This window comes from Ascaphus truei, chromosome 18, assembly GCF_040206685.1.
Source record: "Ascaphus truei isolate aAscTru1 chromosome 18, aAscTru1.hap1, whole genome shotgun sequence".
NCBI lineage: Eukaryota > Metazoa > Chordata > Amphibia > Anura > Ascaphidae > Ascaphus > Ascaphus truei.
This window is the reverse complement of record NC_134500.1, coordinates 40,731,975-40,876,153: the sequence shown is the minus strand read 5'-3', so window position 1 is coordinate 40,876,153 and position 144,179 is coordinate 40,731,975. Positions and strand designations below refer to the sequence as shown.

General features: G+C 46.6%; 8 protein-coding genes and 1 pseudogene across 8 annotated transcripts; 4 read left to right on the top strand and 5 right to left on the bottom strand.

Moving 5' to 3' along the window:
- The first annotated feature begins 15,647 nt into the window (after nt 1–15,647).
- LOC142469178 (histone H1-like) lies at nt 15,648–16,496 on the top strand. The gene has a single exon (XM_075576142.1). It carries the CDS (start codon nt 15,691–15,693, stop codon nt 16,366–16,368), a length of 678 nt encoding a protein of 225 aa, XP_075432257.1. The 5' UTR covers nt 15,648–15,690; the 3' UTR covers nt 16,369–16,496.
- A 1,309-nt stretch (nt 16,497–17,805) lies between these two features.
- Nucleotides 17,806–18,269, bottom strand: LOC142469294 (histone H3). Its single transcript, XM_075576225.1, has one exon. It carries the CDS (start codon nt 18,248–18,250, stop codon nt 17,840–17,842), a length of 411 nt encoding a protein of 136 aa, XP_075432340.1. The 5' UTR covers nt 18,251–18,269; the 3' UTR covers nt 17,806–17,839.
- Nucleotides 18,270–72,036: 53,767 nt separating this feature from the next.
- Nucleotides 72,037–72,417, bottom strand: LOC142469227 (histone H2B 1.1-like). Its single transcript, XM_075576183.1, has one exon. The coding sequence runs from the start codon at nt 72,415–72,417 to the stop codon at nt 72,037–72,039; it is 381 nt and encodes a 126-aa protein (XP_075432298.1).
- Nucleotides 72,418–77,907: 5,490 nt separating this feature from the next.
- Nucleotides 77,908–78,351, top strand: LOC142469293 (histone H2A type 1-like). The gene has a single exon (XM_075576224.1). The coding sequence runs from the start codon at nt 77,908–77,910 to the stop codon at nt 78,301–78,303; it is 396 nt and encodes a 131-aa protein (XP_075432339.1). The 3' UTR covers nt 78,304–78,351.
- Nucleotides 78,352–92,577: 14,226 nt separating this feature from the next.
- Nucleotides 92,578–92,889, bottom strand: LOC142469226 (histone H4). The gene has a single exon (XM_075576182.1). The coding sequence runs from the start codon at nt 92,887–92,889 to the stop codon at nt 92,578–92,580; it is 312 nt and encodes a 103-aa protein (XP_075432297.1).
- A 21,919-nt stretch (nt 92,890–114,808) lies between these two features.
- LOC142469224 (histone H1-like) lies at nt 114,809–116,315 on the top strand (annotated as a pseudogene).
- A 1,191-nt stretch (nt 116,316–117,506) lies between these two features.
- LOC142469223 (histone H3-like) lies at nt 117,507–119,274 on the bottom strand. Its single transcript, XM_075576181.1, has 2 exons — nt 119,254–119,274; nt 117,507–117,899 (listed from the first exon to the last, which is right to left on the bottom strand). The coding sequence occupies exons 1-2, from the start codon at nt 119,272–119,274 to the stop codon at nt 117,507–117,509; spliced, it is 414 nt and encodes a 137-aa protein (XP_075432296.1).
- Nucleotides 119,275–128,463: 9,189 nt separating this feature from the next.
- LOC142469291 (histone H1B-like) lies at nt 128,464–129,164 on the top strand. The gene has a single exon (XM_075576222.1). It carries the CDS (start codon nt 128,464–128,466, stop codon nt 129,133–129,135), a length of 672 nt encoding a protein of 223 aa, XP_075432337.1. The 3' UTR covers nt 129,136–129,164.
- A 1,123-nt stretch (nt 129,165–130,287) lies between these two features.
- LOC142469292 (histone H3-like) lies at nt 130,288–130,765 on the bottom strand. Its single transcript, XM_075576223.1, has one exon. It carries the CDS (start codon nt 130,728–130,730, stop codon nt 130,320–130,322), a length of 411 nt encoding a protein of 136 aa, XP_075432338.1. The 5' UTR covers nt 130,731–130,765; the 3' UTR covers nt 130,288–130,319.
- Nucleotides 130,766–144,179: the final 13,414 nt, after the last annotated feature.

Below are 144,179 nucleotides of genomic sequence, written 5' to 3'. Positions count from 1 at the left end.
CTCTGGGACGGGGAGCGCTGGGGGGGGGGAGAGCCGCTCAGTGCTCTGTTTGTGTGGGTGGGGGGGGTGAGCCGGGGGGGGGAGCGCCGGGTAAGGGGAGAGCCGCTCTGTGCTCGTGTGTGTGGGGGGGAGCGCCGGGGGGGGGGGGTGAGCCGCTCAGTGCTCTCTGTGTATGGGTGTGAAAGGTGAGCCGGGGGGGGGAGCGCCGGGTGAGGGGAGAGCCGCTCAGTGCTCTGTGTGTGTGGGAGGGGAGTAAGAGTCCCCTGCTGTGTCCCGGGCGCTCGCTCCGCTCCCCCGCAGACTGTAGTGGCGCCGGGGAGGAAAAAGCGCGGGAAACCGGGAGACCCGGGGAGAGGAGGAGGTGCACACGGGTCCCGATGAGCGCCACGCAGTGTGTGTGTGAGTGTGAGTGTGAGTGTGAGTGTGTGTGTGTGTGTGTTGGCCCGTCACTCCGCCTCAGGCCAATGAGAGGTGCGGGGGCGGGCGGGCCACGGACCAATGAGATTTCTCCTAGTGACACAGGAAGATGCAGACAGGCATACAGTGCTTTCACAAATATATAATAATATATATATATATATATATATATATATATATATATATATATATATATATATATATATATATATATATATATATATATATATATAAAAACAACATTACCATTCTCTCGTCCGGTAAAGAAAGACTGCACTCGGTTCAGTAATCATGAAAAACTGTATTGGGCATCTGAATAAAAAAGATAAGTCACCCAATCCGACGTTTCGGTCCTGGAATAGGACCTTTCTCAAGGGGGCACCCCCTTGAGAAAGGTCCTATTCCAGGACCGAAACGTCGGATTGGGTGACTTATCTTTTTTATTCAGATGCCCAATACAGTTTTTCATGATTACTGAACCGAGTGCAGTCTTTCTTTACCGGACGAGAGAATGGTAATGTTGTTTTTCTATTATTTGAGACTAGCACCTGTCTATATGAACCAGTACATTGAGTGCAAGCTGTGATGTTTTTTTTTATATATATATATATATATATACTGTATATAAAATCTACTGTTTGTTTTTGGTGCATGGGGCAAAGGGAGTTAAAGTGACTTGCTTTTTATATACTGTATTTGGGGGTTGTCTTGGGGGGTTTATTCATCAAATTATTATGATGAACTGCCTTTTGAAATTACAGTGCTGTTAACTATTTCATCCACACACCTCCAGAGTTTTTAATCCCTCCCTAGCCAAGCGTCAATCGGCTGAGTCACCCTATCCTACCAACCCCCTCTCTCCACTGGGTCGTTAACCTTCTGCATATTGCCATTGTGTTCTTAATCCACCCATAGCCAAGCTACAAAGAATCAGTACGCCTGCGTCTAATCACACCATCCCCTCCCCCAACCCTTAGAGGCCTGTTTTGTTAACGGTAACGCTTTGGAAAATCCCCTCTCGAATTTGAAATGTAAATCTGATGTGCACAGCACTGTGAGAATTGAGAGTAAACTGATACTGTATTTCATCAGGGTGTGAAAACATTTGTCAGTCAGTATGGTTTACAGTCACATGTTTTAAATACAATACAGTACATTCTTTAATATCTTTAAAATAAAAATATATAAATCCTGTATATAAGTCCATAGTGGCAAAATATCAGCCTTCCAAGACCCCCGAAACCGGAGATACAAAAAGCACATTACCAAAGTGTCTTTTTTTCTGCCATGCAAGTCAATGGCAGAAACCTGAACTTTAACATCACCCTGACTCTGTTCTGTTGCCACGAGAGGGTCGCAATTTGCCATGCAATCCTGCCGCAAATAGGACTACATGGTCACCGAATCTGAGCCCTCTAGGTCGAACAGATTTGGAGTTGTGGGTTCCAGGTTTCTGCTCATTCTGACTTAGCCGGTTCAAAGCTTTCTCCGCCATTGCGCTCAATGGTAGGACACTCCTCACCGGCGTGACCCTTTCTCGTCGCCATTACTGCTCGGACCCTGTTAGGGTCAAGTGAGGGGGTTCCTAACATCTAGGGGCAAAATGAATTTTATTTCTAGGCGCCCTAGAACAGAAGTTCCCACACCAATTGACCTAGTTCCCACGCCAATTGCCGTAGTTCCTACGCCAATTGCGTGACCAGGCAGTAAAAAAACAGTGCAGCAAGCCTCTACATTTGTTACACTGTCAAAGGAGCAAATGGAAACAATGTGAGGCAATTCAACATGTTCTTTTATTTGTGGAGTCAGTACAAAAACATTTATTTACAAATACTGTACAATGTTGAAACATTTAAAGTGCACAGCAATTCTAACCATCACTACACAATAATACATACTGCAGCATTTATTAAATTCTTCTGCCACAAAACATTTTTGGTGCATGGGGCAAAGGGAGTTAAAGTGACTTGCTTTTTATGTACTGTATTTGGGGGTTGTCTTTGGGGGTTTATTCATCAAATTATTATGATGAACTGCCTTTTGAAATGTGGCTGTCAATGATTTTGATTCGCAGGAAAGTGAATAAATATTTATTTTATTTTATCAGGAACCAAAAAATACAAATATAAAAATAATCAGGAATAATACATACAGTAATGCAGTCTTTATTGAGTTATTTTGGCAGCTTGAAATTGGATAACCATTTGGAAAACCTTTTGTAAAACATGGGGAAACATGAGTAGTGCACATTTATAAGAATATTATTTAATACTACAGTATATACAGTACAGTACTGTAATGTACTGTATAATATACTTTACTGTATATACTGTATAGTAAAATTATTTTTTCTTTAGTCTTTATCTTTTCCTCATTCTGTCTGCAGTACAGTACTGTAGTTCATTGAGAGAGGAGAGGTTTTGTGTACATCATTGCTGCTGTTTATATACTGTACATTTGACTGTACAAGCAGATTTGACTGGACACAACTCCCCCATCCCCCTAGGCCACCGTTTTTCCTGGAACGACAAGAAAACCAAAAATTAGTGCCGTTACTGTACTGTATTATGGCAGAACTACTGTAGGTGGCTGGTGCAGCTTTCTCTGGAAAGAAAAAAAATGGGGCAGTTAGTAGGCAGTTACTGTAGTACTGTCAAATTAGTGTACTGTATACTGTACTGGAACTACTGTATACTCTGACTACTGTTAAATTCTATGTACTGTAACCTGATGGCTGGTGCGGCTCTCCCTGTAAAGAAAAAACTAACTACTGTATACAGTACTCTTACTATCTGGAAAGAAAAAATCTGTGCCATACTTACCTGTAAAATACTGTACTTACAATACTACAGCACAGTACTACTTTCCTGATGCTTGCCCATTACGCGCGATGACAATGGGCAACACAGTGGCAATATGGTCTATATATTTATTGCAGCGTTCCACGGTGAGTACATCGTTCCAAAAACTCAGTATGCCTTTCAACAACTCGTCCTTTTTGGAGGGTTTCGCCACTTTCCGGATATGGTCCTTCAGCTGATGCCAGACCATTTCGATCGGATTGAAGTCTGGTGACCTGTCATTGGAAAGAAAGGACAATTGGTTTAAGAGCTAAAAACAGTGGGGAACAAAAATGGGACACGGTTTCCTGCACTTACTCCGCTGGCGTCTTCACCCAGTTGATGCCGCGCTCAAGGATATGCGCCGTTGACGGTGTGCTTGGGATCGTTGTCCTGGTAGAAGCGGTGACCATTGGGGAAGTCGCGTGTGATGTATTGCACTATCTCGGGCACAATGCTGTCTTGGAAGAAAGCTTTATTCATGATTTCTATAGCAAGAAAAGAAAAGTGCTCAAAAAACTGCACAATAGTACAGTACAGTGCATACGGTATGGCAACACTAGTCAAGTACAGTGCATTAGGCGACATTATATTTGAGAAATTGTACCTTCAAAGATGACAATGCATCCCGGTCCACGCCTAGAGATGGCACCCCACACATGCAGCTTCACAGGGTGTTTTGGCCGCGGCTTCAAAGATATGCGGCCTTTTTTGTGGAACGCAAATCTTGCAAATCTCTCCAGCGACACAGTAGACCCATCAGTGAAGATGCAATCCTGGAAAATCTCCCCGCTGTCGATCCATGCCTGGGCCTGGAGCACTCTTTTGATTTTGTTTGCGTCCCGTATCATGGGGTACGCTCTGTAATGACAAGGAATAAAAAAAATTAGCGGCACAGTGCAGTACAGTTTGCGAAACAACACTTTTACCTCCTGTACTGTCCAGTACTAACCTCACACGTCCATATTTCCATCCAATGCTGCGTCTCATCTTCTTTATGCTGCTCTCGGATACAGTCAGATTGTGCTTTTCCTGCAGAGTGTTTTTAACCCTTAATGCACTCCTCTCATCATTCTCGTCACTTATTTTGTCCACCAGAAGAGTTGTCTCCCTACAATGTAAAGAAATTATATTGTTTTATTAATATGCAGCAATATAAAATGTATATAAATGTAATGTTGTAATATACAGTAAATATAAATATACAAAAAATGTATACTATTGTACAATAAATATAAATATACAAAATAAATATACTGTTGTAATATAAATATAAATATACATCCTATATACTGTACTGTATACCGTTATAAGATTAATTGAAATATACAAAAAATGTATACTGCTGTACTATAAATATAAATAGACAAAATATATATACTGTTGTACTATAAATATAAATATACAAAATAAATATACTGTTGTAATATAAATATAAATATACATCCTATATATACCGTTGTAAGATTAATTGAAATATACAAAAAATGTATACTGCTGTACTATAAATATAAATAGACAAAATATATATACTGTTGTACTATAAATATAAATATACATAATAAATATACTGTTGTAATATAAATATAAATATACATCCTATATATACCGTTGTAAGATTAATTGAAATATACAAAAAATGTATACTGCTGTACTATAAATATAAATAGACAAACTACTGTATGTTGTAATATAAATCAACAAAAATAACAACAGTATTACAGTAGATACAGAACTGTACTGTAGATGTACAGTACAGTTTTCTATATTTTTTTTTTGTTACGTTTTATAAATATACTTACGCGTTAGTTACTCTTGGTGCCCTTTTCCGGTCTCTGTTTTTTACGTATGCATGTTAGCTCACGGTGTTTGATGGCACAACGAGGCCAGAAGTAGCTAACCAGCTTTGAATAGCAGCAATTCAGTGTCCGCTCATGTACATCTCCTTAATTTGCATGCTGAGATCCTTTGAAATCTTTTTAACAGGCATTGCTGCGAGTAGAAAGAAATACAAACACAAGAATGTATATTCGATGTTTAGTCGATGTGTATTCTATGTGCAGTCAATCCACAAAATGGATGGTGTATTTATACGGTAATGACTCACATTAGAGTACGCCCACTTTCAACACCTGTACCTGGTCGCCATGCATAAAAGGTCACACACTTTGCATAGCCCACCACTCCATGATCTTTATCTGAACTTGCCCTTGTCCAGATACTGTACTGCATTGTGCCACATGCTTCCATGGAGCAACCCCGGTTCTATGGACGCAAGAACCCACTCACCTCTGCCGTGCCTGTCATGCTGAAAAAGCGAAAGGCGGTTGCCGTTTCCACGCCAAGGGCAAAGCGACAGGCTAAGGCCAATATAGAAAACCTTCTGCTGACCCCAAAGGTTAAGGGTTTTCTTAGACGTAAGCCTTATTATGTGAAGAAGATATACGGTGATGTACTCTCGACACAAAACGATTGGCAGCCAACCCATCGAATCCGCAGACTACTTCCTCCCATATGCTTCGACGACTCTGCTGTAGCTGTCCCTGAAATCTTCATCCCGTCTTCTCCACCCCCATCTTCTCCGGTTCCATCTGACGACGCTGCCGCCTCTGAAATCCACGGGTCACTGTCTCCTTTGCGCTTAGACTACTCTGCTTCTCGCCCGGAAATCCAAAGGTCACTTTCTCCATCCCTCTTCAACGACGCTGCCGCTTCTCCTCTACCGGGTATCCACCGGTCACCTCCTCCACTCTCCATCGATGCTGCTTCTGACCATGGAACCCCCATCTCATCCTCCATTGCACCCATCCCCCCAGATGTCCAGACGCCATGCACAAGAAGCAGCTCGTTGGACCGGATGCTGAATGGGATAAGTATGGATCTCCCCGGGAATTCTATTGTGCTGGCAAAGATAGATCTGCTTCTGGATACCATGTTAAATGTGGAGCAACGGATGCTACAAATGGAACAACGGATGGATCAACGGATGGAGAAGATAGAGGCTGACATTGCGGGCATACATTATTTGCTCGGTGCTAATGCCCCTGTTTCTCCGACGCCGGAGCAGGGGGGTGAAATGGATGTGATGAATGGGACCTTCAACCCCCTTCCATCACCAAGCGCCCCCCTCCACCAGAAGATGTACTGTACATGTATGCAGTTGAGGAGGACATGACAACCCCGTCAAGACCACGGCAGGAGACAACACGGCGACCACGACCGGAGGAAAGCTTCCTCCCAGACAACCTACCATCGCCCGTCGCCTCAAGCACACTCGTTCCCAAAAGACCTACACCTGCTAGCATCGAAACAGTGCCCGACATCACCCTGTGCGATCTGCCACCGGGGCTCAGGGAGAAGTATAGGGTGAGGAGTGCTGGTGTACCCCACAAGTATGCCTTGATCATTTTTAAGCACCATGTTCCCTACACGTTGTACTGCGAGTGGGTGTTCAAAGTGAACTACGAAGGAAAACGCGTTAAAAAGGCGCTTCCTGCCAATTTAAGGAAAAACATTGTGGAAGAAATGCGGCGCTTTTATGCAGTTACAGATCCTGTAATGAAAGGCGTTCGAGACTGCATTAATGGCGTTTTGCACCATGCAAGGAATCGACCATTGCTGGACAATGTGGAGGACTTTCAGTGAGACCATACTGTTGTGCTGAACTGTATTGTACTGTACATGTTTTGCCCTACAGTACCTGCTGTACTTAAACAAAGGAGATGTTGTTGTGTGTTTTTTCACAGGACATGCACAACTCCAGTCCCTGAGGGCCGCAAACAGGCACGGTTTTCAATGTTGCTCTGAAAACCTGCCCTGTTTGCTGCCCTCTAGGACTGAACTGGTGCAGGTCTGACTGACAGTGTTGCGCACCATCCCACTGTACTGTACTGTATACAGTACTGTGTTTCATTAATAAAGGAGATGTTACTTAAAATGCTTCAACATTGTACTGTATTTGTCAATAAATGTTTTTGAACTGACTGCACCAATAAAAGAACATGTTGATTTGTCTTACTGTACTGTGCATTGTTTCCATTTGCTCCTTTGATAGTACTGTATAACAAAATACAGAGTAACAAATGTCAAGGCTTGCTGCACTGTTTTTTTTACTGCCTGGTCGCGCAATTGGCGTGGGAACTAGGTCAATTGGCGTGGGAACTTCTGTTCCAGGACACCTAGAGATAAAATTCATTTTGCCCCTAGATGTTAGGAACCCCCTCACTTGACCCCAACAGGGTCTGAGCAGTAATGGCGGTGAGAAAGGGTCACGCCGGCGAGGAGGGTCCTACCATTGAGCGTAATGGCGCAGAAAGCTTTGAACCGGCTAAGTCAGAATGAGCAGAAACCTGGAACCCACAACTCCAGTTCTGTTCAACCTAGAAGGCTCAGATTCGGTCACCATGTAGTCCTAGTTGCGGTAGGATTGCAGGGCAAATTGCGACCCTCTCGTGGCAACAGAATGGAGTCAGGGTAATGTTAAAGTTCAGGTTTCTGCCATTGACTTGCATGGCAGAAAAAAGCCACTTTGGTAATGTGCTTTTAAACTGTATTTTGGTATCTCCGGTTCCGGGGGTTGTGCAAGGCTGATATTTTGCCACTATGGCAAGGGTCCTTCCGCATGAGGACCAGGCGAATTTCAACCCACTGAGACCCACAAAACAGGTTATTTTAAATTATATTTATATATTTATATATTTTTATTTTAAAGATATTAAAGAATGTACTGTATTGTATTTAAAACATGTGACTGTAAACCATACTGACTGACAAATGTTTTCACACCCTGATGAAATACAGTATCAGTTTACTCTCAATTCTCACAGTGCTGTGCACATCAGATTTACATTTCAAATTCGAGAGGGGATTTTCCAAAGTGTTACCGTTAAAACAACAGGCCTCTAAGGGTTGGATGAGGGGGATGGTGTGATTAGACGCAGGCATACTGAGTCTTTGTAGCTTGGCTATGGGTTGATTAAGAACACAATGGCAATATGCAGAAGATTAACGACCCAGTGGAGAGAGGGGGTTGGTAGGATAGGGTGACTCAGCCGATTGACGCTTGGCTAGGGAGGGATTAAAAACTCTGGAGGTGTGTGGCTGAAATAGTTAACAGCACTGTAATTTCAAAAGGCAGTTCATCATAATAATTTGATGAATAATCCCCCAAAGACAAACCCCAAATACAGTACATATAAAAAGCAAGTCACTTTAACTCCCTGTGCCCCATGCACCAAAAACAAACAGTAGATTTTATCTACAGTATATATATATATATATATATATATATATATATATATATATATATATATATTGTGACAAACGCCCCTCTTTTGTAGCGCTGACGTCTGTCTGGGTTCTTCCCGACACAGTCTTCTAGGGTTATTTATACAAAAAACGGGATCATGCAAAGTATTACATTGCTTAACTCAGGCTTCTGCCTGCTTTATTTTCATCCCAGTAAGGGACTGCAGTTTTAACATGTGTAGGTTACAGGCACTCAGACATTTTCATTCAGCGGTTTACTCATATCAGTGTTATAACATTTCACACAGTGTCACTTTTAAGAAATAAAAACCAAATCATATAAAGAAATCCAATCCCTTTCAGGGATCTAACTACACATCAGAATCAGCCTCTAACTGCGGCTGGGCCAACTAACCTGGTTCCCCAGCTTAAAACAATGCCCTCTCATTTAGGGTCACTAGATACAGCACAGTCTTTTAGCAACAGCAATAAACATTTGTTTTGTCTTATCTGTTCGTGGTGGGAACTCGGTCCCAAGTGTCCAGGCAAATCCTCTGGTACTGTGATACTTGGAGGGGCCGTCCACCCCGAAACTGGATACAGGGGAGCAGCGATACCCCCAGCCTCCAGGCTCTAAGGAGAGAGAGTGAAATGCAAACCTCTCTGTTCTAAATACCTGTGCAAGTGATTAGAAGAGCAGGTGAGGGAAAACTAGACCCATTGTAATCTGTGGTCTGGATTTTCCATCCAGCAGTCTGAGTTAATGTGAAGCTGTGGAATGGATCATTTTTAACTATTCCTGCACTTTCTGACCTAAAACGGGGCAGAAAGCTGCCTAACATCTTTGGACTATGTCACAATATATACTGCATATATACTGTATTATAAATTCATATTAATACAGTATAAACGTCCATTTTTCAGGTATCTCCATGTTTTACAAATGTTTTGTAAATGTTTCTCCGATTTCAATGTGGCAGAATAATTTAATAGAGGCTGCAGTATGTATTATTGTGTGTTGATGGTTAGAATTGCTGTGCACTTTAAAAGTTTCAACATTGTACAGTATTTGTAAATAAATGTTTTTGTACTGACTCCACCAATAAAAGAACATGTTGAATTGCCTCACATTGTTTCCATTTGCTCCTTTGACAGTGTATCAAATGTAGAGGCTTGCTGCACTTTTTTTTTTACTGCCTGACCGCAAAGCCGCAAGATCGGCAACATTGTAAAAAAAGAGCAATGAGCGCGCAATTGGCGTGGGAACTAGGTCAATTGGCGTTGGAACTTCTGTTCTAGGGCACCTAGAAATAAAATTCATTTTGCCCCTAGATGTTAGGAACCCCCTCACTTGACCCTAACAGGGTCCGAGCAGTAATGGCAGCGAGAAAGGGTCACGCCGGCGAGGAGGGTCCATTCCATTGAGCGTAATGGCGGAGAAAGCTTTGAACCGGCTAAGTCAGAATGAGCAGAAACCTGGAATCCACAACTCCGGTTATGTTCAACCTAGAGGGCTCAGATTCGGTCACCATGTAGTCCTAGTTGCGGCTGGATTGCATGGCAAATTGAGACCCTCTCGTGGCAACAGAACGGAGTCAGGGTAATGTTAAAGTTCAAGTTTCTGCCATTGACTTGCATGGCAGAAAAAATGCCACTTTGGTAATGTGCTTTTAAACTGTCTTTTGGTATCTCCGGTTCCGGTGGTCGTGGAAGGCTGATATTTTGCCACTATGGTAAGGGTCCTTCCGCATGAGGACCAGGCGAATGTCAACCCGCTCAGACCCACAGAACGGGTTATTTTACATTATATTCGCGCAATTGGTGTGGGAACTACTTAGGGCCCCGGTCAAGTTCACGGGCAATTGGCGTGGGAACTTCTGTTCTAGGGCACCTAGAAATAAAATTATTTTTGCCTATAGATGTTAGGCACTGTATACCACTGTACAGTATACTGTAGAAAACACATAATGAAACGATACTGAACATGTAGTATAAATGCATAGTTTTATTTATTCGGATTTATTACACAGAATACTGTACGGCCGGAAAACATCAGCATACAGTACAATATTATCCATCGAAATCCCCCCATTAGCCATTTTCTTTTCTGAGGAAAAACCAAAAGAAAAGTTTTAATGTACAGTAATGGTCAGCCCCCTAAAGAAGTACCCAGCCAGCCCCACCAAAATAATACGGCAACAATACAGTACTCACCATAGAATTTCCCATTCAGCTGGCGCCGACGCCGGTCCACTGCCAGTCCAGCTTTCTTCATCATCCACGTCGATAGTTTGCAGCGGGACTAGTCCACCTATAGTCAGCAGGTGAGGCTGGAAATCGCTTAGGTACATGCAAGCTTCATCAAAACTGCACGCAAAATCCAACTCAGGCTCAGGCTGGTCACTGACAGAGGGACTGTCATTGGAAGCCGGTGCTGGTGCTGGTGCATTGCTTGGCAGCGACTATCGCTTCTTAGTTGGTTTTAACATGACCCTTCGCCTTTTGCCACCTCCATGATCATAGATATGGGAAAAATCCGGTGACACACACCAATACCCTCCAACAAATTGGGGCTCAATACGGTGAAAACAGTGATCACTACATAACCTTTTCTTTACTGCACGCTTCCACGTATGAGGAGTTGGCGAAAATTTGTAAAAGTCATAGTTTTCGATAAAATACTGATAAATTTGAGCAACTGTTGCCATCTTATCATCTGTTGCATTAATCGCGGCCCATATCAAATACGCGTAACTTCTGTCAGGTTTTTGGAAAGCGGGCTGCACTTGAACACTCATGGCGGGTGGGTCTCTGGAGAATAGTGTAACAGAAACTGAAACTGGTCTTTGTCTTTCTTTAATATGAAAAGCCTAAATTGATACATTTTTGCAACTCTTCCTTCAGTCTCAAGGCCAAGGTCAAGTTACAATAGCACACTGTGGTACAGTATATTTTTTAAACGAAACACCTGCAAGCCGACACATTACTGATTCGGCGCATTACAATTCATGAATTTCTGCAATCTGGCGGACACGCGAAGTATTGCAGCCTATTAAAATCCGAACCATTATCAATAAACGCATCAGCCGGGCATGACCCGTGGCTGGGAACGCAAGGTGAACGCGGCATGTGCCAGGTGAACAGCGTCGCATTCCAGGAACAAGCCAGGGACAAACCGGTGATTTGTTAGAATAAAAGATGCCGCAGCAGTATATGTGTAACTCCGGTTCCGAAGGTTGTAGCAGTCTAAAACTCAGACCATATGGTGTCCCAGTTCCGGCATTGAGATCTGGGTAGTTTAGACCCGCTGGACCTAACGGAACCGGATATTTTAATATGTTTGTATTTTTCCTAAAATACTGTATCCCAAGGCAGGGATAAAACCCAGAGGAAATTCCTTTGCATACAAGGAAGCATATGGTCAGAGAGGCGACCAAATGTCTAGGACCTAAGTACTGTTCAAAGGGTTTTGCCACCCTCACTGTTTACCTGAAGGCAGAGACGACTCAAACCAGAGCAGTCTGTGAGTGTCATATTTTACACCTTCCAACAAAGGGTATCCTTCCAGAAATTCCATTTGGTAGACTGGCTGGCATTCCCAATGTAAATGTGGGGCTACAGAAATGAGACCCCAGGGTCCTAGTGCACATGAGCTAACTAGCAGGAGGGCATGGATTAAAATGTGTTCCCACGTTAAAGATTGGATACAGAAAATTGTTATCCAATAGCCTGTACTTAAGGTTAAGGATAGGGTTACAAAAGATATATAAACTGTGGTCAACCCTATATCCTTGGTCTTCTGATACCATCTTGATTGTTACCTGATTGCTGGAGAATTGCTATCTGATACTTCTCATTCCCCACCCCCAGGTAAGTGTTACTTCTTGCTTGTTACTGTACTATATTGCTGTGTTAACCTATTTAAGGAATAAATATACTTTATTATATCTAAGCCTCGTTCAGTTTAACCCAGTTATTTGGTGTATTAGTATAGCCTGTCACAAAGCTCCCGTCACAGCCAATAAATAAAAATAAATGTTTATGTATTCCGTAGAGATAGGCAAACACACCATGGATTACCATTGACAGAAGAAAATACACTTACTGGGGGTTGGGGGTTAAAAAACTAACTTTCCTGATTGAAACAAAGTCTTTAAATAGTTCATTGGTTGACCGGGACTTAGCCCGAAAAGTCCTGGAAAGTCCTGGAGCTCAAATCGGCATGAGCCTCCAGCAGCTCCCACACTTTCCACTCCAAATGGTGCTGAAAGTCTCACTTAGAACATATCTGGTTCCAGACTTCAGACGCTGTCCGCTGGAAATGTTACTGAAAGTGGGACGTAGAAACGTTTCTGCTTAAAGTCTTGTAGTTGTTTCCTTGCTGTCTCCTTCGAAATATTCAAACTTTTGATGGAGAAGAGAAAGACCCCCACATAAGTGTTCCTACCACTTGCACTCAAAGTAACTATTTGGATATAAAGATCTCAAATGATCCTACAGATTCTAATATCCAGATTAAGAGAACAAAGTTATGATATAAATATCCTCTTATGTAGCACTAATACTTGGAAAAAAAATACAGTTTTATTAAACATTTGATGTCGACGATTCGTGATTTTATTTACAGTGCAGTAAAATTCACCAATGAGAGGCTGCATATATCAAGTAACATGTGTAGGTATCCAAATACCATGGATTAATTGTGTAGTTTCTGTCCACAATAATACACTAATAGGTGGAATATTTTTATTAGTAAAAAATAGATATCCATGTATAATCTAGACCTCTAATTTGATGTAGTATCTTCACATCATATAACTCCTCATAGATGTTTAATGTCCATAGAGGTCTAAGTCTTTAATCTTGTATTCCACTTATAGTTTATATAGAAAGGTGCAATAGCATAATAACCATCTAAGGATGAAGTCAAACATCAGAACTAAAATATCCTGTTATAAATTAACAGATAGTGAATTAACCATCTACATTTGCATACATGCTTTAATATTTAGAGGTGTAATAGGTCACGATAATACAATAAACTGCAGCTGTATCTCTCTATGTATAAATGGCTAGCCCATAGTATATTATTGCAACCACCTGCTTATATATAGTGCCAGTAAGGACATAAATATGCTCTTCATCACAATATTAATAAGTGTGGAGTGTAGAATAACGACCACAAGACTAAATATAGTCTGCATAGCATAGATACAAAATAGCATCATGTGTCCTAAAGTCTAAATAACAAACTTCAATGATCAAAACGTTACATGGAGTAGCCCAAGCACACACAATTGAGTAACATTGTATTGAGCATGAAACGAAGCTTCTAATGCATGCTAATATCCAGCAAATGTTAACTAGCCTGACAACCTGACCAGCTGAGACGGCTGTATGTATCACCAGAGCAGAATAGTTTCTGCAATTAACTCCTTCTGTATAATATCACCAAGTGGTAATAGATCTGAATTGCACACTTCAGTATTCCAAGCAATATAGCACACAGATTCGTTACATAGCATTCAAAAATTCCCATGTCAATATTTATCACAGATTGAGTATCAATACTTAGCACATATAGGTAGATGTTGCAGCGTGACTGTCTGGAACAGCTGTTAATCTAGCCTTAGCAGAGTGAATCCTACAAATGACCTCCTCATATTCACGTATAAAGGCAACATCGCGATCACTAGTGCTCAGTATTGGATGACGGCACAGCACAATTTAACCAGGAGAATGAAGCTATACAACCTGATCTTGTCAGTGAGGGACAGAAAAACTACCGCAGCCTCTCATCATTGGCGCCACCGTCGTCAAACCGGAGAGGGAGAAAGTGCTACACAGGTTTTGTAAAAAAAAACATACAATTATAACCAAAGAGAACAAACCAGAAAAATACAAAGGTTACTGTGATCCAGGCAGTGGCTTCCAGAGTGTTTACTAAAACAATTATTCATATGTATAATCTAACAAACATGGAAGGTGTATCAATTTATAAGTGTGTGAAAGGGTCTTGCACATCTTGAAGTAGGTAGCAGCACATTGCTATGCATATGAAGAGAAAGGTCTACACAACCTGCAGTAATGTGGCAGCAAATTGCTGGATGTGTTGTGCAGGAATTAAAAACATATCATGGGCAGGATAGCAATCTCCTGTTAAGAGGAAACGTCACTTCACACAATTTGGTTAACGATTATGGTCACAAAACATTGCAGTTCCTATAAAAAGAGTGCTAATAGGAACATTACAGTACATGGTTACATAACAACCCACAGGGTGATTAATGACCTATTCATCCATTAATATATATATATATTATTTTATAACTGAAATACAACTTTATAACACATCACAATTCTTTTATAAAGCTTAAAAAAATATTTGTTTTATTGTTACATTATTAAACTATTTACAGTAATTCATATGATGTGTATGTTACTATGAATTTTTTTCTTCTTAGAAAACATGTTACATACATAGAATTCTAAACTAATCATTTGCAGAACAGGTGTAATACAGGGTTTTTAATCTCCCATTCAATAACAAATATTCATATCTGACAATTAAATAATACAGAGCTCAGTACGGGGGTAATGGAACAACATGACAGCAATGCAGACTTCTGTGCTACTTGTACATATATAGTGAATCCCCAGACCATCTTTATTTATTGGTATGCACTTTATTTGAAACTGATACTGTACAATAATATGTTCTTCGTGTCACTGTATGAGGATGGAGGTGGCACATGTAGTCTGAGCAAAGTAAAAGTGACAGAAATAGACAGATATGAAGACAATCTGGCAAATCCCATGATACAGAGCCGAACTTTCACCCATTATTCCTAATTGTGTTTGTACTTTTCCAACAACAAAATGATACAACAGTGAAGAGAATATAATTCCTTATAAATGAAATGCAAGAAGGGGAATTGTAGTAATAATTAGAGGATAAAATGCCCTTTTCTTGCAGCCTCAGAAACACAAAGTCAGAGCAGTGTTTGTGATCCAGGTGGATGAGAGACAGGGGCGGGGCACATTGATTATAACCAATGAGAGAGAAGCTCACTCCGACCACTAACCAATCACAGAACAGCAGGCTGTGTATATAACTCCCGGCAGCTCCCCGCCCCAGTATAACTTTCTGTCACTGTGTTCCGGGATTTTACCTGCTGCAGCTGAAATGGCCGAGACCGCTCCTGCGCCTCCTCCTCCTCCAGCTGAAAGCGCCGCCAAGAAGAAGCAGCCGAAGAAAGCGGCGGGAGCCTCGAAAAGCCGCCCAGCAAAGTCCGGTCCCAGCGTGTCCGATCTTATAGTGAGAGCTGTGTCCGCCTCTAAAGAGCGCAGCGGGGTCTCCCTGTCCGCTCTGAAGAAGGCTCTGGCTGCAGGAGGCTACGATGTGGAGAAGAATAACAGCCGCCTGAAGCTGGCTCTTAAGGGCTTGGTGAGCAAGGAAACCCTGATCCAGCTGAAAGGGAGCGGAGCCTCCGGATCGTTCAAGCTGAATAAGAAGCAGCTGGAGAGCAAGGAGAAGGCGGCCAGGAAACAGGAGGCGGGGAAACCCAAGAAGCCAGCGGCAAGGAAACAACCCGCCAAGAAGCCAGCGGCAAGGAAACAACCCGCCAAGTCCCCCAAGAAGCCCAAAAAGGCTCCTGCGGGAGTGAAGAAAAGCCCGAAAAAGGTGAAGAAACCTGCGGCCGCCAAGAAGGCAGCAAAAAGTCCGAAGAAGTCTAAAGTTGCCAAGCCCAAGAAGGCTGTGAAGAGCCCGGCGGCTAAAAAGGTTGCAAAGCCCAAAGCTGCTAAGAGTCCAGCTAAGGCCAAGGCAGCAAAGCCCAAGAGGGCAGCAGCTTCTAAGAAGTGAGACCGAGAACTTCAGCCTCTTACAAACACAAAGGCTCTTTTAAGAGCCACCACAACCCCACAAAGAGAGCTCTGCACATAATGTGTAACTTAGAATGTGTCTCCATCTTATCACATGCAATGGTTTGTTTTACACCGGAGAACAGGCAAAGAAAATAAACCTAGTATGGGCTCTCAGACACCAACTGGATGTGAAATGAAAGATACAAAATCAACTCTTTAATAACCAAAATTATAATGATGGGTTTTAATACGAGTATTAAACGCTAGGATCCTAAGGTCTGAACACTGTTCAGTGTTCTGGATCAGTAAATATGACTGCGAGTAAACCTCAGTGTGTAACAAGCAGTGGTGGACTAGTGGATAAATCAACCACTGTCCCCAAGGAATCAGTCATGTGGTCACTGTAACGGACTACCGTAGAGCTACAATCAGTGTAGTTGCTGTATCAACCCAGACCCTAGCCTGGTCTGCCTCGTTGGCACAGCGCACTATATAGATAGATATCCAAATCAGCAAGTGAGGATACTACTATAATGTGGTGAAAAGAGACCTCGCCTCAGTGTAAACAGGTATTCACCCTAGGCCAGTGTTTGCCATTAGTGATTTGCAGCTATCAGTACTTACCTAAGCGCACACCCTGTAAGATTTGTTCCTTACCTCAGATCCTTATAAGGACTGTTTAGTGTGTTACTTGAATCTCATAGAACACACTACTACTTTAGACCCTGAACCTATACGGTTCCAGTATTGAAGGTCAGAACACCTTCAGGTCGTTGTTTTTAATACCCAATAGTTTACATACTTGTTGCAGTTAATAGTTATGTTTTAAACCATTCATTCATCACCAGAGTGTGAACTTGAGTGCTATATTTGGGTTCTATCTCTACCCCACCTTCTTCTGTGCATATACCCAAAGCACCGTTCACCATTTACTTGTCAGTGGCAGAAGCAGGGGCTCCCCTATTACTTTACATTAAAAGATCAGTACATTGTGGAGGTAACAATAATAGATAATTATGTAGTTAGGGTACAGTGGGCGCTAAACAATGAGCAAACAGACAGGAACCTATCAAGTATCAAGCACAAAAGTTCCCATAAAACTTCAGTTTGATCTCCGGAGGCACATGAAAGTGACGTAGGAGGGGGAGAATTACTACACTTTCTATGTACAACACATGAAATCAGACTAGCCAGGTTTCTTTTTAGTTACGTGTGCCTATATATAGCGTACAAAAATGATTGTATGTGTATATAAAACATCTTAAACTTATATGCACAACTACCGAATATGCCTTTATCTACATTGTCACGCCTAAAAGGGATGTGGATAAGTCTCCTTTATAATTCTCTATATGGAGATCACTATTCGTATCTGTTAATATTGATCTACTAGCCAATTTGATTGATAATTTGGTGGCTCTGAAAAGAGCCTTTGTGTTCTGGGTGTAAATGAAGTGGGTGCAGTTAGCCTAAGCTCTCTCCCCTCTGATCCTGCGGGCCAGCTGGATGTCCTTGGGCATGATGGTGACTCTCTTGGCGTGGATAGCGCATAGGTTGGTGTCCTCGAAGAGCCCCACCAGATAAGCCTCGCTAGCCTCCTGCAGAGCCATGACGGCCGAGCTCTGAAAGCGTAGATCAGTCTTGAAGTCCTGGGCGATCTCCCGGACCAGGCGCTGGAAGGGCAGCTTGCGAATGAGCAGCTCGGTGGACTTCTGGTAGCGGCGGATCTCCCGGAGAGCCACAGTACCGGGCCGGTAGCGGTGAGGCTTCTTCACTCCGCCGGTGGCCGGAGCGCTCTTTCTGGCAGCCTTGGTCGCTAGCTGCTTACGGGGAGCCTTCCCTCCGGTGGATTTCCGGGCGGTTTGCTTGGTCCGGGCCATCCTTTGCTGTGACAGTGATCCTCTCCGATCCTAACCTAACTCTGACTAAAAATCACTGACCGTTCTGTTCTGACTGACAGATTAAATCTGTCAGTGGTGATATTGGATACCGAGGCTTGAGCCTCATTACTCCAAGTTCTCTTGTTGAGTGTATTGTCGCACTCTTTAGGAAGCTTCTTGATCTGTGTTACTTGCCACAGTTGAGTTGGTTTCACAGGTTCAGCGCTGTGATGGGTCGTGGGTAGCGGTCAAATGGGTTTGCAGAGATCGCAGCAAGCTTCTTGATCAGCGGGTTTGAGTTCTGGTCCAGTTCCTTGTAGAATTTCTTGTTGAGCTTCTTTAGATGTTCATCTAACATCTCGATACCCAGTTCCCTATGAAGGTCTGCTATTCTTGTAGGAAGTGGAGCGTTGGACGCAATCCGCAGCGCCTTGTTCTGTAATTTTTGGAGAGATGATCTTTGATGTTGGTGGCAACCACTCCACACCGGGGAGGCGTATGTCATTGTGGGTCTAATGATCGCCTTGATCACATTGACTTTGCTCTTGATGGGCATGGTCCTTGTCTTCAGCAGAGGGTACAGTGCTGCCAGCTTGGTTGTTGCCTTCTGTTGAATCTTCTCAATGTGGTTTCTCCAGCTTAGTTTGCTATCTAGGATTACACCTAGGTAAGAGCTGTTTGGCTCCCATTTGACAGCCTCTCCGTTGAGGGTGATTGGCGGGTGTGCCTTGATCCTCTTTTTGGTAAACAGTGTAGCTGTAGTCTTGCTGGAGTTCAGTCCTACTTGCCAGTCGCTGTACCATGTTGATAGCATGTCTAGTGCTTTCTGGATGTTCTTAGCTACTTCTTTCTCTCTGAAGGACTGGGAGATGACTGCCACATCGTCTGCGTAGAGTGCCAGTTGAGTCTTGTGGAGGTCTGTGGGGATGTCATTCATGAAGAGGTTGAAAAGGAAAGGTCCCAGGACTGATCCCTGTGGCACGCCAGCGCGGATGGGGCGTGTTGTTGAGAGCTCTTCTCGCACAGCCACGTGGAATGTGCGCTCCCGCAAGTAGCTTGCAGTCAGCTTAATCAGGTAGTTTGGGAATTTCAGGTTGATCATTTTGTGCAGTAGTCCTTCATGCCAAACTCTGTCAAACGCTTTGGCCACGTCCAAGAAGACAACTCCAGTTGATTTGTGGATGTTGAACCCATGGCTTATTATGTCAACGACTCGCAGCAGCTGATGGTTGGTTGAGTGGTCCTTCCGGAATCCAAATTGCTCCTTTAGTAGAATGTTTTTACCAGAGGCAAAGTGGCGGAGGCGCGTAAGAATAACTTTCTCCAGGAGTTTCGACAGTCCAGAGAGCAGGCTTATCGGACGGTAGTTTGCAGGATCCCTCCGTGGTTTTCCAGGCTTTGGAAATACAATGACCTTGGCTTCCTTCCAGGATTGAGGAAAGTGCTGGAGCCGCATGCATGCATTGAAGATTTCTGTGAGGCATTCCATGGCTGCCGGCGGAAGCTTCTTGATGGCCAGGTTGGTAATTCCGTCACTTCCTGGTGCTTTGCCATTTGCCAGCTTTTCTGCAAGTTGCGTTATCTCAGTCCTGGTGCATCCTTCAAGGGTTTCCGCTTCGGTCTCTGGTAGGTGCTCGGTAAGATGCCTGTTAACTCCTTGCTCAACTTCCCGTGCTATTTTGCTGGCTTGGTTAGGCCTAAAAGTTGTCTCCAGTGTGTCAGCGAGAACCTCTGCCTTGTCCTTGTTGCTACATGCCAGGTGGGTCTGGCCCTGGATAGGTGGATTAGGCTCCTTCTTCCCGGTCAGGCGTCGGGTCATTCTCCAAACAGAGTTATCGGATTCCTTCAGCTTGGCTGCTGCGGCCTCCCACCTCTCCCCCCGGTGTTGGCTGATTTGCTGTCGCAGTAGTCTGGCAAGTGAGTTGTACTTTACCAGAAGGTCAGGTGTGCGGAACTTCTGCCACTGGCGTCGGGCCCTGTTTTTCTCAGCAATCGCTTGCTTGATCCCGCTCGGTAGGTCGTAGATGGAGCAGCGTTTGGGCATCTGTTTCGGGACGCTGTGCTCTATTGCATGTTGGACTGCGGTAGTAAAGGTGTTAACAGCATCATCAATGTCTCCGTTGGTGTCCAAGGGGCGGGGGTTTGTGATGTTGCTCAACTCTTCTTTGTACAGGCTCCAGTTCGCCCTGGTGAAGTTGTACCTGGGTGTTTGCTGGTGGGTTTCCATCTCGTCGCCAACAGTAATGGTAACTGGGTTGTGGTCTGAGGTCAGTTCCGCCAGGGTTTCCAACTGGACAGAATGTTTCACGTTCTTCAGTAAGACAATGTCCAGGACATCCGGTGTGTGGCTTGCAGTGCCTGGGTAGTGGGTGGGTTCTGTAGGGCCAGCCACTACAAAGTCACTCTCCTTTGAGTAAGCAAGAAGAGCTTGTCCTCTGGAGTTTGCTGTCCTTGAGTTCCAGCACCGGTGTTTGGCATTTAGGTCTCCCCCGATGATGGTTGGGACAGTGGAGTCCAGCAGAGCTTCCAAGTCTCCCAAATGTAGCTTCATCTTAGGGGGGCAGTAGGTGGCAATTAGTCGCAGTGGTCCTGTTGCAGTCTTTAGCTGTACTCCAGTGGCTTCAATACTCCGGAGGGGTGGTAGTGCAATCTCATTATGGCTGACCCGTGTGTTAACAATCACAGCCGTCCCACCACCTCTGGCTCCTGTTGCCCGGTCGGTACGGTATACCCTGTGGTTCGCCAGGCTTAGTTTTTGGTTTCCTTGAAGGTGGGTCTCCGAGAGCAGAGCTGCGCATACATTCCTCGATTCCATCAGGTGAAGGAGTTCATCTGTCTTCTTGCTGATACCATTTGCATTCCACATCACGATGACAGAACTGCGTTTAGATGTTGCTGCCATGGTGGTTAGTTTCTGTGCTCCTGAGAAGGGCCGGGATGAGATTCGCTATCATTGTCACAATGGGGTGAATATCCATTCTCGCAATAGCGCTCGCTATTTTAAGGATGATCTCTAGCCAGTTTGTTGGGCTTGCGGTTCCGCCTGCGGGGTCCGGGTTGACCGCCTCAACAGGGTTGGTGGATGGTGTCCTGAGAGTTTCCGCGTAGGTCTGTCCGTCTGGGTTTTGCATCCTCTGGGTGGATGCCGTGCCTTGGTCTGGGATCAGGTGTTCTGTGGTCCTCTGTCTCTCCGGCGCCAGGCGGGGAAGCTGGTATTGAGTAGTGGGTGTCTTCCTTGGTGCCTGCTCCATCAGGTGGGGTGTCCGCTTTTCCCGTTCCTCTTGCTTTGCTTTTGTGAGGTACGGGCAACCACGGTAGCTTGCCGGGTGTGGGCCTTTGCAGTTTGCACATGTCGCCGGCTCCTTCTTCCTATCTCGTGGGCATTCCTTGGAGTTGTGGTTCTCTCCACAACACACACAGCGTGGCTTCTGGTGGCAGAATGCAGAGGTATGCCCGAGCCGTTGGCAGTTGAAACACATGGTTGGGCCTTTTCTGCCCTTTGGCGCTTCTGTGGTTACCACACAGCTACAAAGCTTGGTAATCTTGGTAAGATCTGCAGGCTGGCTCTCCGGGGTTTCTGCCAGTGTGACAATAAACAAAGGGAACTTCTTGGTCTTGTCCACCGGGGATGTCAATTGGGCTACGCTCTTGACTGGAAGTCCATGTTCCGCGAGGTCGTGGGAAATCTCCCCCACGGAGGCGTTTGCTGGTAAGCCGCGAATTACAAATTTCTGGGGCTTTAGGCGCGTCAGTGGGAAGGTGTAGTATTCTATGCCCTGCTTTGCAAAGCAGTCCGTTAAGCTCCGGTAGTCGTCCACAGTTGTGGTAGTGATCTTTGCGTGGTTCGCCCGTGGTTTAACTACAAACGGGGAAGTGCAGTGCTCGGTGAGGATGTCGACAAAGTCCTTGTGGGTCTTCATATTCCTAACCATTACCGGTGGTATGCGAATCTTTTTGGGTGGGAGTGCAGTCTCTTCATCGTTGCACCTGGGCCCTGAGCAGTCATCGGCATTAGCAAGTGGCTCGAAGCGGTTTGATGTTTTGATGCCTTGGTCTTTCTTGTGCTTCTGCATCTTTGTCTTTGCTACCGATGGAGGGGAAGAACCATTGGAGCTATCAGAGTTTGCTCGCCCTCTCTTCTTCACTAAAGTGTAGTCCATGTCTTCTGCAGCATCATGTATTGCAGTCTCCATAGGTGGCACATTTGCCTCTGCCATAATAAGGCGCAGACCAGAGCCACGCACCCGCACGGCGGCGGGCACACGGCACAAATCAGAGCCACACGCACGGCGGCGAGCACTCTGCACAAATCAGAGCCACGCACACGGCGGCGAGCACACGGCACAAGTCAGAGCCACGCACCCGCACGGCGGCGAGCACACAGCCCAAATCAGAGCCACGCACCCGCACGGCGGCGGGCACACGGCCCAAATCAGAGCCACACACACGCACGGCGGTGAGCACACGGCCCAAAGCACGCAACGCAGGGAGCAAGAGCACACGGCGCAGGGGGGGGCACGGCACCAAGTTCAGGGGGGGCACAGCACAGAGCGCAGGGGGGGCACAGCACAGAGCGCAGGGGGGGCACAGCACAGAGCGCAGGGGGGGCACAGCACAGAGCGCAGGGGGGGCACAGCACAGAGCGCAGGGGGGGCACAGCACAGAGCGCAGGGGGGGCACAGCACAGAGCGCAGGGGGGGGCACAGCACAGAGCGCAGGGGGGGGCACAGCACAGAGCGCAGGGGGGAGCAGAGAGCACAGGGGGGCACAGCACAGAGCACAGGGGGGCACAGCACAGAGCACAGGGGGGCACAGCACAGAGCGCGGGGGGGGCACAACACAGAGCACAGGGGGGCGCAGCACAGCGCACAGGGGGGGGCACTGAGCACTGGGGGGGGCACAGAGCACGGGGGGGCACAGAGAACAGGGGGGGGCACTGCACTAAACAGGGGGGGGCACAGCACTAGGCAGGGGGGGGGGGCAAGGCCGGGGGTCACAGCAAGTCACAGCTCTGGGCTCAGTACTGCACACAGAACTCAGCATACAGTGCAATAAAGCTATAAAGCAAAGCGATGGGCAATGACCCACGTGGCAGCGGCGGCTCTCCCCCACGTGGCAGCAGCGGCTCTCCAAACGGGCCAGTCAATACATCCCCGACTGAAACTCCGGAAAGTGGTGTCGGCGGCGGGCGCTGTGATTGGAAGTGACCCACTCGAGGAGTCATCAGCCTCTCCGGTCAGTTCAATCAATCTGAATCAATGAATGCAAAGAAAAACTACTACTAAAAATCAGTAAAAGTGCTAGGTATTTATAGAAGATGGATCGCTGCGATTGGCTGCTTTGTTACCCGCACCTCGCTCTGATTGGTTCTAGGAAAACCGTTGGGGTTTTCAAACATCCCGCCTAATCTAAGTCCGAGATCGTCCTAATTAAATTAGGATATATTTAGCGCTGAAAGCAGGACAATGAAAAAGATGTATTGTAATAACATTAGTGTTTGCACAGATCCAGCACAGAGCTCTCTGACACGGAACATGTATTTATACCAAACATACAAATGATCTTTAATCGGTAAAATGAGGGGTTTTCTTTCCTGGTTCTTTATTGGTTCATCTTCTTATAAAGTTTACATTGTGTTATTATAAACCCGAACACAAAGACACAAAGACAGCGGAGCAGCGCGGCTCTTTATCTTTATTTAAATTCGTGCAGTTCATAAATCACCACACGGTGGCAGTGCTGCTCTATAAATGGGGCTTCCCTAAATGTATACTCGCTGTCACTGCTGTGTGTTATCTGATCAGTTCCTAACGTGGATCTTTGGGTTCCCTCTAATGCTCCAGTCACATTACTTTCCTCTCAATCATAATACCAAGACTATATATTTATATACACAATCTGTTATCATTTTTTCCTATTTATTTAATTACCTCACTGCTTATGAAATATTAAATAACAATGTAAATCACACTTACAAAAGCTGATACATTTAAACATCATCGGTACTGTATATTTATATCTCCATTTTTTCTGTGTTCTCAGAAAAATATTAGCCTTTAAGCAGACTATTTAATTATGTGTTACATGTTGCTATGTTTTTACATCAATTTCCAATGTTTATCTATTTCACAATGTAGGCAGACCTGGATAGGGTATATTTCCATTGATTCAACGTGTGTGTATAATCAACACTGGCCACAGGTGACTTGTTAATAAGAAATGAGCATGCTGCTATTGCTAAACCCTGCAACACTCATTAACTGATAGCAGATACAATATCTGTGCCATATATATTAGCATACATAGGATTATATAGATTCTCATTATACCTAGACATATATTTTTATGAACTTCATTCATGCTCATTTCTTATTAAAAAGTCACCTGTGACCAGTGTTGATTAATGCTGGATTAATTGCTATATATTGCAAACTAGTGCATCACTCATCATTAGCCTTTGAAAAAGTCTTACGCAGAGACGAAACGCGTTAGGACGACACAGCGACACTACGTCATCACTGGTGGACCGGAAGCTGGCCGGTCCGGACCCCCGCTGTCTCTGGCTGTCGGTGCGGGGAGCACTTGGTTTCCTGCCTGTCTCTGGGACAATCACCTAACAGGGAGGCTCTCCATCGATGCAGCCCAAGAAAGAGTGAGGCAGATTTGGTATCTATACCGCTGACTACCCGGATGATCTACTTGGACCTCTGCCAGTGACGGGGTGATATATATCACTATCATGCATGGCCCATAGCGTGATATTGTTTCACATTTAATATTTAAAATAATGGGGAATAGGCTCACTCACAAAGGTCAAAGAATTAAGAGCATGTAGTGATATATATCACACCGTCACTGGCAGAGGTCCAAGTAGATCATCCGGGTAGTATATTGTGACATAGTCCAAAGATGTTAGGCAGCTTTCTGCCCCGTTTTAGGTCAGAAAGTGCAGAAATAGTTAAAAATGATCCATTCCACAGCTTCACATTAACTCAGGCTGCTGGATGGAAAATCCAGACCACAGATTACAATGGGTCTAGTTTTCCCTCACCTGCTCTTCTAATCACTTGCACAGGTGTTTAGAGCAGAGAGGTTTGCTTTTCAGTCTCTCTCCTTAGTGCCTGGAGGCTGGGGGTTTCACTGCTCTCCTGTATCCAGTTTAGGGGTGGACGGCCCCTCCAAGTATCACAGTACCAGAGGATTTGCCTGGACACTTGGGACCGAGTTCCCACCACGAACAGATAAGACAAAACAAATGTTTATTGCTGTGGCTAAAAGACTGTGCTGTATCTAGTGACCCTAAATGAGAGGGCATTGTTTTAAGCTGGGGAACCAGGTTAGTTGGCCAGCAGCAGTTAGAGGCTGATTCTGATGTGTAGTTAGATCCCTGAAAGGGATAGGATTTCTTTATATGATTTGGTTTTTATTTCTTAAAAGTGACACTGTGTAAAATGCTATGACACTGATATAAGTGAACCGCTGAATGAAAATGTCTGAGTGCCTCTAACCTACACATGTTAAAGCTGCAGTACCTTACTTGGATGAAAATAAAGCAGGCAGAAGCCTGAGTTAAGCAACTTAATACTTTGCATGTTCCTGTTTGTTGTATAAATAACCCTAGAAGACTGTGTCGGGAAGAACCCAGACAGACGTCAGCGCTACAAAAGAGGGGCGTTTGTCACATATGGTGGAGAATGCGGGTCGACACTAAAAAGTCTGTGGGTTTGCAAATAAATGCGGGGGTTTAAAATGGCCGCCCAGCTAAACTAAAGTACAGATGCTATGAGTGAAATCTGTCCCACTGTGTATATCAGTTGTGCTTCTAGCATACACAGAGAATGTGCGAAGTGTGGATGCAATAGCACCCTGAACCCAAACAGAATACCAAAATGTTTTGCTGAAGAAAAAAAAATTGCATCTAGCAAGTGCTGTTTGTAAAGCTTATGCCTTTTGCTGAAGTGAGTGAATTTGCAGCTAGCAAGTGCTGTATGTAAGTTGCTGAAGTGAGTGAAATTGCAGCTAGCAATTTGCCTCTGCCGGGTTTCTAAAATGGCAGACGTGAAATGTTTGTTTTGTAATGTACATAATCATGAAAAACAGTGTCCCTTCAGGCCATACGATGATGATGATGACGAATCGTATGTGGCCCCTGGAGGAGAGCCGTACCCACAGATGAATTTAGTATGTTGGGCCTGTCGTGAAGTAGGTCACATGGAAGATGTGTGCCCCAAAATTTTCAAAGACAAACAGCTGCAAAAGCAAGCAACGCTCTGTGAGTGCAAGCAAAATGTGGACGCTACCAGTGAGTGTGTGCCCAGTACCACTGATATCTCTGGAGCTAATAAAGCAAAGAGAAAGAAGAAGAAAAAGAAAACTGTTCCTCAAGTTACAAGGGAAGTGACCGAGCCACTTGAACCTGCGCTGTCAGGACATGCGTTAGAAAGGCGCCGAGATGTGCTGCAGGCCGGAGTGACCGGCAGAATTGTCACGGGAACAGTGGCAAAGGAAAAGGAGGAGCAAAGGGAAGCTGAATCCTTGATCCAGGATAAAGAGGCTTTGGTTTCTGCACTCCAAGCTGCCCGCCATGATTATGAAGTCCTGCGGCAGGATTTGGTGAAGGAGCGAGAATGTTGGAAGAAGGAGCAAGAAGCTAACAATAAGGAGCGAGAAGCGAATGCCGAGTTACAGAGGTGTATACTCCCAGCTTTACAAGAGCACGAGGCTTTGAAGAAAACAGAGTCTCTCTTACAGAGTGAACTGGAAGAGGTGGCGACTAGTCTGGAAAAGGCCAACACCGTGATTGCTATCCTAAAACAGAAATACGGGAAAGCTCTACAAGAGGTTCACGCGCTCAGCACAGAGGTGCAAAACTCACGCCTGGAGGGCCACGGTCTGAACACAGAGCTGGGAATATTGAAAGAAACCTGTGAGAATGCCCTGAGTAATTTAGAGACTGTAAAGAGAGAGAATGTAATTTTGACACAGAAAAATTTAGACTTGACTGACCAGATCAGTGAAGGTGATAAGAAGCATCACCAAGCAGGAAAAGTGGAGAAGCAATTGATCCAGGAAAAGTTAGAAATGCAAGAAGAGCTACAGAAGCAGATGGCTGAGCGTGAGATACAGTGCGCCGAAAGGGAGGAGGTGTCCGTCCGTCAGGTGGTCTGCCTGACTTTGCGCTATGAAAGCGAGATGGCTGATATCCACAGGCAGCTGGACCACACGGCAAATGAGGGGGCCCGGCGGCAGCTGGAGCTGGACAAGACCAGAGAGGAGAACCTGCAGCTGCAGAAGAATAGAGAAAAGGAAACAGAGTTAAATCTTGCTCTGAAACAGATGACAGACATGGAATCGCGACTCAACTCCAAAGAAGTTGAATTAGCAGCCGCACTGAGTGGAAAAAGAAATACAGAAGGACAGCAACAAAGACGCTACCAGGACATGAGAGAAGCTGCTAAAGAGGTTCAGTCGGGCTATCAATCCTCACTCCTAACCAAGCAAGTTGTACGTTCCTATACGTGTATCTTCAATGCTGTTGCAATATTACGATTTGCTATAAAGATGAAGTTGGAGAAAGAGATTCCAAGGCTAAAAGAGACACGGTCACAAAAGGAGACCAAGGAAAGTAAACTCAATGCCCTTACTGATAACAAAGAGGAAGGAGAAAGAATTGACTTTGATTGTGCTGCTGTTATTCCAGAAACAGATAGGCACCCTCCTGAGAATACTGAGAATATACTCCCTGATCTGGGATTCAAAAATCCAGATCCTCAATTTCATGTATGTTGTCCAGATGATTATCAAACTAGTGAACACACCCAGGCCACCACAGAAGATGTTTTAGCCAAGTGGGTGGCAGTTCCTGAAAACACAAACTTGATGAAAAATCCTGATGACGTTGTTAATATGGACTACATTTGTACAGAGGCAACTAGGTTTCCAAAACCCAAAGGCCTGGTAATGGCCTCAAAAGGGAAATCAAAGATTGAAAAGAAAAAGAGACTCGGGTCAACGCTGCGCCTGAATAGTTCCAGATCTCGCCACTCTGGACAACAGTGGGGAGCCAAGGAGAATCCGGTCCGAGTGTCTCGTCAGTGGCTGAAGAAACAGTCCAGTCATTTGCAGGCTGCAGCGGGTGTTGAAATAAAGTCAGAGGCTGTAATGGACTGGAAGTCAAAGGAAAAAAAAAATGTTTGGGGAACTGACCGATATTTTTTTTATTACACCTGTGGACTATGTCACGGACACTTAACTTTGCAAATAAGCTAGTGTAGTTATGCTATATTAGGCCTCTAGAATAAGAATTTTGTAACTATTGCAATGTTATATTGGTTCTCTGTGTTGAAAATGTAGGTAAAACTACAAATTAATATACAGGGTTGATGGCCCTTAAGATTACAAGGCTGTAGTATAAGAAAAAAAAAATATATTGGTAGCTTACAATATAGAAAAAATGCCCTTTTCGGTTGGTAAATATTGAATGAGGTTCATATTATAGAGTAGAAAAACCCAGGAGGTAATAGAAACTGTCTGGTTTTGTGAGTATATTTAACATATCCTGGGTTATAAGAATGTGTGCTAGACATTTATTTTTCAAAATAGTTCCCAAATAGAGAGCAACAAAATATGTTTGCCAAGTAGTCTCTTATGACAAAACCTATAGTCCATAATTGCCGTGGGAAAAAAAAAAGTTAATATTCGTGTCATGTGAATGCTTAATATTGTACTGGGGAGTTAGCTTAAGTATTTCAGGTAGGACGCTCACCCCAGTGAGGTCCATGGCCGCTCACCCCAGTAGGTGTGAGCTGGGGAGGGGGATATGTGACATAGTCCAAAGATTTTAGGCAGCTTTCTGCCCCGTTTTATGTCAGAAAGTGCAGAAATAGTTAAAAATGATCCATTCCACAGCGTCACATTAACTCAGGCTGCTTGATGGAAAATCCAGACCACAGTTTACAATGTGTCTAGTTCTCCCTCCCCTGCTCTTCTAATCACTTGCACAGGTATTTAGAGCAGAGAGGTTTGCTTTTCAGTCTCTCTCCTTAGAGCCTGGAGGCTGGGGGTATCGCTGCTCCCCTGTATCCAGTTTCGGGGTGGACGGCCCCTCCAAGTATCACAGTACCAGAGGATTTGCCTGGACACTTGGGACCGAGTACCCACCACGAACAGATAAGACAAAACAAATGTTTATTGCTGTTGCTAAAAGACTGTGCTGTATCTAGTGACCCTAAATGAGAGGGCATTGTTTTAAGCTTGGAAACCAGGTTAGTTGGCTAGCAGCAGTTAGAGGCTGATTCTGATGTGTAGTTAGATCCCTGAAAGGGATAGGATTTCTTTATATGATTTGGTTTTTATTTCTTAAAAGTGACACTGTGTGAAATGCTATGACACTGATATAAGTGAACCGCTGAATGAAAATGTCTGAGTGCCTCTAACCTACACATGTTAAAGCTGCAGTACCTTACTTGGATGAAAATAGAGCAGGCAGAAGCCTGAGTTAAGCAACGTAATACTTTGCATGTTCCTGTTTGTTGTATAATTAACCCTAGAAGACTGTGTCGGGAAGAACCCAGACAGACGTCAGCGCTACAAAAGAGGGACGTTTGTCACAATATATACATACTAGCTGATATACCCGGCGTTGCCCGGGATTGAATTCTCCCGCTCCCCCTCTCTCTCCGCTCACACCTATCTCCGCTCCCGCACCCACCCCATTGACACCTCCATCCGTCCCCCGTTCACACCTCCGTTCCCCCCCCCTTCACATCGGTGATGTGACTGACTCGGTGGGTGACTGACTGACTGACTGGGTGGAGGTGGGTGTGGGTGACTGAGTGAGTGACTGGGTGGGTGAATGAGTGAGTTACTGGGTGGGTGGGTGACTGAATGACTAGGTGGGTGTTGGTGACTGAATGAATGACTGGGTGGGTGGGTGACTGAGTGGGTGGGTGAGTGGGTGACTGTGTGGCTTGGTGAGTGACTGAGTTGGTTAGTGACTGGGTTGGTGGGTGATTTACTGACTGACTAACTCGGTGAGTGGGTGGGTGATTGACTGGGTAAGTGACTTTTAGTTAGTGGCATCTCACATCTCTCCCCCACTGCATATCTCCCCCCTGCATGTCTCCCCCCACATGACCCACCCCCCCGCATACATCAGGCGGCAACGGAGCCATACAGGTAGCAGAACCTTTCATGAGGCGGTGGAGGAAGGTTCAGAAGGCGGAAGGGTGGGTGGGAGGGACGGGGGGAGGGCGAGACACATCGCATAACGGGAGGTGGCAGAGGAAGCTTTCGGCAGTGTGGGTGGGAGTCACGGGTGGGTGGAGAGGCGGACTGGGAGGAGCCGGAGGAAGCTTTCGGCAGTGTGGTTGGGGGGGGGGGGGGCGAGACACACCGGCCAATGAGAGCCGTGGGAGGGCGGGACACACGGGGGGGTGAGACACACAGGCCAATAAGAGCCGTGAGTAAGAGCCGTGAGAGGGCGGGCGGACCGACGGAACAATCAAATTGTTTACAGGGACGCAAAAACAACACTTTCAGTATATTTTATATATATATATATATATATATATATATATATATATATATATATATATATATAAAAAATTGTGGCGCCAAAATAATATTCTATTGCTCTGTGTAATAAACTGTAGTGCTAATATCGTGTAAATAAAAAATGTGTAAGATTCCTAAATGTGTTTGAAAATGAAGATGTATATATGGGTGCACCTGTTTGGATACTAAACTAAATATACAGATATACTTGAAACAACATCATAGAATAATACATCAATGTGAATAAAAAATGAAAAATAAAAATATAAAAAGTGTGCAAAAAGTGCTAAAAAAGTGAAAAGTGAAAAAATTATGATACAAAATAAGTGTAAAGTTGTAATAAAAAATCCAACCAGTCCTTCAATATTCAGTCCATAATGGGAGATATAGGATATGTGCACAGGGTCTTCTGCTGCTCTCACAAGGGATAAACCACCTCCACGGATATCTATGAACAGAAAAAGAGAGAGAGTGCACGCCCCATAGCATAATACTGCGTAATTTATTATAAAAATGGGGAAGGGATGGAAGGGGGGGGGGGGGGAATCGCACTCACAGGATAAAAAATATTAAAATGCAGTTTATGAATAAATTCACCACCATCCGGTACTGCTGGGCAAGGTCCCTTCACGGTAGCTGTTCCAGATCACCTCCAGATCACCTCCAACCGGATAAGGATGCCTTTGTACCGACTGTGTGCTGATCGAATTCAGCTCTCCACTCCGAATGGCCGCTGTTATCTTCCCGCGCTTCGTGTGGCCTCATGCGCGTGCGCAGCGTCTTCGTGACGTAATCGCGCTCTCTCAGTCTCCCTGACGCGTTTCGTCACCAATCGGCGACTTTCTCAAATCACGAATTACTGGACTGGTTGTATAAAAGGGCAGGACGTTCACCCATGATCCATCAGCCCTTTGAGAAAGTCGCCGATTGGTGACGAAACGCGTCAGGGAGACTGAGAGAGCGCGATTACGTCACGAAGACGCTGCGCACGCGCATGAGGCCACACGAAGCGCGGGAAGATAACAGCGGCCATTCGGAGTGGAGAGCTGAATTCGATCAGCACACAGTCGGTACAAAGGCATCCTTATCCGGTTGGAGGTGATCTGGAGGTGATCTGGAACAGCTACCGTGAAGGGACCTTGCCCAGCAGTACCGGATGGTGGTGAATTTATTCACAAACTGCATTTTAATATTTTTTATCCTGTGAGTGCGATTCCCCCCCCCCCCCCCTTCCATCCCTTCCCCATTTTTATAATAAATTACGCAGTATTATGCTATGGGGCGTGCGCTCTCTCTCTTTTTCTGTTCATATATATATATATATATATATATATATATATATATATATATATACACATACATACATACATACATACATACATACATACATACATACATACATACGGGTTAGCTTGGGCACCTGTTTGGACATCGTTCCGATTGTAAAGAACACATTACATTTAATAAAGTATATTTCACTATACTTCTGAGTCTTTGGGTAGAGGGGACAGACAGGGAAATATGTTGTAGTTTTATTTCTATCTGCCTTATTCCCCACACACTATCTTTTGGACTCAGTCTGGACTCTCAGAGTCCCCCCTCAACCTTATATACAGTTGGGGTACCCACAACCCCTTTACTGGTTGTGGGTCACCTGGGCACTAGCTGAGGTACCCCATTAACATAGGAATTCCCTCAGCTACAGGAATTTATGTTTTATCCCTGTGTCCCATTCTCCTTTCTGGGCTGTGCTGAAGCAGGGTACCCTAGTGGTGAGTCACACTTGCATTTACAAAAGGAGATATTGTCGGGACAATGTGCCTCCATGCATCTGAGAATTAGGCATGATTCTCGAGTACATTTATGGGGGGGACCGACAACTCCTAGGCATACTGTATTCTGTCAACGGATCATCCGCAAAACCCCCCTTGAAACTCATACCCTAGCAAACCCTGCTTGCTGGCATGCCCGGAAAGGGAAAACACAAACACTGCTCTTATTGCATACTTACAACAGAATGGTACAATGTCACTGTGGCCAAGAGCTAACTCTCTTGGACCCTTATACACGTATCAGGGGTAACCAAAATGGGCTTAACCTTTATTTGAGAGCCTGGTTACCCCCTACCGTCACACCAGCATCTATGCAGATGCCCTGGCTGATTGTATGGAGTCTTATAACAAATATATAAAACATTACAAAGTGCACTTTAATAAAGTATGGACTCTGGGGAATCTTATATTTATAAGGAAAATTGGATATTTGGGCTAGAAACTCAGGAGTCTGGGGGACACTGGGTTGCCCCGGTGTAATTCATCCCGCATAACAGCAAATCATGCCTGCTCGCTGGGGAGAATTAAAGGACTACCGGTAACTTTGGCCCCCGAACTCCTGCAAACAAAATGATTGCATCTCTACCCAAATACCCACCTAAAACTTGCACGTAAGAAGTTTTGCTGTTCTAGGGCAAAGGAAACATGTAAACAGGAAAGCAGGGGTCATTTTATTTTCCACATGTATAATCCCTGGTCCATTGCTTATGGTGCTATGTAGCTACCAGGGACCCTACAGATTCAGGGGTAACCAGATGTACTTAAACCTTTAATGTATAGCCTGGTTACCTCACCCCGTCACAGCCTACGTCATTTCCCTACTAACGGATGAGAAAGGTAGTTAGTGATTAATGCGCTCAGCGCTGGATCCTAATTATTCATATGATGCAAATAGATTCACAGAATGGGGCTAGTGAGATTAATGAAGATGTAAAGTACTCTGTGGGGCCAAATGATCCCTGAGGATAAGGCTATTGAAAAATCCCCTATGTGTTCCTCATGGGGATGGTCCCTTGACTCAAAAAATAACACAATGGTCAGAATAAAATCAAATCAAAGATACTCACATATATTGCCCCAATCTGAATATCCTGAGTGGAGTTCACTTTATCTCCCGTACACGAAACACGTAGAAGGGTGCTAACCTCCGCTTGTTTTATGGATTAATAAAGGATCATTCTTCAGCTATTTTTTGGTGACCCACTCATTTGGCTGTGCGCCAGTTCTCCTTTTTCAACATTCACTAACGGATGAGGCCTTGGCCTAGGCTGCCCCTCTGTGGAAGAGAGAATCCCAAATGATCAACTACTCTATTGCCTTTCTCAAAGCATCTTTGACGCCCCTGGTCGCTGTCACGGTAACTTATGACAAATAGAACAAACACCAAATATCTGGGTTGAACTGAACGAGGCTTAGATATAATAAAATATATTTATTCCTTAAATAGGTTAACACAGCAATATAGTACAGTAACAAGCAAGAAGTAACACTTACCTTCGAGTTCCCACTATATTACAGGGTCCCGCAGTACACTGTAATACAGGTTCAGTTAAATCCCGCCGCTGCCACCAGTTAATTATACGCTTGTCACGGTAACTTATAACAAGATAAACAAACACCAAATATCTGGGTTCAACTGAACGAGGCTTTGATATAATAAAATATATTTATTCCTTAAAAAGGTGAACACAGCAATATAGTACAATTAACAGGCAAGAAGGTAACACTTACTTAGCGTTGGGGTATGGAGAAGTATTAGCTAGCAATTCTCCAGCAATCCGGTGACATTCAAGGTGACATCAGAAGAACTAGAACTGTAGGGTTGAAACAGTTTATATACCTTTGTAACCCTATTCTTAACATTGAATACAGACTATTGGTGAACAATTATCTGTATCCAATCCCTAACGTGGAAGCACAGTTTAACCCATTCCTCACAGCTAGTTAGCCCATGCGTACAGGGACTCTGAGGGTCTTATTTCTGTAGCCCCATAATTAAATCAGGGGCGACGACCAGTCTACCAGATGAAGTATCTGGCAGGATCTTCATTGTTTGTAGGTGTAGATACAACACTTACAAACCACTCCAGTTTGATGCTTCTCCGCCCTCAGGTAAACAGTTAGAGTGGCAGAGTCTTTTGATCAGTACTTGGTTCCTAGACTTTGGGTCGCCCCCCTGACCATTTGCATTATTTTGTGTGAAGGAATCTGCGCGGGTTTTTATCCCCGCCTTGTAATACAAAATTAAAGTTAAAACACAGACATTTTAAAATATCCGGTTCCGTTAGGTCCAGCGAGTCCAAACTTTCCAGATCTTAATGCTGGAACTGGGACATCAAATGATCCAAGTTTCAGACTGCTGTGACCTTCAGGACCAGAGATTCACAAATACCACTTAAACCATTTCATACTTTAACACAAAATTCTCCGCTGTAAAATAAATCACAGTGTGTGTGTGTGGTGCAGACACTGACATTATAATAAAGGAAAAGTACCCGGGTGCTCCCTCTGGATATAGTGCAATGAGGAAATAAATATATAATAAAACGTAATGACCTTATATAGTGGCTAAGGTTCGTTGCTGCTTCCGTGGTCTCTTCCTATGACTCAAAAAAACCCCGTAGGACCTATCCAGGATCCTTATTGGTAAAGAAAAAGGGGGAACACAGGGGGGAGCACAGATTTGAGAAATATTAAACGTATATGTTCAATGTGAATGGATCAAAAAATGCTCCTAGATTAATAGGTGCAGGGGTGGCGGTGTATAGAATATAATAATATCATAAACACTTACACGGCCTTGTGTAAGCACTCTCGCGTAAGTGTTTCTTTCCTCTTCTCCTTCTTCCTTTTTTCTTTCTTTTCCGTTCTATAGTTGTTCTTCTGCTTTCGTCCAAACGCACGTCTCTTCAATCTCTCAATGAGGTTCAATCGTAAGATGCCACCCTCGGAGCAAGATATAATTTAAATTGAGGTACAAATGATACAAAGATATAACAGGTACTGTTCAGGTGGTCATAAACTATATATGCAGCAAATCCTGCAAGCACTCACACGTTTGAGCCTGAGGAAGCCCAAACGAGGGCGAAACGCGTAGCTCAAAACCCTAGAGCCTTTTGGATGTTCGTGGCCACCGTCGGGAGTAGGAAGCAGGAACACAGCTCAACGCCCGGACGCGGGCAGAGTCATCTGAAAGACGAGCTATCTGCGCAAGTTCCCGCAAGGACTGGCCTTTCGTGCCGTATTTGGTTGTGTAAACTGAGTGTTTTTTAGACTGTTTTTATATGTTTATGTTCATTAAAGCTTAATATAGTTCACATTATCTCGTTCTGCCTATTCTTTGCTTGGCAGCAGCGCTGAATTCCTAAGCAGGAGCTTCAAAGATACCTATTCACGGTGTGAGCTCACACATGGCCGTGTGAGCATCTTTGTTTTAGCTTTGTTTATAATTTTTCTCCCTTTCCCCATCAATTGATTTATTGTGTGGAGGACTAAAGTTCCGTTTGTGAACTTTCACGCAGGAGGAGGATAAAGATACCCCCCCCCCCGCCAGGACCGCACTCACACCTGCCCGTGTGAGTGCTTGCAGGATTTGCTGCATATATAGTCTATGACCACCTGAACAGTACCTGTTATATCTTTGTATCATTTGTACCTCAATTTTATTTATCTCTTGCTCCGAGGGTGACATCTTACGATTGAACCTCATTGAGAGATTGAAGAGACGTGCGTTTGGACGAAAGCAGAAGAACAACTATAGAACGGAAAAGAAAGAAAAAAGGAAGAAGGAGAAGAGGAAAGAAACACTTACGCGAGAGTGCTTACACAAGGCCGTGTAAGTGTTTATGATATTATTATATTCTATACACCACCACCCCTGCACCTATTAATCTAGGAGCATTTTTTTGATCCATTCACATTGAACATATACGTTTAATATTTCTCAAACCTGTGCTCTCCCCTGTGTTCCCCCTTTTACTGACATTATAATGAAACATGGGAACAGGGGAACATACAGTTTCCTGACATGACAAGGTGTAAGCCACATTCCTGGACCGCAGTCCAGTTAACCCCTTGCCTCCCTGGTGAGGTCAGGTGGTGGCCATATGGGGTGCAACCCCTTTAATACCGGGCCAACCCCCTCTCCCTCTACACCTCCCCTTCTTAGGCCCACTGGTCCTAACGGGGAGTGGGGCACTGCTGGCATCCTAAACGAACTCAGCCTCAGAGGGATAGTCCTGACGTGAAAGTCCATCAGCATTGCTGTTTTCACTACCCTTTTTGTGCTGAATAGTAAAACTCAAACTCTTGCAAGGCCAAGCTCCACCTTAGCAACTTGGCACTCTCCCCTGATGCCCTCTGCAGCCAACCCGGGGTTGTGGTCTGTGAGGACCGTGAAAGCCCTTCCATACACATAGGGCTGGAGCTTTTTGAGTGCCCACACAATGGTCAAGCGCTCTTTCTCAATGGTGGCATAGGCCACCTCTCTGGGGAGTAGTTTTCGGCTGAGGTACACCACAGGATGCTCTCTGCCGTCATCCCCCACTTGGCTCAACACAGCCCCAATGCCATAGTCCGAGGCATAAGTCTGTATAAAGAAATGTTTGGTAAAGTCCGGGGCAGCCAGTATGGGGGCCCCAGCAAGCGCAGTTTTCAGTGCCTGAAAAGCAGTTTCACAGGCAGGAGTCCAGGTGATGAGCACAGGCAGTTGCTTCTTAGTCAAATCAGTTAGGGGTTTGGCCACGGCGCTGTACTGTAGGACAAACTTCCTATAGTACCCTGCGGTGCCCAAAAATGCCATGACATGTTTGTTGATTTTTGGAACAGGCCACTGAACTATGACTTCACCAAAAACTCATTTAGGCCACTTGGAGTGATGAATGCTGACTTCTCCCTAGCCTTCAGGGTCAGAGGGATTTGCCAATAGCCTTTGCTCAAATCCATAGTTGTCAGATACTTTTCCCCCGCGAGTTCATCCAGTAACTCAGCCATGCGGGGCATGGGGTAGGCATGGGGTAGGCATCTGACACCGTCCCAGAGTTGAGCAAGCGGTAGTCCACACAAAACCGGGGGGTCTTGTCCTTCTTAGGGACTAGAACTACCGGGCTTGCCCAAGGACTCTGGGATGGAGTAATTACCCCTAGGGTCAGCATCTCCTCTATCTCCCTTTCCATATTGGTCTTGACCTCTGCTGACACTCTATAAGCGTGCTTATGCAGTGGCTGCAGATCCCCTGTGTGCACTGGGTGTTTTGTGAGATGTGTGGTCCCTGGCATGTCAGTGAAGAGGGCCCTAAACTTAGCTAGCATGTCCCTGGCTTCTACCTGCTGCCTAGCACTCAACTGTGCCCCTATCTCTACCTGCTCCACAGTGTTTCCCTGCCTAGCCTCCCCTAGGAGATCAGGAAGAGCATTGCTCACCAGATCCTGCAGCAGTGGGCTACAAATGGCCATTACTGCTCCCATACTCGGTGCTCTGTATTCTTTCAGCATATTGACGGGATATGTCTTATGCCTCTCAGGCTCTACCTGTACAACATAGTTGTACTCATTCACCTTTTGGATAACCGGGTACGGTCCCGACTAGGCAGCAATCAACTTGTTCTCCCGAGTGGGTTTGAGTGGGTTTGAGAACAAGCACCTGCTGTCCTGGGATGAATTCTCTGCTACGGGTATTCCGGTCATACCATTGCTTTTGCTTGGTCTGAGCGGCCCTGAGGTGGTCCTGGGCCACCCCCATGAGCATCTCTAACCGGTCTCGGAGATCTACTACATACTGGATCACTGAAGCATCAGTAGCAGTAGCCTCCCCTTCCCATCCCTCACGGAATAGGTCCAGAGGTCCAGGTACCCTGCGGCCATATAGTAGCTCGAAGGGGGAGAAGCCTGTAGATTTCTGTGGTACCTCTCGGTAGGCAAACAGCAAGTGCTGTAAATGAATCTCCCAGTCTTTCGCCTCCGCCTCTATAAAGGTCCTAAGCATCTGCTTCAGGGTACTGTTAAACCTCTCACATAATCCGTTTGTCTGGGGATGGTAAGGGGTAGTGCGCCGGTGCTGTACACCGCATGCATCCCAGAGACAATGTAACAGTTCACTCATGAACTGCGACCCCTGATCGGTTAGGATCTCATTAGGGAAACCTACCTTAGAAAAAATGTTCAGCAAAGCTGCTGCCACTGTCTTGGCATCTATGGTGCCAAGCGCTACTGCCTCAGGGTACCGGGTGGCAAAATCCGCCCCCGTGAGGAAGTAGCGCTTCCCTGACCTGCTAGGAATCATAAGGGGTCCTACAAGATCCATCGCTACTTTCTGGAAGGGTTCCCCTATTATAGGTAGGAATTTAAGGGGTGCCTTCACACTGTCGCCCGCCTTACCCACTCGCTGGCAGGCATCACAAGAGCGGCAGAAAGTGCCCACATCTCGAGATGCCCCCTGCCAGTTGTAACACTGTAATAACCAGGCTCGCGTTCTGTTGACCCCCTGATGTCCCGCTAACGGAATAGAGTGAGCTACTCGTAACAGTTGCTGTCGGTACCACTGGGGCACTACTAGCTGTTGCTTACCGGTCAATACCTCCTCTATCCCTGTCGCTTACCGGTCAATACCTCCTCTATCCCTCCTCTTACCGGTAAATCCCTCCTCTATCCCTTCTTCTCTATACAGGAGTCCCTTATACCATAAACAGTGCTCAGTGCCTTCCCCTGCCTGAGATTCGGACGCCCGAAGTCTCACGCCGGTCAGGGTAGGGTCTGTCTTCACTGCCTCCCAAAACTGGGCTCCTAATTCTGGCCACCCCCCAGTCATGTCATTGTCTGGAGAATGGGGAAGGGTGAGGGGAAACAGTAAGTCAGTCTGTGTTTGCAACTTATCCTGGCTTACCTCCCCGGGCTCCTCTACGCCCTACGCTAACGTTGGTCCCAAAGGCTGGGGGACTGGCACCGCCACAATTGCCGCTGACTTGCTCCGGGTAACCATCGCCAATGCAGCGGGTTTCGGCACTCAGTCGTGGGTGCAGGTCATCGGACCCAGATCGTTGCCAAGAAGAACTTCAGCATCCAAACCGGGTAAAATCCCCACCTCCCGCACACCCTGGCCCTCCCCCCAATCCAAAAAGATTCTGGCCACTTGCAGGAAATGTGGCTCTCCGTCGACCACAGTGATCGGTATCCCAGGGCCTGGGAGTAATTCCTCTGGCAGGACCATATCAGGTCGGACCAGGGTTACTGCAGCTCCTGAATTCATCAAGCCGACTGCTTGCTGGGTCCCGACTGTGACCTGGGTGAGATGTCTGCTCCAGCCGTCCGTCTGCTGCAGGTCCGCGCTGAGATGTCCTCCGCTCCTGGCTGTAGGCACCGATGAAACTGGGACAGGTGTGGCATGGGACGTCTCGCTGGGAGTTGGTTCAATGACCGGTCCAGAGTCTTTGGTGGAAGCCACCCGCACACGGGCTACCGGCTTCACAGCTGGGGTGCGTTGCCCCTGATGGGGTCCGCCGGAACGCAGGGGTTCCGGGCAATCTGGTCTGATGTGACCAGGGCGGTTGTAGTTGTATCACCGGCACGCGTGCCGGAGCTCCCCCGCCTTCGGTAGACTGCTGCCCGCAGGCGGCCTCTGAGTCCATTGGGGGTATTGGCAGACTTTTTGGCTGGTGCTGCCGCCACCGCCGCCTTGGCTACTGCTTTGGCGGGCATCAGGGCTCGGCTGGCCACATAGTCGTCTGCAAGCCTCGCCACTTTCTTGTAAGTCTTGGGCTTCTTGTCGTACACCCAAGCCCTCACCGACGGCGGGCACTGCTGCATGAGCTGCTCCTGAAATATGAGGTCCAGCAGGCATTGGTAAGTCCGTGTCTCATAGCCCTCCACCCAGCGTATCCCGTACAAAGCCATGCGAGTCACGGAGGTAACATATGACTCCAGGGGCTGCCTCTCTTCCTGACGGAATTTACCCCGGTAGGCTTCAGGGGTAAAACCGTACTGAAACAGTAACAGTTCTTTCAGGTGGTAATAGTCATCAGCATACTCATCTGGAAGAGCCATCATCGTCTGCTTAGCCAAGCCGGACAGTAAGGGGTCCAAACGTGCAACCCGATGCTGGGGAAGCACTTTGTACCGCCGACACTGTGTTTCAAAGTTCTTTAGAAAACTGTCGATCTGATCGGAACCTTCCACGAAGAGTTTGAGTTCATCTTTGTTGGGTTGGACAGGGGGGCAATAAGCGGGTCTGTTCACTGCCATAGTGATAAACTGCAGCCGCTCCTCTGGTGTCCCTCTGTCACCCCACGCAGTAATCAGTGCCAACATTTCAGGGGTGAACGGACTGGTAGCCGCAGCAACCAGTACCCCTCCTGTTGCACTGCTCCCGGGAGGTGCACTCGTTCCCTCCCCGAGATTCCGCCGCCCCGACACGGGGTTCCTTCCATTATCTCCGGGTGGCTGTATAAGGGCAAGCTGAGCCGTATCCTGAGATTCTGCAAGCCGGGCTTCATAGTCACCGATTGCGTCAATGATGTCTGCAAACTCCTGGTTCTCATAGGGCAGTCCATATTCACGGCACTTATCCTTCAGCTGAGCTCGGGTCCTCATGTTGAATGAGCCTTCAGCCTCGCTCATGGTTCACGGTCGCAGCAGTGAGGTGGTGTTGCAACTTGCACTACTGTGTGTTCTATATCTTTAGTCCCAGGAACTCGCAATTCCCTTCGAGTTCCCACTATATTACAGGGTCCCGCACTACACTGTAATACAGGTTCAGTTAAATCCCACCGCTGCCACCAGTTAATTATACGCTTGTCACGGTAACTTATAACAAGATAAACAAACACCAAATATCTGGGTTCAACTGAACGAGGCTTTGATATAATAAAATATATTTATTCCTTAAAAAGGTGAACACAGCAATATAGTACAATTAACAGGCAAGAAGGTAACACTTACTTAGGGTTGGGGAATGGAGAAGTATCAGCTAGCAATTCTCCAGCAATCCGGTGACATTCAAGGTGAAATCAGAAGAACTAGAACTGTAGGGTTGACACAGTTTATATACCTTTGTAACCCTATTCTTAACATTGAATACAGACTATTGGTGAACAATTATCTGTATCCAATCCCTAACGTGGAAACACAGTATAACCCATGCCTCACAGCTAGATAGCCCATGCGTACTGGGACTCTGAGGGTCTTATTTCTGTAGCCCCATAATTAAATCAGGGGCGACGATCAGTCTTCCAGATGAAGTATCTGGCAGGATCTTCATTGTTTGTAGGTGTAGATACAACACTTACAAACCACTCCAGTTTGATGCTTCTCCCCCCTCAGGTAAACAGTTAGAGTGGCAGAGTCTTTTGATCAGTACTTGGTTACTAGACTTTGGGTTGCCCCTCTGACCATTTGCATTCCTTTGTGTTAAGGAATCTGTGCGGGTTTTATCCCCGCCTTGGAATACAATATTAAAGTTAAAACACAGACATATTAAAATACCCGGTTCTGTTAGGTCCAGTAGGTCCAAACTTTCCAGATCTTAATGCCGGAACGGGGACATCATATGATCCAAGTTTCAGCCTGCTGCGACCTTCAGGACCGGAGAAACACAAATACCACTTAAACCGTTTCATACTTTAACACAAAATTCTCCGCTGTAAAATAAATCACAGTGTGTGTGTGTGTGGTGCAGTCAGTGATATTATAATGAAACATGGGAACAGGGGAACATACAGTTTCATGACATGACAAGGTGTAAGCCCCATTCCTGGACCGCAGTCCAGTTAACCCCTTGCCTCCCTGGTGACGTCAGGGGGTGGCCATATGAGGTGCAACCCCTTAAATATCGGGCCAACCCCCCTCTCCCTCTACAGTCGCGTGTCCTCTGCTTCTGCTTCACATCTTTGAATCTGACAAGGAACCTGTACCGCAGGCCAGTATGCCATTGATTTCTGAACCCTTGCTGCAGAGACAGCTGAAATAATGAAAATCTGGTGACAGCATTTTGGCAGGGGATTTCTGAGTTTTTAAAGGACAAACGTACTTGCCGGGGCATTCCCAAAGATCTGGAGGAACTGATTGCCCTCTGTATCAGAATGGACCTCCGGATATGAAAATGGCAAACCGAGTGAGACCACTCGCCAAAAACCCCAACAATTCGGCTAGCTCCCCATTTCAACACTCCTCTTACTGTACCTCGCCAAGGTGAGGAACCAATGCAATTAGGGGATGCCAAATTATCTGATCAGGAGAGAAGTAAGAGACAAACCAGGGGGCTGTGCCTGTAGCTGTGCCTGTAGTGTGGTCTCAAAGGTCATTGTGTCCGAGACTGTCCTATATCAGGACAACCCCAATGCCCAGTGAAGCTAGAGGAAAATTCCTTGGACATTTCTTCTATTCTTCCTTCACCACAACCTTCACGGCTCCTCCTGCCGGTTTCACTCTTCTGGGGACCAGCCTCCATCTTCACTCAGGCTTTTGTGGATTCGGGAGCCGCAGGAAATTTCATTGACCACGCATATGCGGATCTCCTCTCGATTCCTCTACGCACTAAGGAGATTCCACTAGTGGTAGTGGCCATTGACAGAAGACCCCTGATACCTGGGACAATCCCCCACAAAACAAATCTGTTGCTGTTTCGGTTGGGGAACTTCACAAAGAAACACAATCTTTTAATGTCATTTGCTCTCCTTCAACTCCAATGGTCCTAGGCCTTCCCTGGTTCTGGCACCACAACCCCAAAATCGATTGGACAAGCAGTCAAGTGACAGCCTGGGGACAACATTGCCATGGATCTTGTCTTCCGGTGTCATGCACCTTCTCCGAGGTTCGGCTACCCACAGAGACTTTCTCATCATGCCTTCCGGTTTTCTACCAGGACTTTTCTGATGTATTCAACAAAAAAACAGGCAGAGGAGTTACCACCACACCGACATTATGATTGTGCCATTGATCTGCTCTAAGGGGCCATCCCTCCTCGATGTCACACTTACCCCTTGTCAGAACCGGCAAACAGAGCAATGTGGGAATACATTTCAGAGAAACTCCAACGAGGGTTATTCACAAATCAAGTGCCCCCGCTGGTGCGGGTTTCTTTTTTGTTTCCATAAAGGTCACTTCTCTCAGGTCAAGTATTGATTATAGAGGCCTAAATAAATTCATTCTAAAAAAATCTGTATACCCTACAACTCATCCTTGAACTTTTAGACCACTTATGCAAGGCTATGATCTTCACCAAACTGGATCTTCGGAGAGCATGCAATTTAATTAGGATCAGATTAGGTGATGAATAGAAGACAACCTTTTTATCTGTGATGGGCACAGAACATACTTGGTCATGCCTTTCCGGTTATGCAACACACCGGCAGAATTTCAAAACTTCATCAATGAGATTTTCTGGGATCTGCTTGATCACTTTCTCGTGATATATCTGGACGGTAAACTTATTCTTTCCAGTTTTTTGTCCGAACATCGATACAGGTTAGACAGGTTCTCCAAAGACTTCGGTATCACTCCCTTTTTGCAAAGCCAGAGATGTGTCAGTTTGAACAGAAGAAGAGATTATTCCTCAGATACTTCATCTCCTCCCTTGGATTTGAGATGGATCATGTGAAAGTATCAGCAGTGCTGGATTGGCCCATACCAATAGGCCTCAAACCATCTGAACAATTTTTGGGATTAGTCAACTAGTACCGACGTTTCTTCAGGAACTTCTCCAAGGTAGTTGCACCCATTACGGCTCTTACTAAGAAAGGGACAAATGTCAAGATATGGCCCTCTGAGGCTCTTCTTGCTTTCGAGAAACTCAAGTCCGCCTTTTCTTCCGCACCTGTATTGATCCATTCAGATCCTATGAAACCCTTTGTACTTGAAGTAGACACATCTGATTTGGTAGCCGGAGCAATTTTTTCTCAAAGGAAATATTTTATGGGAAACTCCACCGCTGTGCCTTCTTTTCCAAAAAAACATTCTTCACAGAAATTAATTATGATGTTGGAAATCGGAAACTACTGGCTATGAAAATGGCTCTAGAAGAATCAAGATATTTACTTGAGGGGGCTGCTTCTCTCATCACAATCCTGACGGACAACAAGAACCTCAAATACATTGAAGGAGCAAAGAGACTCGGACAAGTCAGGCGAAGTGGGCTCTATTCTTGACTTGGTTCAACTTTGTGAAATCTTATCATACAGGATCTAAGAATGTCAAAGCAGACACGCTATCCATGCAATTTTCTCCAGACGACGCCAAGGAGATAAAGCAGGGGCCCATTATTCCATCTTCTCTGATCATCTCTGTAGTTTGATCTTCACTGAAGATTTCACTGGTTCAAACAGAGGATCCCAGGTCAACGTCCACTCGTTCGTCCAAACTATTTGTCCCTCTCCAATTTCAAAGTGAGGTGTTGCAATGGGGTCATAACTCCAAGATGGCTGGTCACCTGGGAGTTAGGAAAACATGATTCCTTTGAACGGATCATTTGGTGGTCAGAGATCCGCAAAGATGGGAATGAGTAATAAGCAACCTGCATTGAATGTTCCCAGACTAAGGTGCAGAGGACTTTACCCTGTGGGTTGCTCCAGCCCTCATCCGTTGACCCACATATCTATGGATTTTATTGTTTAACTACCTTCCTCCAGGGGTATGACTACCATACTGGTAGTTGTTAATCGTTTTACAAGACAAACCCATTTTGTTCCTCTCATCAAGCTACCCACAGCCTCTGAACTATCTGAGATCTTATTAAGGAGATATTCTGCCTCCATGGAGTCCAAACGGATATAGTCTCGGACTATCATCCCTAGTCCAATGGACTCACAGAAATGGCCAACCAGTCCTTAGAACAATTCCTCGATTGTTTTGTTTCCGAGCTATAGGACGACTGGGTTGACCTGCTCCCGTGGGCCGAGCTTTCTTGCAATTCCATGAGACATGATTCAACACTAGAATCACCATTCTTCTGTGCCTATGGGTGCCATCCTGCTGCCCTTCCGAATTCCATTTCTCTCACCTGAGTTCCTGCAGTAGACAACAAAATCCCAGAACTCCAATTTCTCTGGAAGATGATTCAGGACAATCTGGTCAAAGACGCCTGTCAGCAAAAGATCTAATGCGGATAAATGCTGACAGCCACCTCCCCTGTTTCAAGTGAGAGATCAGGTTTGGCTGCCTACAAGGAATATCCGGCTGAAACTGCCCTCCTCCAAACTTGGTCCCAAGTTCATTGGACCTTACAAGATCCTAAAACAAGTCAACCCAGAGGCATTTAAATTCGAACTCCTGGCTAGTTTGAAGATACCTTTTCTCACAACCCAGGGGGAGCATGTAGGGGAAAAGCAACAACAGAGAAACAATCTAAGTGCAGACAGTAAATTACAATGTGAGTCAATTCACTGGATGTCTTGGCTCGTGTGTGCAGCCTACTCACAAGATGAAAGTAGTATATGGGCAACAACAGGTAACTGGAATGTGTTCGGTCTTCTAACCACAGGCATTGATACACTCCAACTCAGATGTCAATGTAGTGGTGAGATGTGAAGACAAAGAAATGTACCCATGGTGCAGATCAATGATACAAAGGTATTTCTTTATATAAAAATGTGCACTCACAATAAAATAGTGTTAAAAAAGCATATATCACTCATAGGTGATTAGAGTACAGATCGTATACTGCCATAGCTCACCCCGTCACCTCCGTTCTGTGTCAGGTATGCACACCAGCGTTGAGCCATCTGCCGCCTGACCACTCTCTGCAGCGTTGGTAACTCAGCTCTATCCCGGTCTCCAGAGCGTCACGTCACTTCCGGTAAGACTTCAACGATGGACAGTCACTCGGCACCAATCCTCTCTGTCTCTTGGCGGTCATACTCTACGCGTTTCGCCAATAGAGTGTTTGGCTTAGTCAGGAGTATCAGTGAAGACAGTCCTTTCCAGAGGGTTTGAGTAGGGAGTTGCAACATTTATATTCATCACATCACTTGGCACTATTATAGTCATAAAAATCACAAATACTGTATTTTCTATAATATATCACTTTATTATTTGTGTCCACTATCAGTGTTTAGCGCCTTCTTTTGCACCATCACTCTGTCTAGTTTGAAGATACCTACAGTGTTCCATATCTCCCTCCTCAAACCGTTTGTCCAGAACATGTTCTCTTCCCCCAGTCTACGTCCTCCTAAGTCAATCTTGGTGGATGGCCAAGAGGAGTTTGAGGTGCACCAGATACTGGATTCTGGAATATCCTGGGGCAGACTACAGTACTTGGTCCAGTGTACGGGATATGGCCCCGAGGAGGACTCATGGATTAAGTCCAAGGAGGTCCATGCCCCAAACCTAGTATTGGCATTTCATTTCAAATTTCTGTCTAAGCCTGCTTAGATCGCCCGGAGGTCACTCCTGAAAGGTGGGGTACTGCAATGATGCTGTCTGATCTGTGTCGGGGTGGGTTTGCTGCAGCTTGCCTGACCTTTCTCCTCAGTTCGGCCATTTTGGTTACTGGCAGCCTCCTGCTTAAAACTGCAGTTCCCAGAGGGAGTCGCCGAGCAAAGTTCTGCTTGCTGTTGCTCCGGTTGATCATTGCTGTCACACATTACCCTTTCACCTATTTGGTATCCCTGTTGCTGACCCCAGATGTGACCCCGACCTCGCTGCCTACTGCCTGTACTCTGCATCACTGCCACAAGCCCTTATCTCTGCCTGCTTACAGACAATGTATACTCTAACAGGACTCTGTCCTTTGGCTCTAGTCGGTTATTCTGCACCCCTACCTCAGCCCTGAGGGTCCACTTCCTGATTCAAAATGAGCACCATCACAATTCCTCACTACCCCCTGTCCCCCTTCTCACTCCCTTTTACTATACCTCAATCTCCACAACCTCCTCTCCACAAACACCTCCACACACACACACAGACACACACACACACACACACACACACACACACACACACACACACACACACACACACACACACACACACACACACACATATCCCCCGTTAAGATTTTTTAACAGGGCTGATTCGGCTGCTCCAATCCCAACTGTGCTGCCGCTCAGCCATGCAGGGAAACAAACAGGAATGCACCCACATCAAGCTGAGACCTGCAGTAGCCTCAGGCATCCTGAGCTCAATCTCCAGCATCGGCCAGCAGGGTTCCGCTATGCTGTCGCCCCCCGCATTGCAGGGTTTAGTGGCACAGTGGTTATACCACTGCTTCCACTGCTGTGAGTGCAGGGCCCCTCCATACCTCACTGGTGAAATATGAGGCTGAGCATTTCAATTTCCAACCTCAAAATTCCTGCTTTTAGGTTCTCTGGCAACTCACAGTTCCACATCACAGAAGCACTTTTAAATATCCTGCATATAAAAGCTCCCAGCCTCGTTTTCAGGTGTCTCTGGCACGGCCTCAGGGGGCACCGCTTAGTCAATCTCTGTGTTAGGATCATAATAAGAACTGAAACTCTGATCGGGTTCCTATTTCATAGATTCCACGCTTCCATAAGAAATCATGGCAAACAGGCCTGCAACCAATCACAGCACAGATGCTGCCCTGGAGCCGATCAGGACATGTGGTTTTGCCTGCACTGGCCCATCCAGGCTTGAGGTGGGTTAAGGCAAGTTAAAGGGCAGGGGAGGGAAATATGAATGGGCTAATGGGAGCCACATCCACCAATTGGGCTCAAGAATGGCGTCCCCAGCCAGCAGGATATCTTCTGCTGGGCTCGGCGATGAGATGTATGGGAGGATGGCAAAATGATCCCCTTTTTGGGTGGATGGCCCCCCCAGTCTGATCTCCACCCCAGGTCACTCTCCCTTGTTTCACTGCACCTCTCCTCCCCTCCAGTCGCAACATTGGCCAGTTCTCTCGACATGTGTGCTGCACAAAGGGTTCCTCATCCCTGCATGTCCAGAGACATTGGCTATGCTTGTGAAAGAATGGGGCCCAGGGACCAGTTAATAAAGGTTAAGCCCAGTCAATGGGGTTCAACTGTCAACCAGGCCTCTTAGATACCATTTTTTTTTTTTTACTGGCCCAGGATCCCCTTGAATCCCATGAAAACTGTATGCTTTATTCCTGATGTGTATTGTCAGGGGAGACCAGGACAATCTCACGGGATCAAACACCAGACATGACATGGAGATAAAATAAACAAGTGTTTATTTCAGCCGGAGAAAAACAATCCCAGCACAAAGTCACAACGGAGCTTATACTCACGAACCTCAGAACAATATAGAGGGTGTCCTAATCCCTTACGTGTCGGCGCCACCGGAAATACTTTTCCGGAGCAGCTTACACTTGTGCAGTAGGTCCTGTGTCTCCAGCAGCGCTGGATGCAAGTTGTGGCAAGGCAACTTCAAATCTCTTGCTGGGGGTACAAGCAGCCTCGGCTTTGCATGTCTCTGGCACATCCTCAGAGCCCACCACCATAGTCTATCTGCACGCCAACCCAGGAGAGACCTGTGGAACTCGAATGGGTCGCAGCTTTTCTAGGTTCTAGTTCTTAATAGGAAATCATTGGGAAAGGGGTGGTGACCAATCCCAATGAGGAAGTTGTGTGGGGAGACACAGAGGGTGGGAATTATGAACCAGATCATGAGAACAGCGCCTACCTCCTCCCTTTTCTCAGTGCCGGTTCGCTACATCTTGTTGGGAGTTGTCTCTCTGTCTAGGAAGACAATGGCTCCGCTCTTCACACCAGCATATCTGAGATGTGAGGCCTGCCCATCCCCATCATCTATTGTCTCCAAACTCCCTGTGGTACCAGCCAGCTCAACCAGGGTTACTGATCATGGAGACTGGGTAATTGTATTAACCAGCTAGCATGCCCAGGGAACATGTACATGCATTTAATGTCTCTGGCCATGTGTCACGGTAGCTTATGACAAGATATAATGAACACCAAATATCTGGGTTTAACTGAACGAGGCTTAGATATAATAATAAATATTTATTCCTTAAAAAAGGTGAACACAGCAATATAGTACAATTAACAGGCAAGAAGGTAACACTTACTTAGGGTTGGGGGATGGAGAAGTATCAGCTAGCAATTCTCCAGCAATCCGGTGACATTCAAGATGGTATCAGAAGAAGAACTAAAAACTGTAGAATTGACACAGTTTATATACCTGTGTAACCCTATTCTTAACATTGAATACAGACTATTGGTGAACAATTATCTGTATCCAATCCCTAACGTGGAGACACAGATTAACCCATGCCCCCCAGATAATTAGCCCATGTGTACTGGGCAACGACCAGTCTACCAAATGAAGTATCTGCATTGTTTGTAGGTGTAGACATAACACTTACAAACCACTCCAGTTTGATGATTCTCCACCCTCAGGTAACAATTAGAGTGGCAGAGTCTGTTGATTAGTACTTGATCTGTTGATTAGTACTTAGGCTCAATCATCCGGCTGCCCTTCCTGACCTATTTAGCATAGCAGATGGAGTCTGCATTTTTCAGAGCAGATCCAAAATACCATATATATATACTCTTTAATATCTACACATATTAATAAGTTCCATTCTGGTGGGCTCAGTGGGTCGAAATTTGCCAGTTTTTAATGCCTACAGTGACTCCACATATTGGCCAAATATCAACTCTCTGTGACCTCCAGAACTGGAGATACAGAAATGCACTTTAAAACATTAAAATATAGGATTATAATGAAACATACGAACAGGGGAACATACAGTTTCCTGACATGACAAGGTGTAAGCCACATTCCTGGACCGCAGTCCAGTTAACCCATTGCCTCCCTGGTGAGGTTAGGGGGTGGCCATATGGGGTGCAACCCCTTTAATACTGGTCCAACCCCCTCTCCCTCTACACCTCCCCTTCTTAATGGGTGACCTGTGGCCCACTGGCCCTAACGGGGAGTGGGGCACTGCTTGCATCCTTAATGAACTCAGTCTCAGAGGGATAGTCCTGATGTGAAACTCCATCAGCATTTCTGTTTTCACTACCCTTTTGGTGCTGAATAGTAAACTCAAACTCTTGCAAGGCCAAGCTCCACCTTAGCAACTTGGCATTCTCCCCTGATGCCCTCTGCAGCCAACTCAGGGGGTTGTGGTCTGTGAGGACCGTGAAAGCCCTTCCATACACATATGGCTGGAGTTTTGTGAGTGCCCACACAATGGCCAAGCACTCTTTCTCAATGGTGGCATAGGCCACCTCTCTGGGGAGTAGTTTTCGGCTGAGGTACACCACAGGGTGCAGGTACACCACAGGGTGCTCTCTACCGTCGTCCCCCACCTGGCTCAACACAGCCCGAATGCCATAGTCTGAGGCATCAGTCTGTATAAGGAAATGTTTGGTATAGTCTGGGGAAGCCAGTATGGGGGCCCCAGAAAGCGCAGTTTTCAGTGCCTGGAAAGCAGTTTCACAGGCAGGAGTCCAGGTGATAAGCACAGGCAGTTGCTTCTTAGTCAAATCAGTCAGGGGTTTGGCCACGGCGCTGTACTGTGGGACAAACTTCCTATAGTACCCTGCGGTGCCCAAAAATGCCATGACCTGTTTCTTGGGTTTTGGAACAGGCCACTGAACTATGGATTCTACCTTGGCTGGCTCTGGTTTGAGGTGCCCTCCACCCACCCTGTGCCCTAAGTACAGGACCTCTGCCATCCCTACCATACACTTAGTGGGTTTCAAGGTAAGCCCAGGCTACCTGATCCTATCCAGCATCGCAGCTACATGTCCTAAGTGGGATTCCCAAGAATTACTAAAGACAGCAATGTCATCTAAGTAAGCCCTAGCATAGCTCTGCATCCCTTCCAGTAACCTATTGACCAGGCATTGGAAGGTAGACGGGGCATTCTTCATCCCAAATGGCATCACTAAAAACTCATAGAGGCCACATGGAGTGATTAATGCTGACTTCTCCCTAGCCTCCAGGGTCAGTGGGATTTGCCAATAGCCTTTGCTCAAATCCATAGTGGTCAGGTACCCTGCCCCCTCGAGTTCATTTAGTAACTCATCCATGTGGAGCATGGGATAGGCATCTGACACCGTCCCAGCGTTGAGTAAGCGGTAGTCCACACAAAACCGGGTGTCTTGTCCTTCTTAGGGATAAGAACTACCGTGCTTGCCTAAGGACTCTGGGACGGAGTAATTACCCCTAGGGTCAGCTTCTCCTCTATCTCCCTCTCCATACTGGTCTTGACCTCTGCTGACACTCTAAAAGTGTGCTTATGCAGAGGCTGCAGATCCCCTGTGTGCACTGGGTGTTTTGTGAGATGTGTGGTCCCTGGCATGTCAGTGAAGAGGGCCCTATACTTAGCTAGCATGTCCCTGGCTTCTCCCTTCTGCCTAGCACTTAACTGTGCCCCTATCTCAACCTGCTCCACAGTGTTTCCCTGCCTAGCCTACCCTAGGAGATCAGGCAGAGCATTGCTCGCCGGATCCTCCAGCAGTGGGTACAAATGGCCATCACTGCTCCCATACTCAGTGCTCTGTATTCTTTCAGCATATTAACATGATATGTCTTATGCCTCTCAGGCTCTACCTGTACAACGCAGTTGTACTCATTCTCCTTTCGGATGAACGGGTACGGTCCCGACCAGGCAGCCATCAACTTGTTCTCCCGAGTGGGTTTGAGAACAAGCACCTACTGTACTGTCCTGGGATGAATTCACTGCTACGGGCATTACGGTCATACCATTGCTTTTGCCTGGTCTGAGAGGCCCTGAGGTGGTCCTGGGCCACCCACATGAGCATCTCTAACGGGTCTCGGAGATCTACTACATACTGGATCACTGAAGCATCAGTAGCAGTAGCCTCCCCTTCCCATCCCTCATGGAATAGGTCCAGAGTTCCACGTACCCTGCGGCCATATAGTAGCTCGAAGGGGGAGAAGCCTGTAGATACCTGCAGATCCTCTCGGTAGGCAAACAGCAAGTGCTGTAAATGAATCTCCCAGTCTTTCCCCTTCGCCTCTATAAAGGTCCGAAGCATCTGCTTCAGGGTACCGTTAAACCTCTCACATAATCCGTTTGTCTGGGGATGGTAAAGGGTAGTGCGCCGGTGCTGTACACTGCATGCATCCCAGAGACAATGTAACAGTTCACTCATGAACTGCGACCCCTGATTGGTTAGGACCGCACTAGGGAAACCTACCCTAGAAAAAATGTTCAGCCAAGCTGCTGCCACTGTCTTGGCATCTATGGTGCCAAGCGCTACCGCCTCAGGGTACCGGGTGGAAAAATCCACCACCGTGAGGATGTAGCGCTTCCCTGACCTGCTAGGAATCATAAGGGGTCCTACAAGATCCATTGCTACTTTCTGGAAGGGATCCCCTATTATCGGTAGGGGTTTCAGGGGTGCCTTCACACAGTCGCCCGCCTTACCCACTCGCTGGCAGGCATCACAAGAGCGGCAGAAATTGCCCACATCTCGAGATGCCCCCGGCCAGTACTAACGCTGTAATAACTGGGATCGCATTCTGTTGACCCCCTGATGTCCCGCTAACGGAATAGAGTGAGCTACCCGTAACAGTTGCTGTCGGTACCCCTGGGGCACTACTAGCTGTCGCTTACCGGTCAATCCCTCCTCTATCCCTGGGTTCCCTTCTTCTCTATACAGGTGTCCCTTATACCATAAGCAGTACTCAGTGCCTTCCCCTGCCTGAGATTCGGATGCCCGAAGTCTCACGCCGGCCAGGGTAGGGTCTGTCTTCACTGCCTACCTAAACTGGGTTCCTAATTCTGGCCACCCCCCAGTCATGTAATTGTCTGGAGAATGGGGAAGGGTGAGGGGAAACAGTAAGTCAGTCTGTGGTTGCAACTGATCCTGGCTTACATCCCCGGGCTCCTCTGCGCCCTCCTCTAACGTTGGTCCCAAAGGCTGGGGAACTGGGGCCGCCGCCATTGCCGCTGTCTGGCTCCGGGTAACCGCCGCCACTGCAGCGGGTTTGGGCACTCGGTCGTAGGTGCAGGTCATCGGTCCCAGATCGTTTCCAAGAAGAACATCGGCATCCAAACCGGGTAAAACCCCCACCTCCCGCACACCCTGGCCCTCCCCCCAATCCAAAAAGATTCTGGCCACTTGCAGGAAACGTGGCTCTCCGTCGGCCACAGTGATCTGTATACAGTGATCTGTATCCCAGGGCCTGGGAGTAATTCCTCTGGCTGGACCATATCAGGTCGGACCAGGGTCACTGCAGCTCCTGAATCCAGCAAGCCGACTGCTTGCCGGTCCCCGACTGTGACCGGGGTGAGATGTCTGCTCCGGCCGCCTGTCTGCTGCAGGTCCACGCTGAGATGTCCTCCGCTCCTGGCTGTAGGCACCGATGAAACCGGGACAGGCGTTGCATGGTACGTCTCGCTGGGAGTTGGTTCTATGACCGGTCCAGAGTCTGTGGTGGAAGCCACCCGCATGCGGGCTACCGGCTTCGCAGCTGGGTTGCATTGCCCCTGATGGGGTCCACTGGAACGCAGGGGTTCCGGACAATCTGGTCTGATGTGACCAGGGTGGTTGCAGTTGTAGCACCGTCGCTCGTGCAAGAGCTCCCCCGCCTTCGGTGGACTGCTGCCCGCAGGCGGCCTCTGAGTCCATTGGGGGGTATTGGCAGACTGTCTGACAGGTGCCGCTGCCACCGCCGCCTTGGCTACTGCTTTGGTGGTCATCAGGGCTCGGCTAGCCACGTAGCAGTCTGCAAGCCTCGCCGCCTCCTGGTAAGTCTTGGGCTTCTTGTCGTACACCCAAGCACTCACCGCCGGCGGGCACTGCTGCATGAGCTGCTCCTGAAAGATGAGGTCCAGTAGGCGTTGGTAAGTCCGTGCCTCTTAGCCCTCCACCCAGCGTATCCCGTACAAAGCCATGCGGGTCATGGAGGTAACATAGGACTCCTGGGGCTGCCTCTCTTCCTGACGGAATTTACCCCGGTAGGCTTCAGGGGTAAAACCGTACTGAAACAGTAACAGTTCTTTCAGGTGGTAATAGTCATCAGCATACTCATCTGGAAGCGCCATCATCGTCTGCTTAGCCAAGCCGGACAGTAAGGGGTCCAAACGTGCAACGCAACCCGATGCTGGGGAAGCACTTTGTACCGCCGACACTGTGTTTCAAAGTTCTTTAGAAAACTGTCGATCTGATCGGTACCTTCCACGAACTTGGTGAGACTGTGCTGATCCAGTTCGAGTTCATCTTTGTTGGGTTGGACAGGGGGGCAATAAGCGGGTCTGTTCACTGCCATAGTGATAAACTGCAGCCGCTCCTCCAGTGTCCCTCTGTCACCCCACGCAGTAATCAGTGCCAACATTTCAGGGGTGAACGGACTGGTAGCCGCAGCAACCAGTAGCCCTCCTGTTGCACTGCTCCCGGGAGGTGCACTCGTTTCCTCCCCGAGATTTTTCCGCCCTGGCACTGGGTTCCTTCCCTGATCTCCGGGTGGCTGTATAAGGGCAAGCTGAGCCGTATCCTGAGGCTCTGCAAGCCGGGCTTCATAGTCACCAATTGCGTCAACCATGTCTGCGACCTCCTAGTTCTTATAGGGCAGTCCATATTCATGGCACTTGTCCTTCAGCTGAGCTCGGGTCCTCATGTTGGATGAGACTTCAGCCTCGCTCATGGTTCACGGTCGCAGCAGTGAGGTGGTGTTACAACTTGTGTTAACTGTTGCACTACTGTGTGTTCAATATCTTTAGTCCCAGGAACTCGCAATTCCCTTCGAGTTCCCACTATATTACAGGGTCCCACAGAACACTGTAATATAGGTTCAGTTCAATCCCACCGCTTGCCACAAGTTAATTATAGAGCTTGTCACGGTAGCTTATGACAAGTATATAATGAACACCAAATATCTGGGTTGAACTGAACGAGGCTTAGAGATAACAAAATATATTTATTCCTTAAAAAAGTTGAACACAGCAATATAGTACAATTAACAGGCAAGAAGGTAACACTTACTTAGGGTTGGGGGATGGAGAAGTATCAGCTAGCAATTCTCCAGCAATCCGGTGACATTCAAGATGGTATCAGAAGAAGAACTAAAAACTGTAGGGTTGACACACTTTATATACCTATGTAACCCTATTCTTAACATTTAATACAGACTATTGGTGAACAATTATCTGTATCCAATCACTAACATATTGAAACAGATTAACCCATGCCCCCCAGCTAATTAGCCCATGTGTACTGGGACTCTATGGTAGCCCCGTAATTAAATCAGGGGCAACGACCAGTCTACCAAATGAAGTATCTGCATTGTTTGTAGGTGTAGACATAACACTTACAAACCACTCCAGTTTGATGATTCTCCACCCTCAGGTAACAATTAGAGGGGCAGAGTCTGTTGATTAATACTTAGGCTCAATCATCCGGCTGCCCTTCCTGACCTATTTAGCATAGCAGATGGAGTCTGCATTTTTCAGAGCAGATCCAAAATACCATACATATACTCTTTAATATCTACACATATTAATAAGTTCCATTCTGGTGGGTTCAGTGGGTCAAAATTTGCCAGTTTTTAATGCCTACAGTGACTCCACATATTGGCCAAATATCAACTCTCTGTGACCTCCAGAACTGGAGATACAGAAATGCACTTTAAAACATTAAAATACAGGGTTATAATGAAACATAGGAACAGGGGAACATACAGTTTCCTGACGTGACAAGGTGTAAGCCACATTCCTGGACCGCAGTCCAGTTAACCCCTTGCCTCCCTGGTGAGGTTAGGGGGTGGCCATATGGGGTGCAACCCCTTTAATACCGGGCCAACCCCCTCTCCCTCTACACCATGCAAGGCTGAGAAACCCTTTGTGCAGCCCATATTTCCAGAGAAATTGGCTGCAGCTGGGTCTGGTAGGGGAGAAGAAGTGCAGATGACAAAGGCAATGGTGTCCAGGGGTGGAATCATGGCCATGAGGGCATCCACCCAAAATACGGGGCCATTTGCTACCTCTCCCCAGCCAGAGCAGTGCCAGCCAAGGGGAAGATATGCTGTCAGCTGGGGAAGCCATTGCCAAGTCCCTCTGTTAGGTGCTGCACTCAATGGCCCATTTGAAGTTCCCTCCTCAAAGCCCTTTAACTCTCAAATCACACCCTCAGACCTAATTGGTCCATGAAGGCAAGCCCCACTTCCTGATTTGCCCATGAGATGAATCTGCACTCAGATTGGTCACCAGCCACTCTACCATGCTTTCCTATGGCAGAGAGGAAGATAGAAAAAGAGGACCCGATCAGTGCTCCAGAGATTGATGCTGAGCGTGTCATGTAGACCAGGGGTGCACAAGATTTTCTACGGGGGGTGGTTACAGATTTCCTGCTCTCTCCCCCAAGGCATTTAAATAAACGTCGGGAGAGCGCACAAGACCTCTAACAAACTTGCTTTGCCTTCCGGTGACGCGTCATCATGGTAACCCAACATCAAATAATGCCGTAGGGTAACATGACATTGCACTGCCATGGTAATGTGATGTCACATGAGGGGGAAGGTGGGTCGAGCCATAGAGGAGAGCAGGCAGGGGTGCACAGGGGGGAAGTTTGTGCACCCCTGGTGAAGACTAACAAGGCAGTGTGCTCCAAGGCTTTGCCGGAGACACGCTGATCAACCATGTTGTTACAAGCCCGGTAGCCCTTGCATCCCATGTAAAATATACTATGTATTCCCCTGTGTGAAATGTAACTGCAAGTGTAGAAATGTGTTTTGTGCAGAAATAAAGCATAGCCAAAGTCTCTGGACATGTTGGGATGAGAAACCCTTTGTGCAGCCTGCATTGTTACAGGGTGACAGAAATTTTAACACCAAAACCACTGGGATCACTATCACTGGAAAGGGCACAATAATTGAATACATGAAAGTTTATTCTGGGAAGCCAGCAAACACACACAAAACATAAACACAGTGAAACACTCTATACGTATGTTTACCCCCGCTTCAGCTTTACTATGGAACAATGAAACTGGTGCTGCAAAGGGCGTATAACTTAATACATAGTGGACAGACAGAGCCCCTGTAGATAGCACTCTGTTTCTGTATGAATTGGTGATTTATTTAAAATAACTTTATTAATTGACAATATCGTTAAAATATTGGGGTTTAAAACAATGATTAAATGATGCCAAGTGTGGCTAACTCTATGGATAGGTGTATCCAGAGGAGTATACAATGGTGTATTAATGCCCAGTGTTAGGGTAATTCACTGGCCCTAGTGTTCCTCATATGGAGAGAATGGGCTAGAATTCTTGTAATGAAAGTAGCGGCTGTGTGGACCACAGATGTAGTGCCCCAGTATTGAAATACTAGTAGGTGCACTAGTTGATTGGACCTGTACTTAGCTGCTTTTGGGCTGCAGCTAATGGTACATTATAGACTTGTGTATACAGATCTAGGTCTATGTGCACCTATTATGAGTTTTTAACACCAGCATGTGTGGGTGGTGGTATTTAAATACAAGTGTGTGATACTTAACACGTGTACATCCCAAGTGTGTAATAACAGGGCTAGGATAGACACTAGTATTAGTTTTGCAATACTGGTAAGTTAGTGGCACTGCTGTAAATTCTGTATATGCATATACCTAATTAACAGCTGAGTACTGCTCCTTTTAGGGTATTAATATTGGTCTATTATGAAAGACCTTTCCCTAGTTGGTGTAGTGCTCTTCATATGTGGTAATGGTCTGGCACTCCAGAGGTTAATTGCTGGATTGGTTGCCGTTTTGCTCAATGTGTATACCCCTTTAAGCTAAATGCTGTGTTTGGGGATTAGCATTCAGGCTTCCTGCATTTATACTGTGATTTACTGCCAGATATTCTCTGTGCTTTACTGATGTGTGACTGCTAAGATCGTAGGATCTTGCAGCAGTCCATTACTGTGCACGGGCTGAGACACGCTGACTCTTTGAATCTCTCTGAGTCAGTGTACATGAACTTAGGCTCTGCTCGTGCACGTGGTCACGTGCTTGCCGACGCGCGCGTTTCGCGAGTGCTTTGTCAAGGCTAAGGTAATTAGAACCAGAGCCTAAGTTCATGTACACTGACTCAGAGAGATTCAAAGAGTCAGCGTGTCTCAGCCCGTGCACAGTAATGGACTGCTGCAAGATCCTACGATCTTAGCAGTCACACATCAGTATAGCACAGAGAATATCTGGCAGTAAATCACAGTACAAATGCAGGAAGCCTGACTGCTAATCCCCAAACACAGCATTTAGCTTAAAGGGGTATACACATTGAGCAAAACGGCAACCAATCCAGCAATTAACCTCTGGAGTGCCAGACCATTACCACATATGAAGAGCACTACACCAACTAGGGAAAGGTCTTTCATAATAGACCGATATTAATACCCTAAAAGGAGCAGTACTCAGCTGTTAATTAGGTATATGCATATACAGAATTTACAGCAGTGCCACTAACTTACCAGTATTGCAAAACTAATACTAGTGTCTATCCTAGCCCTGTTATTACACACTTGGGATGTACACGTGTTAAGTATCACACACTTGTATTTAAATACCACCACCCACACATGCTGGTGTTAAAAACTCATAATAGGTGCACATAGACCTAGATCTGTATACACAAGTCTATAATGTACCATTAGCTGCAGCCCAAAAGCAGCTAAGTACAGGTCCAATCAACTAGTGCACCTACTAGTATTTCAATACTGGGGCACTACACTGGCGACACACTTTATTCGAGCTCGGCTAGTCCCACGAATTCGGGTATACCCGGGTGTATTGAGGTATGTGACTGTTTTCTGCCCGAGTGCATTGAGGTATTTTCCAGCAAGGGATTGAAGCATTTTATTCCCGCTGGCTGCAATACTGCACAGTATATATATATATACTGCATTACAATTCATGAATTTATGCCATCTGGTAGACACGCGAAGCATTGCAGCCTATTAAATCCTAATCATTATCATTTAACAGATCAGCCGCCCGTCAGCCAGGCATGAACCCAGGCTGGGAAGGCAAACACAACGGGGCTTGTCAGAGGTGAGGAGTGGCGCATTCCAGGTATCTGCCAGGTACATACCGGGTATTTGCTCGAATAAAGTGTGTCGGTGCAGTACATCTGTGGTCCACACAGCCGCTACTTTCATTACAAGAACTCTAGCCCATTCTCTCCATATGAGGAACACTAGGGCCAGTGAATTACCCTAACACTGGGCATTAATACACCATTGTATACTCCTCTGGATACACCTATCCATAGAGTTAGCCACACTTGGCATCATTTAATCATTGTTTTAAACCCCAATATTTTAACGATATTGTCAATTAATAAAGTTATTTTAAATAAATCACCAATTCATACAGAAACAGAGTGCTATCTACAGGGGCTCTGTCTGTCCACTATGTATACAGTGAAACACTCACCAAATGGGGGCCCAAGAGCAATAAACTAGCCTTATCTAGGTGCAGGGACCTGAGAGTCTTCTCAGGGCTGTTACACAAAGCACTTTTGAATCTCCTGCCAGCTGCGTCTCTGATCAGCTCCAATGTTGTTTGGACTTTCATGGCTGCTCTGGCGCTTCTCTGGCAAGCACAGTGCTATTTCCAACAGAACCCTTTTGAAAAGAACAATCGACTCCAGGTATGTTCTGGTTCACTGATTGGCAGTGCTTCTTACATAGCCCTCAGTGGCTATACATAACATGGAGCAGGAGCAGCCGACCAATGAGAGCGCAGATCGTGACAGTGCAGCCAATGAGAAGACGAGGGCTTGTCCAGCAGCACAAATCAAGCGTAGGGTGCTTGGCTATGCGCTCAGGACCACCCCTGCATGATGGTGTCGCAGAGAAGCAGGGAATTCAAACTTGCCAGTGGGAATCGTGCCGAGGGGCTTCAGACCAGCCAAATGGTTCCATTGCCAAGTGGTGTACCTCCTGCTGGTAGGCGCCCCAGTGTCTGCAGGGAACAAAGGCTCCATCCCGCGAAGAGCCCGTCTTTGAACCTCTGAATCCACAGCCTCCCTCACTGCCTCCCCCTCCCCCCACCCCACTAAACACACACGAGCCTCACCCCCCACGCTGACACCCTCCTGCTCACACCACCACACCACTACACACACACACACACGCACCTCATCGCCCCCACCCTCGCCCCTCCCATCAGCTGCACCTGCCAGGGGTGCCATTGATTCACTCAACCTGCTTCGGCTGACTGCCAGGCCGCTCGCATCACCCTCCTGCGGCTAACCGCCAGGCCGCTCGCATCACCCTCCTGCGGCTAACTGCCAGGGGCGCCGCCACTCGCCTCACCGCGCATCACCGCCCTTGCGCTGCCGTCGTACCCCCTCCTTTCAGCTGCACCTGCAAGGGGCGCCACCGCTCACCTCACCCTCCTGTAGATGACTGCCAGGGGCGCCACCGCTTGCCTCACTGCCCCCGCGCCGCCATCCACCCCCCTCCCTTGAGCTGCACCTGCCAGGGGCAATGCCGCGCGCCTCACCCTCCTGCGGCTGACTGCCAGGGGCAATGCCGCGCGCCTCACCCTCCTGCGGCTGACTGCCAGGGGCAATGCCGCGCGCCTCACCCTCCTGCGGCTGACTTCCAGGGACACCGCAGCTCGACTCACCCTCCTGCAGCTGACTGCCAGGGGCAATGCCGCGCGCCTCACCCTCCTGCGGCTTACTGCCAAGGGCGGCACCGCTACACTCACGCCTTCCCGCGCCACAACCCTACCAGGTAACAATATCACCTCACCACCACTTTATGCAATTCTGTATTCTCAACTTCTTACAGAGGCGTACAACCTCATGCAATTATGTCTTCATGCACTGTCTCTCCACTCTACACATCCCCATCATGCTATATTCCTTCACTGTGTACACAACTTACTACACTCAATATCGTCTGTGCAATGTCTGCACTACACACCACGACACACAGTGCATGCTGTGGGGGTCACGTTCAAAACCTTAACACGCCTCTGCGCCACCGCGCCACCCACTGCCTTGCACACCACGCACTGTCATTTCGCCACAATCATTTATGCACACACTACCTCCAACAACAACAACTCTATCTTCTGCATATGCACTCACTCTTCCTACCACTACACACTCAACAAACTCACACACTCGCATACTATTGCCACATCACTCTTACTACACTCAATATCTTCCGCCCCACACCTGCATTACTCGCCAAACACACACGCTCACATACTATTGCCGCATCACATTTCATGGACAGTCATATACACACTCACACACACAACAACAACAACAACAACGCCTATCAGAGGCCACATGCACCTCTGTCATATACATTCTAATAATGTTTACTCATTGACTGGCTTCGGTTTCTAATACTCTTTCTACATATACTTTATTGTCATTTAAGACAGCAGGATCAAACATGTCTCCAAAACAATGATGACGCATTGAACAACTTCAGCACACACAACCACAGATTCCCATCAACACTGACACACCAGAACTCCCTCTCAGACACCACTTCAACAACACACACAAACATCCCCTACCTCAAGTGTGCCATACACCACATAATTGCATGTCACCACATTTAAAAAACGCAGACAAAGAGCCAGAACATCACAGGTGGCAGAGACCGAGAGAGAGAGACCGAGAGAGAGCAACCGATATAGAGAGACCGAGAGAGAGAGAGACCGAGAGAGAGAGAGACCGAGAGAGAGAGAGAGACCGAGAGAGAGAGAGACCGAGAGAGAGAGAGAGACCGAGAGAGAGGGACCGAGAGAGAGACCTAGAGAGAGAGAGAACAAGAGAGAGAGAGACAGAGAGAGAGAGAGAGATCGAGATAGAGAGAGACCGAGAGAGAAAGAGACCGAGAGAGAGAGAGACCGAGAGAGAGAGAGACCGAGAGAGAGAGACCGAGAGAGAGACCGAGACCAAGACAGAGAGAGACACAACATCACAGGCAGCAGAGACACCACAGCAGCATGAGGCACAACATCACAAACAGAGACAAAGAGCAAGAACATCAAGGGTGGCAGAGACCCCAGAACAGCATGCAATGTGCCTTCACGAGCAACGGCAAAGACAAACTACAACAAGGATGGCACACCCTACCAATTTGCTGCTAGCAGCCTTTCACTATGATCCTCACATGGAGTACGATCAACATCCAAATGTTATTATTGGACCCATGGACACAATATGTTGTTACTGTCAAGCCAAGAAATTTAAAAATGAAGCTCCAGGCATGTGCTGTCGGAGTGGAAAAGTTCAACTCCTGCCTCTGGAAACACCGCCACATGACCTTCTTTCATACATGTCAGGGACTTCTTCTGATTCAAAACATTTCCTACAGAACATACGAAAATACAACTCATGTTTTCACATGACATCGTTTGGTGCTACATCTATCGTTCAACAAGTAGGCTTTGAAACTACTTTCAAAGTGCAAGGACAGGTATACCACAGGGCCAGATCTCTACTACCATTACCTGATGAAACTCCCACATTTATGCAAATTTACTTTATGGGCGATGAGCAACACGAAGCCGATCAACGATGCCATTGTATCACCGGCATAAGATGTGATATTGTAGTACGCTTACAACAGATGTTACATCACCACAACCATCTAATTAACACCTTCAAAACATCACTAGAACGCATGCCGACTGATGAATACAAGGTGGTAATCCGAGCGGACAAAACACCAGTGGGTCAACATGAACGTCGCTTTAATGCTCCTCATGTTAACAAAGTGGCGATTGTTATAGCAGGCGACACATTTGATAAACGTGACATAATAATTCAGAGGCGCGCCCATTCCCTGCAACGCATTTCGGAAACACATCGATCGTATGATGCACTTCAGTACCCACTCACATTTTGTGACAGTGACGATGGCTATCACTTCAACATCATGCAAGTCGACCCAGCTTCACATGCACACACAAATAAAATAAAAATTGCTATGGACTTCTACGCCTACAGAATAATGATACGACATGGATCACACAACCACACTTTAAATTGTCAGCAACGTTTTCATCAGATTATTGTTGACGTGTATGCAAAAATTGAGACTGAGCGTCTTCTCTTCATTCGTTTAAATTAAAAAAAAAACTGTGTGTCGATCAATACATACATCTCAGGGATGCTGGTGTCAACGATGGTAACGTTCACAATATTGGAAAAATGATGATTCTACCTGCTACATTCACCGGAAGCCCTCGACACATGCACGGATATGCGCAAGATGCCATGTCATATGTTTGTGCATATGGACGTCCAGACTTTTTTATTACCTTTACATGTAATCCAGCGAGGCCCCAGATTAAAGAACAACTTTCATTTGGACAAGCACCCAGCGATCGCCTGACTTAATAGCCAGAGTCTTCAGACAAAAGCTAATTAAATTAATGAACATCATGACAAAGAGTCACATTTTTGAAGAAACAAGATGCTGGATGTACTCTATTGAGTGACAAAGTGATGGTGCAAAAACAGGCGCTAAACACTGAAAGTGATCACTAACTATAAAGTGACAAGATTGAAAATACAATAAATCAAAAGTGAAGGTGATTTTGGTGACTTAAATAGTGCCAAATAATGTGGTAAATTTAAACGTTGCAACTCCCTGCTCGAACCATCTGGCAGGGACGGTCTCACTGGTCCCCAGAAGGTAGATACGTTTTCTCACAACCCAGGGTGAGCATGTAGGAAAAACAACAGAAAACAGTAATCTAAGTGCAGACAGAAAACATATGTGTGAGTCAATTCACAGGATGTCTTGGCTCGTATGTGCAGCCTACTCACAAGATGAAGGTGGTATATGGGCACCAACAGGTGGCTGGAATATATGAAATCTTCTATACCCAGGCGTTGATACACTCCAATTCAGATTCCAATGCAGTGGTGAAATGCAAAGACAAAGAATGTACCCAGAGTGCAGATCAATGGTATAAAGGGAAATCTTTATACAGGTTCTAAAAATGCGCACGTACAATAACATTGTATTAAAACAGCATGCAGAGTGATCAGGCAGCTGAGCGTGGGTGAGCCCACCGGACACAGAACGGTGGTGGCGGGGTGAGCCACGGCACTATTCGATCTATCCTCTATTCACAAACAAGTGATGCATGCTGTTTTAATACAATTTTATTGTAAGTGCACATTTTTAGAACCTTTATAAAAGATTTACCTTTATACCATTGTGTGCCTTGTCTTGCCTTGCCCTGTCTAGTTTCCTGCAGTTAACCCTTTGTGTACCGAACCGGCTTGTTGGGGACTCTCTCTGGCTCTTGACACCTGGCGTACGGACTTCAACTACGTGTACCTGTCCACCCTTTGACTCTTGGCTTACGGACTCCAACTACGTGCATCTCTCCAATCCCAGACCTTTGGCTTACGGACATCTACTACGTGTATCTCTCCAACCCACGGACACCGGCAAGTATCAGTTTATCCTTTCCCTCATACCCAGACCCAGCAACGCTGATAAATAACCTTCTGGAAAAGCCCCCGCTACTGTGGGTGCATGGCATAGTCCTTCCCACCTCAGTGCCGGGGTCAGGTCACGTTTGTGGGCTCGCGCAAGCGTTACAGTATGCTCAGCCCAACAAACATTGACCCCCTGAGGTGGGCCAAGCCATGACTGACATTACGGAGCCCTTCCAGTACTTAGACACACAACTTTCTGAATTAACCCAGAAATTAGCCGAAGTCACTTTGTTACAAACTCAGTCTCAAATCATTAGGCCAGCAACCTTAACTGCTTCTGCCCCAATGGGAAATATGCAGCAGGAACGACGTCTGCCAACGCCCAATCAGAACGCAGGGGAACCTCTAGGGTGCATAGGTTTTCTAAACCAATGTGACATTCAATTTGAATTAACTCCCTCTCTCTTTTCTACTGACAGATCAAAGGTGGCTTACATTATTGCTTTATTGACCGGAGATGCACTGGCGTGGACATCTCCCATATGGGAATTACAACCTGAACTCATTCAGAATTTTTTTCCATTCAAGAAGGAGTTTCAGCAGGTTTTTGATACCCCCGGTCGTAAGATTACTGCTGCTTCCTCCCTTTTTCATATATCACAGGGTCACCGGTCAGTGGCGAGGTACGCCCTCGAATTCCAGACCGTGGCAGCAGAGACCGGCTGGAACAACGAGGCCCTGACTGCAGCTTTCTGGCAAGGCCTCTCTGAACCCCTAAAGGATCAACTGGCCGCACGTGAGAGACCTACTGCTCTGGAGGACCTGATTGCTACCTGTATAAGAGTAGACCAACGCCTACAGGAAAGACAAAATGAACGCCATTGTCCACGTACATCTGTCACTATGTTTTTTCCTCCTCCTACTTCTCATTCTTATGTTCCAGTTTCTGATACATCCGAACCCATGCAATTGGGTAGCCATCAGCTGTCTTTTGCGGAGAAACAGCGTCGGAGGTTTGAAGGATTATGCCTCTACTGTGGGTTATCTGGACATGTGGCCGATCGCTTTCCCATGCGTCAGGGAAAACGCCAGTGCCCAATAAGGTATGAGGGGATCTCATTGGGTACTGTTACTTCTCTCCCCTCTTCTATGAAAAGATTATCAAAGATAATTATTTTACCTATTATGTTGGAGGGTACAGATTTTCATGTTGCTGCCTTGGTCTTTATCGACTCTGGGTCTGGGGGAAACTTTGTGGACCAGGACTTTGCTACCAAGAATCGGATTCCAATGCTAAGGAAATCCTCACCTATAGGACATGAAGCCATAGATGGACGTCCGCTCTAGCCAGCCTTTATCTCCCTGGAGACCGCGATCCTGACTCCTGATCCTCAAATATCGCTGGATGTCATCCACTCCCCATCCGTACAGATAATCTTGGGTCTCCCTTGGTTACAAATACACATTCCGGTATTTGACTGGACTGATCAACAACCTGTACTATGGTCTGCTCCATACATTCCTTCATGATCCTCTAATTCTCTCTCTCTTGCCGGCCTGGAGACTGCGGATCTCTCTAAGAGTTCCCTTCCAGAAGTTTACCACTAATTCCTAGATGTTTTTGATAAGATCCGTTCTGAAATTCTTCCCCCACTTCGACCCTTCGATTGTCCTATAGATTTGATCCCTGGGGCTGTTCTGCCTAAAGGCAAGTCTTATCCTTTGTCCCTTCCATGTTCTCAATTTATTTGTCATTGTGCACCTTGATGATATTCTCATTTTTCTAAGTCCTTGTCGGAACATATCCATCATACCAAGCTTGTACTCTCTCGTCTTCGCCAGAATCGCCTTTATGCCAAGATGGAGAAATGCATGTTTCATCAAAATTCTACTTCCTTCCTGGGTTATATAATTTCAGAGAAAGGAATCACTATGGACCCTGAGAAGTTGAAGGCGGTAGTAGATTGGTCCAAGCCCACTTCGCTTAAAGCCATCCAGCGATTTCTTGGCTTTGTCAATTATTATCGTAAGTTTATACATACATTCTCCACGGTGGTTGCTCCTATTACTGCTTTGATCAAGAAAGATGCCGATCCTACCTCCTAGCCTCCGGAGGCGTGTCTTGCGTTTGAGTCCTTAAAAAGAGCTTTTACCACCGCCCCTATATTGCATCACCCCAACACTTCTCTTCCCTTCACGTTGGAGGTTGATGCCTCGGACATCGGAGCTGGGGCAGTGATCTCTCAAAGACGTTCTTCTCAAGATCAGCTGCATCCATGTGGTTATTTTTCTAAGAAGTTCTCCCCTGCCGAGATCAACTATGACGTTGGTAATGAGAACTGCTGGCTATCAAACTAGCGCTCCAAGAATGGAGACATCTCCTTGAAGTACCGAGAAGCCTATTCTGATTCTAACTGACCACAAGAATTTATTGTATATAGAAGGCGCTCGACGCCTAGGTTCCCGTCAAGCTCGATGGGCTCTCTTTTTCTCAATATTTAATTATGTAATTTCTTATATTCCTGGTACTAAGAATTTAAAAGCCGATGCTCTATCTCGACAATTCCTGTCTGAAGATAAGTCTGATGAAGTCCCAGAGCCAATCCTTCCCTCAAGATTTATCATTGGGGCCAACTCCTTCGATATCTTGGATACAATTCTTGACGCCCAAACTCAGATTCCTGACACCTTGATAAAGTGCCCTTGCACGAAACGCGTAGGTGCGTTTGTGTTGTCTCTGTTATGGCATTAGCTTGCTAATAAATTGATCTGTCTATTTCGGAGTTTGCCTGGGATTTTTTCCTCATGTTTTTCAATCCTTCCCTGGATGTCATTGGACTGTGCTCTGCCTACCTACTGTCATTCAGATTCCTGAAGGCCTAGAAGTTCCTGACGGATGTCTGTACGCAGAAAAACACCCTCTCTCTCAATCCCCCCCAACCTTTCTCTCCCTCCCACCCACCCCCTCTCCCAAACCACCCCCCACCCACTCTCTCTCTCTCCCAAAACTCCCCCCACCCTCTCCCCCACCCTCTCCCCCACCCTCTCCCCCACCCTCTTCAATCCTCTCCCCCACCCTCCTCCCACCCTCTCCCCCACCCTCTCCCCCACCCTCTCCCCCACCCTCTTCAATCCTCTCCCCCACCCTCCTCCCACCCTCTCCCCCACCCTCCTCCCACCCTCTCCCCCACCCTCCTCCCACCCTCTCCATCCCTCTCCCCACCCTCTCCCCCACCCTCTTCCTCCCCCCCATTCTCTTCCCCCCCACCCTTTCTCTAATCTCTCCCAAACCTCCCCCTACCCTCTCTTCCATTCCTCCCCCCACCCTCTCCATCCCTCTCCCCACCCTCTTCCTCCCCCCCATTCTCTTCCTCCCACCCTCTTCCTCCCCCACACCCTACACTCTCGCTCCCCCCACACTGTCTCTCCCCACCCTCTCCCCACCCTCTCCCCACCCTCTCCCCACCCTCCATCCCGCCCACCCACACAGGAAAAGCATAGAGCTTCCCCACTTTAAAGTGGGAAGTTTGAAAGTTATACAAACCTGAACTGTGCGTGAGTGACATCATCAGCCGGCAACCCAAAAATTAGATGTCTTGTTGTAATTTGAGACTTATTTCGCCGGACTGCGCGCTGCATCTGTGGTGGTCTAGAGTCTTGTCTAGTTAGTCCATTCAATTATCCATCTCAACATTAGGTGGTGGTGGTTATGGTCAGTGCTCGACATACCCAGTCGCCCACTCGCCAGGTGCGAACGGAAATTGACCGGTGGCCAGTTACTTTTCCCTTACTCTGAAAAAAAAATCCCCCTAGCTGATTGGCTAATAGGGCGTGACGCGGAATGGAGCCCTTCCTTCTCTGCAGGGGTAAGTAATGGGAGTGCTGCTGCTCGCCATCTCCTGGCCCTCGCCGTCTCCTGCCCCTGGTCCCCGTGGCTGACTGCCCACCCGTGGCTGCAGGTGGTAGCGGGGGTGTTCCCCCCTTCTCTCCCTGGTCCCCGCTTCACCTGATCCCCGCGGCTGCACACACACACACCAATTGTAGTATAATGTAATACAATAAATAAACTTATGTCAAAAACAAATGTTGTTCTTACCAGGAATGTATTACATTTATTTTATATATATATTTTATTTTAAAGCGGGGTTGGGGGCGGGACTAGGGGTGGGGTTGGGGGCGGGACTAGGGGTGGGGTTGGGGGCGGGACTAGGGGCGGGGTTGGGGGCGGGACAAAGTGGCGAGTAGATTTTTTGGTTTATTTGTCAAGCCCTGGTTATGGTGATGATGTGATAATTCAGGTCCACCCCCTCCTCACAACACTAGATACATGACCACCACTGCTTCCCCTCTTGCTCCTCCGTTTGCTTTCACACAACCGTGCAGCCTCCTAACTAAATTTGTGTTCACGGGGATCACGGGAAGTGTAGTTCCGAAGTGAAGCTGGGTGTCAGGGACATGCGCATGTAGCATAGCCTCCGGTCGCTACTACTTTCCGTGGGCCCTAACAGTATAATTCCTGCTCGGGACAGGTACTGGAGGGGTTAGATTTTCTAATGAGGGCCTAGTGTGCTATTGCAGCCCTGGATATATTTACTGTATCCAGGGGCGGGCCTAGCAACAGCCTGAGGGTGTCAGCCTGGGGGAGGATACTGGTTGGGTCATATGAAAATGTATGATGCCTATCAGTATCAGACCTGCCCTGTTATGGGGCAGGGTTACAAGCACATTCCCCAGGATATATACTGGCAATCTGTGTGTCTCTTTCGTCCCCTGTGGAGTGATAACAACTACCCTGTATACCACTAGGGGATACAGAAGGAGTACCAGAAGGAAACCTAGATGAGCCTCAAGCCTTAAGGTAACCTTCCAGGGAATGAGGACTGCTGTAAATTCTGGGAATATGCAATAAACATCCATTGAACAATCCAAAAGTGTGTTTCACTGCCTTGTGATGAGAGGTGTGTCAGCATGGGCCATCCTGCAGACACAGGATCCTCGCTGACTGGAGGCGCTGCCAACAGAGAATAAGCACCCTGAAAGCCTGTCCTGATTCTCCCCACACCATCGCGGAGCAACTCAGAGCCCTCCTGTTTCCTCACAGGTATACACAGCACTAGGAAACATACAGGTAGCGACCCAATCTCACAGAGGGTAGGGGTAAAGGTGCTACACATAGTAATGTATTGCAATGGTGTCCTTACTACTCATGCGCTTTAAAAAGAGGCTTGGTCACCATAGTGATGATTGGCAAAGTTCTCGGCAGCCATGATTGATTTGGGCAGAGCCCATTGATTGTAATGGTAACTAAGGGCACAGGTCTAAGAATGAGGAAACCAAACTATGCAAGACAACGTGACTGGAATAAAATATCATCATTGAATGAAATGAGCAGAGCTTGGATTTAGACATAGAGAAAGGAATTGAATACATGTCAACATTTGACAATAAGTCATGTTGTTGGGATTGTGAAGGAAGACCCCAAGTGTTTCTTATTAATGTAAGTTATACATTTGTGTTTGCTGCCTTTATTTTGATGGTGCTGCTGCCCTTTCCCCTCTATAGATTATATGGGGAAATGTGGCATCTTTGGCAGTTTCAGCCCCCACCCTAGTATATGTAGTTGTGTGTTTTGCTCTGTGTTCATTTTGCTGCTTGCAGATGTCACTAAATAATGTTTCTGTATTATTTTACGGGCTATTTAAGTGTTCCACCCTAAATGTAAGAATAATGATGCAGCAGTGCCACAGTCCAATTGATTTGACTTAACTCACCAATTATATTTAAGGGACGCCACAAAACATACAGTATCACAGAAATATCTCGAGTTGAAACCTTTGATTCAGATCATGTGTTAAATCCAAGTCTCCAGAATACAGGTTATTTCCAAAGCAACACTGCCACCGTGTGGTCTCTGTTTGAATGGCAGATATGAAATGTTTTGGTGCCTTTAGCTTCATTTTGTGAATTGTTTTGCTTCCGAGACCACCAAACCGATGTGTTTTACACATGTCATCATGTGTGGTTATATTTATGGCCATACGATAAAAACAGAATGTGATAAATATTTGCGATTTACAGTTCTGACAAATTATCACAAAACCACTTAAAACTGCTACTGAAATCTGATGGAACAAATGTTGCTTGGTCTTGTTTTTATACTAAAAGTTGCAATCCCTGATAACAGATTGAACATTGTAACAATTAATTAAATGTAACACCTCCCAACCTATTACCAGCTTTAACGGATTTCTAAATGAATGTTAAAAATATTTAATCCAACACAAGAATATGAGAAATATCACTTGCTGCTTTCAGTAAAACCTTTTTTTTTTTGTTTGTTTTTTTTAAATAAAGTAAACTGAATAAACATGTTCGACAAACGATTAAATAGCCCACTTTATATATGCTAATTAAGTATGCTCGTATCTAACGCTTGCAGCAAACACGGATTGCATTGTCTGTATGTTAACTAACCACAAACTGCACTAGAACATGCCCCATATCAGATGTATTATATACCAAGCAGTGTTAAGGGCATCCTTTAATGCACCATGTGTCTGAGACATGTACATATAATCTGTATTTTAGTGAAGCTCGAAAAATAAATAAGGAAAAATAATCGCATTGTATTAATACCAAATTCCGCTTCGTGAGCACGGATCCAATTCCTAACTGCAGCGTCACCCTGTGGTATGCGGCAGAACTGCAGATTAACTGAATGGGAGTCTCTGCGATTTGTACTTTGTCTGCGGGTCTTCCGCTGGTTAATTGTAACATACAAGTATAGCACACACAGGGCTGGGTAGGAAGCGCTAAAATGCGAAACAGCCATCACATGCTTTGCACACCTTTACAGAAAGTATCACCATGCTATATACTGCAAATCTTTCAGTACAGCTCAGAATGAGAGCTACAAAACAAAAAAATTAAGCGTGCATTAAGTGCAATGTACATTAGAACACAATTTGCATGTGATACTGGTCTTTTATCCCGAACAGATTAAACATGAGAATTATAACTTTTATATTGGTAAGGTGGGTGGCTCTTAGAAGAGCCTTTGTGTTTGTAGGTGGGTGATCAGATCAGGGTTACTTGGCGCTGGTGTACTTGGTGACAGCCTTGGTGCCCTCGGACACGGCGTGTTTGGCCAGCTCTCCCGGCAGCAGCAGGCGCACAGCGGTCTGGATCTCCCGGGAAGTGATGGTGGAGCGCTTGTTGTAATGAGCCAGGCGGGACGATTCCCCTGCGATGCGCTCGAAGATGTCGTTCACAAAGGAGTTCATGATGCCCATGGCCTTGGAGGAGATGCCGGTGTCAGGGTGAACCTGTTTCAGCACTTTGTACACATAGATCGCGTAACTTTCCTTCCTGCTCTTCCTACGCTTCTTCCCATCCTTCTTCTGGGTCTCAGTCACAGCTTTCTTAGAGCCCTTCTTGGCCGCAGGCGCAGACTTGGCTGGTTCAGGCATATTGCGCGATGCTTCCTCTCCAAACTGCAGAGACACTATGTCCAACTCCTAAACTGACCGTTCTGTTCTGACTGACAGATTAAATCTGTCAGTGGTGATATTGGATACCGAGGCTTGAGCCTCATTACTCCAAGTTCTCTTGTTGAGTGTATTGTCGCACTCTTTAGGAAGCTTCTTGATCTGTGTTACTTGCCACAGTTGAGTTGGTTTCACAGGTTCAGCGCTGTGATGGGTCGTGGGTAGCGGTCAAATGGGTTTGCAGAGATCGCAGCAAGCTTCTTGATCAGCGGGTTTGAGTTCTGGTCCAGTTCCTTGTAGAATTTCTTGTTGAGCTTCTTTAGATGTTCATCTAACATCTCGATACCCAGTTCCCTATGAAGGTCTGCTATTCTTGTAGGAAGTGGAGCGTTGGACGCAATCCGCAGCGCCTTGTTCTGTAATTTTTGGAGAGATGATCTTTGATGTTGGTGGCAACCACTCCACACCGGGGAGGCGTATGTCATTGTGGGTCTAATGATCGCCTTGATCACATTGACTTTGCTCTTGATGGGCATGGTCCTTGTCTTCAGCAGAGGGTACAGTGCTGCCAGCTTGGTTGTTGCCTTCTGTTGAATCTTCTCAATGTGGTTTCTCCAGCTTAGTTTGCTATCTAGGATTACACCTAGGTAAGAGCTGTTTGGCTCCCATTTGACAGCCTCTCCGTTGAGGGTGATTGGCGGGTGTGCCTTGATCCTCTTTTTGGTAAACAGTGTAGCTGTAGTCTTGCTGGAGTTCAGTCCTACTTGCCAGTCGCTGTACCATGTTGATAGCATGTCTAGTGCTTTCTGGATGTTCTTAGCTACTTCTTTCTCTCTGAAGGACTGGGAGATGACTGCCACATCGTCTGCGTAGAGTGCCAGTTGAGTCTTGTGGAGGTCTGTGGGGATGTCATTCATGAAGAGGTTGAAAAGGAAAGGTCCCAGGACTGATCCCTGTGGCACGCCAGCGCGGATGGGGCGTGTTGTTGAGAGCTCTTCCCGCACAGCCACGTGGAATGTGCGCTCCCGCAAGTAGCTTGCAGTCAGCTTAATCAGGTAGTTTGGGAATTTCAGGTTGATCATTTTGTGCAGTAGTCCTTCATGCCAAACTCTGTCAAATGCTTTGGCCACGTCCAAGAAGACAACTCCAGTTGATTTGTGGATGTTGAATCCATGGCTTATTATGTCAACGACTCGCAGCAGCTGATGGTTGGTTGAGTGGTCCTTCCGGAATCCAAATTGCTCCTTTAGTAGAATGTTTTTACCAGAGGCAAAGTGGCGGAGGCGCGTAAGAATAACTTTCTCCAGGAGTTTCGACAGTCCAGAGAGCAGGCTTATCGGACGGTAGTTTGCAGGATCCCTCCGTGGTTTTCCAGGCTTTGGAAATACAATGACCTTGGCTTCCTTCCAGGATTGAGGAAAGTCCTGGAGCCGTATGCATGCATTGAAGATTTCTGTGAGGCATTCCATGGCTGCCGGTGGAAGCTTCTTGATGGCCAGGTTGGTAATTCCATCACTTCCTGGTGCTTTGCCATTTGCCAGCTTTTCTGCAAGTTGCATTATCTCAGTCCTGGTGCATCCTTCAAGGGTTTCCGCTTCGGTCTCTGGTAGGTGCTCGGTAAGATGCCTGTTAACTCCTTGCTCAACTTCCCGTGCTATTTTGCTGGCTTGGTTAGGCCTAAAAGTTGTCTCCAGTGTGTCAGCGAGAACCTCTGCCTTGTCCTTGTTGCTACATGCCAGGTGGGTCTGGCCCTGGATCGGTGGATTAGGCTCCTTCTTGCCGGTCAGGCGTCGGGTCATTCTCCAAACAGAGTTGTCGGATTCCTTCAGCTTGGCTGCTGCGGCCTCCCACCTCTCCCCCCGGTGTTGGCTGATTTGCTGTCGCAGTAGTCTGGCAAGTGAGTTGTACTTTACCAGAAGGTCAGGTGTGCGGAACTTTTGCCACTGGCGTCGGGCCCTGTTTTTCTCAGCAATCGCTTGCTTGATCCCGCTCGGTAGGTCGTAGATGGAGCAGCGTTTGAGCATCTGTTTCGGGACGCTGTGCTCTATTGCATGTTGGACTGCGGTAGTAAAGGTGTTAACAGCATCATCAATGTCTCCGTTGGTGTCCAAGGGGCGGGGGTTTGTGATGTTGCTCAACTCTTCTTTGTACAGGCTCCAGTTCGCCCTGGTGAAGTTGTACCTGGGTGTTTGCTGGTGGGTTTCCATCTCGTCGCCAACAGTAATGGTAACTGGGTTGTGGTCTGAGGTCAGTTCCGCCAGGGTTTCCAACTGGACAGAATGTTTCACGTTCTTCAGTAAGACAATGTCCAGGACATCCGGTGTGTGGCTTGCAGTGCCTGGGTAGTGGGTGGGTTCTGTAGGGCCAGCCACTACAAAGTCACTCTCCTTTGAGTAAGCAAGAAGAGCTTGTCCTCTGGAGTTTGCTGTCCTTGAGTTCCAGCACCGGTGTTTGGCATTTAGGTCTCCCCCGATGATGGTTGGGACAGTGGAGTCCAGCAGAGCTTCCAAGTCTCCCAAATGTAGCTTCACCTTAGGGGGGCAGTAGGTGGCAATTAGTCGCAGTGGTCCTGTTGCAGTCTTTACCTGTACTCCAGTGGCTTCAATACTCCGGAGGGGTGGTAGTGCAATCTCATTATGGCTGACCCGTGTGTTAACAATCACAGCCGTCCCACCACCTCTGGCTCCTGTTGCCCGGTCGGTACGGTATACCCTGTGGTTCGCCAGGCTTAGTTTTTGGTTTCCTTGAAGGTGGGTCTCCGAGAGCAGAGCTGCGCATACATTCCTCGATTCCATCAGGTGAAGGAGTTCATCTGTCTTCTTGCTGATACCATTTGCATTCCACATCACGATGACAGAACTGTGTTTAGATGTTGCTGCCATGGTGGTTAGTTTCTGTGCTCCTGAGAAGGGCCGGGATGAGATTCGCTATCATTGTCACAATGGGGTGAATATCCATTCTCGCAATAGCGCTCGCTATTTTAAGGATGATCTCTAGCCAGTTTGTTGGGCTTGCGGTTCCGCCTGCGGGGTCCGGGTTGGCCGCCTCAACGGGGTTGGTGGATGGTGTCCTGAGAGTTTCCGCGTAGGTCTGTCCGTCTGGGTTTTGCATCCTCTGGGTGGATGCCGTGCCTAGGTCTGGGATCAGGTGTTCTGTGGTCCTCTGTCTCTCCGGCGCCAGGCGGGGAAGTTGGTATTGAGTAGTGGGTGTCTTCCTTGGTGCCTGCTCCATCAGGTGGGGTGTCCGCTTTTCCCGTTCCTCTTGCTTTGCTTTTGTGAGGTACGGGCAACCACGGTAGCTTGCCGGGTGTGGGCCTTTGCAGTTTGCACATGTCGCCGGCTCCTTCTTCCTATCTCGTGGGCATTCCTTGGAGTTGTGGTTCTCTCCACAACACACACAGCGTGGCTTCTGGTGGCAGAATGCAGAGGTATGCCCGAGCCGTTGGCAGTTGAAACACATGGTTGGGCCTTTTCTGCCCTTTGGCGCTTCTGTGGTTACCACACAGCTACAGAGCTTGGTAATCTTGGTAAGATCTGCAGGCTGGCTCTCCGGGGTTTCTGCCAGTGTGACAATAAACAAAGGGAACTTCTTGGTCTTGTCCACCGGGGATGTCAATTGGGCTACGCTCTTGACTGGAAGTCCATGTTCCGCGAGGTCTTTAGGCGCGTCAGTGGGAAGGTGTAGTATTCTATGCCCTGCTTTGCAAAGCAGTCCGTTAAGCTCCGGTAGTCGTCCACAGTTGTGGTAGTGATCTTTGCGTGGTTCGCCCGTGGTTTAACTACAAACGGGGAAGTGCAGTGCTCGGTGAGGATGTCGACAAGGTCCTTGTGGGTCTTCATATTCCTAACCATTACCGGTGGTATGCGAATCTTTTTGGGTGGGAGTGCAGTCTCTTCATCGTTGCACCTGGGCCCTGAGCAGTCATCGGCATTAGCAAGTGGCTCGAAGCGGTTTGATGTTTTGATGCCTTGGTCTTCCTTGTGCTTCTGCATCTTTGTCTTTGCTACCGATGGAGGGGAAGAACCATTGGAGCTATCAGAGTTTGCTCGCCCTCTCTTCTTCACTAAAGTGTTGTCCATGTCTTCTGCAGCATCATGTATTGCAGTCTCCATAGGTGGCCCATTTGCCTCTGCCATAATAAGGCGCAGACCAGAGCCACGCACCCGCACGGCGGCGGGCACACGGCACAAATCAGAGCCACACGCACGGCGGCAAGCACACTGCACAAATCAGAGCCACGCACACGGCGGCGAGCACACGGCACAAGTCAGAGCCACGCACCCGCACGGCGGCGAGCACACAGCACAAATCAGAGCCACGCACCCGCACGGCGGCGAGCACACAGCCCAAATCAGAGCCACGCACCCGCACGGCGGCAGGCACACGGCCCAAATCAGAGCCACACACACGCACGGCGGTGAGCACACGGCCCAAAGCACGCAACGCAGGGAGCAAAAGCACACGGCGCAGGGGGGGGCACGGCACCAAGTTCAGGGGGGCACAGCACAGAGCGCAGGGGGGGCACAGCACAGAGCGCAGGGGGGGCACAGCACAGAGCGCAGGGGGGGCACAGCACAGAGCGTAGGGGGGAGCAGAGAGCACAGGGGGGAGCACAGAGCACAGGGGGGAGCAGCACAGAGCACAGGGGGGCACAGCACAGAGCGCAGGGGGGCACAGCACAGAGCGCAGGGGGGCACAACACAGAGCGCAGGGGGGGCACAGCACAGAGCACAGGGGGGCGCAGCACAGCACACAGGGGGGGGGGCACTGAGCACTGGGGGGGCACAGAGCACGGGGGGGGGGGGCACTGAGCACTGGGGGGGCACTGCACTAAACAGGGGGGGGCACAGCACTAGGCAGGGGGGGGGGGGGCAAGGCCGGGGGTCACAGCAAGTCGCAGCTCTGGGCTCAGTACTGCACACAGAACTCAGCATACAGTGCAATAAAGCTATAAAGCAAAGCGATGGGCAATGACCCACGTGGCAGCAGCAGCTCTCCCACACGTGGCAGCAGCGGCGGCTCTCCAAACGGGCCAGTCAATACATCCCCGACTGAAACTCTGGAAAGTGGTGTCGGCGGCGGGCGCTGTGATGGGAAGTGACCCACTCGAGGAGTCATCAGCCTCTCCGGTCAGTTCAAAAGACTCAGTCAGACTCCTATCTCTAATGTATCAATCTATGTCCAACTCCTCCCCCAGCAGCTCTATTTATAGGCATCGTATGCAAAGGAGCAGCCCAAGTCTTCTGTTCTTCTACTGGCTGATTTTGTTATGTGACATTTTATGACATCATCAGATGTATTGCAACTACGATGATTGGTGGATACAGGATTCTGGAACTGATTGGCTTATTTCAAAACTGACCAATCACAGGGGAGTGCTGCTGCTGTATAAGTGTATAAATAAGGGTACAGGGGGCGGGGTTTGTTATTTCTCTCGCTGTCACCGCTGCACTGTGACAGATACTGTACACGATGTCTGGAAGAGGCAAACAAGGCGGGAAAACTCGCGCTAAGGCCAAGACTCGCTCATCTCGGGCCGGGCTGCAGTTTCCAGTCGGCCGCGTGCACAGACTACTCCGGAAGGGGAATTATGCTCAGCGTGTGGGTGCCGGAGCCCCGGTCTATTTGGCCGCAGTGCTGGAATACCTGACCGCTGAGATCCTGGAGTTGGCCGGTAACGCCGCCCGGGACAATAAGAAGTCCCGCATCATCCCCCGGCACCTGCAGCTCGCTGTGCGGAACGATGAGGAGCTGAACAGGCTGCTCGGAGGGGTTACCATCGCCCAGGGGGGTGTCCTGCCCAACATCCAGGCCGTGCTGCTGCCCAAGAAAACCGAGAGCCACAAACCGGCCAAGAGCAGCAAGTGAGCTTCACCCCGAGACCAGGAGCAGAGACCCCCAGATACCCAACACAAAGGCTCTTTTCAGAGCCACCCACAATATCAAAAAAGAGTTACATTATTTCATATTTGCTGCAGGGAGATAGAAATATATCTCAATATTATAAGTTGGTTTTAATTGTTAATGCTGTTTTGCTAATGTTAGCTCACTTTATATTTTAAATGTTTAATAGTTAAAGTGCATGTGTGTGAAGGTGTCAGTGCTGTTGAGAGAAGCACCAATGATTTGATATAACACTGCAGTTGATACACAAAGGAATAGAAGTAATCATTTGGAAACTGATATTGGCTTTCCCTGTAATAAGAGGTTTGGGTTCAGTTAGACGTGTAGTCACTGCTATAGATTTGTAACTTGAGGGGGAAATCTGTATTTCATACCATGAAGACACTTCAATATAGAAGTTGCGGTTATTCATTAGAATAAAAGACCTCTTGAAACTATATGCCACACGGTGGCGCTGTTGTGTTACAAACGGTATCTTCATTACTTGCATTGTAAATTCTAAAACCTGTTTTAAAATCGGATACAAATTAGCAAGGCATTAAACTGCATTCTAGTGATATAGATTAATGATATTTAGAGATTACATAAAAATATAAAGACTGGCAAGCCAGAGCAACATTTGTCAGAACAATTAAAAAATGAATTGCATTCAACCAACTGTTGAAAGATTTCCCTCAAACCTGCAAAATCAAAAAGGCTTAAACTAATTGATTTGGATGTGTTAGAAAAAAGTATAATGATTGTATAGAAAGACAGCAACACAAAGAGTTTAGGTAATGTCACTAAAGAAGTACCCATAATGGTGCCCTCGCATGTGTACCAATAATATAATATGGCAGATGTAACAGGACTAGTTCAGGGACAGGCCTATTGTAAACCAAACAAATAACATTAATGCCCCTAATTTATTGACTAGGATCCAGTTGAATAATTAAAATACCTTATGATGGTTAATAATATAAAAAAAAATTGGGGCTAGATAGGCACATAACTAGAACACTAAACAGATGACAAAAGTATAGAAGGTTATCATATAAGATGTACGTGGGCGATCAAATATGAGTCCTTATATTTCTTATTCAGTCTCAGTAATGCAGCTAATTACTGATGAGTATAGGCAGCCAATATAATTAACACAATCATTGAAGTTTGGGGGTTATGTAATAATATTCCAATCACTACCCTGAGCTTCGTGCATGTGCAGTAGCTTAGACAGAGCGGTGGTCATTGCAGTTTAGCTCCGCATGGGAACTACAAACACCAGAATCCCCAAGGGCTGCTATTCAGATGGGGAAATACAGCCAATAAGGCTGCAGTATCCCAGAGGACTGTGAAAGATACATTTGGTGCACTGCAGGGACCACGCCAATCGGAAGAGGGAGCAGAAGCAGAGAGGTAGTGTCCAGAGAGCTGTGTTTCCCTGGACTAGGCTTTGTTTGCCCCTTAGGCCCAAGCAGGGCCGCAAACAGAAATTGTGAGGCCCAGGTAAAATATTTTAAGCAGGCCCCCCCCCCGTGTCGTCAGTACTGTGAGTCCCCCTGAATTTTACACCTCACAAGCCCCCTCTCTTCCCCCCCCCTTCCCATGTATTTCTCTCCCTTCCATCTAGCCCCCTCTCACTCTCCCACCTTGCATGTTTTTCTCTCCCCTGTGTCTCACTCTTACTCCTTCTTTTACTCACTCGCACCTTCTCTCCTCTCCCTCCAACAATTACCGCACGGTCAGTCATTCCCCCCCTCATCCCGAACCCCCAAATATATTCAACCTCCCCCACCCCCCAAATGCATACAAAAAACAACCCTCCCCAATCCATATAAAAAATATCCCCAAGCCCCCCAATACATATAGCAAGCTCACCAATACATATAAACACCCCCCCCCCCTATACATTTAAAAATACAGACTTACCATGGGTCAGGCCAGACCCGGTGTCTGCGGGTGTCCGCTTGCTGGGGGGGCCCGGCTGGCAGTGCAGATTTCCCATGACCTCGGGCCAGGCCCTGCTGCTGGTTTCGGCTGGGCCCTGGCTCTAAGCTGCCTATATGCCTCTTCCATTCCCTGCCCCACGCCACCGTTCTTCCACTGCCGTTGCGCAACAGGGCTCTCTGACATCAGCACGCTGGAAGTGAGCTTGGCCCAGCTTCCGGCGTGCCGCGCGCTTATGTCAGAGAACCCCATCGCACGCCTGCAGTGAAATCTTCATGGCGTGAGACAGAGATAAGAAGAGGCTTAAAGGCAGCTGAGAGTCGGGGCCCAACTGCGACCAGCAGCAGGTCCTGCCCAGAGGTCGGGGAAATGTGCAGCGCTGGCCAGTTAGCCGGGTATCCCCCGCCAGTGGGCCCAGGTCACCAGCGCCGGCAGACCACCCCACCCCCAACCCCGTTGGCGGCCTTGGGCCCAAGGTAGGCCCTGAGACCCTAAATATATTGTGGCTGCTTCGGACCCATAGATAGGGACACTGCCCCAATTAGAGTCTATAATGTCAGCGACACAGTGACGCCGTGTAATACTTGCGGCCAGTGGTCTTGGACCAGAACGCCACCGCAAGATAAGAGACTCTCTTCAGAGTGGGACCCTCCAGCCAGAGTCCACACCACTTATAGGTGGACGCCATCACTGACTGTGACGGCGTGGGACCGGAGAGACCATTTATACAGTTGGCGATACCGGGTGCCGGAGCAGCCGCAGGTACCACAGACAACAAGTGCTAATCCTGATCGGAACCTTGTTCCGGGCGCCCTTATCATGGGAGACCAGGAACTTTTAACACCATTTATATATTACCAGGATCATACATTAGGCAAAACATTATAGTAAAAACAAAGTGTATTATATTTAGGTAAACCCACATACAACAAGAAGAATTACACAAGAAATGGTTACAAATACACTTACTGGGGGTCCGGGGGAAACATCTAGGCTTTCCTAGGTGTAGGGCGCCCACTAGGATGAGCTTACCCTGACCGGGATATACACCCGGTAATCCTTGTCCTCTTTTCGTCTTGCAATCCCAGCCGTGAACTTGGTTCTCGAGTCTGACTTAGTCTCAGGAGGGCAAACTTTTCAGGCTTCAAAACGAATCCGGTTGCTCTGCTATTTCGAACAGAGCAATTTTGAAAAGCCCACCTTAGCTATATCGACACAAGTCACTAGATGGTCTCTGTCACAGGAGAACAGGTATTTACCCCTTTATAACGGGATCCTTCACTGAGCAAAACAAGATAGTAAAACAAATTGTCATTTATTCCATAGAAACAGACGTACACACAATGGATTACAAAATACAGAAGAAAACAAACTTACGTGGGAATGGGCTACAAAACTAGACTTTCCTATGTAAAAAATAACAGAAAACAAAGTATTTAGGTTGACCGGGACTTGGCGCAAAATGTCCTGGAACTCAAATTGGCATGAAGTTCCGGAACTCAAATTGGCATGAAGTTCTTTCCTCCGGAGAAGCCGAAATCCCTTGACTGAGAGTTAGCACCAAACGTCCTGGAACTGTTTTCGGCTTGCAATCCCAGCCATGACTGCTACATTCTCCTCTAAGAACTTGGCCCCGAAAAGGGGGACTTAGAAAATATTTTTAGTTGAAATGTCTGAATCCGTCTCACTGCTATATCTCCAAGAGTATATTTTGGTTGTTTCAAATTTACTGCCTGCTGGGGTCACAAAAAACACAAAACACACACAGCGCACCGGGGATTAGTTACCAAACATAACAGATGATAGACACAAAAATGTGAAAAGAGCCTCTGTTAAGTATTAAAAAGGTACTTTTAATAAATGAAGAACAATCTAATAGACCACACATCATAATAATAATAATAATAATAATAATAATAATAATAATAATAATAATAATAATAATATACTGCCCTAAAATAGGAGCAAGCACTCACACAAATACCATATGAATGGAAACCCTGAGGTTACACACAGACCCTTGATGCAATACTGAGCTGCACATTACATGAACAGACACAGACGCTGGGCCAAGGACTGAAATGGGGGATGCAGCACTCACCAGAGTTGCGCAAACTGGAACAACATGCAGGAGCAAAATGTTCCTGACAGCCCCAGCCGTGGAGATGATACAAACAGCCCGCCCTTCCTGGTATGCAGCTACTGCCTCAGCCAATCAGCGCAGCGCATAAGAGTGACCTCTCGTGACCTCTGACAAAGCACTTGGGTGCGAAACGCTTGCTGTAGGAAAAAGATCGTGAACTCACCAGAGAAAATAATTAAAAGGTCTTTATTATCCTACATAAAAATAGAGACAGATCTATTCTTGTATGTTCCCTATTCTTATCTGCACAATCCTGGCTTTAACTTTGCCCACACAATAAAAACCCTCACAGCTTTTGGACATACTGTAGCTGGAGCACCTCCTGAACCCCTATACCTGGTTCAGGGTGACTTGGGCATGGTCTGGGCACCTCACCTTATGCTAGGGACCCCGGGACATTCTGGGGGTACCTTGATTCATCATGCCCCTTTAACTTTTCCAGTTTGTGCTGAAGCAGGGAACCCTGGGGGTGAGTCGCAAGAACATTTCCAGGGTTTGCCAGAGCACTGTGCTTCAATGTGCCTGAGAATATTACCTGATTCCTGGTTACATCTTTGGGGTATCCCATAACTCGGGATTCTCGCTAAATAGCAACAATCTTTGAAAATGATTGAAGTTTATCCGCAAAACCCACCCTCAAACTCCCAGCCTCGCTCGCTCTGCTGCCCAGCACCCCTGGAAAGGCAAAATACAAAAAATACTGAATTGTCACATAATTTATACAGTGTCAGAGATGCATACATGGCAATTGGGTAAAAGAGCTGTCACTATGATCTTTACACATGGAGCAGAGGTAACCAAGTTCTCTTAAACTTTATTATTGAGCCTGGTTACCCCCTCACCATCACACAGGATACCCACTTGGAGGAGCTTACCCTGATCGGGATATACACCCAGTTATCCTGGTCCTCTTTTTGGTTTACAATCCCAGCTGTGACCACTACGTTCAATTTTCAGAACTTGGTCCTCGCGTTTGTGAGGAAGACTTTCCGAGCTTCCAAACTAAGCCGGTTGCTCTGCTATTTTGAACAGAGCGATTTTGAAAAGCCCACCTTTTCAAAATTGCATGCGCGACGGGAGCGGAGATGGTGGCATCGTTTGAATGCTCCGCTAACCGCCGGCAAAATAATTAATAAAACATACAATTTACGAACTCAGTTGGGAAAAACTTATATACAGCAGGATAGAAGAACATATAGAGATGACAACGACAAGGCAAAAGAATAAAAGGAAGGTGGACGTGCAGCATATTTTGCGGGAGCCGGCAAGGCACGAGAGGAAGATAATATGGCGGTCTCCGATACAGACTCTGCAGCAGAGACAGAGGGAGCCTTGGCAGAGCAACCAGGGACCATTAAAAGAGAAATAGCTCAGCTCTTAGCGGACCTAAAAACCTTCTTTTGGGGGGAGGTTGAAAACTTGCGCAAGGACATCTGGAGCATTGGCACAAGCACTAACGAGCTGGTGTAAAAATGGAAGCAAGCACAAGGTGCCAGAGGGAAGCCGTCGCCAAGATAGGGGTGCTAGAAAAGAGAGTGGCCGAGGCAGAACTGCGCATGGACAGGTGCCACAGAGCCCTGCGGTCCCAGCCTCTGTCAAATATCCCCCCACGCGATGTGATCCTCCGTCTTCATCACTATAGGACAAAGGAGGAGATCTGTAAAATTACCAGAACAACCCCCCCCGGTTTCCTTTGACGGAATCAAAATGGCCATATTCCAGGACATTTCTCCGATAACTCTGGCGAGACGGAGAGCCCTACAGCCAATTACAAGGCTTTTGAGGGACAGGGACATTTGTTACCGGTGGGCCTTCCCATTCGCCCTGCTTGTGATAAAGAATGGCTGGCCCCATACACTTAACACATCTCAGAGGGAGAGACGTTCCTCAAGAAGATTGGCATCGCCGAAAAAACCCACTTACCCAGAGGTCCCGGAAGAGTGTCCTTCTCAGTCGAGGGACAGGAAGACTGTGAGCGCGTCGGCCGGGAAGCGGAAAGAGAAGGCGGGGGAGTGGATCCCAAGTGCCAATTAAGCCTTAAAGGGCCAGCCTCGTTAAGCTGTTGTAAAAAGTTTTAAACCCGTTAACAGTGCATTGCCTTGGAGGGAGAGCCATGTGAGAAGCTGCAGCAGCCGCTCTGTCCCCCGGAGGACGAATGGGGGCTCTGTGAGGCTGGGAGGAGACGACATGGGCAAGGCAACAAGAGAAAGCAGGTTGAGCAAAAATGGCGGCGAGGCACAGAACCCATGAAGAAGGGGGGAAGGCGCGAAGAGGATCATGGTGGAGGTTGTTTTGGCGCGAACCCTCTGTATGTCTGCTGAGCCTGCCTTCAGTCACGCCCACCACCGCTTAAAGACAGCCCCCTGGGGGACACTCCAGATGACGTCAGGCGGAGGTCCTTAATGGAGATACGGCGAGGGCAAGATGACGCGGGTGGAGAGTCAGGCGACCTCCGGAAGAGGAGCTGAGGGACGGAGGGGGAACTCTCTGGTGGGGATGCGCGTATTCCGCCGCCGGGGAGCTGTGGGAGGCTGGGGAAGGGGGAGGAGGGGGCATTGCCAGAACTCGGACAACGTAAGGTGGTCTGGCCCCGAAGGAATGCCTCTCCAAGCAGGTCCCACACAGAGGCGGTGAGAGGGGGACGCAAATGGGAGGGAGGGTGGGGACAGGGTGGCAAAAATATAAAGCGAGATCAGAGGGACTGCGATGATGGGAAGGAATGGAAGACAGAGGGTGAGGATTAGGGAAGTTTGTCTCAGCAGGGAGAGGGGGAGTTGTGCATCACATAGAGATGAGAGGCTTCATATACTCCAAGGTAGTTCAACAGTTATAGAATACACAAATAGTTAAGGATGTATAGTTGGCATCGTTAGTTCGTTTAATTGAGTTAGTAATTACAGATAATAAAGATAGTTAGTATAGTTTCAGATTTGCCGGTGGGTGGGGGTGGAGGGCCTCCAGTTCCACCCGTAGGCATGCGCTGGTGGGACAGAGCCATTTGTCTAGCCTGCAGTTCTGTCAAAGTCCCAGAGACTCATGGGCGGCTACTGCGCCTGGACCAGTAGGAGGGAGGGTCCAAGGCGTAGGTGGTACCCCCCGGGCACCAAACCCTAGGTCTACAGAGACCAAAATGGTTTCTTGTTCATGTATATATGATGTTTGTTTTCCCTGTCAACCCTATATGTGTATCCCGTCCTCCACACCTGATTTCCCCGAGGAGGCAGAAGAGGCGCAGATGCAACAAAGAGACAATACAGACGGTCCTGGTACTACAGCTGGCCACAAAAACTGGGTAGGAGAGGGTCATATAGATCACACAGAGGTCCATTCCACAGATACACATGGCAATAACATTTATATCTAGCGGGAGACTTTAATAAGGTTAATGACCCACGGATAGATAGGTCCCCAAAGCAGCAGAGAGACAGAAAGGCGAGCGCTTCGGCTCTGCAGGAAGGGCTCCATAGAGGGAGCCTTGTGGATATATGGAGGGAACAACACCCTGGCGAGCGTAGTTACACATTTTACTCACATCCTCACGAGTTACAGTAGGATCGACCACTTCTTTGTGTCAAACAGAATTGTTCCACAGATTTCCGATACCAAAATACATGACATTTCATGGTCGGATCATGCATCGATAGAGCTAAGGAGCACACAAATTAGTCCGATTAGCCCAGGAGAAAATTGGAAGCTTAATGAGTCGCTGATTAAGATACCGGACTTAGCACAGTCGGTTAAGGACGAGATAAGGCAGTTTTTCCAAATCAACATCGGCAGTGTAGAATCCCACACAACAGAATCCGGAATAGGCAACCAAATTACAACATACATGCAATTAGGACACTAACAGGAGAAACATCATCCAACCCCAAACGTATAGTGGAAGAGTTTAAAACCTATTATGAACGGTTATACAATGGGCTGCAGGTGGCTCATAGCTCAAAGACGAGCGGCGCGCTGCGGATGTTCCTGACGGAAGCAGCATTAACGCGGTTGGACGGGGTGGAGGCCCTTCAGACAGATTTTACGTTAGAGGAGCTAACAGAGGTTGTTAAAAACCTGAAGTCCTCTAAGGCCCCGGGACCGGATGGGTTCTCCAATCTATATTACAAGAAGTTTAGTGAGATCTTGGCCCCATGCATGCTTAGGCTATTTAATGGGGTTCTAGCTGGGGAGCCCTTCACAGAGCAGATGCTCCAGGCGTCAATCTCCTTGATTCATAAAAAAGATAAAGATCCCACAAATTGTCAAAGTTACCAGCCGATATCTCTGATCAATTCGGATGTCAAAATCTATTCTAAATTATTGGCCAATAGTGCTTTCCTGCCGAGGCTGATCCACCCAGATCAGGTTGGCTTTGTTCGAGATAGGCAAGCGGCCGACTATACCAGGAGGATTGTAGATATAATTGACTTTATCAATGCCAACAAGATCCAGGGACTAGTGTTAAGCTTGGACGCGGAGAAAGCCTTCCACAGGAAATACTGGCCATACCTGGAGGCCACGCTTGGGGAATTTGGGTTCGGGGGTAAATCATAAGGGCAATAATAGCATTGTACACAGCTCTGGCGGCCAGAGTGATCCACCAGGGCTTCCCCTCAGAGCTGTTTAAAATTGAAAGTGGTACAAGACAGGGATGCCCTCTATCTCCATTGTTGTTCGCCTTATGCATGGAAATACTAGCGGCACAGATCCGTAGTAATCCAGATATAGCTGGAATTAAAATTCGCACACAAGAGCATAAAGTGGCATTGTATGCTGATGACATTATTTTAACGATTGCAAAGCTGCTTACCTTGCTACCCAACCTGTTCGACCTGGGGAGATTCAAAAGGATTTCTGGTTTCAAAATTAACCGGGCAAAGTCTGAGGCTCTTAGTTTGGACATCCCAAAAGAATTGGAGAAATTAATAGAAATTAACTTCAAATTTAAGTGACAGCCCAAAACTATAAAGTACCTGGGGGTGCACCTCACAAAGCAGGTGTCATCTCTCTATCAGGCAAATTATCCCAGTCTGTTGAGGGCCTTGAAGAAGGACCTCAAGGACTGGTCCGCATATGGAATTTCATGGATTGGCAGAGTATATAGTGTAAAGATGTACCTTCTGCCCCGATTATTGTATCTGTTACAGACTCTTCCGATACCCGTGGTGAGATCTGAAATTAGAGCGTTGCAAGACTCAATATTTAAGTTTATTTGGAAGAACAAGCAACCTCGGGTTAGAGCGAAAATTATGCAAAGTCCTAGGGAGGCTGGGGGCCTGGCGGTACCTTGCTTGTTATCTTATTATAAAGCGGCGCAATTATGCCAAATTACACAATGGCACACAGACCCAGAGCTGAGAAGGTGGGTGGCACTGGAGAGGGAGATGTGCGCCCCACTGGAGTTTAGGGACTTAATTTGGTACCCAATATCAAGAATAAAGGACCTGAAAAGGCCGCTGGCCTCGGTACTCAACTCTGTGTCTGTCTGGGAAGTGGCTAAAGTTAGTTGCTCATTGACCTCAAAACACACTCTAATGGTCCCTTTGTATGGTAACCCAGATTTTGCTCAAGGGTTAGAAGGCAATAATTTCACCCTATAGAGGCAGTTGGGGTTTGAGAGGTTGAAAGACCTGGAGGGGAGGAACGCTATCAAGTCATTTGACCAATTAAAGTCGGAAAAGGACATCCCCAACACAGAATTTCTTAGATACCTCCAGGTCTGGGCATTTTACACTAAGCACTCTGTGAGACCACCACTAACCAATTTTGAAAAGCTCTGTGTGCGGGGCTCCGACACACGGGGACTAATTTCTGCCTTATACAGAGAAGTGGTTGTCGCCGAAAGAGACGGTACACACAGACCCCGATTCATGACACAGTGGGAGACAGACTTGGCAGGGTCACTAGAAGACGAGGACTGGATGGAAATATTCAAGGCGGCTGCCAGTAGCTTGATTTGCATGGCATTAAAGGAGAACTCATATAAGGTACTGATGAGGTGGAATCTCACTCCAGTTAGATTGGTTAAATTTGTCCCAGGATTTTCCCCGCTTTGTCCTAGACGGTGCTGGGAACAGGGGGAACTGGTGCACATGCTGTGGTCCTGTCCTCGAATCGCGCCCCTATGGTGTCAAATCAGAGATTGGTTGCAGAGGATTTTGGGCCTCCCAATTCAGCTAGACCCGTGGCTATTCCTGTTAGGCAGGCCTACAAAGGAAGTATCGAGAACGGGAAACAAATTAATTGCACATTTTGCAACGGCCATGATGTGCGAGACCACAGCATTGTGGAATCAGGATGCAATTCCTTCATTAGAAACAATTCGAAATAGGATTTGGTTTGTTTGCCAGATGGAAAAGTTGACGAGTTTGGTTAACGACACTGGCCCAAATTTCCAAAAGGTCTGGTTGTCCTTGGCAGGCACAGACAGATATTCAGGGGGTGAGCAATGCCAGCGTCTGGCTCTAATAGGAACATGTGAGTTCTCCTCTGATGGAGGTCGGCGGGAGGACCCCCAACGTGGACAATGAAGAAGGCAGGAATCCTCCTACCCGTGGTTACAGGGATATAGCGAAGAGCTAACTCAGGTCACCCACACATAAGGCGCCTCAGTGACCTCTCCTCCAAACCCCCCCCCCCTTTTTTTCTCTTCCCCATTGTCTTTTCCTTCCCGTCTGTTATATGTTGTATGTCCAGGAATATCTCTACGGTGTGAGGATAGTGTTCAAATGTGTTAATGAAAATAAAGGAAAGCAAAGGATGCACTGTACCTGGAAGGTTGTTAGGAAAAAATATAGGGCAAACTCCAAAATAAAATCGAGGGTATTTATTCCATAGACTCACATATGGGTGTATAACAGCCGCACCAACGCGTTTCGTCCCGCAGGGACTTTATCAAGGTGTATAATGAAACACGTACCTTCTGCCAAATATAGCCCATATTTCGCGCCAAAAGCTCTCAAAGATGTACTGCGCATGCTCACCAGTGCCGCGTCGCGCGGCCGAGACGCAGCACTATGCTCCACCCTATATTTTTTCCTAACAACCTTCCAGGTGCAGTGCATCCTTTGCTTTCCTTTAATTTCATTGCTTCAAGACATCAGGAGTGCATGCAGAGGAACCCTCATCCGGCTTTGGCGCTACAGAATCCAGGATACCCCCAGGGCAAGTAATGGGCATTAGCCCTCATTTTATTACTTGATACCCCTATGGGGATGTATGTATACTAAGGGTGGGATGTGCAATACTGACCATCTTTTGCGGTAGTCAGGCAGACTGACCGCTAGGTCTTTATATTTATAAATACGATGATGCTACATATGTGAGCCTATGGACTAAATACAATTCCTATCTCTGGACTATCTTTTTCATTACAAATATGTATATGTGCACACACGGTATTTGAGCATCGCACTATCCATTCTTCTTTCAAATGTGTTAAGACTGTCTGGAGTTACCAGAAATTGTTACATTTACGAGATGTCTTTATGCCGTGTATTTAAAAACCAATAAAATTGAAGTTAAAAAAAAAAAAAAGAAACAGGGGCTCGTCTCTTGGCTGTTAGAGGAGGGGGCGTGTCGAGCCGTCTCAGGATGCCCCATGGGCGGGACATATGAATCGACCAATGGGAAATGCACCGACATTCTGCCGCTTTCTATGGTCAACCCATTGCCACCTACTAGGCAGGCTCCACTAAGGCCCGGGCCATAGAGGTGTGGGGAGAGCGGAGGCGCGCTAACGCTGAGGCTCGCCTGCTTCAGTCAGCGCGATTGCACAGACTTGCAGGCCAGCCAGCATGCGCGAAGGGAGCCGGGGGGAGGTGGTTGGAGGCGGGGCAGTGACATCGCTGGGCCAATCGCCCGTGACGCACTGACGTCAATGTCACGGCGCCGTGACGTTGACGCTGCTTATGGCTGATAGGATGTTTTCAGCCGACAGCGCGCTGAAAAACAGTTTGGCGCTCGGCTGAAAACTCCAAAGCCTGAGCACGCCTGCGGACGCTCGCGTAAGCCCCCTCTCAAGGCATCCTCATTGAGGATGCAGGGGCTCAGCGCTGACCGTCCGCACGCCTCAGCGCCGCTTGTCCATCTATGGACGCAGCCTAAGTCTGGCAGATCAGAGCGGCCTCCCTGCAGGGGGTCTCTGTTCTCCGGACTCAGTACTCCTCCCTGCCCCATCCACTTAGCACCAAGACACCTTTCAACATCCTGTCTCCCCTTTGAACTACGGACTCTAAGCAGACTTGCTGGCACCTTATGCAGATGCCCGAGCGGTGACTGTAGGCGACATAGGAATGAGATATCAGGGCTTGAAAACTAGGAGTGTGGGGGACACGGGGCAGCCCCAGTGTAATTCCACCTGCGTACCCGCATATATCATGCCTGCTCACCAGGTAGAATGAAGGTACTAACAGTAGCTCTGGTCCCCAAACTCCTGCAAACAAAAGAATTGCATTCTTACCAAATATCCCACCTAAAACTTATGCACAGCAAGTTTCACGATTCTGGGGTAAAGGGAACGTGGAAAGTGGAAAAGCAGGGCTCACTTTAACTCTGCATGTAACAATACCTGGCCCCTGGCTTATAGTGCTGGCTAATGGTCAGGGACTCAAGGGTAACCATAGGGCTTAACCTTTATTATATAGCCTGGTTACCCTTGCCGGTCACACTCTGCACATGTAAGAAAGGCTTGATCTCAATCCCCAGACCCCAGTATGTGTGTATTTGTCTTTTGAGTTTGTTGTATTTCCGAGGTTTTTTTCAAATAAACCCCATTTTATTTCACTGCCTTATTTTGCCTATTGAATGATCCGGTATAAATATGTTAAAAGACCTGGTCTCCCGTGACAGCGGCCCCTCCACAAGAAAGCGAACAGGGCCTCTGCGGATGTGAGGTGGAGCATTGAGGAATGTATTCCCGTTTTGGAGAGTGTAAGCGGGTTGTGATGTTGTGCGGTGCTGGCTCCGGCCAGAATAAATTCTCTTTATTGATTGATACCTCTATTTATTGATTGATATTCTCTTTATTGATTGCCTTGATATCGTGGTAACTTTCTGGTCTTCTGATAACTAAGGACACACGTCTAAGATAAGATTCCAACTTGAGAGGCTGTGTGAGTGAAAAAAAAATATTAAATTAATTGAACAGCTTGATTTAGAAATCTAGTTCACAAAAGTAAGGAAGACCAAAGTGTTTCTTATTAATGTGTGTTATACATTTGTGTTTTGTTGCCTTTATTTTGGTGCTGCTGCCTTTTCCCCTGTATAGTTTGTATGGGACATGTGGCATCTGCCATTTTCAGCCCCCACCTAAGTCAACCCGATGTTTTTTACACATGAAATGTGTGGTTGCATTTATGTTCGTAGATTCAAAAACAAAAAAAAACACGATCAATATTTATGTGATTTACAGTTGTGACAAAAGAATCAGAAAGTCACAAAAAATGCTAAAAAATAAAATAAAATCGTCCATTGTTTCCTTAACAAATGCTGATACACGAAGCCCAATATATGGGACTATTGAATGGAACATAGAATGAGTGACTATTATATGAAGCATTTGTTTTGGGGACTCTGTTTTAAGCGCATAAATAACATGACAGCAATATAATATACACTAATTAATGCTTAAACATTGTCATTGATTTAGGTAAATATATAAAACAAAGGTAATCTCTTTTCTTAGCAGTGTAAATAAATACAAGTAATGCGTTGATCAGATACATGTTCCTTTGCAGACTGTACAAATGTGTAATGTACACCATGTGTATATGGAACAAACAAGCACTCATTTAAATCAGTCAAGGGCAGAGAAAGCTATATCAAACCGTTAAACTAATATTTGTAGATAGTTTGATTTATGTATGAGCAGTTCATAGTATACAGGGAGTATAGCAGTGTATATATCTCACGTGTACATGAAAAGGTCGTAGAAAATAGTAAATAAAGCGCTCTAACGAAATGCGGTCACATACCTTGGCTAGTTCTGTTGTGAATTCTATCTTTCTTTAACCTGTTACCAATATTAAATCCGTCACGTCAGAGAAAGTAACATGAAAACGGGTTAGAAGAGGATGGAGGTGTAACCAGAGCTCTATACAGGAGAATGTGGGTGGCCCTTAAAAGGGCCTTTAGGTTAATTGTATGTGAATTCCGCCTCCGTTGGTAAGAAGTGTCACCGTTTAGCCTCCGAATCCGTACAGAGTGCGGCCCTGGCGCTTGAGCGCATACACCACGTCCATAGCGGTGACTGTCTTCCTCTTGGCGTGCTCGGTGTAGGTGACCGCGTCCCGGATCACATTCTCCAGGAAAACCTTGAGCACCCCACGGGTCTCTTCATAGATAAGGCCGGAGATGCGCTTCACTCCTCCTCTGCGAGCCAGGCGGCGGATCGCTGGTTTGGTAATGCCTTGGATATTGTCACGAAGAACCTTCCTGTGCCTCTTGGCACCGCCTTTCCCGAGCCCTTTTCCTCCTTTGCCGCGACCAGTCATTCTTAAAACTTGAAGAACTACAACCAGCTAATGAGGTAACAGCTGTGCAGCTGCTGCTTATATGCAGTATGGGCGGACCTGATTGAAGACCACACACAAAACCTGAGGGGAGGAATGTGAATTACATTTTTTGAATTTACCTGATTTTGATTGGCTGAAAAGGGTCTTTAAGCTGATTGGCTCAGTGAAAGCCGTTAATGTTTAAAAAAATAAAGGCGCGCGGCAATGGGATTGGTTGAGAGTTTATCTGCATAAACAGTGATCAGATTTGCTTTGCTAGTATGGCACAACTCACGTGAACCAATTTGTGTGTTATCTATTTCATTTATGTAATTAGATAGTGTCTACATCTATATATTTGTAAATGTAATTCATGTTTAATGTTTTAGATTTCTATGATCACCTACATTCATCAGTATTTGTATATGTCACCCTCTTAAGAAAAACTGTTTTATGAATTTGATTTGACTTCTCATGGACCCCATCATGAGGTGACACGTGGAAGAAATGCAGACCGGGGTAAGAAGTACAGCAAACACATATCCTCCCAGGAGAAATGTCTGAAGTTGACAATTACTCCACAGGGTGGCAGTGCTGCTTCCAAATCCAGCTATAAGCAAACAGACACCAGACAGTGTGTTGGCTATAAAGGTACAATACCGAATAAGAACATGTGTTGGAAAGGGAAAAGGGAGTCGAAGTATTTGGCAAGGTAACACCCTCAGACTAATTAAACATAGTCAAATAATGCCACAACATCATTGCAAAGCGAAAACTAAAAATAGGTTACATGCATTTATCCCTAACCACTTTGCTGTTTGATGTGTGTGTTGTGAGCCCTTGTAGAGGTTACATGAATACACAAAATGTATATAATTACTCATTGATAAACTATAGAATACATTATTAATAAGGATAAAATAAAAAAAAATACCATATACTTTATAAATCATGAATATAAATGTGTTTCTGAATATAATATCTGTTAAACAAAGAAAAAAGAAACAACTCAAACTATAAGCAATGGTGTATCTCTTAATATAATATGTTTAAATGAATAAATACATGTGTATACATTTGGGAGGGAGTGGCTCAGCGAGTAAAGACACTGACTGGCACTGAGATTGGTTCAATTTCCAGTGTCATCTTGTGACCTTGGGCAAGTCACTTTATCTCCCTGTGCCTCAGGCACCAAAAACATAAAGTGTGAGCTCCACAGGGCAGGGGCTGTGTCTCCAAAATGCTACGTAAAACTAGCAGTTCTAGACAAGAACAAACACGTATTATTATTATTATTATTATTATTATTATTATTATTATTATTATTACTACATTGTAAGCTCTTCGGAGCAGGGACTCCTTTTCCTAAATATTACTTTTATGTCTAAAGCACTTCTTCCCTTTATGTGTTTTTGTATTATTTGTTATTTATATGATTGTCACATGAATTACTGCTGTGAAGCGCTATGTACAGTACATTAATGGCTCTATATAAATAAAGACATGCATACATACATACATACATACATACATACATACATACATAACATATGAAAATGCCCTTCCCCTCAATACCCGACTAGCACCCTCTCTATCCACCTTTAAGACCCAACTTAAGACACACTTGCTTAAAGAAGCGTATGAATAGCACTGTGGATATTCTGAACACAGGATACATAAAGCTTGGCCCCCTGCAGACGCACTTACCAGAACTCCCTCCTACTGTCTCTGTACATTCTCCCTACCTACCAATTAGACTGTAAGCTCCTAGGGGCAGGGTCTCCTCTTCCTTAATGTTACTTTTTTGTCTAAAGCACTTATTCCCATGCTCTGTTATTTATATTATCTTGTATTTATTTGATTACCATGTGTATTACTACTGTGAAGTGCTATGTACATTAATGGCTCTATATAAATAAAGACATACATACATACATACGAAAAACAACAAAAATAGTGTACTTGTAAAGACAACACAAGTTAAATAAAATATACAGTGGACATTTTGGGGCTGTGATTTTCAACTGGGTTCCATGTGCCCCCCTCAGGGGTTCCTCGGCCGCCAGGGGGGGGAAGGAGCTTGGAAACCACTCCCAGCTGTCCCTGTTCCGGCGGTGAGACGGCTCCCCTGTTCAGCAGTCGCCTCCCGGTCACTGTGATCCTTCCTCTCCCTCCTATCGTTGCTGGTTATCGCATTCAACTTCCATCAGACAGGAGGAGGGAGCTGCGGACCGGCTCAGCACCGCAGGCCCCAAGGTGAGAGACTGAACAATTGCACTGCAATGCTTTTGCTGAAACTAGAGGTTATTGCCCTTTATCTTCCTTTATGCAGAGAAAAGGACATTTCATGAGTCAGCAACGCTCTCCCTCTTGTACCTACTGCAAACCTATCATTTGTGCTTTTAGCTAAATCAATATTAAAAAAAACAGCAGCGCACAGCCAATGGAGCCAGGTTGAAATTGTAATAACCCTCTGGTTACAGCTCCTTTGGGTGATGTTTCATTAATAAATATATTTTTTTATTACAATTTCAACCTGGCTCCCTTGGCTGTGTGCTGCTGTTTTTTCATATTTCTTTACCTAGACTCTTCAATTTGCAGCTGATCAGGCCACACAATGACAGTAAGAGGCTCTAGGAGTGGAAAAGGATTGATATCTATGCAAATTAAGCAAAAAGATAAAACTCAAGAAGAAATGTGAATATTTTTGCCTTATTGATGAATGCAGTGCATATGCACCTCCAATGAGGCTGCAGCAGTGTGGGACACCATTATTGACTATTTCCTTCAGGAGGGTTTTTTACCAAGATGTCTCACTAATCTCACCACACTACCCACTCCATGCAAGAGTTTTCTTTTTCTGTCTGTTTATCTTTGGGCATTATCATTGAATTATTGTGTTCCAGAACTATTAGAGCAGGGGTGCATAAACTGGGGGGCACAAAACAATTTTTGGGGGGTGTGGGGGTTGAAAAGGTCCAGTGCTCTACCCCAAGGCATTTAAATTAAATGCCGGGGGATTGCGTGAGGCCTCTGCAACTGAACATACTGAGATTCAGCTGGCTTCAGATGATGCATTGTCATGGCAACGCAGCATCAAATGACGCTGTGGGGTCACATGATATCACATCACATGAACTTGGCATCATTTGACACTGACTGGAAGGTAAGGAGGGGGGGGGTCGCAGAAACAGAAGTTGGGTCTTAAAGGTGGATAGAGAGGGTGCTAGTCGGGTATTGAGGGGAAGGGCATTTCAGAGGTGTGGGATAAAGGGGATATAAATCCTATAACCCGACCGATAAAACAGGAGCACAGCAGCCTGGTGTACATGAACTGCTCTGCTGTGAGGTTAACAATATGTATCAACCAATCACCCACCCTGTCACCGTAGTACTGTAACCCGGTGTGAAAGGGTTACTGTGTTGTGAGGTTGATCACAGCTGACTGTTGGTACGAATCCACGGCAAGCAGATACTGCAGTGAGCGACTGAACAGCTTCCTGCAGAGACAGCCCGGGATTTGTAACAAAGGGATTAGACACAGTATGCAATTGTAGCAAATGAGTGACTATGTATCAAGTGTTCTATTCCAGCGCAGGCAAAGTTAACAAGGTAATTAACCATGACACTAACTCTTGCATGCACTGTCCCCTACATCAGCATTGATCATTTTATATCGATGCTGATGTGCTCGAGGACATGCCTAAATCTAACACAGCAATGAAAAACAAAAGTCCCTTAATTACGAAAAAGAGCCTGCAATGCTCTATAGCTGCACACAGGATTGTAGTGATAGTAAATACTATATGAACGCTGGGACTCCGCAAATTGAGATCAGTATCAATGTATGTTGCGGTAACAATGTTTGCGTCCCGCGTGTGTGGGGGAGTATGGCCAACGCGCGCGTTTCACGTAAGAACGCTTCTTTAGAGCCCGCCACTCACGTTTAATGCTGTTTCATTTTAAACCCCTATATTTTATATTTGTTGATGACATTAAAGAATGATTTTAACACAGTTACATTACTCCTTCTGTGATAGAGTGCTCCTTCACTAGGTTTCCTTTTTCTCTTAGCTTATGATTCTCAATTGAACATAACAAGGAGGGCAAAATTAATTGTAATTTATTTCCTTAATAGACAAACACACGACAACCTCAGAATACACTTAATACAACACTTACTGGGATGGGGAACAAAATAAATTGTCCTTTGCATGAAAGCTGCAGAAATAAAGTCTCTGGCATAAAGGTCGCAAGTTGCCAACCTAATAACTCGGCCAAATGAAGAAAGTTCGTAGTAGTTGGTTAGAATTTGTTAGAGAGACACCAGGGCTAACGAATTCCGGAGCTTGGGGTAAATCTTTGGTTGCGAGCCACTACCTCTGGAGCCGCTACCGCTGTAGGCGAACAGAATCTTGTGCAAAGATTGGTTACAGTTTAGTTATAGGTGGAGCGGTTCAGGAGACATGTGGGTGTGATAGGTGATTAGAGGATGTTGATATGCAGCTAGGTGTGATGACTCAGGAGATTCCTTCCTCTCCTTGTCCCTCTCTCCCATCTCCTGTCACCCTTTCTACACCTTCCCACCCCTCTCCTTCACCTTCTACCTCTCTCCCATTGCCGCAGCACGTTCCCCGCAGGTCCCGCATACCCACGCGCTCCCTTAACCCCTGCCTTGATCCTCCCCGCTCCCTCTCCCCAGCGGTAGCTCCTTTACCTTCCCCTGTGGTGCCACCCTTCCCATTGCCTCCTCCTCGCGTGGTGCCCGTGGCGCGGTGTTCCGCGTGCCTGGTGACGCGTCCGGTGCGTGCACCTCCTCAGCCTACGGAGGACGCGCATGCATGCTCCTCCCTGGCTTTGCTGGCCATCGCGCGGGCACAGGCCTCGTGTGCGTTCCCCTCCTCTTGGCTCCGTCCCCCTCCTGCGATCTTCCCCTGCTCAGTGCAGGCCGTGCCTGTGTGGCAACCTGTGCGCGCGCATCCCCAGGCTACAGGGGGCGCACGCACAGACTCTTCTTATCAGGTTTCCTCTGTCTCCGCCTCCCAAGCTGTACAGGCCATTCCCCTGACTGCCCCTTCTGTCTCCTCCTCTTCTCCCCCTGACCAATCTCCTGCTTCTCCCACTGCTCTCTCTACTCCTCCCCTCTCTTTCATTGGTGCACCTTCCTTTATAAGCCCTGCCTGTCCACCTCTTCCTCGCTTTGCATAGTTCCTGTTTCCCTGTGTGTACCTGACCTATGCTGTGCTCCCTCTGTGCTCCTGTGATTACCTCCTCCTGTGTTACTTTGGATTTCCCTGGCTTTGACTCCTGCTTACCCTGGACTACTCTGCTCTCTGGTATCCCTTTGAACCCTGCTACACATACGACTCCGCTGACCTCTGGCTTCCTAGGACCTGGCTTGCCCTCTGACGACTCAACCCTCTGGATCCCTGAAAATTGGCAAACGGACACGACTATTCTCACGGACATTCCCCAAGCATTGCAAGTATACTCTAACAACTCTTCCAACAGGCCCAGCAACGCTATACCAAACTCCGGGCTTGCTCCCACTGCTGTGGGTGTGTGGTATCATACCGTTCCCACCTCAGTACTGGGGTCTAGCTTGGTCTGCGGGCATACAGGCGTGACACTAGGGAGCGGTGCAGGAAACAGGTGGGAGTGATAAGGAGATCAGTGGATGTTGACACGCAGCTAGGGGGCGGTGCACACTTGTCACGTGTCAGTGACGCAAAGTACCATCACGTGACGAGAATGTGAGGTGGGGCCAGATCCAGTGTGGTCATGAATACCTCTCCGTGCGTGCTCACGTGGTGATGTCCACGGAGGTTCCTAAAGCTGTAGGTAAGGAGGGAGTGTGCCGCAGGGGACGCGTTCCCCGATTCCTTACACTAGGCCTGGGGGGCTGCTTCTCGGTGGAGCAGAGCCATTGTCACCCCAGACACTGCCTCACCTACTCCACAATGTGTATGGGACTGGCAAAGCCCCATGGCGTGATTCCCATTGGCCAGCTCAAATCTACCGCTTGCCGACATCTCACTCCCCTGTGGGGGTCTAAGATGCCTAGACAAACCTCCCTCCTCTGATTGGTGCAGACAGATGAGCCCTCATCTTCTCATTGACTGCACCGCCACAATCCACGCTGTGGCTGGTCGGCGGCCTCTGCTCCATGTTAAGAATAGCCGTCGAGGGCTATGTAAGGAGTGGGGCCAATAAGGGAACCAGAACATCTCTGGAGTCGATTGTAGACACGACTGGTGGGTTTTTCAAAAGTGCTCTGTGGGAAACAGAACTGCGCTTGATGGGGAAGCGCCGGGGAAGCCAGCGCAAATTTGGAGTTGATGGGAGACATGGCTGGTGGGGGATTCAAAAGTGCTTTGTGTAAAAGAGCACTGAGAAGTGGGAAGATGATGTTTGGGGCAAGCCTACAGAAGCAGGCCCCTGCACCTGGTTGAGGCTAGTTTCTTACTCCAGGCCCCCAGTTGGTTAGTGTTTCACTGTGTTCATGTAATTTGTGTGTTTTCTAGCTTGCCAGAATTAACTTTTGTTTATTCAATTATTGTATCATGTCTGGTGATAATGATCCCGGTGCTTTAGGTGTTAAAAGTTCCTGTCCCCTGTTACAAGAATAACCCTCAACATTAACTGTCCAGTCATGAGTTTCATCCCATCATGTTTCAGTAATGCCTATAATATCATACTGCTTCCTGGAAGCTATTAATTATGAATTCAAGCTCACCCATTTTATCTGTCAGGTTTCTTGCATTAGCAACACGTATGTAAAATAAAAAAAATACATATATAGTCAGGCTAGTTCTATTGGCTACTAAGTCTGCCCTCTCTGGCAGTAAGTCCTGGTAAAAGCAAGCTTGCCAGGAGTTATCATGGGTTTTCCCCACTCACAGTAGCTTCTTGATTGACATGGGAGACGGTGGGACAAGGCCTGTGTGTGTCCAATCATTGGATTCAGACATGATACCTACTTCCCTTGTACTTAAGGAGCTGCACTGCAAAATTTAGTCAGTGCCTCTACCTCAATGAGAGAGGCTGGTCTATCCTAACAACTGTGCAGGGCTCTGCCAAATTTATACTCCCTCCCCTAGGGGAGTGGAGAGGGAGACTATACACTTTACTCACCAGGCAGTAACGGAAGAGCATGGACTGCTTCAGGTGCCCTTGGCCTGGAGTGGAGGTCCAGAGTACATCCTGAGGTTGAAGCCCCAAGAAGTGAGCTGTGTATGCTGTAACATCTGCCAGTGCACTGAATAAACTGATCCTGTTTGCAGTCTCAAGCAGTAGGATATATTTCAATCTATCAGGGGGAGTGGAAGTGAGTTCTCCTGCAGGAATTGTCTCCACATCCATGGAGCTTGCAAGAGATGGAGGCGCTGACACAGAGAGAGAATCAGATCCAACCCCAGAAGCCTGTTCTTTGTTCCTCCACAACATCGCAGGAGACTGAGATCTACTGTAGGCCAGCAGGTATGCACCACACCATGTAGTAGTGAAATCTCCAGAGGGTGGGGAAAACATTGCAACACATACATAGTGCAAATGTGTAAAAAATGGCAAATAATGTTCTAACGAGTGATTGCCCACTCGTGGTGTTGGTGATTTTCAAACATTTGTGTAGTATAAGAATCTGTTTCTGAAGGAAGTAAAAGGAACCCTCACAGATCATAAAACAAAGAAGAAAAAATGCAGTGCAACACAATTTAATATAGCACAAACAAGAGCAAGACGCTGAATCCTGACAGGAGTGGAAGCTGCACTAGGCAAGCTATTTCAGAGATGCCGGGCACATAGTCTATCTAGGATTCCCACTGTATTGGCCAGGGATTGTGAGTATATGTCACGCGAGACCAGGAACTTACACATTTATTCCAGGATCATATCACTGAGCAAAGCCAATGTAGAGGGAGAAAGGGGGTGGACCAGTATTAAAGGGGTTGCACCCCATTTGGCCATCCCCTGACCCCACCAGGGAGACAAGGGGTTAACGGGGCTGCAGTCCAGAAATGTGGTTTAACCCTTGTTATAGCATGAAAATGTATATTCCCCTGTCCCCATGCTTTATTGTTATATCTTGTTATATCAGTGTCTGCATCACACACACACTGGGATCCATCCGGGAGGGCAAGGGTTAATAGTTCTTTAGTGATTATAGCCCTTTGTGTAATTTTCCCGCCTTTTCAGGCACCATTTTGCAGAGTCCCATAGGCCGCCATTAGAGCTCAATGCATTTCAATGGCGGATCTTGCTGTTTTGGACCTGTTTCCCTCGAAGACCAGCAGGTGGCGTTCGAGAGGAGTAGCGGCGGTGTCCCATTGTAAGTCAATGGGCTCATTGACTTCAATGGTGATTCCTCGACGGCGCTTTCCAGGAACGAGTTGGCTGCCGTCCAAACCGCAAAGCGGATACTTTTTATGAAAAAGAGCTTTGATCACTGATTAGTCAAGTTCAACGTTAAGTGGCATGGGAATCTACAGTTCTAGGGCACCCAGAAATACAATTCTTTTTGCCCCTAGTTCCTAGACCTCCCCCCTCTCGACCACCACCGGGTCCCCAAATCCTGGACCCCCGAGAAGGGTCGCGCCAAGAGAGCAGGTCGCGCCATAGGTTCCAATGGCGGCGGCAGAAACAGCTCAGGAATTTGACTAAGTCCGAATAGCTACAAACCATCAATCCATACCTCCGGTTCCGGAGGGTCCCGAGGGCCAGGGTTTGGGGTACCTGTAGGAACTGCTCCGGCATGGCTGCAGAACCATCCTTGACTCTCTTTGACCAACCCGACGGAGTATGGACCCCCTTGAAAGTTCGGGAATTCTCCCATAGACTTCAACGGCGGCCAATTTCCATTGACCGGCTATGGCGGAGAAACCCCATAGACTTCAACGGCGGCGATGCCCCATTGAAAGTCTATGGCGGTGGATTCCCATTGAAAGGCTATGGCGGCAGAGCCCATTGTTTTCAAAGGGGATTTAGTGAAAAACCGTGATTTAATTTACAGCGGAGTTTTTTGTATTAAAATAGGAAACGGTTTAAGTGGTACAGTGGCGACCAACTTTATTCTAACTCGGCTAGCTCCGCGAATTTCAGAATATCCCGGTGATGTGCGGTTTTGTGTCATTTTTGCCCGGAGTGTATTGCGTTATTTTCGCGCCGTGATTTAAGCATTTTATTCCCACTGTCTGCAAATCTGCAATGCCGTGTAAAAACGCATTGGGGCGTTTGCGAGCTGTTGTCTTTGAAGTCTAATACCTTCGCGGTTCAACCTACACAGTCTGTGCGTGCGCGCCCAGTAATAGTAAAATTGCATATTTAATTTATTTTAAAGTACAGTACTGTACATGCTCGGACCCTGTTGGGGTGAAGTGAGGGGTTTCCTAACATCTGGGGGCAAAATGAATTTTATTTCTAGGTGCCCTAGAACAGAAGCTCCCATGCCAATTGACCTAGTTCCCACGCCAATTGTGCACTCATTGCTCTTTTTTTACAATGTTGCCGATCTTGCGGCTTTGCGGTCAGGCAGTAAAAAAATAGTGCAGCAAGCCTCTACATTTGTTACACTGTCAAAGGAGCAAATGGAAACAATGTGAGGCAATTCAACATGTTCTTTTATTGGTGGAGTCAGTACAAAAACATTTATTTCCAAATACTGTACAATGTTGAAACATTTAAAGTGCACAGCAATTCTAACCATCAACACACAATAATACATACTGCAGCCTTTAATAAATTCTTCTGCCACATTGAAATCGGAGAAACATTTACAAAACATTTGTACAACATGGAGATACCTGAAAAATGGATGTTTATACTGTATGAATATTAATTTATAATACAGTATACAGTATATATATATATATATATATATATATATATATATATATATATATATATATATATATATATATATATATATATATATATATACTGTATATAAAATTACTGTTTGTTTTTGGTGCATGGGGCACAGGGAGTTAAAGTGACTTGCTTTTTATGTACTGTATTTGGGGGTTGTCTTTGGGGGTTTATTCATTAAATTATTATGATGAACTGCCTTTTGAAATTACAGTGCTATTAACTATTTCAGCCACACACCTCCAGAGTTTTTAATCCCTCCCTAGCCAAGCGTCAATCGGCTGAGTCACCCTATCCTACCAACACCCTCTCTCCACTGGGTCATTAATCTTCTGCATATTGCCATTGTGTTCTTAATCCACCCATAGCCGAGCTACAGTACAAAGACTGCGTCTAATCACACCATCCCCCTCCCCCAACCCTTAGTGGCCTGTTGTGTTAATGGTAACGCTTTGGAAAATCCCCTCTCGAATTTGAAATGTAAATCTGATGTCCACAGCACTGTGAGAATTGAGAGTAAACTGATACTGTATTTCATCAGGGTGTGAAAACATTTGTCAGTCATTATGGTTTACAGTCACATGTTTTAAATACAATACAGTACATTCTTTAATATCTTTAAAATAAAAATATATAAATATATAAGTATAATTTAAAATATTCCGTTCTGTGGGTCTGAGCGGGTTGAATTGGAGAAACATTTACAAAACATTCTTATTCATTGGTGCACTGTAGGGGTGGCTGTCAATGATTGATTCACAGGAAAGTGAATAAATATGTATTTAATTTTATCAGGAACCAAAAAATACAAATATAAAAATAATCAGGAATAATACATAATGCAGTCTTTATTAAGTTCTTTTGGCAGCTTGAAATTGGATAACCATTTGTAAAACATTTGTAAAACATGGGGAAACATGAGTAATGCACATTTATAAGAATATTATTTAATACTATATACAGTACTGTAATGTACTGTATAATATATGTACTATATACTGTATAGTAATATTATTTTTCCCGTCTTTATCTTTTCCTCATTCTGTCTGCAGTACAGTAGTTCATTGAAAGAGGAGAGGTTTTGTGTACATCATTACTGCTGTTTATATACTGAAAATTTGACTGTACAAGCAGATTTGACTGGACACATCTCCATCTCCCCCTAGGCCACCCTTTTTCCTTGAACGACAAGAAAACAAAAAAAATAGTGCAGTTACTGTACTGTACTGTACTATATGTGCGTTCTGTACTGTATTATGGCAGAACTACTGTAGGTGGCTGGTGCAGCTTTCTCTGGAAAGAAAAAAATGGAGCAGTTAGTAGGCAGTTACTGTAGTACTGTCAAACTAGTCTACTGTACACTGGAACTACTGTATACTCTGACTACTGTTAAATTCTATGTACTGTAACCTGATGGCTGGTGCTGCTCTCTCTGTAAAGAAAAAACTAACTACTGTATGCTCTTACTATCTGGAAAGAGTATAAAAAAAGTCTGGAAAAAATATGTGCCATACTTACCTGTATCATACAGTACTTACAATACTTACAAAAGCCAGCCTTGACAAAGCGGTACTAGCGAAACGTACGTCGGCGATTGATGACGTCATCACGTCAGAGGGGCGGGACATGTGCTTACGGTCGGAGCGCTTCCTATCCCCAGCAGGCTCCGAAATGGGGCTTCGCTACTACAGCATTCTGTAAATAGTTATCTAAACCACGAGCGCACCCCTGGCTGATACATTTGAGCACCCGGTTTCCAGCTGATGGTGCCGGCCATGTCATTAGAGGTATGCTCGTTTACACAGGACGAATGAATCCCGTGATTCCTCCATGGTTCATGTTAACAGGCACTACTTGTGTACTGTAGTAGCACTTACCAATCTTGCTCTCTACACTGTATGGATGCACACATGACTATACGATTCATGTTTACAGGCACGACTAGTGTACTGTAGTAGCAGTTACTGACTTTATACCCTATGGAAACACACATGACTATACGATTCATGTTAACAGGCACGACTTGTGCACTGTTCAGCAGCTACTGACTCTGCACTCCATACTGTCTCCATACAGGCGGGGCAATTTACGGTCCCTATGCATGTGAACTGGCACTGTGTGTGCAATCATAGAGTCATTATTGATACATCTACGACCTACTGATCACTGGGCCGTACAGATACTCACCTTGATACTTACCTGTGTGGATATCTGCACATGTCCCTGCTGTAGATCACCATCACACCATTCTTTACATACTGTGGTGGTAGTAACTAGGACCTAGGAGTCTGGACCCTATATTACCATCTACATACGGTTCCCCATATTGGGAATCTAACATGTTAACAGACACTACTTGTGTACTGTTTAGATAACCACTAATACGCACTGCTTATTTGCTAGTAGGCTTATAGTTATTCACTGTGACTATCTACCTCAGCACGTACAGTATCTGGCCATATCCTTATCATAGGACATCAGTGTTATCCCCTACCACATACTACGGTGGGGACTATACTGATATGGGCAGTTGTCTACATCAGCAGTGGTCAATATAGGCGTTTAGATAGCACATGGACTGTTACCCTGGTCCATTCGTCCAATTTTAATTCGCTGTATACTGGCTCATAATAGTATCTCACTTGACCCACAGCGTTTCCCCTATATTTTATTGTTCTGAGTCATGACTCAAATAAAGGATTATATAATTTTACAGTTCACTCACTCCTCTCCATCACCACATGGTATCTGGTATACCTGTTCATATATACTAGTGTGTGAGTGCTCTCCTTGGGGCTCTTGCTCTTTTGTTGTTACCCTATCTGTTTATCCCCTGATAGTAGCACCTCCACTTCACATACATCCAGCTAGCAGTAGCGAGGGTTCCCTTCCCCCCTCTCCCTCTAGTACTTACAATACTACAGCACAGTACTACTTTCCTAATGCTTGCCCATTACGCGCGATGACAATGGGCAACACAGTGGCAATATGGTCTATATATTTATTGCAGCGTTCCATGGTGAGCACATTGTTCCAAAAACTCATTATGCCTTTCAACAACTCGTCCTTTTTGGAGGGTTTCGCCACTTTCCGGATATCGTCCTTCAAGACCATTTCGATCGGATTGAAGTCTGGCGATCTGTCATTGGAAAGAAAGGACAATTGGTTTAAGAGCTAAAAACAGTGGGGAACAAAAATGGGACACAGTCTACTGCACTTACTCCGCTGGCGTCTTCACCCAGTTGATGCAGCGCTCAAGGATATGCGCCGTTGACGCGGTGTGATTGGGATCGTTGTCCTGGTAGAAGCGGTGACCATTGGGGAAGTCGCGTGTGATGTATTGCACTATCTCGGGCACAATGTTGTCTTGGAAGAAAGCTTTATTCATGATTCCTATAGCAAGAAAAGAAATGTGCTCAAAAAACTGCACAATAGTACAGAACAGTGCCTACGGTAAGGCAACACTAGTCAAGTACACTGCATTAGGCGACATTATATTTGATAAATTTTACCTTCAAAGATGACAATGCATCCCAGTCCACGCCTAGAGATGGCACCCCACACATGCAGCTTCACAGGGTGTTTTGGCCGCGGCTTCAAAGATATGCGGCCTTTTTTGTGGAACGCAAATCCTGGAAATCTCTCCAGCGACACAGTAGACTCATCAGTGAAGATACAATCCTGGAAAGTCTCCCCGCTGTCGATCCATGCCTGGGCCTGGATCACTCTTTTGATTTTGTTTGCGTCCCGTATCATGGGGTACGCTCTGTAATGACAAGGAATAAAAAAAATTAGAAGCACAGTGCAGTACAGTTTGCGAAACAACACTTTTACCTCCTGTACTGTCCAGTACTAACCTCACACGTCCATATTTCCATCCAATGCTGAGTCTCATCTTCTTTATGCTGCTCTCGGATACAGTCAGGTTGTGCTTTTTCTGCAGAGTGTTTTTAACCCTTAATGCACTCCTCTCATCATTCTCCTCACTTATTTTGTCCACCAGAATAGTTGTCTCCCTACAATGTAAAGAAATTATATTGTTTTATTAATATGCAGCAATATAAAATGTATATAAATGTAATGTTGTAATATACAGTCAATATAAATATAAAAAAAATGTATACCTTTGTACTATAAATATACATAATAAATATACTGTTGTAATATAAATATAAATATACATCCTATATACTGTACTGTATACCGTTGTAAGATTAATTGAAATATACAAAAAATGTAAACTGCTGTACTATAAATATAAATAGACAAAATATATATACTGTTGTACTATAAATATAAATATACAAAATACATATACTGTTGTAATATAAATATACATCCTATGTATACCGTTGTAAGATTAATTTAAATATACAAAAAATGTATACTGCTGTACTATAAATATAAATAGACAAACTACTGTATGTTGTAATATAAATCAACAGAAATAACAACAGTATTACAGTAGATACAGAACTGTATTGTAGATGTACAGTACAGTTTTCTATATTTATTTTTGTTAAGTTTTATAAATTTACTTACGCGTTAGTTACCCTTGGTGCCCTTTTCCGGTCTCTGTTTTTTCCGTATGCATGATAGCTCACGGTGTTTGATGGCACAACGAGGCCAGAAGTAGCTAACCAGCATTGGATAGCAGCAATTCGGTGTCCGCTCATGTACATCTCCTTAATTCGCATGCTGAGATCCTTTGAAATCTTTTTAACAGGTATTGCTGCGAGTAGAAAGAAATACAAACACAAGCATGTATATTCGATGTTTAGTCGATGTGTATTATATGTGCAGTCAATCCACAAAATGGATGGTGTATTTATACGGTAATGACTCACATTAGAGTACGCCCACTTTCAACACCTGTACCTGGTCGCCATGCATAAAAGGTCACACACTTTGCATAGCCCACCACTCCATGATCTTTATCTGAACTTGCCCTTGTCCAGATACTGTACTGCATTGTGCCACATGCTTCCATGGAGCAACCCCGGTTCTATGGACACAAGAACCCACTCACCTCTGCCGTGCCTGTCATGCTGAAAAAGCGAAAGGCGGTTGCCGTTTCCACGCCAAGGGCAAAGCGACAGGCTAAGGCCAATAAAGAAAATCTTCTGCTGACCCCAAAGGTTAAGGGTTTAATTAGACGTAAGCCTCATTATGTGAAGAAGATATACGGTGATGTACTCTCGACACAAAACGATTGGCAGCCAACCCATCGAATCCGCAGACCACTTCCTCCCATATGCTTCGACGACTCTGCTGTAGCTGTCCCTGAAATCTTCATCCCATCTTCTCCACCCCAATCTTCTCCGGTTCCATCTGACGACGCTGCCGCCTCTGAAATCCACGGGTCACTGTCTCCTTTGCGCTTAGACGACTCTGCTTCTCGCCCGGAAATCCATAGATCACTTTCTCCATCCCTCTTCGACGACGCTGCCGCTTCTCCTCTACCGGGTATCCACAGGTAAACCTTTTCCACTCTCCATCGATGCCGCTTCTGTCCATGGAACCCCCATCTCATCCCCCCATCTCATCCTCCGTTGAACCCATCCCCCCAGATGTCCAGACGCCATGCACAAGAAGCAGCTCGTTAGACCGGATGCTGAATGGGATAAGTGTGGATCTCCCCGGGAATTCTATTGTGCTGGCAAAGATAGATCTGCTTCTGGAGACCATGTTAAATGTGGAGCAATGGATGCTACAAATGGAACAACGGATGGATCAACGGATGGAGAAGATAGAGGCTGACATTGCGGGCATACATTTTTTGCTCGGTGCTAATGCCCCTGTTTCCCCGACGCCAGAGCAGGGATAAAATTTGCCCCTAGATGTTAGGAACCCCCTCACTTGACCCCAACAGGGTCCGAGCAGTAATGGCGGCGAGAAAGGGTGACGCCGGCGAGGAGGGTCCTACCATTGAGCGTAATGGCGGAGAAAGCTTTGAACCGGCTAAGTCAGAATGAACAGAAACCTGGAACCCACAACTCCGGTTCTGTTCAACCTAAAGGGCTCAGATTCGGTCACCATGTAGTCCTAGTTGCGGCAGGATTGCATGGCAAATTGTGACCCTCTCGTGGCAACAGAACGGAGTCAGGGTAATGTTAAAGTTCAGGTTTCTGCCATTGACTTGCATGGCAGAAAAAAAGCCACTTTGGTAATGTGCTTTTAAACTGTCTTTTGGTATCTCCGGTTCCGGGGGTCGTGCAAGGCTGATATTTTGCCACTATGGCAAGGGTCCTTCCGCATAAGGAGCAAGCGAATTTCAACCCGCTCAGACCCACAGAACGGGTTATTTTACATTATATTTGCGCAATTGGCATGGGAACTACTTAGGGCCCAGTCAAGTTCACGGGCAATTGGCGTGGGAACTTCTGTTCTAGGGCACCTAGAAATAAAATTATTTTTGCCCATAGATGTTAGGCACTGTATACCACTGTACAGTATACTGTAGAAGACACATAATGAAACGATACTGAACATGTAGAATAAATGCATAGTTTTATTTATTCGGGTTTATTACACAGTATACTGTACGGCCGGAAAACATCAGCATACAGTACAATATTATCCATCGAAATCCTCCCATTAGCCATTTTCTTTTCTGAGGAAAAACAAAAAGAAAAGTTTTAATGTACAGTAATGGTCAGACCCCTAAAGAAGTACCCAGCCAGCCCCACCAAAATAATACGGCAACAATAAAGTACACACCATAGAATTTCCCATTCAGCTGGCGCCGGCGCCGGTCCACTGCCAGTCCAGCTTTCTTCATCATCCACGTCGATAGTTTGCAGTGGGACTAGTCCACCTGTAGTCAGCAGGTGAGGCTGGAAATCGCTTAGGTACATGCAAGCTTCATCAAAACTGCACGCAAAATCCGACTCAGGCTCAAGGTTGTCACTGACAGTGGGACCGTCATTGGAAGCCGGTGCTGGTGCTGATGCTGGTGCATTGCTTGGTAGCGACTGTCGCTTCTTAGTTGGTTTTAACATGACCCTTCGCCTTTTGCCGCCTCCATGATCATAGATACGGGAAAAATCCGGTGACACACACCAATACCCTCCAACAAATTGGGGCTCAAAACGTTGAAAACAGTGATCGCTACATAACCTTTTCCTTACTGCACGCTTCCACGTATGAGGAGTTGGCAAAAATTTGTAAAAGTCATAGTTTTCGATAAAATACTGATAAATTTGAGCAACTGTTGCCATCTTATCATCTGTTGCATTAATCGCAGCCCATATCAAATACGCATAACTTCTGTCAGGTTTTTGGAAAGCGGGCAGCACTTGAACACTCATGGCGGGTGGGTCTCTGGAGAATAGTGTAACAGAAACTGAAACTGGTCTTTGTCTTTCTTTAATATGAAAAGCCTAAATTGATACATTTTTGCAACTCTTCCTTCAGTCTCAAGGCCAAGGCCAAGTTACAATAGCACACTGTGGTACAGTATATATTTTAAACGAAACACCTGCAAGCCGACACATTACTGATTCGGCGCATTACAATTCATGAATTTCTGCCATCTGGCGGACACACGAAGCATTGCAGCCTATTAAAATCTGAACCATTATCAATAAACGCATCAGCCGGGCATGACCCGTGGCTGGGAACGCAAGGTGAACGCGGCATGTGCCAGGTGAACAGCGTCGCATTCCAGCCAGCCAGTGACAAACCGGTGATTTGTTAGAATTTAAGCTGCCGCAGCAGTATATGTGTAACTCCGGTTCCGAAGGTCGTAGCAGGCTGAAACTCAGACCATATGGTGTCCCAGTTCCGGCATTGAGATCTGGGTAGTTTGGACCTGCTGGACCTAACGAAACCTGATATTTTAAAATGTTTGTATTTTTCCTATAATACTGTATCCCAAGGCAGGGATAAAACCCAGAGGAAATTCCTTTGCATACAATGAAGCATATGGTCAGAGAGGCGACGCAATGTCTAGGACCTAAGTACTGTTCAAAGGGTTTTGCCACCCTCACTGTTTACCTGAGGGCGGAGACGACTCAAACCAGAGCAGTCTGTGAGTGTCATATTTTACACCTTCCAACAAAGGGTATCCTGCCAGAAATTCCATTTGGTAGACTCGCTGGCATTCCCGATGTAAATGTGGGGCTACAGAAATGAGACCCCAGGGTCCTAGTGCGCATGAGCTAACTAGCAGGAGGGCATGGATTAAAATGTGTTCCCACGTTAAAGATTGGATACAGAAAATTGTTATCCAATAGCCTGTACTTAAGGTTAAGGATAGGGTTACAAAAGATATATAAACTGTGGTCAACCCTATATCCTTGGTCTTCTGATACCATCTTGATTGTTACCTGATTGCTGGAGAATTGCTATCTGATACTTCTCATTCCCCACCCCCAAGTAAGTGTTACTTCTTGCCTGTTACTGTACTATATTGCTGTGTTCACCTATTTAAGGAATAAATATACTTTATTATACCTAAGCCTCGTTCAGTTCAACCCAGTTATTTGGTGTATTATTATAGCCTGTCACAAAGCTCCCGTCACAGCCAATAAATAAAAATAAATGTTTATGTATTCCGTAGAGATAGGCAAACACACCATGGATTACCATAGACAGAAGAAAATACACTTATTGGGGGTTTGGGATTGAAAACTAACTTTCCTGATTGAAACAAAGTCTTTAAATAGTTCATTGGTTGACCGGGACTTAGCCCGAAAAGTCCTGGAAAGTCCTGGAGCTCACATCGGCATGAGCCTCCAGCAGATCCCATACTTTCCACTCCAAATGGTGCTGAAAGTCTCACTTAGAAAATATGTGGTTCCTGACTTCAGACGCTGTCCGCTGGAAATGTTACTGAAAGTGGGACTTAGAAACGTTTCTGCTTAAAGTCCTGTAGCTGTTTCCGTGCTGTCTCCTTCGAAATATTCAAACTTTTGATGGAGAAGAGAAAGACCCCCACATAAGTGTCCCTACCACTTGCACTCAAAGTAACTATTTGGATATAAAGATCTCAAATGATCCTACAGATTCTAATATCCAGATTAAGAGAACAAAGTTATGATATAAATATCCTCTTATGTAGCACTAATACTTGGAAAAAAAATACAGTTTTATTAAACATTTGACGTCGACGATTCGTGATTTTATTTACAGTGCAGTAAAATTTCCCAATGAGAGGCTGCATATACTGCTGCGGCCAAGTTTATTCGAGCATTTGCCCGTTCTTGGCCGCAGCAGTATCCTGGCACGCGCCGGAGGGTGACGGGCGCGCGCCGAAGCAGCGGAAGAGCGCCCTCCGATCGGGGCGCTCTCCCTACCGCTGCCGGGTCCGCCGGGTCCCCCGGAACCCCCTGCCGCCGTCCCGCGATCGCGGGACACCAGGGCTCCCTCGGGGAGCCCTGGACGCGCGTGCAGGGGGCACAGGCTCCCGGTGACGCGTGACCGCGCGTCACCGCACGCAGAGGGGCGGCAACTAGCAAGCCGGGAAATCTCCCGGCTTGCGGATCTGGCCGCAGAGTGATAAAGTGTGTCTGTAGTGTATCAAGTAACATATGTATGTATCCAAATACCATGGATTAATTGTGTAGTTTCTGTCCACAATAATACACTAATAGGTGGAATATTTTTATTAGTAAAAAATAGACATCCATGTATAATCTAGACCTCTAATTTGATGTAGTATATTCACATCATATAACTCCTCATAGATGTTTAATGTCCATAGAGGTCTAAGTCTTTAATCTTGTATTCCACTTATAGCTTATATAGAAAGGTGCAATAGCATAATAACCATATAAGGATGAAGTCAGACATCAGAACTAAAATATCCAGTTATAAATGAACAGATGGTGAATTAACCATCTACATTTGCATACATGCTTTAATATTTAGAGGTGTAATAGGTCACGATAATACAATAAACTGCAGCTGTATCTCTCTATGTATAAATGGCTAGCCCATATATTATTATTAGTATATTATTGCAACCACCTGCTTATATATAGTGCCAGTAAGGACATAAATATGCTCTTCGTCACAATATTAATAAGTGTGGAGTGTAGAAAAACGACCACAAGACTAAATATAGTCTGCATAGCATAGATACAAAATAGCATCATGTGTCCTAAAGTCTAAATAACAAACTTCAATGATCAAAGCGTTACATGAGTAGCCCAAGCACACACAATTGAGTAACATTGTATTGAGCATGAAACGAAGCTTCTAATGCATGCTAATATCCAGCAAATGTTAACTAGCATGACAACCTGACCAGCTGAGACGGCTGTATGTATCACCAGAGCAGAATAGTTTCTGCAATTTACTCCTTGTGTATAATATCACCAAGTGGTAATAGATCTGAATTGCACACTTCAGTATTCCAAGCAATATACTGTAGCACACAGAATGGTTACATAGCATTCAAAAATTCCCATGTCAATATTTATCACAGATTGAGTATCAATACTTAGCACATATAGGTAGATGTTGCAGCGTGACTGTCTGGAACAGCTGTTAATCTAGCCTGAGCAGAGTGAATCCTACAAATGATATCCTCATATTCACGCATAAAGGCAACATCGCGATCACTAGTGCTCAGTATTGGATGACGGCACAGCACAACTTAGCCAGGAGAATGAAGCTATACAACCTGATCTTGTCAGTGAGGGACAGAAAAACTACCGCAGCCTCTCATCATTGGCGCCACCGTCGTAAAACCGGAGAGGGAGAAAGTGCTACACAGGTTTTGTATAAAAAAACATACAATTATAACCAAAGAGAACAAACCAGAAAAATACAAAGGTTACTGTGACCCAGGCAGTGGCTTCCAGAGTGTTTACTAAAACAATTATTCATATGTATAATCTAACAAACATGGAAGGTGTATCAATTTATAAGTGTGTGAAAGGGTCTTGCACATCTTGAAGTAGGTAGCAGCACATTGCTATGCATATGAAGAGAGAGGTCTACATATCCTGCAGTAATGTGGCAGGAAATTGCTGGATGTGTTGTGCAGGAATTAAAAACATATCATGGGCAGGATAGCAATCTCCTGTTAAGAGGAAACTTCACTTCACACAATTTGGTTAACGATTATGGTCACAAAACATTGCAGTTCCTATAAAGAGTGCTAATAGGAACATTACAGTACATGGTTACATAACAACCCAGAGGCTGACTAATGACCTATTCATCCATTAATATATACATATTATTTGATAACTGAAATACAACTTTATAACACATCACAATTCTGTTACAAAGCTTAAAAAAATAGTTGTTTTATTGTTACATTATTAAAATATTTACAGTAATTTATATGTGTATGTTACTATGAATTTTTTTTCTTCTTAGAAAACATGTTACATACATAGAATTCTAAACTAATCATTTGCAGAACAGGTGTAATACAGGGTTTTTGAATCTCCCATTCAATAACAAATATTCATATCTGACAATTAAATAATACATAGCTCAGTACGGGGGTAATGGAACAACATGACAGCAATGCAGACTTTTGTGCTACTTATACATATATAGTGAATCCCCAGACCATCTTTATATATTGGTATGCACTTTATTTGAAACTGATACTGTACAATAATATGTTCTTTGTGTCACTGTATGAGGATGGAGGTGGCACATGTAGTCTGAGCAAAGTAAAAGTGACAGAAATAGACAGATATGAAGACAATCTGGCAAATCCCATGATACAGAGCGGAACTTTCACCCATTATTCCTAATTGTGTTTGTACTTTTCCAACAACAAAATGATACAACAGTGAAGAGAATATAATTCCTTATAAATGAAATGCAAGAAGGGGAATTGTAGTAATAATTAGAGGATAAAATGCCCTTTTCTTGCAGCCTCAGAAACACAAAGTCAGAGCAGTGTTTGTGATCCAGGAGGATGAGAGACAGGGGCGGGGCTCATTGATTATAACCAATGAGAGAGAAGCTCACTCCGACCACTAACCAATCAAAGAGCAGCAGGCTCTGTATATAACTCCCGGCAGCCCCCCCGCCCCAGTATAACTTTCTGTCACTGTGTTCCGGGATTTTACCTGCTGCAGCTGAAATGGCCGAGACCGCTCCTGCCCCTCCTCCTCCAGCTGAAAGCGCCGCCAAGAAGAAGCAGCCGAAGAAAGCGGCGGGAGCCTCGAAAAGCCGCCCAGCAAAGTCCGGTCCCAGCGTGTCCGATCTTATAGTGAGAGCTGTGTCCGCCTCTAAAGAGCGCAGCGGGGTCTCCCTGTTAGCTCTGAAGAAGGCTCTGGCTGCAGGAGGCTACGATGTGGAGAAGAATAACAGCCGCCTGAAGCTGGCTCTTAGGCCTGGGACCCGCTGCGCTCGTTGGCGCGGGCGGCAATGTAGCGAGTTCCCCACCAGCAGGGGAATCCTCGCGAGTCGGTCCCGGTCCCCACTGGCTGCACAGCTGATCACACGCTGTGGCGCGTCTGCCGCTAGGAGACACCACAGAATGGTGTTTCCTAGCTTCGACGCGTCACGTGGTGTGGCTGTGAGCCAATGGGGAGGGGAGGCTGCGGGAGGAGGAGAGGCTTCGGGGAGCGGGGAGGAGTGTGGAGTGAAAGCAGGTGAGTGCCTGTCTGTATATGTGTGTGCCTGAGTGCCTGTGTGTGTGTGTATGTGTGTGCCTGAGTGCCTGTCTGTGGGTGTGTGTATGAGTGTGTGTATGTGTGTGCCTGTCTGTGTGCGTGCCTGTCTCTGTCTGTGTGTGTGTGTGTGTATGAGTGCGTGAGTGCCTGCGTGTGTGTGTGTATGTATGTATGTATGTATGAGTGCCTGCGTGTGTGTGTTTTTTTTACTTACCTGCAGCCCGTGGAGGGAGGGGGGGGAAGAGTAGCGGGTCCCTCCGCTCAAGCCACGCCCCCCCTCCCTGTCAATCCTCCCAGTCAATCCTCCCAGTCAATCCTCCCACCTCCCGCTCCGGCCCCTCACGTCATGGCCGCGCCCCCTCACGTCATGGCCGCGCCCCCCCCGACCCGTTTGGCCACGCCCCCCCCGCTCCGAGAAAATCATCCTGTAGACCGCAGATCGCGGTACAGCGAGTTGCACGCACCGCCGGCAAGCAAGCCAGCCGTTCGGACGCGTGCAACGGGACCTTAGCCTTAAGGGCTTGGTGAGCAAGGAAACCCCTGATCCAGCTGAAAGGGAGCGGAGCCTTACGGATCGTTCAAGCTGAATAAGAAGCAGCTGGAGAGCAAGGAGAAGGCGGCCAGGAAACAGGAGGCGGGGAAACCCAAGAAGCCAGCGGCAAGGAAACAACCCGCCAAGAAGCCAGCGGCAAGGAAATAACCCGCCAAGTCCCCCAAGAAGCCCAAAAAGGCTCCTGCAGGAGTGAAGAAAAGCCCGAAAAAGGTGAAGAAACCTGCGGCCGCCAAGAAGGCAGCAAAAAGTCCGAAGAAGTCTAAAGTTGCCAAGCCCAAGAAGGCTGTGAAGAGCCCGGCGGCTAAAAAGGTTGCAAAGCCCAAAGCTGCTAAGAGTCCAGCTAAGGCCAAGGCAGCAAAGCCCAAGAGGGCAGCAGCTTCTAAGAAGTGAGACCGAGAACTTCAGCCTCTTACAAACACAAAGGCTCTTTTAAGGGCCACCACAACCCCACAAAGAGAGCTCTGCACATAATGTGTAACTTAGAATGTGTCTCCATCTTCTTATTACATGCAATGGTTTGTTTTACACCGGAGAACAGGCAAAGAAAATAAACCTAGTATGGACACTCGGACACCAACTGGATGTGCAATGAAATAGATACAAAATCAACTCTAATAACCAAAATTAAAATGATGGGTTTTAATACGAGTATTAAACGCTAGGATCCTAAGGTCTGAACACTGTTCAGTGTTCTGGATCAGTAAATATGACTGATTAGTCATATGGTTTGACTAGTGATTTGCAGCTATCAGTACTTACCTAAGAGCACACCCTGTAAGATTTGTTCCTTACCTCAGATCCTTATAAGGACTGTTGTTTAGTGTGTTACTTGAATCTCATAGAACACACTACTACTCTAGACCCTGAACCTATACGGTTCCAGTATTGAAGGTCAGAACACCTTCAGGTCGTTGTTTTTAATACCCAATATTTTACATACTTGTTGCAGTTAATAAAGTTATGTTTTAAACCATTCATTCATCACCAGAGTGTGAAATTGAGTGCTATATTTGGGTTCTCTACCCCACCTTCTTCTGTGCATATACACAAAGCACCGTTCACCATTTACTTGTCAGTGGCAGAAGCAGGGGCTCCCCTATTGCTTTACATTAAAAGATCAGTACATTGTGGAGGTAACAATAATAATTATGTAGTTAGGGTACAGTGGGTGCTAAACAATGAGCAAACAGACAGGAACCTATCAAGTATCAAGCACAAAAGTTCCCATAAAATTTCAGTTTGATCTCCGGAGGCACATGAAAGTGACGTAGGAGGGGGAAAATTACTACACTTTCTATGTACAACATATGAAATCAGACTAGCCATGTTTCTTTTTAGTTACGTGTGCCTATATATAGCGTACAATAATGATTGTATGTGTATAAGACATCTTAAACTTATATGCAAATACCGAATATGCCTTTATCTATATTGTCACGCCTAAAAGGGATGTGGATACATCTCCTTTATAATTCTCTATATGGAGATCGCTATACGTATCTGTTAATATTGATCTACTAGCCAATTTGATTGATAATTTGGTGGCTCTGAAAAGAGCCTTTGTGTTCTGGCTTTGTGTTCTGGGTGTAAATGAAGTGGGTGCAGTTAGCCTAAGCTCTCTCCCCTCTGATCCTGCGGGCCAGCTGGATGTCCTTGGGCATGATGGTGACTCTCTTGGCGTGGATAGCGCATAGGTTGGTGTCCTCGAAGAGCCCCACCAGATAAGCCTCGCTGGCCTCCTGCAGAGCCATGACGGCCGAGCTCTGAAAGCATAGATCAGTCTTGAAGTCCTGGGCGATCTCCCGGACCAGGCGCTGGAAGGGCAGCTTGCGGATGAGCAGCTCGGTGGACTTCTGGTAGCGGCGGATCTCCCGGAGAGCCACAGTACCGGGCCGGTAGCGGTGAGGCTTCTTCACTCCGCCGGTGGCCGGAGCGCTCTTTCTGGCAGCCTTGGTCGCTAGCTGCTTACGGGGAGCCTTCCCTCCGGTGGATTTCCGGGCGGTCTGCTTGTCTTATCTATTTCACAATGTAGGCAGACCTGGATAGGGTATATTTCCATTGATTCAACGTGTGCGTATAATCAACACTGGCCACAGGTGACTTGTTAATAAGAAATGAGCATGCTGCTATTGCTAAACCCTGCAACACTCATTAACTAATAACAGATACAATATCTGTGCAATATATATTAGCATACATAGGATTATATAGATTCTCATTATACCTAGACATATATTTTTATGAACTTCTTCATGCTCATTTCTTATTAAAAAGTCACCTGTGACCTGTGTTGATTAATGCTGGATTAATTGCTATATATTGCAAACTAGTGCATCACTCATCATTAGCCTTTGAAAAAGTCTTACGCAGAGACGAGACGCGTTAGGCCGACACAGCGACACTACGTCATCACTGGTGGACCGGAAGCTGGCCGGTCCGGCCCCCCCTGTCTCTGGCTGTCGGTGCGTGGAGCACTTGGTTTCCTGCCTGTCTCTGGGACAATCACCTAACAGGGAGGCTCTCCATCGATGCAGCCCAGGAAAGAGTGAGGCAGATATGGTATCTATACCGCTGACTACCCGGATGATCTACTTGGACCTCTGCTAGTGACGGGGTGATATATATCACTATCATGCATGGCCCATAGCGTGATATTGTTTCAAATTTAATATTTAAAATAATGGGGAATAGGCTCACTCACAAAGGTCATAGAATTAAGAGCATGTAGTGATATATATCACACTGTCACTGGCAGAGGTCCAAGTAGATCATCCGGGTAGTTTATATACACACTTGCTGATATTCCCGGCGTTGCCCGGGATTGAATTTTCCCACTCCCCCTCTCCGTTCACCCCTATCTCCGCTCCCGCCCCCACCCCATTGACACCTCCCGTCCCCCGTTCACACCTCCGCCCCCCCCCCCACTTCACATCAGTGATGTGACTGACTGGGTGGGTGACTGAATGACTGACTGGGTTGGTGTGGGTGACTGAGTGACTGACTGGGTGGGGGTGGGTGGGGGTGACTGAGTGAGTGACTGGGTGGGTGAATGAGTGAGTTACTGGGTAAGTGTCTGGGTGGGTGACTGAATGATTGACTGGGTGGGTGACTGAGTGGGTGGGTGACTGTGTGGCTTGGTGAGTGACTGGGTTGGTTAGTGACTGGGTGGGTGGGTGAGTAATGACTGACTGACTCGGTGAGTGGGTGGGTGGGTGATTGACTGGGTAAGTGACTGGGTAAGTGACTGGGTGGGTGGGTTAGTTAGTGGCAACTCACATCTCTCCCCCCCTGCATTTGTCCCCCTGCATGTCTCCCCCTGCATGTCTCCCTCCCCCCTGCATATCTCCCCCCGCTTACCTCAGGCGGCAGCGGAGCCATACAGGTAGCGGAACCATTCAGGAGGCGTTGGAGGAAGGTTCAGAAGGCGGCAGGGTGGGTGGGAGGCACAGGGGGGAGGGCGAGACACATTGTGGAACGGGAGGTGGCAGAAGAAGCTTTCGGCAGTGTGGGTGGGGGGGGTGAGACACACCGGCCAATGAGAGCCGTGGGAGGGTGGGACACACGGGGGTGAGACACACAGGACAATGAGAGCCGTGAGAGGGCGGGCGGACCGACGGAACAATCAAATTGTTTACAGGGACGTGGAAGGCTGATATTTTGCCACTATGGCAAGGGTCCTTCCACATGAGGACCAGGCGAATTTCAACCCGCTCAGACCCACAGAACGGGTTATTTTACATTATATTCGCGCAATTGGCGTGGGAACTTCTTAGTTCCCCAGTCAAGTTCATGGTCAATTGGCATGGGAACTTCTGCTCTAGGGCACCTAAAAATAAAATTATTTTTGCCCATAGATGTTAGGCACTGTATACCACTGTACAGTATACTGTAGAAGACACATAATGAAACGATACTGAACATGTAGAATAAATGCATAGTTTTATTTATTCGGGCTTATTACACAGTATACTGTACGTCCGGAAAACATCAGCATACAGTACAATATTATCCATCGAAATCCCCCCATTAGCCGTTTTCTTTTCTGAGGAAAAAAAAAAAGAAAAGTTTTAATGTAAAATAATGGTCAGCCCCCTAATGAAGTACCCAGCCAGCCCCACCAAAATAATACAGCAACAATACAGTACTCACCATAGAATTTCCCATTCAGCTGGCGCCGGCGCCGGTCCACTGCCAGTCCAGCTTTCTTCATCATCCACGTCGATAGTTTGCAGCGGGACTAGTCCACCTGTAGTCAGCAGGTGAGGCTGGAAATCGCTTAGGTACATGCAAGCTTCATAAAAACTGCACGCAAAATCTGACTCAGGCTCAGGGTTGTCACTGACAGTGGGACCGTCATTGGAAGCCGGTGCTGGTGCTGGTGCTGGTGCATTGCTTGGCAGCGACTGTCGCTTCTTAGTTGGTTTTAACATGACCCTTCGCCTTTTGCCGCCTCCGTGATCATATATACGGGAAAAATCCGGTGACACACACCAATACCCTCCAACAAATTGGGCTCAATACGGTGAAAACAGTGATCGCTACATAACCTTTTCCTTACTGCACGCTTCCACGTATGAGGAGTTGGCAAAAATTTGTAAAAGTCATAGTTTTCGATAAAATACTGATAAATTTGAGCAACTGTTGCCATCTTATCATCTATTGCATTAATCGCAGCCCATATCAAATACGCATAACTTCTGTCAGGTTTTTGGAAAGCGGGCTGCACTTGAACACTCATGGCGGGTGGGTCTATGGAGAATAGTGTAACAGAAACTGAAACTGGTCTTTGTCTTTCTTTAATATGAAAAGCCTAAATTGATACATTTTTGCAACTCTTCCTTCGGTCTCAAGGCCAAGGCCAAGTTACAATAGCACACTGTGGTACAGTATCTTTTTTAAATGAAACACCTGCAAGCCGACACATTACTGATTCGGCGCATTACAATTCATGAATTTCTGCGGACATTCGAAGCATTGCATCCTATTAAAATCCGAACCATTATCAATAAACGCATCAGCCGGGCATGACCCGTGGCTGGGAACGCAAGGTGAACGCGGCATGTGCCAAGTGAACAGTGTCGCATACCAGGTACCATGTGTAACTCCGGTTCCGAAGGTCGTAGCAGGCTGAAACTCAGACCATATGGTGTCCCAGTTCCGGCATTGAGATCTGGGTAGTTTGGACCCGCTGGACCTAACGGAACCGGATATTTTAATATGTTTGTATTTTTCCTATAATACTGTATCCCAAGGCAGGGATAAAACCCAGAGGAAATTCCTTTGCATACAAGGAAGCATATGGTCAGAGAGGCGACCCAATGTCTAGGACCTAAGTACTGTTCAAAGGGTTTTGCCACCCTCACTGTTTACCTGAGGGCGGAGACGACTCAAACCAGAGCAGTCTGTGAGTGTCATATTTTACACCTTCCAACAAAGGGTATCCTGCCAGAAATTCCATTTGGTAGACTCGCTGGCATTCCCGATGTAAATGTGGGGCTACAGAAATGAGACCCCAGGGTCCTAGTGTGCATGAGCTAACTAGCAGGAGGGCATGGATTAAAATGTGTTCCCACGTTAAAGATTGGATACAGAAAATTGTTATCCAATAGCCTGTACTTAAGGTTAAGGATAGGGTTACAAAAGATATATAAACTGTGGTCAACCCTGTATCCTTGGTCTTCTGATACCATCTTGATTGTTACCTGATTGCTGGAGACTTGCTATCTGATATTTCTCATTCCCCACCCCCAAGTAAGTTTAACTTCTTGCCTGTTACTGGACTATATTGCTGTGTTCACCTATTTAAGGAATAAATATACTTTATTATATCTAAGCCTTGTTGAGTTCAACCCAGTTATTTGGTGTATTAGTATAGCCTGTCACAAAGCTCCCGTCACAGCCAATAAAAAAAAATAAATGTTTATGTATTCCGTAGAGATAGCAAACACACCATGGATTACCATAGACAGAAGAAAATACACTTACTGGGGGTTTGGGGTTGAAAAACTAACTTTCCTGATTGAAACAAAGTATTTAAATAGTACGTTGGTTGACCGGGACTTAGCCCGAAAAGTCCTGGAAAGTCCTGAGGCTCAAATCGGAATGAGCCGCCAGTCTGCTCCACACTTTCCACTCCAAATGGTGCTGAAAGTCTCACTTCGAAAATATCTGGTTCCAGACTTCAGACACTGTCCACTGGAAATGTTACTGAAAGTGGGACTTAGAAACGTTTCTGCTTAAAGTCCTGTAGCTGTTTCCTTGCTGTCTCCTTCGAAATATTCAAACTTTTGATGGAGAAGAGAAAGACCCCCACATAAGTGTCCCTACCACTTGCACTCAAAGTAACTATTTGGATATAAAGATCTCAAATGATCCTACAGATTCTAATATCCAGATTAAGAGAACAAAGTTATGATATAAATATCCTCTTATGTAGCACTAATACTTGGAAAAAAAATACAGTTTTATTAAACATTTGACGTCTACGATTCGTGATTTTATTTACAGTGCAGTACAATTCACCAATGAGAGGCTGCATATATCAAGTAACATGTGTAGATATCCAAATACCATGGTTTAATTGTGTAGTTTCTGTCCACAATAATACACTAATAGGTGGAATATTTTTATTAGTAAAAAATAGATATCAATGTATAATCTAGACCTCTAATTTGATGTAGTATCGTCACATCATTTAACTCCTCATAGATGTTTAATGTCCATAGAGGTCTAAGTCTTTAATCTTGTATTCCACTTATAGCTTATATAGAAAGGTGCAATAGCATAATAACCATCTAAGGATGAAGTCAGACATCAGAACTAAAATATCCTGTTATAAATGAACAGATAGTGAATTAACCATCTACATTTGCATACATGTTTTAATATTTAGAGGTGTATAAATAGAGGTCACGATAATACAATAAACTGCAGCTGTATTTCTCTATGTATAAATGGCTAGCCCATAGTATATTATTGCAACCACCTGCTTATATATAGTGCCAGTAAGGACATAGATATGCTCTTCATCACAATATTAATAAGTGTGGAGTGTAGAAAAACGACCACAAGACTAAATATAGTCTGCATAGCATAGATACAAAATAGCATCATGTGTCCTAAAGTCTAAATAACAAACTTCAATGATCAAAGCGTTACATGAGTAGCCCAATCACACACAATTGAGTAACATTGTATTGAGCATGAAACGAAGCTTCTAATGCATGCTAATATCCAGCAAATGTTAACTAGCCTGACAACCTGACCAGCTGAGACGGCTGTATGTATCACCAGAGCAGAATAGTTTCTGCAATTAACTCCTTGTGTATAATATCACCAAGTGGTAATAGATCTGAATTACACACTTCAGTATTCCAAGCAATATACTGTAGCACACAGAATGGTTACATAGCATTCAAAAATTCCCATGTCAATATTTATCACAGATTGAGTATCAATACTTAGCACATATAGGTAGATGTTGCAGCGTGACTGTCTGGAACAGCTGTTAATCTAGCCTGAGCAGAGTGAATCCTACAAATGATATCCTCATATTCACGCATAAAGGCAACATCGCGATCACTGGTGCTCAGTATTGGATGACGGCACAGCACAACTTAGCCAGGAGAATGAAGCTATACAACCTGATCGTGTCAGTGAGGGACAGAAAAACGACCGCAGCCTCTCATCATTGGCGCCACCGTCGTCAAACCGGAGAGGGAGAAAGTGCTACACAGGTTTTGTAAAAAAACATACAATTATAACCAAAGAGAACAAACCAGAAAAATACAAAGGTTACTGTGACCCAGGCAGTGGCTTCCAGAGTGTTTACTAAAACAATTATTCATATGTATAATCTAACAAACATGGAAGGTGTATCAATTTATAAGTGTGTGAAAGGGTCTTGCATATCTTGAAGTAGGTAGCAGCACATTGCTATGCATATGAAGAGAAAGGTCTACACATCCTGCAGTAATGTGGCAGCAAATTGCTGGATGTGTTGTGCAGGAATTAAAAACATATCATGGGCAGGATAGCAATCTCCTGTTAAAAGGAAACGTCACTTCACACAATTTGGTTAACGATTATGGTCACAAAACATTGCAGTTCCTATAAAGAGTGCTAATAGGAACATTACAGTACATGGTTACATAACAACCCACAGGGTGACTAATGACCTATTCATCCATTAATATATACATATTATTTAATAACTGAAATACAACTTTATAACACATCACAATTCTGTTATAAAGCTTAAACAAAATAGTTCTTTTATTGTTACATTATTAAAATATGTACAGTAATTCATATGATGTGTATGTTACTTTGATTTTTTTTCTTAGAAAACATGTTACATACATAGAATTCTAAACTAATCATTTGCAGAACAGGTGTAATACAGGGTTTTTGAATCTCCCATTCAATAACAAATATTCATATCTGACAAATAATACAGAGCTCAGTACGGGGGTAATGGAACAACATGACAGCAATGCAGACTTCTGTGCTACTTGTACATATATAGTGAATCCCCAGACCATCTTTATATATTGGTATGCACTTTATTTGAAACTGATACTGTACAATAATATGTTCTTTGTGTCACTGTATGAGGATCGAGGTGGCACATGTAGTCTGAGCAAAGTAAAAGTGACAGAAATAGACAGATATGAAGACAATCTGGCAAATCCCATGATACAGAGCCGAACTTTCACCCATTATTCCTAATTGTGTTTGTATTTTTCCAACAACAAAATGATACAACAGTGAAGAGAATATAATTCCTTATAAATGAAATGCAAGAAGGGGAATTTTAGTAATAATTAGAGGATAAAATGCCCTTTTCTTGCAGCCTCAGAAACAAAAAATCAGAGCAGTGTTTGTGAGCCAGGAGGATGAGAGACAGGGGCGGGGCACATTGATTATAACCAATGAGAGAGAAGCTCACTCCGACCACTAACCAATCACAGAGCAGCAGGCTCTGTATATAACTCCCGGCAGCTCCCCGCCCCAGTATAAGTTGTTCCCTTTGTTTATTGTCACACTGGCAGAAACCCCGGAGAGCCAGCCTGCAGATCTTGCCAAGATTACCAAGCTTTGTAGCTGTGTGGTAACCACAGAAGCGCCTAAGGGAAGAAAAGGACCAACCATGTGCTTCAACTGCCAACGGCTCGGGCATACCTCTGCATTTTGCCACCAGAAGCCACGCTGTGTGTGTTGTGGAGAGAACCACAACTCCAAGGAATGCCCACGAGACAGGAAGAAGGAGCCGGCGACATGTGCAAACTGCAAAGGCCCACACCCGGCAAGCTACCGCGGTTGCCCGTACCTCACAAAAGCAAAGCAAGAGGAACGGGAAAAGCGGACACCCCACCTGATGGAGCAGGCACCAAGGAAGACACCCACTACTCAATACCAGGTTCCCCGCCTGGTGCCGGAGAGACAGAGGACCACAGAACACCTGATCCCAGACCAAGGCACGGCATCCACCCAGATGATGCAAAACCCAGACGGATGGACCTACGTGGATACTCTCAGGACACCATCCACCAACCCCGCTGAGGCGGCCAACCCGGACCCCGCAGGCGGAACCGCAAGCCCAACAAGCTGGCTAGAGATCATCCTTAAAATAGCGAACGCTATTGCACAGAAACTAACCACCATGGCAGCAACATCTAAACGCAGTTCTGTCATCGTGATGTGGAATGCAAATGGCATCAGCAAGAAGACAGATGAACTCCTTCACCTGATGGAATCGTGGAATGTATGCGCAGCTCTGCTCTCTGAGACCCACCTTCAAGGAAACCAAAAACTGAGCCTGGCGAACCACAGGGTATACCGTACCGACCGGGCAACAGGAGCCAGAGGTGGTGGGACGGCTGTGATTGTTAACGCACGGGTCAGCAATAATGAGATTGCACTACCACCCCTCCGGAGTATTGAAGCCACTGGAGTACAGGTAAAGACTGCAACAGGACCACTGCGACTAATTGCCACCTACTGCCCCCCTAAGGTGAAGCTACATTTGGGAGACTTGGAAGCTCTGCTGGACTCCACTGTCCCAACCATCATCGGGGGAGATCTAAATGCCAAACACCGGTGCTGGAATTCAAGGACAGCAAACTCCAGGGGACAAGCTCTTCTTGCTTACTCAAAGGAAAGTGACTTTGTAGTGGCTGGTCCTACAGAACCCACCCACTACCCAGGCACTGCAAGCCACACACCGGATGTCCTGGACATTGTCTTACTGAAGAACGTGAAACATTCTGTCCAGTTGGAAACCCTGGCGGAACTGACCTCAGACCACAACCCAGTTACCATTACTGTTGGCGACGTGATGGAAACCCACCAGCAAACACCCAGGTACAACTTCACCAGGGCGAACTGGAGCCTGTACAAAGAAGAGCTGAGCAACATCACAAACCCCCGCCCCCTGGACACCAACGGAGACATTGATGATGCTGTTAACACCTTTACTACCGCAGTCCAACATGCAATAGAGCACAGCGTCCCGAAACAGATGCCCAAACGCTGCTCCATCTACGACCTACCGAGCGGGATCAAGAAAGCGATTGCTGAGAAAAACAGGGCCCGACGCCAGTGGCAGAAGTTCCGCACACCTGACCTTCTGGTAAAGTACAACTCACTTGCCAGACTACTGCGACAGCAAATCAGCCAACACCGGGGGGAGAGGTGGGAGAACGCAGCAGCCAAGCTGAAGGAATCCGACAACTCTGTTTGGAGAATGACCCGACGCCTGACCGGGAAGAAGGAGCCTAATCCACCTATCCAGGGCCAGACCCACCTGGCATGTAGCAACAAGGACAAGGCAGAGGTTCTTGCTGACACACTGGAGACAACTTTTAGGCCTAATCAAGCCAGCAAAATAGCACGGGAAGTTGAGCAAGGAGTTAACAGGCATCTTACCGAGCACCTACCAGAGACCGAAGCGGAAACCCTTGAGGGATGCACCAGGACTGAGAAAACGCAACTTGCAGAAAAACTGGCAAATGGCAAAGCACCAGGAAGTGACGGAATTACCAACCTGGCCATCAAGAAGCTTCCGCCGGCAGCCATGGAATGCCTTACAGAAATCTTCAATGCATGCATGCGGCTCCAGCACTTTCCTCAATCCTGGAAGGAAGCCAAGGTCATTGTATTTCCAAAGCCTGGAAAACCACTGAGGGATCCTGCAAACTACCGTCCGATAAGCCTGCTCTCTGGACTGTCGAAACTCCTGGAGAAAGTTATTCTAACGCGCCTCCACCACTTTGCCACTGGTAGAAACATACTACTAAAGGAGCAATTTGGATTCCGGAAGGACCACTCAACCAACCATCAGCTGCTACGTGTCGTTGACATAATAAGCCATGGATTCAACATCCACAAATCAACTGGAGTTGTCTTCTTGGACGTGGCCAAAGCGTTTGACAGAGTTTGGCATGAAGGACTACTGCACAAAATGATCAACTTGAAATTCCCAAACTACCTGATTAAGCTGACTGCAAGCTACTTGCGGGAGCACACATTCCACGTGGCTGTGCGGGAAGAGCTCTCAACAACACACCCCATCTGCGCAGGCGTGCCACAGGGATCAGTCCTGGGACCATTCCTGTTCAACCTCTTCATGAATGACATCCCCACAGACCTCCACAAGACTCAACTGGCACTCTACGCAGATGATGTGGCAGTCATCTCCCAGTCCTTCAGAGAGAAAGAAGTAGCTAAGAACATCCAGAAAGCACTAGACATGCTATCAACATGGTACAGCGACTGGCAAGTAGGACTGAACTCCAGCAAGACTACAGCTACACTGTTTACCAAAAAGAGGATCAAGGCACACCCGCCAATCACCCTCAATGGAGAAGCTATCAAATGGGAGCCAAACAGCACTTACCTAGGGATAATCCTAGATAGCAAGCTAAGCTGGAGAAACCACATTGAGAAGATTCAACAGAAGGCAACAACCAAACTGGCAGCACTGTACCCCCTGCTGAAGACAAGGACCATGCCCATCAAGAGCAAAGTCAATGTGATCAAGGTGATCATTAGACCCACAATGACATACGCCTCCCCGGTGTGGAGTGGTTGCCACCAACGGCAAAGATCATCTCTCCAAAAATTACAGAACAAGGCACTGCGGATTGCGTCCAACGCTCCACTTCCTACAAGAATAGCAGACCTTCATAGGGAACTGGGCATTGAGATGTTAGATGAACATCTAAAGAAGCTCAACAAGAAATTCTACAAGGAACTGGACCAGAACTCAAACCCGCTGATCAAGAAGCTTGCTGCGATCTCTGCAAACCCATTTGACCGCTACCCACGACCCATCACAGCGCTGACCCTGTGAAACCAACTCAACTGTGGCAAGTAACACAGATCAAGAAGCTTCCTAAAGAGTGCGACAATACACTCAACAAGAGAACTTGGAGTAATGAGGCTCAAGCCTCGGTATCCAATATCACCACTGACAGATTTAATCTGTCAGTCAGAACAGAACAGTCATCGCCCTAGTATAACTTTCTGTCACTGTGTTCCGGGAATTTACCTACTGCAGCTGAAATGGCCGAGACCGCTCCTGTGCCTCCTCCTCCTCCTCCAGCTGAAAGCGCCGCCAAGAAGAAGCAGTTGAAGAAAGCGGCGGGAGCCTCGAAAAGCTGCCCAGCAAAGTCCGGTCCCAGCGTGTCCGATCTTATAGTGAGAGCTGTGTCTGCCTCTAAAGAGCGCAGCGGGGTCTCCCTGTCCGCTCTGAAGAAGGCTCTGGCTGCAGGAGGCTACGATGTGGAGAAGAATAACAGCCGCCTGAAGCTGGCTCTTAAGGGCTTGGTGAGCAAGGAAACCCTGATCCAGCTGAAAGGGAGCGGAGCCTCCGGATCGTTCAAGCTGAATAAGAAGCAGCTGGAGAGCAAGGAGAAGGCGGCCAGGAAACAGGAGGCGGGGAAACCCAAGAAGCCAGCGGCAAGGAAACAACCCGCCAAGAAGCCAGCGGCAAGGAAACAACCCGCCAAGAAGCCCAAAAAGGCTCCTGCGGGAGTGAAGAAAAGCCCGAAAAAGGTGAAGAAACCTGCGGCCGCCAAGAAGGCAGCAAAAAGTCCGAAGAAGTCTAAAGTTGCCAAGCCCAAGAAGGCTGTGAAGAGCCCGGCGGCTAAAAAGGTTGCAAAGCCCAAAGCTGCTAAGAGTCCAGCTAAGGCCAAGGCAGCAAAGCCCAAGAGGGCAGCAGCTTCTAAGAAGTGAGACCGAGAACTTCAGCCTCTTACAAACACAAAGGCTCTTTTAAGGGCCACCACAACCCCACAAAGAGAGCTCTGCACATAATGTGTAACTTAGAATGTGTCTCCATCTTCTTATTACATGCAATGGTTTGTTTTACACCGGAGAACAGGCAAAGAAAATAAACCTAGTATGGACACTCGGACACCAACTGGATGTGCAATGAAATAGATACAAAATCAACTCTAATAACCAAAATTAAAATGATGGGTTTTAATACGAGTATTAAACGCTAGGATCCTAAGGTCTGAACACTGTTCAGGTTCTGGATCAGTAAATATGACTGATTAGTCATATGGTTTGACTAGTGATTTGCAGCTATCAGTACTTACCTAAGAGCACACCCTGTAAGATTTGTTCCTTACCTCAGATCCTTATAAGGACTGTTGTTTAGTGTGTTACTTGAATCTCATAGAACACACTACTACTCTAGACCCTGAACCTATACGGTTCCAGTATTGAAGGTCAGAACACCTTCAGGTCGTTGTTTTTAATACCCAATATTTTACATACTTGTTGCAGTTAATAAAGTTATGTTTTAAACCATTCATTCATCACCAGAGTGTGAAATTGAGTGCTATATTTGGGTTCTCTACCCCACCTCCTTCTGTGCATATACACAAAGCACCGTTCACCATTTACTTGTCAGTGGCAGAAGCAGGGGCTCCCCTATTGCTTTACATTAAAAGATCAGTACATTGTGGAGGTAACAATAATAGATAATTATGTAGTTAGCAACAGACAGGAACCTATCAAGTATCAAGCACAAAAATTCCCAAAAAACTTCAGTTTGATCTCCGGAGGCACATGAAAGTGACGTAGGAGGGGGAGAATTACTACACTTTCTATATACAACATATGAAATCAGACTAGCCAGGTTTCTTTTTAGCTAAGTGTGCCTATATATAGCGTACAATAATGATTGTATGTGTATAAGACATCTTAAACTTATATGCAAATACCGAATATGCCTTTATCTATATTGTCACGCCTAAAAGGGATGTGGATACGTCTCCTTTATAATTCTCTATATGGAGATCACTATACGTATCTGTTAATATTGATCTACTAGCCAATTTGATTGATAATGTTGTGGCTCTGAAAAGAGCCTTTGTGTTCTGGGTGTAAATGAAGTGGGTGCAGTTAGCCTAAGCTCTCTCCCCTCTGATCCTGCGGGCCAGCTGGATGTCCTTGGGCATGATGGTGACTCTCTTGGCGTGGATAGCGCATAGGTTGGTGTCCTCGAAGAGCCCCACCAGATAAGCCTCGCTGGCCTCCTGCAGAGCCATGACGGCCGAGCTCTGAAAGCGTAGATCAGTCTTGAAGTCCTGGGCGATCTCCCGGACCAGGCGCTGGAAGGGCAGCTTGCGGATGAGCAGCTCGGTGGACTTCTGGTAGCGGCGGATCTCCCGGAGAGCCACAGTACCGGGCCGGTAGCGGAGAGGCTTCTTCACTCCGCCGGTGGCCGGAGCGCTCTTTCTGGCAGCCTTGGTCGCTAGCTGCTTACGGGGAGCCTTCCCTCCGGTGGATTTCCGGGCGGTCTGCTTGGTCCGGGCCATCCTTTGCTGTGACAGTGATCCTCTCCGATCCTAACCTAACTCTGACTAAAAATCATGACTGTTCTGTTCTGACTGACAGATTAAATCTGTCATTGGTGATATTGGATACCGAGGCTTGAGCCTCATTACTCCAAGTTCTCTTGTTGAGTGTATTGTCGCACTCTTTAGGAAGCTTCTTGATCTGTGTTACTTGCCACAGTTGAGTTGGTTTCACAGGGTCAGCGCTGTGATGGGTCGTGGGTAGCGGTCAAATGGGTTTGCAGAGATCGCAGCAAGCTTCTTGATCAGTGGGTTTGAGTTCTGGTCCAGTTCCTTGTAGAATTTCTTGTTGAGCTTCTTTAGATGTTCATCTAACATCTCGATGCCCAGTTCCCTATGAAGGTCCGCTATGACTAAAAATCAGGAAAAGTGCTAGGTATTTATAGAAGATAGATCGCTGCGATTGGCTGCTTTGTGACCCGCACCTCGCTCTGATTGGTTCTAGGAAAACCGTTGGGGTTTTCAAACATCCCGCCTAATCTAAGTCCGAGATCATCCTAATTAAATTAGGATATATTTAGCGTCTGAAAGCAGGACAATGAAAAAGATGTATTGTAATAACAATGGTGTTTGCACAGATCCAGCACAGAGCTCTCTGACACGGAACATGTATTTATACCAAACATACAAATGATCTTTAATCGGTAAAATGAGGGGTTTTCTTTCCCGGTTCTTTATTGGTTCATCTTCTTATAAAGTTTACATTGTGTTATTATAAACCCGAACACAAAGACACAAAGACAGCGGAGCAGCGCGGCTCTTTATCTTTATTTAAATTCCTGCAGTTCATACATAACCACACGGTGGCAGTGCTGCGCTATAAATGGGGCTTCCCTAAATGTATACTCGCTGTCACTGCTGTGTGTTATCTGATCAGTTCCTAACGTGGATCTTTGGGTTCCCTCTAATGCTCCAGTCACATTACTTTCCTCTCACTCATAATACCAACACTATATATTTATACTGTATACACAATCTGTTATCCCTTTTTCCTATTTATTTAACTACCTCACTGCTTATGAAATATTAAATAACAATGTAAATCACACTTACAAAACCTGATACATTTAAACATAATCGGAACTGTATATTTATATCTCGAGTTTTTTTCTTTGTTCTCAGAAAAATATTAGCTTTTAAGCAGACTATTTAATTATGTGTTACATGTTGCTATGTTTTTACATCAATTTCCAATGTTTATCTATGTCACAATTTAGGCAGACCTGGATAGGGTATATTTCCATAGATTCAGCGTGTGTGTATAATCAACACTGGCAACAAGTAACTTGTTAATAAGAAATGAGCATGCTGCTATTGCTAAACCCTGCAACACTCATTAACTAATAACAGATGCAATATCTGTGCAATATATATTAGCATACATAGGATTATATAGATTCTCATTATACCTAGACATATATTTTTATGAATTTCATTCATGCTAATTTCTTATTAAAAAGTCACCTGTGACCAGTGTTGATTAATGCTGGATTAATTGCTATATATTGCAAACTAGTGCATCACTCATCATTAGCCTTCGAAAAAGTCTTACGCAGAGACGAAACGCGTTAGGACGACACAGCGACACTACGTCATCACTGGTGGACCGGAAGCTGGCCGGTCCGGACCCCCGCTGTCTCTGGCTGTCGGTGCGGGGAGCACTTGGTTTCCTGCCTGTCTCTGGGACAATCACCTAACAGGGAGGCTCTCCATCGATGCAGCCCAGGAAAGAGTGAGGCAGATTTGGTATCTATACCGCTGACTACCCGGATGATCTACTTGGACCTCTGCCAGTGACGGGGTGATATATATCACTATCATGCATGGCCCATAGCGTGATATTGTTTCACATTTAATATTTAAAATAATGGGGAATAGGCTCACTCACAAAGGTCATAGAATTAAGAGCATGTAGTGATATATATCACACGGTCACTGGCAGAGGTCCAAGTAGATCATCCGGGTAGTATATATACACACTAGCTGATATACCCGGCGTTGCCCGGGATTGAATTTTCCCGCTCACCCCTATCTCCGCTCCCGCCCCCACCCCATTGACACCTCCTTCCGTCCACCGTTCACACCTCCGTTCTCCCCCCCCCTTCACATCGGTGATGTGACTGACTGGGTGGGTGACTGAATGACTGACTGGGCTGGTGTGGGTGACTGACTGACTGGGTGGGGGTTGGTGTGGGTGACTGAGTGAGTGACTGGGTGGGTGAATGAGTGAGTTACTGGGTGGGTGGGTGACTGAATGACTAGGTCGTTGTGGCTGACTGAATGAATGACTGAGTGGGTGAATGATTGACTGGGTGGGTGGGTGACTGAGTGGGTGGGTGGGTGAGTGAGTGGGTGGATGGGTGAGTAACTGACTGACTGACTCGGTGAGTGGGTGGGTGATTGACTGGGTAAGTGACTTTTAGTTAGTGGAATCTCACATCTCTCCCCCCTGCATGTCTCCCCCCCTGCATGTCTCCCCCTGCATGTTTTCCTCCCCCCTGCATGTCTCCCCCCGCATGTCCCCCTCCCCCCGCATACCTCAGGCGGCAGCGGAGCCATGCAGGTAGCGGAACCTTTCAGGAGGCGGTGGAGGAAGGTTTAGAAGGTGGCAGGGTGGGTGGGACGCACGGGGGGAGGGCGAGACACATCGCGGAACGGGAGGTGGCAGAGGAAGCTTTCGGCAGTGTGGGTGGGAGTCACGGGTGGGGGGAGAGGCGGACTGGGAGGAGCCGGAGGAAGCTTTCGGCAGTGTGGGTGGGGGGGGCGAGACACACCGGCCAATGAGAGCCGTGGGAGGGTGCGACACATAAGGGGGTGAGACACACAAGCCAATGAAAGCCGAGAGAAGGCGGGTGGGCGGACCGACGGAACAATCAAATTGTTTACAGGGACGCAAAAACAACACTTTCAGTGTATATACAGTGTTCGACAAATCACCCAAAAATCTACTCGCCACCTAGTCCCGCCCCCAACTCCGCCCCTAGTCCCGCCCCCAACTCCGCCCCTAGTCCCGCCCCCAACCCGCTTTAAAATAAAATATATAAATAAAATAAATTTAATAAATTCCTAGTCAGAACAACATTCATTTTTGACATAAATGTATTTATTGTATTACATTATACTACAATTAGACGTGTGTGTGTGTGTGTATTTCAATGTCGGATCTAGAAATAAAAGCCAGATGTGAATGACTAGTTTCCTGTACCCCTTAACCAGTGTCTGGACGTCGGTGCTTCACAGAGAGAGACAGACAGAGAGAGACAGACAGACAGACAGACCCAGAGAGCGGCACACCCACACACACACACAGAGAGAAAGAGAGACACACAGAGAAAGAGAGAGAAAGAGAGACACACGGAGAAAGAGAGAGAAAGAGAGACACACAGAGAAAGAGAGAGAAAGAGAGACACACAGAGAAAGAGAGAGAAAGAGAGACACACAGAGAAAGAGAGAGAATGAGAGACACACACACTGAGAGAATGAGAGACAAAGAGAGAGTGCGACAGAGAGAGCGAAGAAGAGAGTGCGACAGAGGAGGGAGAGGGAGACAGAGAGAGAGAGGGAGAGGGTGACAGAGAGAGGGAGAGGGTGACAGAGAGAGGGAGAGGGTGACAGAGAGAGGGAGAGGGTGACAGAGAGAGGGAGAGGGCGACACAGGGAGACGGAGAGGGTGACACAGGGAGAGGGTGACACAGGGAGAGGGTGAGAGGGAGAGGGTGACACAGGGAGAGGGAGAGGGTGACACAGGGAGAGGGAGTGTGACACAGGGAAAGGGAGGGTGACACAGGGAGATGGAGGGTGACACAGGGAGACGGAGGGTGAAACAGGGAGAGGGAGGGTGACACAGGGAGAGGGAGGGTGACACAGGGAGAGGGAGGGTGACACAGGGAGAGGGAGGGTGACACAGGGAGAGGGTGACACAGGGAGAGGGTGAGAGGGTGAAGGAGAGGGTGACACAGGGAGAGGGAGAGGGTGACACAGGGAGAGGGAGAGGGTGACACAGGGAGAGGGAGAGGGTGACACAGGGAGAGGGAGGGTGACACAGGGAGATGGAGGGTGACACAGGGAGACGGAGGGTGAAACAGGGAGAGGGAGGGTGACACAGGGAGAGGGAGGGTGACACAGGGAGAGGGAGGGTGACACAGGGAGAGGGAGGGTGACACAGGGAGAGGGTGACACAGGGAGAGGGTGAGAGGGTGAAGGAGAGGGTGACACAGGGAGAGGGAGAGGGTGACACAGGGAGAGGGAGAGGGTGACACAGGGAGAGGGAGAGGGTGACACAGGGAGAGGGAGGGTGACACAGGGAGAGGGAGGGTGACACAGGGAGACGGACGGTGAAACAGGGAGAGGGAGTGTGACACAGGGAGAGGGAGGGTGACACAGGGAGAGGGAGGGTGACACAGGGAGAGGGAGGGTGACACAGGGAGAGGGTGACACAGGGAGAGGGTGAGAGGGTGAGAGGGTGAAGGAGAGGGTGACACAGGGAGAGGGAGAGGGTGACAAAGGGAGAGGGAGAGGGTGACACAGGGAGAGGGAGGGTGACACAGGGAGAGGGAGGGTGACACAGGGAGAGGGAGGGTGACACAGGGAGAGGGTGACACAGGGAGAGGGTGACAAAGGGAGAGGGTGACACAGGGAAATGGTGACACAGGGAAAGGGTGACACAGGCAAAGGGTGACACAGGGAGACGGTGACACAGGGAGAGGGAGGTTGACGCAGGGAGAGGGAGGGTGACACAGGGAGAGCGAGGGTGACACAGGGAGAGGGAGGGTGACACAGGGAGACGGAGGGTGAAACAGGGAGAGGGAGGGTGACACAGGGAGAGGGAGGGTGACACAGGGAGAGGGAGGGTGACACAGGGAGAGGGAGAGGGTGACACAGGGAGAGGGTAGGTGACACAGGGAGAGGGTGGGTGACACAGGGAGAGGGTGGGTGGCACAGGGAGAGGGAGGGTGACACAGGGAGAGGGAGGGTGACACAGGGAGAGGGAGGGTGACACAGGGAGAGGGAGAGTGACACAGGGAGAGGGAGAGGGTGACACAGGGAGAGGGTGACACAGGGAGAGGGAGAGGGTGACACAGGGAGAGGGTGACACAGGGAGAGGGAGAGGGTGACACAGGGAGAGGGTGACACAGGGAGAGGGTGACACAGGGAGAGGGTGACACAGAGAGAGGGTGACACAGGGAGAGGGTGACACAGGGAGAGGGTGACACAAGGAGAGGGAGAGGGTGACACAGGGAGAGGGAGAGGGTGACACAGGGAGAGGGAGAGGGTGACAGGGAGAGGGAGGGTGACACAGGGAGAGGGAGAGGGTGACACACTCACAGACACACAGACACTCACTCTCACTCAGACAAACACACACACACACACACACACACACACACACAGTTTGTCACTCACACACACACACAAACACTCACCTGCACGGCAGTGGGCCCCTCACACGGCAGGAGGGGTCGCACATGGCAGCGTAGGCAGCACCGGGTGAGGGATTTCCCCTGCGTAGAGCAGGCTTAGAGGAGGGAGTAGCTCCGGTTAGGGGATTTCCCCTGCTTAGAGCAGGGAGTAGCTCCGGTTAGGGGATTTCCCCTGCTTAGAGCAGGGAGTAGCTCCGGTTAGGGGATTTCCCCTGCTAACATCTGAGCTGGCCATCAGAGCAGGAGAAGAGCAGGGCTGATGGATTGCCCGATGGGAGGGGGGGGGCGGATGGCCCGATACGAGGGGGGGCGGATGGCCCGATGGGAGGGGGGGGCGGATTGCCCGATGGGAGGGGGGGGCGGATGGCCCGATGGGAGGGGGGGAGGATGGCCCGATGGGTGGGAGGGGGGTGACAGATGGCCCGATGGGAGGGAGGGGGGGGCGACTGATGGCCCTGCAGTGGCTTGAGGCAGACAGGCGTGGAAGGGGCTGGCTGCCGGAAGGGGGAGGAGTGGAAGCGCTGAGGAGGGAGGCCACTGCTCAGAGAGCCGTAGACGGGGTAATCTTCCCCAACAACATGAACCCGCCTCCGGCTTTTTTTTTTTTTCTCCAGCGCGAGCGCGGGAAAAGCAGCAGCGCGAGCGCGGGAAATTTTAAAAACACATGTGTGCTGCTTGGGCCAATATTTACTCGCCCGGGGATTAAATCCACCCGCCCCGGGCGAGTAAATGTATATAATTGTCGAACACTGTAAAGCATAAAGCAACTGTAAATATTCCTGTATATTCATTTGCATGTCTTAGACAGGTCTGCAACCCTGTCTTTCATCATTATCACCCAGCAAACAGCACTTCCACTGCAGCAAGGGATTCTGGGAAATGACATGCAAATGAGCACATAGTGCCACTTTTTATCTCATGCTCACATTACATGAGCAACCCTTAGCCAATGCATGCTGCTTTAAACACAGCTTTTAAGCAAGGACTTGGGAGATGCAAAGTCAGTTAACCCACTCACAGACATGTTTCAACCTTGATGGGTATCATCAGTGTGAGGTTGGCTTGCTGACATTTGCTCAAATGAGATACGAGTAGGTAAGGGTTGCTCGTGTAATGTGAGCATGAGATAAAAAGTGGCACTGTGTGCTCATTTGCATGTCATTTCCCAGAATCCCTTGCTGCAGTGGAAGTGCTGTTTGCTGGGTGAAATGGTGAAAGACAGGGTTGCAGACCTGTCTAAGTTATGCAAATGAATATACAGGAATATTTACAGTTGCTATATATATACATACATACATACATACATGCATACATACATGCATACATACATACATACATACATACATACATACATACATACATACATATGGGTTAGCTTGGGCACCTGTTTGGACATTGTTCCGATTGTAAAGAACACATTACATTTAATAAAGTATATTTCACTATACTTCTGAGTCTTTGGGTAGAGGGGACAGACAGGGAAATATGTTGTAGTTTTATTTCTATCTGCCTTATTCCCCACACACTATCTTTTGGACACAGTCTGGACTCTCAGAGTCCCCCCTCAACCTTATATACAGTTGGGGTACCCACAACCCCTTTACTGGTTGTGGGTCACCTGGGCACTAGCTGAGGTACCCCATTAACATAGGAATTCCCTCAGCTACAGGAATCCATGTTTTATCCCTGTGTCCCATTCTCCTTTCTGGGCTGTGCTGAAGCAGAGTACCCTAGTGGTGAGTCACACTTGTTGTTACAAAGGGAGATATTGTCGGGACAATGTGCCTACATGCATCTGAGAATTAGACATGATTCTCGAGTACATTTATGGGGGGACCGACAACTCCTAGGCACATTCTGTCAACGGTTCATCCACAAAACCCCCCTTGAAACTCATACCCTAGCAAACCCTGCTTGCTGGCATGCCTGGAAAGGGAAAACACAAACACTGCTCTTATTGCATACTTACAACAGAATGGTACAATGTCACTGGGGCCAAGAGCTAACTCTCTTGGACCCTTATACACGGATCAGGGGTAACCAAAATGGGCTTAACCTTTATTTGAGAGCCTGGTTACCCCCTACCGTCACACCGGCGTCTATGCAGATGCCCTGGCTGATTGTATGGAGTCTTATAACAAATATATAAAACATTACAAAGTGCACTTTAATAAAGTATGGACTCTGGGGAACCTTATATTTATAAGTAACATTGGATATTTGGGATAGAAACTCAGGAGTCTGGGGGACACTGGGTTGCCCCGGTGTAATTCACCCCGCATAACAGCAAATCATGCCTGCTCGCCGGGGAGAATTAAAGGACTACCGGTAACTTTGGCCCCGAACTCCTGCAAACAAAATCTCCTGCAAACAAAATGATTGCATCTCTACCCAAATACCCACCTAAAACTTGCACATAAGAAGTTTTGCCGTTCTAGGGCAACGGAAACATGTAAACAGGAAAGCAGGGGTCATTTTATTTTCCACATGTATAATCCCTGGTCCATTGCTTATGGTGCTATGTAGCTACCAGGGACCCTACAGATTCAGGGGTAACCAGATGTACTTAAACCTTTAATGTATAGCCTGGTTACCCCATCCAGTCACAGCCTACGTCATTTCCCTACTAACGGATGAGAAAGGTAGTTAGTGATTAATTCGCTCCAGCGCTGGATCCAAATTATTCATATGATGCAAATAGATTCACAGAATGGGGCTAGTGAGATTAATGAAGATGTAAAGTACTCTGTGGGGCCAAATGATCCCTGAAGATAAGGCTATTGAAAAATCCCCTATGTGTTCCTCATGGGGATGGTCCCTTGACTCACAAAATAACCCAATGGTCAGAATAAAGTCCAATCAATGATACTCACATATATTGCCCCAATCTGAATATCCTGAGTGGAGTTCACTTTATCTCCTGTACACGAAACACATAGGAGGGTGCTAACCTCCGCTTGTTTTATGGATTAATAAAGGATCATTCTTCAGCTATTTCTTGGTGACCCACTCATTTGGCTGTGCGCCAGTTCTCCTTTTTCAACATTCACTAACGGATGAGGCTTTGGCCTAGGCTTCCCCTCTGTGGAAGAGAGAATCCCCAATGACCAACTACTCTATTGCCTTTCTCAAAGCATCTTTGACGCCCCTGGTCGCTGCCACGGTAGCTTATGACAAGATATAAAAAACACCAAATATCTGGGTTGGACTGAACGAGGCTTAGATATAATAAAATATATTTATTCCTTAAAAAGGTGAACACAGCAATATAGTACAATTAACAGGCAAGAAGGTACTGCACCGACACACTTTATTCGAGTAAATACCCGGTATGTACCTGGCAGATACCTGGAATGCGCCACTCCTAACCTCTGACAAGCCCCGTTGCATTTGCCTTCCCAGCCTGGGTTCATGCCTGGCTGATGGGCGGCTGATCTGTTAAATGATAATGATTAGGATTTAATAGGCTGCAATGCTTCGCGTGTCTACCAGATGGCATAAATTCATGAATTGTAATGCAGTTTATATATATATACTGTGCAGTATTGCAGCCAGCGGGAATAAAATGCTTCAATCCCTGCTTGGAAAATAACTCAATGTACTCGGGCAGAAAACAGTCACAAACCTCAATACACCCGGGTATACCCGAATTCGTGGGACTAGCCAAGCTCGAATAAAGTGTGTCGCCAGTGTAACACTTACTTAGGGTTGGGGAATGGAGAAGTATCAGCTAGCAATTCTCCAGCAATCCGGTGACATTCAAGGTGAAATCAGAAGAACTAGAACTGTAGGGTTGACACAGTTTATATACCTTTGTAACCCTATTCTTAACATTGAATACAGACTATTGGTGAACAATTATCTGTATCCAATCCCTAACGTGGAAACACAGTTTAACCCATGCCTCCCAGCTAGTTAGCCCATGCGTACTGGGACTCTGAGGGTCTTATTTCTGTAGCCCCATAATTAAATCAGGGGCAACGACCAGTCTATCAGATGAAGTATCTGGCAGGATCTTCATTGTTTGTAGGTGTAGATATAACACTTACAAACCACTCCAGTTTGATGCTTCTCCGCCCTCAGGTAAACAGTTAGAGTGGCAGAGTCTTTTGATCAGTACTTGGTTCCTAGACTTTGGGTTGCCACCCTGACCATTTGCATTCCTTTGTGTGAAGGAATCTGCGCGGGTTTTTATCCCCGCCTTGGAATAAAATATTAAAGTTAAAACACAGACATATTAAAATATCCGGTTTCATTAGGTCCAGTGGGTCCAAACTTTCCAGATCTTGATGCCAGAACTGGGACATCATATGATCCAAGTTTCAGCCTGCTGAGACCTTCAGGACCGGAGATACACAAAAACCACTTCAACCGTTTCATACTTTAACACAAAATTCTCCGCTGTAAAATAAATCACAGTGTGTGTGTGTGGTGCAGACACTGACATTATAATGAAACATGGGAACAGGGAATATACAGTTTCCTGACATGACAAGGTGTAAGCCACATTCCTGGACTGCAGTCCAGTTAACCCCTTGCCTCCCTGGTGAGGTCAGGGGGTGGCCATATGGGGTGCAACCCCTTTAATACCGGCCAAACCGCCTCTCCCTCTACACCTCCCCTTCTTAATGGGTGACCTGTGGCCCACTGGCCCTAACGGGGAGTGGGGCACTGCCGGCATCCTTAACGAACTCAGTCTAAGAGGAATAGTCCTGACGTGAAAGTCCATCAGCATTGCTTTTTTCACTACACTTTTTGTGCTGAATAGTAAAACTCAAACTCTTGCAAGGCCAAGCTCCACCTTAGCAACTTGGCATTCTCCCCTGATGCCCTCTGCAGCCAACTCAGGGGGTTGTGGTCTGTGAGGACCATGAAAGCCCTTCCATACACATAGGGCTGGAGCTTTTTGAGTGCTCACACAATGGCCAAGCACTCTTTCTCAATGGTGGCATAGGCCACTTCTCTGGGGAGTAGTTTTCTGCTGAGGTACACCACAGGGTGCTCTCTGCCATCGTCCCCCACTTGGCTCAACACAGCCCCAATGCCATAGTCCGAGGCATCCGTCTGTATAAGGAAATGTTTGGTATAGTCCGGGGCAGCCAGTATGGGGGCCCCAGAAAGCGCAGTTTTCAGTGCCTGGAAAGCAGTTTCACAGGCAGGAGTCCAGGTGATAAGCACAGGCTGTTGCTTCTTAGTCAAATTAGTCAGGGGTTGGCCACGGCGCTGTACTGTGGGACAAACTTCCTATAGTACCCTGCGGTGCCCAAAAATGAAATGACCTGTTTCTTGGTTTTTGGAACAGGCTACTGAACTATGGCTTCTACCTTGGCTGGCTCTGGTTTGAGGTGCCCTCCACCCACCCTGTGCCCTAAGTACAGGACCTCTGCCATCCCTACCATACACTTAGTGGGTTTCAAGGTAAGCCCAGCCTCTCTGATCCTATAAAGCACAGCAGCTACATGTCCTAAGTGGGAGTCCCAGGAATTACTGAAGATAGCGATGTCATCTAAGTAAGCCCTGGCATAGCTCTGCATCCCTTCCAGTAACCTATTGACCAGGCGTTGGAAGGTAGCAGGGGCATTCTTCATCCCAAATGGCATCACCAAAAACTCATAGAGGCCACTTGGAGTGATGAATGCTGACTTCTCTCTAGCCTCCAGGGTCGGCGGGTTCCCCAACGGTATGTGGGTAGGCCTCCCTTTTGGGTAGTGGGTGAGGGTGGTTAGGCCTCACGGGGTGGGGGGTTAGTGGGGGAGAGTATGTAGGCGTCCCGAGTGGTGGGTGAGGGTGGATTAAACCCTTAATGACTGTAGTGGTTAATAACCGCTATTGTGTTTAAAGGGTTAGGGGACATTACATTGGATGTTTTCATTCTTGTGTCTGTTTTGCAGCAGCGGAGGGGGCATGGGCAGGATGAAGAGGAGGATGGCCTTCATCGTGGCAGCCGGACATGGGTGAGTGCTATATGTATTTAATGTATTTATTGCTGTTTATGTATTTAAAATGGGCACATTCACTATTATCCCTATGTGGATAATAGTAATTGTGGCCATTACTATACTGTATGTGTTAGGGGGGTGGGTTATTTCTTTATAAGTATGTATGTGTTTATTCATTAATTTGGGTGGGGCACATAATTGGTACTGCAGGCCTGCGGGTAACACCCGAGGGCCCCCGCCATCCTATAGTATCATTGATGTGCATATATGTGTATGTTAGGGGTTATAGGGGTTGTTGTTATATATATATATATATAAATTTCATTTATTTATTTAGATTTATTTATTTATTGTGGGGCTGCTGAGTGTGATTTTTTTTTATTGTGGGTAGCGGGGGTGGGTGAAGGGGGTATTAGCATCAACGGTGGTTGTTTAGGGCTTGCGGGGGGGTAGCGGGAGAGGTTAACCCCTTCATGACCGTAGCGGTATTAACTGCTACAGTCGTGAAGGGGTTAATTTCACCCGCAACCCCCCCGCAAGCCCTAAACTCACACCAAGGGCCAAATACCCCCTTCACCCACCCCCGCTACCCACAAAAAAGCTGGCACGGTGGGTAAACCCCTTCATTGCCTTAGCGGTTAGCCGCTAAGGTAATAAAGTGGGCTGTACATGCATTTTTCCTGCTTCGGATGCATGCCGGGGGGGGGGGCTTCGGTGCTGATATTCCTGGGTATCAGCTCTGGAGCTCCCCTGCATCAATCCGAGCCAGGAAAAGGGCCTGTTTTTTTTTTATGTCACCTATCGCCGCTCAGCTCCAGCTTTTTCCCAACTTTTGTTGACGGAGCGATTTGGAGAAATTCTCTCCATTTTATAGCCGCGATCAGCGCCGAGATGCTGTGATCGGGGCTACTTGAATACGGCGGGATTTAAAACTGGCGATATATTGCTTCTCGCCACACGCGCAGCGAGTTTTTCTTTCAAGAAACAAAAACTGGCGGATTTTCCTCATCTCGCCAGTTTTTCACCATTTACTAAATTGCTGTAGGCATATTTGGCAAAAAACTGGCGAGATAGGGCTTCTCGCAGCTCTCTGCATAGGCCCCTAATTCTTCTGTGGGAAGTATGGTATATACGGCTATGTCTCCATACGTGCACGCGCAGGGTTCTGATTACTACCGTATTCACAGTCTCACACCGCGAGTTGATGCGGTTCCCTGCCCGTGTGATTTATACAGGCTCTCAGAGTGCCCCGATGGACATTTTGAGCCTCGTTGATTGGTTTGGTTCAATCAGTTTAAGAAAGAGAGGACAGAGTGGGGTTATAAAGGAAGGAGGACAAATAGCAGGAAGGGGTGGAGCAGGGGTTTGTCTGGGAGCTTGCAGGGATAGGTCAGTGAGAGCAGGGGAGGAGACAGTGAAGTAATCAAGGGAAATAGCCTGCAACCTACGGGTGGCGGAGCCAGTGCCTGGAGACGGTTGGTAAGTAGAGCGGGTGTGCGTGTCCTCTGTAACACTGTTACGCGCACGCACAGTGGGAGCACGAGAGCGTGGGGGAAGCATCACGGAGGAGGTGTTCGGCAGAGGAGTCAGAGAGGAAGGAGGAGCGGAGGAATCAGGTAGGGAAGGGGCTGGGGTAACGGATGCACGCCGAGGGGCGCGAGTCCTCCGACGGGAGACCAGGGACCGGGAACGTGCGTGCACAGTGAGGGGACCGCGCGTGCGCGCAGAGCGTGAGCTGGAGCGCACAGATCGTGCCGCGAGGGGATGAGGCAGAGATTGAGGAGGTAAGGAGAGGTTAGCCGGTGGAGGATGCAAGGTGACGGGGACATGCTGGGAAGAGCGAGTCCCCCGATCCATTACATGAAGTTTTGAAATACTGCCGGTGCGTTGCATAACCGGAAAGGCATGACCAACTATGTTTAGTGTCCATCACATATATAAAAGGTTGTCTTCTATTCATCACCTTATCTGATCCTAATTAAATTGCATGCTCTTCGAAGATCGAGTTTGGTGAAGATCGTAGCATTGCATAAGTGGTCTAAAAGTTCAAG

What these genes read in the sequence shown, in the direction of transcription:
- LOC142469178 (XM_075576142.1), top strand. Translation starts at nt 15,691, where the DNA reads ATGGCCGAGACCGCTCCTGCGCCTCCTCCTCCTCCAGCTGAAAGCGCC.
- LOC142469294 (XM_075576225.1), bottom strand. Translation starts at nt 18,250, where the DNA reads ATGGCCCGGACCAAGCAAACCGCCCGGAAATCCACCGGAGGGAAGGCT.
- LOC142469227 (XM_075576183.1), bottom strand. Translation starts at nt 72,417, where the DNA reads ATGCCTGAACCAGCCAAGTCTGCGCCTGCGGCCAAGAAGGGCTCTAAG.
- LOC142469293 (XM_075576224.1), top strand. Translation starts at nt 77,908, where the DNA reads ATGTCTGGAAGAGGCAAACAAGGCGGGAAAACTCGCGCTAAGGCCAAG.
- LOC142469226 (XM_075576182.1), bottom strand. Translation starts at nt 92,889, where the DNA reads ATGACTGGTCGCGGCAAAGGAGGAAAAGGGCTCGGGAAAGGCGGTGCC.
- LOC142469223 (XM_075576181.1), bottom strand. Translation starts at nt 119,274, where the DNA reads ATGGCTCCGCTGCCGCCTGAG. An exon ending in TGGCTCCGCTGCCGCCTGAG is followed by an intron (nt 117,900 to 119,253) that starts GTAAGCGGGGGG and finishes TAAGACAAGCAG; the next exon opens with ACCGCCCGGAAATCCACCGG.
- LOC142469291 (XM_075576222.1), top strand. Translation starts at nt 128,464, where the DNA reads ATGGCCGAGACCGCTCCTGTGCCTCCTCCTCCTCCTCCAGCTGAAAGC.
- LOC142469292 (XM_075576223.1), bottom strand. Translation starts at nt 130,730, where the DNA reads ATGGCCCGGACCAAGCAGACCGCCCGGAAATCCACCGGAGGGAAGGCT.